The sequence below is a fragment of the Miniopterus natalensis genome, chromosome 1 (genome assembly GCF_054644295.1).
Source record: "Miniopterus natalensis isolate mMinNat1 chromosome 1, mMinNat1.hap1, whole genome shotgun sequence".
In the NCBI taxonomy this organism is placed as follows: Eukaryota; Metazoa; Chordata; class Mammalia; order Chiroptera; family Miniopteridae; genus Miniopterus; species Miniopterus natalensis.
The window spans coordinates 195,835,301-195,979,479 of record NC_142081.1 but is presented as its reverse complement, the minus strand read 5'-3'; the positions used below and the strand labels follow the sequence as shown (position 1 = coordinate 195,979,479).

Genomic DNA, 144,179 nt, shown 5'->3' with positions numbered 1-144,179 from the left:
CCCACGCAGTCACGTGTTCATTCACCTCCCCGTCCACCTGGAGGACGTGGCTGAGGGGCTCTGAACACTACCTCCCGGGGCTGCTGCAGCAAGCAAGGCAGACCTCACCCCTGACCTCACTGAGAATCTTATGGTCAGAGGGCCTCGGGGGTCGTGGGTCTCAGGCTGAAGCCCTTAGACAGGCAGCTCGGCCTTTCTGAGCCTCAGTTTCTTCACCTGTACAATGGGCATCATCCTACCTCTCACACTGGGTTGCTGAGAGGTTCCAAAGCAAACGAGGAAAAGCTTCTCTCCAGTACTCACAGGCTGAGGGTATTCTTGGGGAGAGAGGGGGGATTCGTAACTTTCCCTGGAGCTATTTATCTACAGACAAAGAAGGCACCAAAAAGCTGTATCAAGTTACTCACTCATAAACGGGGGCTGGGGGTTTCATAAAGAGACCACTGTGAGCGCAGTGACTTATGGAGTGCAGAAGACTGTTAGGGCTGGGCCCAAGTCATTTCCACTTACATTTCGGGAGCATTTGGTCGCTCACAAAGGCGTTTTTGTAACACACAGAGCACCTCCCTCCGTTAGCCTTGCCCAGGTGTGACTGTCAGTGGGCAGAAGCCGCTTGCCCAATTTGCCCACCCTGGAGATGAGACACTTCACTCCAGTGGGCCGCTAGGATCTTTATCCTCAGAGAACTGGCAAATGCACTGAGGATAACGGAATCCGGACAGCGGACAAGTAAAGCAGACTCTGTACCTGGAACATAAGCTGACCGTGAGTCCTCAGACTCTCAGACCAACAAATCAGGCCCGTTGGTAAGAGCAGGAGTACCCCCTTACCCCCGGTTTCACCTCCCACAGTTTCAGTTACCTGTGGTCAACCACAGCCCAAAAACATTAAATGGGCAATTCCAGAAATAGACAGTTCATAAGTTTTAAATTGCAAACCTTTCTGAGCAGTCTGATGAAGTCTCGCGACATCCAGCTCCATCCCGCCCGGGACGTGAATCATCCCTTTGTCCAGCATCTTAGCAGCCCTCTGGGTTACCGGATCGCCTGTCCCTGCATGGAAGAGCGTGAGTTCAAGCAACCCTATCTACGAACACTGGCCCCACAGCACAAGAGCAGCGGAGCTGGAAATGCCGAAGGGAAGCTCTAAGTGTGGCAGGTACAGGAAACATCACAGTGGGCATGGGGGTCAGGACCGTCCTCACTTCCAGGAACCCCCGGGAGCCTGGAAACATGCAGCCCGTGGGTGAGGGGGGACTACTGTCTCTTTGGCATCCAGTAATTTTCAAGCTGCTGGTTGAGATATGGGAAGAAAGGGGAGGAGGGGTGACGTCACAAGGGAAATGTTCATTAAAATCCATCTGGGAGACCGGTGGGAGGAGAAGGTGCTTGATAGTCTCCCGACGCATCCCCCAAGTGGAGAACTGCATGAGCTCCTCCTCCCTGATCGGATCCTGTTCAGTGCCTGGACCACTTTTGCCCCCCTGTTCCTCCACCTCGAGCCCCCCCACTGTCCACGACAACCTGAGTTTAACCCAGTCGGCCTCGTTACTCTGGGACTGAGATGTCTAATTGATAAGAAATCTGTTTCTTCATCTACAGTTTAGTTTTGCCTTTTGGCTGTATTGTTATGGTTCTCACTGTTGATCTCCTGATAGCTACAGAGGTGCCCGCTGCAGGCGTCTGTACATGAGGGTGACTTCTCTGCCCCTGTGCCGATAGGGGCACACGGATAGTTCCGATTTTCAGCACAAGCAGAAAATTCCCCCCCAAGGGGCATACATACATTAGTGTTATTTCCTGCATGAGACAGACAGAGAGGGAGGGAGAGGAAAAAGGAGAGGGAAAGACAGGGAGAGACAGAGAGAGACAGAGACAGAGGGGGAGAGCACCTCTGTCGGAAGCTGCCTCTGGCCTCCTTTCCCGCCGCCCACTCCAGCTCACGCACGTGTGGACTGCGCTCCACAGCCAGTACCACATTCGATCCTCAGGACAGCAGTCCTGGCAGGAGCACACGGAGCATAACGGTTTAAAAAAGGCCGGAGGAGGAGGGATCAAGATGGAGGCGCAGGTCACAGCTGCACCGCCGCCTCCCGCAACCACATCACAATTCCAGCTAAAACACAGAACCAGCCTCACTCAGGGCCTCCTGAGATCCGGCTGCACAGAAGCCCCACAGCCAGGGAGCTGAAGCAGCACCGAGAGCGGGAGGAGGGGGAGACGCGGGCGGGGCGGGGCTGGATCCAGGAGACGGGGCCGCGGGCCCACACCCGGTGCCGCGGGGAAACCCGGGAGGGAATCTCAGGGCGGAGGTTTCCCAGGGAAGCGGGGGGTCCCAGCCCCCCAGCAGACCCCCAACCCAGGGCTCCAGGGCCGGGAAGAGACGTCCCCACAACTCCGGGCTGTGAACCCAGCGGGACTGTCCCTGAGGGTCTCGGAGGCTGCGGGAGCCCCAGCAGCTCCTCTAAAGGGCCCGGCAGGGACTCACTCGGACGCTCCCTCTGAGCCCAGCGCCGGGAGCAGCCTGAAAGGACCCGGGACACTCGGGGGGAACTAACCTGCCTGAGATCCGGGCGAGAGGCGGAGGGCGGCTTCCTCCCGGGCAGAAGGGCTGGCGGAGGCCACGGCTCCTGTGGCGAGTCCTCCCCGCACACAGCCGGCAGGCAGGCGCCATGTTTGAATCGCCAGCACCTGACTCACACCCTTGGCCCCGCCCCGTGATCCCCGGAGGCCCTGCCCCCCCACCTGCAGCTCATCCGGGCCATTTCCAGGGGCTTTTCTGTGCAAGTGGCCTCTCCAGCCTCATGCTTAGGACTTTCCTAAAATCTCTCAGACAAGCAGCAGCTGCCCCATGCGGCTTGATAAGCGGCCCAGGCCTGGCACTAGCGGCAGCTGCACTGGCTCATAGCTGGGCCTCTCCTGGGCTCCTCCAAGCCCAGCACAAGGAGCAGCCAACTACGGTTTGCTGGGTAGCTCATGCTGGGTGGCCCTGGGCAAGGCACTGGCACAGGCTGACTTTGCACCCCCCGGGAGGCCCCAGAGACAGTGCACCTGGTGGTCAGACTCGGCCACGCTGGATTACAACCCTACCACATCCACGAGTGACACACTCAAGGGGCACACTTGGTGAACACCAAAGCCCCACTGAAGTAAATCCTGCTCCATGGGGGTGTCTCCAGCACAGCAGCTCTTTGGCTGTGGTTGCAGCTGGTCCTCACAGCTGATTGGACTGGGGGTCAATTCCTCCCAGTGACGCCAACAGCAACCAAGGCTCAACTACAACAGGACAGTGCACACAGCCCACACAGGGGAGCACCTAGAAGGCCCAGCTCAGGTGACTGGGGAGGCTGAGCCACTGGGCCCTACAGGACACCTACTACACAAAGCCACTCTACCAATTCCAGGAGACACAGCAGCTCTACCTAATACATAGAAACAAACACCTGGAAGCAGCCAAAATGTGGAGGCAAAGAAACGTGTTACAAAGGGAAGAACAGAAGAAATCTCTAGAAGAGGAATTAAATGAATAGATTCAAGCAAGCTAACAGATACAGAGTTCAGAATTTTATTTATAAGGATGTTTAAGCAGACTATTAGGGAAATAACTGAGAAAATCGATAACATAATAAAGTACCAATTTGAAATGAAGGCTACACGAACTGAAATGAAGAATAATTTACAGGGAATCAACAGTAGAGTAGAGGATGCTGAGAATCCAATCAGCAATTTGGAACATGAGGAAACAAAAAACACCCAACCAGAAGAGCAACAAGAAAAAAGAATCCAGAAATATGAAGACAGTGTAAGGAACCTCTGGGACAACTTCAAGAGGCCCAACATTCGTATTATTGTGGTGCCGGAAGAAGAAAGAGAGCAAGAAATTGAAAACCTATTTGAAAAAATGACAGGAAACTTCCCTTACCTGTGGAAAGAAATAGACTTACAAGTCCAAGAAGCACAGAGGGTCCCAAACAAGAGGAACCCAAAGAGGCCCACAGCAAGACACATCATCATTAAAATGCCAAAGGTTAAAGACAAAGAGGGAATCTTAAAAGCAAAGAGAAAAGCAGTTAGTTACCTACAAGGGAGCACCCATACGACTGTCAGCTGGTTTCTCAAGAGAAACTTTGCAGGCCAGAAGAGAGTGACAAGAAATATTCAAAGTGATGAAAAAAAGAAACTACAGCCAAGACTGTTGTATCCAGCAAAGCTATCACTTAGAATTGAAGGTCAGATAAAGAGCTTCCCAGACAAGGAAAAGCTAAAGGAGTTCATCACCACCAGACCAGCACTACAGGAAAAGTTGAAGGGTCTTCTTTAAGAAGAAGCTAATGAACAAAAGAATCTGATAAACTAAATAGATCGAGAGACACTGACACATGCAACAGACGATCATATTTCAGAGGAAAGAGGGAGGGGGGTGGAGGGTGGGAAGAGATTAACCAAAGAAGTTATATGCATATATGCATAACCCATGGACACAGTCAATAACAGGGTGAAGGCCTGGGGAGGGGGTGGGAGAGAGGTGGAGGGGGTCAATTGGGGGGAAAAAAATGGGACACCTGTAATACTTTCCACAATAAAGATAAATTTTCAAAAATAATAAATAACATAAAAATAAAAATAAGAAAGGGGCAGAGGACAGAACTGGGTCTCATCCTTCAGTCTCATCTAGTTCCAAGCTTAGAGAGCCTCCTGTCAGTCCCTGCGTCTCTGTTTGATAGTCTGCCACGAAGCCTCTCTGACCCTCAGCCTCTTCATCTGTATGGAACCCAGATGCTTGCTGTCTCTTCATCCAGGTTTTGCTGTTTTGGCTTTGACTTAGGCTCAGATCTGATGTAGAAACTGGCTTCTGTGCCAGGTTCTTAAGAAATCCAACCGCAACAAGAAGTTCATGACTTTTCAGTGATCGTATCTGAAGATCGGTGGATCCCTAGGGAGAGGGTCCGGCCATGCAGTGCACAGCAGCATTCCACTGAAGAGCCCATCTTTTCCAAAGGTTCCATCAAGGGTCCTCTCTGCCAGGGTCCCCCTCCCCCGTGAGCCTCACAGCCTCTCCCACCCGTAAGAGGCAGGGACCACCTCCTTTCTTCCTGAGAGCATCTCTGGTCCAGCCCTCCTTCCCGGACTCATTTAGATGTTTCTCCAAAGATAGTCCCTCCTAGAAGGGAGGGTCAAGGACACCAGTCTCTCCTCCACCACAAGAAGAATGGGAAGAGTAATACCAAGTCCTGCCCTATCCCAGGGTTTGATGACAGCCACTCGAAGGAGTGGGTGTAGACATTCTCTGTAGAATGCAACATATTAGCCAAGCGTAAGGGACTCTGATGAGAACAAAAGTGCGACACTAGAGATAGGATAACTAACCCAGTGTTTTCCACACATTTTCAGGTACAATGAACAGTAAGAAAGGTATTTTATATGTAGACCCAGCACATACACACACACTCACACACACTCACATGCTCACATGCACACTCACACTCACTCGCACAGACACACACAGTTACACACATTCACACACATACTCTCACACACACTCTCACACACTCACACACACGCAGTTTCACAAAGCAGTATCTACCTTGCTCTGTGCAGTCTACTCTAAGTCTTTACTCTCTTCCCATCTGCTGCATTTTCAAATGCTTGTCACAGCCACGAAATTCCTTCAAAACCCGCCAATGAGTCACCAGCCTTACTTAGAAGAACCTGATACAGTCTCACTCTCAATGTCTAAAGAAGAAACCAAGGCCCACTCATTTTTTTAAACAGACATTTACTGCCAGTCCACCCACCCACACGATGTACCAAACTTGGGGAGGGACAAGTTTACGGTGCCCCGAGGACTCCCCTGGCCAGTGGAGGGGTGAGACAGGCAAGTCTGCACAGCGACTGGCCAAGTTCAACCACTCCAGGGAAACGACTAGAATTCATACTGCACACGTTGTTTTTTAATGACTTGCCTATAGTTTCTAAAATACAAAATTTTTAATCGTATTTTTAAATATTTCCATTTGCAGCTGATGAAAACTAAAACTTTCTTATACATGTTCATAATTTTTGCTCTGTGTACATAGGTCTGCTGGGGCCTGAGGGCAAAGCAAACCAGCCTGGGAGGGAAGGCTCCGCCTCAAAGGGGCAAAGAAAGCAAATTCCTAGTTTTTAATAAAGTTTTATCACTCAAAAAACTCTTTTATATAACACTGTTTATTTTATTTCAATCTTCTCAATAATCCAATGGTGTTGCTCCCAGTTTATGGACAGAAAGCTGAGGAGCAGGCAGTGACTCGCCCAGGGTCACTCAGTCAGCAGGTAGCAGGAATGACAAATCCTTGGTGGGTTGTGATGGGATCTAAGGAGGAAGCCTAGGTCAGGACTACGTTAGAGGAGTCCTGGGTCTCTCTTAAGGCAATAGTTAAGAAATGCTGCAATCCCTTACAAATTTGAAAATTTTCAAGTCATTTTAAAATCACCTCTGCTTTTCAATATATCATAAATTATCCTTGTAAACTTCACTTTATCATCCCTTCCTGGCACAGACTTCTATTCCAGGGGTAGATGCCAGAAAGCAGCATTCCCAGGCCTCTCCCAGCTCCGAGTCTCAGTGGAAGAGCCCCAAGATGCAAGCCAAAAATCCAGTCTCCACACCCCTCCTCCCAGCATGGCACTGACTCACTCGCTCCACTCCCAGAGTGGGTTTCCTTCTCCAAACTGTTTATTTATTTCCAGAAATTCTCACAAGGCTAATGACAAGGAAACCTGACATTTGTCTAACAGAGCTCAGACGGGAGAAAATGCAAAGGCCCTGAAGGGACAGTTGTGTGAGTGGGAGAGAGCAGGTTTTAAACCCCAGGTGCAAATCAGAGCTAGAGGTCATTGTGAGAACCAGACAGGAGACAAGTTCAACTGCAGTTGATCTACACAAGGCCTAGGTCCTTGCAGAAAAAAACATAAATAAATAGAGCGTGCACTTCAATATGTTAGACTTACAGAGGAACTCCCTCTTTAAATTTGCTTTGTCTGTCATTGACACGCACACACTCACACACAGCAAGGGCAAACAGAATTTGAGATGCATGTCATCAAGAATAGGTTATAAGTCTATAAAGTAGTTTGTAAGGCTATCTCAAGCCCATTTACCTATTTATTGCTTTTCCTTTAGAGGTAGCTCCAAACACTATTATTAAAATATTAAATGCAAGATGGTTTTGTAAATGCCAACCATGTTCAGCACAGAATGGAGAGAAGGCTGAAGAGGCGCGTTGTGTGTCAAGGTCGGGAAATTATTCTGCAGGAAGTAGGCAGCCTTTGAGTCACTGGAAGCAAAGGGTAGCTACAGGACCCTCCTTTCATCACAAAAGATTGTCCTTCCAGCAGAGGAAGGATGAGTTGGACGACAGCAAGACGAGGGGAAGCTTGGCCAGTTGGCTGATATTGTAATATTCTAAAAATAAATTATTATGGTCCAGAGAAGGTGAGAGGAGAGAGTTCTCTGTGGGCTTCATATGTTTCTGTGTATCTTGTGAGTGAGGCACTGAGCACCTTCTGTTCCAGGCTATCTCTTCAAGGATCTGTATTTCCAACAGCCTTGGAAGATACAGTGTCTCCCTCCAGAACAAAGGGAAAGTCTGCTTACAGCTAAAAGATAGACATAGTGTCTCCCCCAACCCTCCCAAAGCAAAGAGCAGGCATGCTTACTTCCCATTTAAAAGGTTTGGATTCCCTAAACTCAGGGTTTCTCTCCTGTAATGCAACTCACTGTGTGTGCAGGTGTCTTCTGGTTCTCTTTGCTTTATCTTGCTGACACTGTACCTACTGCAATTGCCATGAGCAATAAATCGTCCTTTGTCTCTGACCCCCGAGACTTGTGTCTTCCACCAGCACCTATGAAACTGTGGAAGGCTCGAGTATTCACTTATAATGGGGAACCATCTCAGGCCCTTCACAGTTCTTGACACTGGGATATAATTATTATAACAGGAATGGCAAGAAAGGAATAGGTGTGAAAGAAATTTAGGTTATTTTGGCCGTGAGAGAAGAGAAAATGTTACATTTGAAATAAACACTTTCTCCCTCTTCAATACCCTCCCTCCTTTCCGAGGACACGTCTGTGAATATACTCAATTCTTGGTCCTTTGTGGTGCTAGAGGAGGTATGGATTAGAGAAAAGTCTGAGAGGTACAGGTGATTATAGGATTGATTTATATCAGGAAGAGTACAGAGTAGATCATGAAACAGAGAGAAAAGGGAATAAAAGATCCTTGGGTTTGGGGATAGTAGCAGACTGGGCTTGAAGAGCTTTGGAGCATTTCAGGAAAAAACAAGAAAGTAGCTGTTCAGGTATAGTTAAGATAGATGGCCAGGTAGATGATAGATGATAGATAGATCATAGATATAGATAGATGATGATAGATAGATGATAGATAGATAGGTAGATAGATAGATAGATAGATAGATAGATAGATAGATAGATAGATAGATAGATAGATAGATAGATGATGATAGATAGATGATGATAGATAGATAGATAGATAGATAGATAGATAGATAGATAGATAGATAGATGATAGATAGATAGATAGATAGATAGATAGATAGATAGATGATAGATAGATGATGATAGATGATGATAGATAGATAGATAGATAGATGATAGATAGATAGATAGATAGATAGATAGATAGATAGATAGATAGATAGATAGATAGATAGATGATAGATAGAGAATGGTAGGTAGGTAAAGAGATAGAGAGATAAATGTAGCTATAAAGATAGAGACAGAGACAGAGAGAAGAAAATGCAAAAAGCAGATTTCAAGGGTTGCTGTGTACTATGAAAGAGACCTCTCTTTAGCTCTTTATAGGTTTCAGTAAAAGTTAAAATCGTTTTAACTGTTTGTTCTTGATTGCCAGACTGCTGGAGTTTTTTTCTATGAAACTAAGCCAAGGCTGACTTCAAGGCAAAAGTCAATAGGCCAAGATATGTGTGGGTTACAGGTGCAAGACTTATGAGAAGGCAGTTTATTGGATGCACCAGATTTAAGGGAAAGGGGGAATTTGTGATAGCACTCAGGCTACTGGCTTAACTGTCCTGTTTTATGGGGTGCCATTTACCTCACCAGGTAATACGGGTGGTAGAGCAGGTTTGGGTGAAAGTTATAGGGTTTGATCTTGAACATGCAGAGCTGAGAGTGCCTGATGGGCATGCAGGTGGAGTGGCTCAGGGTCAGGGGTAGTGATAGGGCACCGTGGCAATGAAGTTGAAGGAAAGGCTGTTGCCAGGAGTGGATCCCTGGAGCATGCCACAGAGACTGAGAAGGGCCAGCCATGGGAGGAAACTGGAAGAAGTGGTGTTATGACGGCCAAAGGAAGATCACATGTCAAGGAAGACAAATGCTGCTGTGAGATCCAGAAAGAGAGAGACTGCGATTGTCTTAAACACTCACACTTCTCCAAAAAATAAAAATAGCAATAAAAGGTATAATAGAAAAGACTTAAAAGAAAAATCACCATGTTCCAAAACAAGGTCTCTACCCCCACAGGCCACACATGGAAGAGAAACACACAGCAATAAGTGGGAAGGGAAGGGAGGCCTGCAGGGTGCTGGGCAAAAGGCCAGCAGGGGCAGCCAGACATTCACAATGAGACGGAAAGGGGCCCATGCAGCGGGGCCCCATCAGCCTCAACGCATGAAACCTGAAGCTGAGCAGGAATCTCCACCCACGACAGGGGCCAGGAAAACTGACGGCTCCCAGGGCTGAAACAGATATCAAACTGCCGCCCAGGTCAGCCACGAGGCCAGCTGGGTCCATGCAGACCACGGCACACCCTGTGCAGCTCTCCTCTCCACCACAAACTGATTCGCCTTGGCCTCCCAGGCTCCCGGCTCTGTCATCTCAACTCAGGGACACCGGCACACTGCCCACACTGCCACCTGGATTCCCCATCTCCGTGCGGCATCCTGGGGAGTCACCAGGCAGGGAGCTGGGAGAGTCACCTCATGGGTCTCCCCAGTTCTGGGCAGCAGGGATACCCTTTGGGAGATGATTGAAACAGTTCAGACAGGAGCTGACAGTGGCCATGGTAATGGACAGAGTGGACCCATCAGAGATATGGAGGAGACCTGGACCCAACAGAGCCCACTCTCCAGGTCACATGGCACAGGTCCCCGCATCCGTCTGCCTGAAAGTACGCAGGTTTCCCTTCCCATTTCTCAACCTGCTTCTTTATCATTCCTTCCAAGCTTCCAGAGTTAATTATCTTAGCCACCAGTCGTCTCATTAGCCACAAGTGGCATTTTTAGTGAAAAGGTGTTGGGAAAAGTTTGAGGTGCGCAGACTCAGAATTCAGGGGCATTATAACAGATGAGAAACAGAGAGTCATTCATAGTCTAACAATTCTTGAACCTGCACGCACAGAATGCTGGCGTCTTGGGACTGGACAGGTTGTTCCAGTGAAAAAAATCCAGCAATCATAAAATCTTCCCATTTTGCAGCTAGCATGGTTTGAGGAAGGGAAGGTAAATAAACACATTGAAAACATTTATGTTTTTCTAAAACCCATTCTTCTCAAATATTTAGGATACCTGCCTCTTGGCTTTATCTCATTTTGGATGGTATGAGACTTGGCAGAGCATAATAAACAGTTAGTTATTTGCAGTGCAAATCTGTATTTCCTGGATCCTGCCAGGAATGCTGTGACTTCCAGGAGCTCTATCTCCTAAACATGACTGAGAAATATGACTTCACCTTCCTTGATTTCCAATATAATAAGCCCAGATGCCTCAGTTGACCATCTAAGTTGACAGCAATACTGAAATTTGGGGACTCCCACTCATCAATGCTGTTCCTGTCTCAATGGGCTCTTTTCCCTATGAATGCTTTTCCTAACAGGTTTGCTTCCCATATCAGTCAGGATGGGCTCAGTTATGCTGCTGTAACAAACAATGCCCAAATCTCATAAATCTGAACACACAAACACATGAAGATTTTTATGTGTGTGCACATCTCCAGTTCAGTTAGATGTGGCAGGGGGGTAGGGTGATGGAGCATGGCTCCGTTAATCCGAATCACTCAGTGGTCCAGGTTGACGGACACTTCAATTAGATACTCGTTTCCAAAAGTGGGAAGGGAATGTGGAAAATCGTGCATGGATTTTTTAGTGTCTGCCCAGAAGAACCACATGTCACTTCTGTTCAAATTTCATTGGTCAACGCCAGTGACATAGCTGTAGCTGATTTCCCAAAGGGCAGGGAAGCACACACTTACGGTGTGGACAAGGATTGGGACAGCAACCCTGATGGCTCCACACTCCCCTGTACAGTACGCAAGAAGAGAAGGCGGCGGCCTGGAGGAGGAAAGAGGAAACCAAGGAAAAACATTAAAAAGCCCTTGTGCCAAGGAGTCAGAAGGCTTAAGTTTTCTGAAGATGTGTAACCTCAGGCAACTTAATCTGATGAGGTCTCAGCTTCCTCACATGGGAAATAGGACCAACAGTACCTGCCCCATTGGTTGTTGTGGAGACTCCATTAAATAATCTCTTAAAGTGTGTCCCCCCGCCTGGCCCAGGGTAGCGGGCTCAGTGAACAGGCATTGTCTGTCTCACATATACAGGTTTCAAAGCACTGTCAGGTCCGTCGGCACATCTGATCCTATGACGAACCCTCAAGGTCAGTGGCAAGATTATTAACATCCATGTTTCACAGGTGTGGCTAGGGAGGTTCTTCTCAATCGAACTGCGCAGGGGGTTCCAGGAGGAGCCTGGGGCCGGGCCTTCAGACCCTAACACCTCTCCTGCCTGCAGGTCCTCCCTCCCCTTCTCCCTCTCTTTTCTGGGCTCTTGTTTTTAAAAACTCCCTTGTGACAGGTGAACATTTAGGCATATATCAAAGTGAATGACTGAAAAATAAGAATGTAAACGGGTGAACTCGGCCCAGGCCAGAAGCTGTAACACCTGTGCTAGCAGGAGCCAGTGGAAAGCCTCCGGGCATATTTTTGGAACATTTTCCACGCGTCGATGAAAACCTCACTCGGGCTGCACACAGCAGACCTACGTGTACAAGGACTTCAGCGGTCCCCGAGTGAGATCATCCCCCTAGGAAGGCGGCCCAGGAGACGGGGAATCGGGCGCCGAGGTTTCCATTTGGGCTGCACGCATTGTTGCCTTTGATAAACATTCAAATCTCCATTGTGTAGAAGAATGAGCTGTACCCAAAGGCAGCTGGAAACATACAACGCAAACACCTCTGCCCCTCTGTCTTCATCTGGGGGGCGGCTGGGTTCTTAGTCCATAAAGGGAAAGTTAGCACAAGTTCTGATGTCGAACAAAGCGAACACCTAGAGAGAGAACCCCGACTTCCCAGACAGAGAATGCAAGTCTCGCTGCCCCTCCTGCCGTCCCTGGCCACCTGCTCAGGCAGGGGAGGGTCTCGCGATCAGGGCCGAGTAGGAGGTTCAGCTCTTACTCTCTAGCCAGCGTCCGATTCAGAGAGAGAAGTGGGTGGGTTGGCTGTGGTCCCAGCAACCTGGACATCTTGGGGAGCAAATGCCACCTCCCTTTCCAGAAACCCACCTCTGGAACTACGTCTTCCAGCTCCCCTGCCCCAACAGCTCCCACGCACTACCTTCTCACCGATGCTGGTGCCTGTAGGGACTTGCAGCAGACACCCAGGGAAGCTCGGAGGCCTTAGGAGCTAGGAAGCACTACTGGGGACTCGGCACTGAGAAAAGTTCATCCAGCAGAGCGTGGGGACAGGGTGAGAGCTCCTGGCCTCTGGCCCGGGTTCCACTACTTCCACCCTTACCCCCAGCTCAGTTTCCTCGTCTGTAAAAGGGGGGTGATGTTAGCAAGTATCTCCTTTGGTTGTTGTAAGGATTAAATAACACATGTGACGCACTACATTGGGAACGCACCATCAGCCTAAGCAGTCAGTAAATACTAGCTCTCAGCCTCCTCATTGTAAATCTGCTTTCCCCACACATCTGGAAAGGCCACCATCATTCTCAGTTTGCATCTGAACATCTGTGTCCTGCAGGGGATGTTTGCAAACATCGCTCCAGGGCGACATGAACAAGCTACTTCCAAGGACAGCACTGCTTGGACACTGATGACCCAGGGGTGAGAGGCTATAGAAGGGAATAGGACCAGACCAGAAATTTTTCTTTTAGTAACTCTGTACGTTTGGTTTGTTAAAATAGCATATATGGGTGGTGGGTGAAGGGGGTCCTAATATATGGTGACAGGAGAAGATTTGACTTTGGGTGGTGGGCACACAGTGCAATATACAGATTTTGTAACATAGAAACCCACACCTGAAACTTATATGATCATATTAAGCTATGTCACCCCAATAAATTTAATTAAAAACAAATTAAAATAAAATAGCATATATCACAGTTGTACATTTTTTAATCTACCAAAATAAAATTCAAATTGCAATGACTTTGACAATTAAAAAATAAGATCATGATTTCCTTTTCTGCTACATCCTATATTCAATCAAGTCGGGGTTCAGGTCCATAGTCATGGCAGGGGTGATGACCATAGGAGCGCAGGATGAAAGCACAGGGCACTATGCAAAATGCATAACAGAATGAGCCCAGTTAGAGTTGAGACAGATTATACTGATTTCAAAATACAGAATCTGCATTGCTATTCTACAAAAAAAATTAAAATACCATCACAGGAAGACATTCCTGTATTTCCAACACAGGGCCCTGTTCCTGCATTTTCCTCATGATCTGTAGGCTTCCACTTGAACGGTCCCCATCCCACCCCCTCCTACTTTCTTCCTCCCCCTGCAAACAAGCTGGGAGGGGGGGAGCAAGCACACAGCACATGGGAGGCGGGGGACAGAGTTCACCCTGTGAAAAATCATTAATCATCTTGAGGTCACCAGCCCTGAGCACGCTTCCTCCTCCAGCCCGTCCTGTGGGTGATCTGTCTCCTAACAGGTTTCGTGACGCTGAGTTGTAAAGCGTTCCTGATGAATTATTGTTGGCACTCAGTCCAGAGGCTGGAAGGCTGGAGTCCACGAGAAGGAAAAGCAGACCCTCTCTCCTGTGCCTGTTGTCCGTGGGGCCGACACAGGGCTGACATTGTGGCTGCAAGCAAATGGTCTGTGGGCCCCTCATCCCTGCAGCCCCAAGTCCAGGAAGGGCCTAGGACAGTTGGGGTTTATCGCTGCACTTCAAAAAGGGGCGTCTGAGGGCAGGTCACACCCGAAACCATGCCCTGTAATGGCACACTCCTAGGTAAGGGCAGGATTCACACTCCTATTAGATAGTTAAAGAAACTGAGGCCAGGGCTAGGCTATGGCATGTTCAAGGTGATCCAGCTACTTTGTGGCACCGACAGGATTAGAACCTGGGTCCCTAACCTACCATCCATTCCCCTTCCTCCACCCTGCTTGTACTGGGTCCCGTGGCCCTCCAGTGCTGTGGGCTGGCCCCATAGGACCTCAGCCCTCACCACCCCGCCTCACCTAAGGCATCTGCCCCAGCCCTCCGACACCTGGAGGGCCCTGCTCCCAGGTCCCTCAATGCCTCCCTTCTGGTCCTCCAGGGCCATTGTAAGCAATGCTATACTGTCACTGTTCCACGTGAGGCAGGAAGAATGGGCTTTATTAAAACCATTGTAGAGATAAGGAAATTAAGGCTCAGAGAGATTTAGTGACTTTTCTTCCTGATCCTAAAATTAGGAAGCCAGGATTCCCTGCAGGTCACTTGCCATATAACCCTAGGAAGGTCATGTTTTCTCTTTTGGAGCCTCCATGTTCCCACAGTGGGGAGACCGTATACTCAAAGGTCTCTAAGGTTCTTTCCAGGAATAATATTCTAGAGCACTGTTTCTCAAACTGTGTGCCTGGAACCCCAGTCACTGAGGAGATGGCTATAGGTGTTCTGTGGGGCCATTTGGGAAACACTGTCCTGCTGTTGGGTTTCAAGGCAGGGACTGTGACCCAGTGCAGGTAAGATGCCTCATGCAGAGTAAGAAATGGAAAGGGAATTAAGTCCTTCAGCCCCTGCACTGTGCCCAGCACGTGCTGAGTACATCTCATGCATTATCTCATTTAATCTTCAAACCCGTGGGAAGTAGGTGGTCCCCTTTCTTCCACTTTAGAGCCTGGAAACTAGATGAAACTGGAGAAACTCCGATTATGTGTACTGGCGAGGACAGCTGCTCAAGAAAATGACCTCAAGGAATTTGTTCCTAAACCTTACAGGGCTGTAGAAAGCTTAGTCGTTGCTGTTCGTCTGATGTACTCCAGGGAGCTGTCGTTTCACTTTCACCTTCCCAGTCTCAAGCAAGTGCATCTCCCGGCAGAGTTGAACCTGGACCTAGCACTCTAGCTGCAAGGGAGTCTGGGAAATGCAGCTCTCTCGGCTTTACCTCCTCTGCAGTACAGGACGGCACCCCAGAGGGTGGTATTGGTGCTGAGTGTCAAGGACCATATTCATCATCCACCCTATGGTGAGTCAGATGACCAGGGCCACTCTCCTCCTGGACTCTGAGGGTCGGATATGTCAGCTGAGTAACTGGAAAGAAGAAAAAGAATTGGTGCAGGAATGGGTTTGGGGTGGGGAGTGGCAATCAGAGGCCAGGATAAGGGCACAAAGCTCGTGCCCAATGTTGCGGCAAAAGCAAAAGAGAGATTAAGAAGAAGAAAGAAAATCCAAAGTGGCCTTGACTGAAGGGTTCATCTCCTCAGATTAAAGTAACCTTGAGGGGTTCTACCCCCGGCTCCGTGCATCCTCACCACGCCACCTTAGGCACCTCCTCTCCCTCTCTGAGAAACACTTCCCTTATCACTTCCTTTCCCAGTGGCCTGAGGACCCCGTGGGTCACAGAGCGTGGATGTGAAAGCACTGGTGAGGCGCCCTAGAGAGACGGAGATCATCTCCTGACCTGTAACGCCAGGCAACTTCACCCAGGGTTTTCTCTACTGTGCCCATTCTACCTGGGATGTTCTTCAGTGACACAGTCACCTTTCAGTATAATTTCAACTCAGAGGAGCAGAATTTCATATCATTTTTTTACTGTATAGTGATTGTATTTCTAAAAATGAGTATATTTCACTTTTGCAAGCAAGAGAAAAATAAGTTAAAAATATAATGTCTTGAAGGGGAAAGGGAGGAACGAGTGGGCAGAGCACAGAGGATTTCTAGGACCTGAAAATACTCTGAATGTTTTCCTAATGGTGGGCATGTGTCATTACACAGTTCTCCAAAGCCATAGAATGTACAGACTGTAATGTAATCTATGGATTTGGGGTGATTGTGATTTTTCAATGAAGGCTCCTCAGTTTCAACAACTGTACCCCTCTGGTGGGGCATGTGGATAATGGGGGAGGTTACACGTGTGGGGCAGTTCTAGGAAACCTCTGTACCTTCCCTTCTATTCTTCTGTGAACCTTAAATTGCTCTAAAAAATAAAGTCTTAATTTTAGAAAAATGTAACGTCTTCACAAACTAAAATAAAATGAAAGTACATATACACTCTCTCGCACATACACACACACATATGTATTTTTGCAGTCACAGCTGTGACAGCCTGTACAATTATGTTTGTAGGATCATAGAATGTTTGAGCCTGAATGGACCTGAGAATATAACTGGTTGGTATCGAACCACGTCCTAAGGACCCTCAGAATCCACAGAGGTATCTCAAGGGAGCTCTGGCAGAGAAGACGGTGGTGATCAAGATCTTTCTTCCTGCCTGAGCCAGAGGGCTTGGCTTTCATTGACTTTATATTTTGAATTTACCTTTAAGATTCCATTTTAAAAAAAATTTCACTACAGCACACACACACACACACACACACAACTAAGAAAACCAGGGAATGAGCTCCAGGCTACCCAGCTTCTGCCATTTTTCAGATGGAATCACTGAGGCCAAGAGAGCTCAAAAGCCCACCTGTGGTCCCACAGAAGCAGAAAAAAAGGTCTGGATCTGAAAATCTGGTGAAAATGTTTTCCCTCCACACCCACTCCAAGAATCCCCAGCGGAGTGGCCCAGACAGACATGGCTCCCGTCCAAGGGTCAGATCATTGTTGGTGCTGTTTGTTTGCACAATGTAGAACATTGTTTAAGGCCCAAAGCCCAGAGACATCCCTGGCAGGCCTCTCTGAATGAGAGCCCAGAGGAGAGCGCTTCAAGAGCCTGTGGTCTGGGATGGAGGGAGCGTGGAGAAGACAGAGCGCCTCTTCCAGGGGGTGGTGCGCTCTCCTGCTCCGCGTCACATCCCTTCTCAGTATTGTAAACACAAGTCCACTGTATGTTTTTAAAATGTGAGAAGAAGCAGGATCCCGCCCGCATGTTTTGACATTGCCTGCAGGGAGGGAGAATGGGACGAGCGGATCTCGCCTGTGCAGAATGTAATTGCTTCTTGCGCCTCATGGTTAATCTCAGGCGGCTGTGAGTCCGACAGTCCACCACCAAACCACCCACACCCACGGCGCTGGGCGGACACCTGGGAACAGCATCGGCTTTGCCACCCGGGTGCTCTGGGACTTTGATCCTAGGTTTCCTCACCTGAAAAATGAGTCTTGGCCCAGATCATGGTTTTCGCACTGCTAAAGAGACTCTCTCTGGATGGCTTTACAAAGTGGGTGTCCCTGTAAGATTTAGGTGGAAGTTTCTGCTACTAAAAGGAAGTTGGAAATCCACTGGGCTAGATGTCGCTAATACCTCTTTCAGCTCTGAGATATTGCAATTCCAGGTTTTACTTCTCTTTAAGGGGCTGGGAGAAGTTTTACTTCCACCCAAGAGAGATCAAGAAAGGCATCCTCAGTCCTTGGAAAGTTAGCTGAGGCTCTGAGGGTCTGGGTCACTGACCCTTGTCACCCACTCCCATCCCCTCTCATACCCACGGGGTTAGTTGCTCCCTCCTATGCCCCACGTCAGCACCCCGGGCCTTGTACCAATCACACCGCCACACAGTCATTGCACTGCTCCCCAGCATTTTCACCTTTCCTGCCTCCCACCTTCCACCCACCCTCTCTGAGCTGCCTGAAGCCAGCGGCTGTGTTTTATTCCTCAGTGAGATCCCAGTGCCCAGCATGAGGCCTGGTAAAGTATTGATGCTCAATCAATGGATGCTGAACTGGATTGCATTCTGAACAACTTGAACTTCCTTTCAAACTCGGCTAACGTTTAAATGTACGCAACTTCAAGAACTGTATTCTGGACTGGGATAGAGATAGCATCCATTCAGTGAGTAAACAGATGTTGAGAATCAGAGATAAGCCAAGCACTACTCGAGGGCCTGGAGATACACTGGAGAATAAAACTGATCCCGTGTCTGGTGGAAGGTTCTAGAATCACATGATACAACTGAATCTATAGTGAGGGTTGGGACTGGCTCTGCTCTGCCTTCACCTAGAGCTCAATATATGAGAGCCTCGAGGAAAAAGAAGCTTCAGCATTGTTTTTTACTGAGCAAGAACCTTCTAGAAAGAAGAGCCAAAATACCAAGTGGAACAGAGAAGAGGGGACCACAGATGAAAGGCATAAAACAGGAGAGAAAGACTGTGTGCACTCCTTCCCAAGTTCCCTGTCCCAAAGACTGCAGCATGTGGCAGACAGAGGATGGACCTGGGCCATGCTGGGTTTGAATCTTGTCACTGGTGCTTGTTTGCCATGTGATAACAGGTAAGTTGCCTTAACCTTCCTAAGAATGTCTTAGGAGAAAGACCAGGAATTTGTTTGGTGATGTGTTGAGTTGGAAGTGACTTTGGGATTCCCAATGATGGGATCCCAATGGTGGGGCATATGGACAACCAAACATGGAGTTCTGGGGAGGTATGTGAGTTGAAAGAGGGATTTGGGAGTTAACTTGCATGTATGTGTATGTTTGAAGCCACTGATGTATTTGGTGACACCCAGGGAGAAGATGCAGAGAGCAGAATGGAGAAGTGGTGAGAAACAGACCACAGGAAACACTCTCATGAGTGGCTCAGAAGCTGACACCTCTGGGAAATGGGTTTTCTCCTCTGTGACCCTCCAGAACCTTGCCCAGGCAGCCATTGTAGCTGCCATCAAACTGCCTAGAGAATCTTTGCTTTCCTCAATATTGCAAACTCTTAGAGAGCAGGGCCAAGGTTCAAATCATCTTTGCATCTCCCAGAGCTAGCCCAGTATTTATTGAATGAACAAATGAATAAATGAAGTCAGAAACTATGTCCTTTGAGAAAGAACTGAAGAATCTGCCAATGTTGTCTTAGAGAAGGTGACTAAAGGAACCCAAAGAGGGCTGACCTATGGAAAAATGTAGAACACCATTGTGTCAATGGTTGGAGGGAGATTATTTCAGTTCAACACTGGAGCTGCCCAATGATGGAATGGGATGCCTGGTAAAGTAGTGAGGTCTTCAGCACTGGGAGAACATAAGAGACATGGATGACATTCTCCCGGGACTAGGGCATTGGTGGGAGCCTGACCACAACCTCGAAGGCCTGCAGCTCAGAGAGTCTGACTCCAACATGGCACCCATGCAGCTCCCTCACCTGTGCCTACTGACTTCAGGAGGGAGGAATGGGGCCCATCCTGAGCAAACGAAGATGAGACCTCTGTAGGCGTGGGTGTCACTCTGTGGAATTTCTAGGCCAGCTGGCCCACCTTTCCGTAAGCATCCTGGGCCCCGGCCTGTTTCTGCAGCCTTCTCTCTCATGACACCTCTAGAGGCACACAGCTACTATTTATCTGTTCCACTCCCAGCCCTGACCTGCCTTTGATGGGAAGCCCTCTGAGAGTAGGGACCACGCCTCATTTATTCATCGGGCAGCTATGTCGAGGTTATTAAGAGCACAGGTGCCTAGTCAGGCCACCTTCATTCCCTAGCCTACATATCCGAGATGCTCAGAGAACTTCTGTGAAGATTAAAGGGTTAATATGCATGACGTGTTTAGAATGGTTCTAGCATAGAGTGTCTCCTCAAAAGAATTAGCTACTTCTATTATAGTCATTTGTCCTGTACCCCTGAACCCAGCACAGTACCTGCCAATAAACATTTGCTGAATTAAAAAAACAAGAGAATTAGCAACTAAATATTGCTAATAAACATTCATTAATCTCTAATAAGCACCCAATCCCCCGCTGGATACTGAGAAAGACAAGTGAAAACCATGCATGGTTCCTCTTTCCAAGGATTTTGTGACATGATGATAAAGACAAATATTCTTATTTTTTTAAGTTAATAAATTTAAAACAAAATCTAACGCAGGTTTATAAAGCAGCAGGCAGGTCAGGCCCTTCTAGCTTCCATAGGTGACCTCACTTGATCAAGTCCTAAATTGTGAGGGACGGCTAATGAGTGCTTGAGGAGAGAAAGGAAATCAGGTGGGCTTCCTCAACGAGAAAGGTTTTGAGTTTCCTGAATAATGCTCTTAATTCTCTTAATGTTTTACAAGTTGCCCTGAAATATTCAAACAAGGTAATATGGGGAGATGAGGGAAGGGAGTGTACACCTGGACCATGCAAGGCCCGTTGGGTTTATACCCTTTATCAATATTAGTTCATCTAATCCCAGCCCTAAAGCTATTGAGCAGGTGTGGTCTTTCCCTGGGTGAATCCCGGAATCAGTCTCCTCTCTCCTCTCTCCTCTCCAGTGTGAGGCTTCACAGAAATGCCTCCCTGGGAGAGGAGAGAACCTCAGGGGTCCTGCCCTCTGACCTACCTAGGGCCACGGAGCACCGTGGGCTGTGGCCAGTCGTGCAGAAGGGACCCCGTGCCGTCAGTCAAGGGACTGTGTGCAAATTCACCATCAATGTCTCACAAAAGAAAACATAAGCACCATTGATTACCTTCTAATAACCGTTTTATGACACATTTTATATTTATGAAAGGGCACTGGGAGAGGGCTGTTATTATTTCTCTAATGCAAAGCAGATGGGCCTGACAGAGGTAAATGGGACTTTCTGGGCGTGGCCCTGCAAGTTTGTGTTTTCCCGGAAGGTTTTGAGCCGGGGCCAAACCAGACCCAGAAGTTCCCATCCACCCCTGTCTCGACACATGACTTTCATTAACAAAATTGCATTGCTCTTTTCTTCAGAAAGTGGTACCATTACTCTAATAAAAACATGTCCATTATGGATCAATTGCCACCTACGTGGTGGTGAGGAAGACTCAGAAGCAAGAGGGCAGGGGCTGGTGAGAACAAAGAAAGGCCGATCTTGCAGAGGGAGGCCCCAGCCACTGGACGTCCTTCCCGGGCCGGGTTGGACAGGAATGATACGGATCGAACTTGTACCTGTAGCATGATCACCCCGGATCAGCCCCTACAGACAGAACCTGGCCCTCAGAGTCTTCTGTTCCAACCGTTAACCAGCCCTGCCGGCCGCCAGCACCCAGTCGTGGAGGCCAGCACAGCACCACCAGCTGCTCTCCCTCCAGACCCAGGGCCTGGGCTCATCTAGACCCACCCACTCTGCTCCTGGCTTCCCCTTCTTGCTCCACCTCAGTACCTGCCCCTGTAGTTTCCAGCTTCACGCTCACTTTGTAATTCAACGAGAATTTCTTGACTTGGCCAGGCTCATGGTACGTTCTACCTATTTCCACACGCTCCTGCTATGCTCCGGCGAACCCCTGCCTGACCAGTGTCCACTCAGATTCTGAGATAATGTAAACTTTTGATAACCTAAGATGTGCCCATTTGCTGGAGATGTTTTCCCCTAGACCTCTGATTCTCAAGCTTTTAGGTGCATGAGAATGGGCTGGGGAGAGGCCTATCTTTAGAAACTCTAATTCTATCGGTCTACGATGGGTCGAGAATCTGCATTTCTCATGGCAGATGATTGAAAAGGAGGAAGAACCGGGGATGCACTGACCAGCACAGCCTTAAGCGGCCCCCACGTGCCTTAACTAGTAAATGACCAATTGGGGAGCTCCAACCACCTTTGGCATCTGGACGCTCCCTCTTTTCAGGCACTTTCTCATCCATTTCTCCTTCTTGTCCTCACATTCCCTCTACCATTCAGGACGGACGCTCTTATGTCCATCTCCCAGGAGTGGAAAGTAAGGCTGAGCAGTGACATGAATCTCCCAGATCCTGACAGATTCCTGTCTCCAGCCTGAGCCCCTCCTCTGATTCCCAGTTGCTGGGATCCACACTCCCCAGGGCCAGGAACAACGCCCAGGACACAGTAGGCACTCAACAGAACCTCTCCTGAATGAGTAAGTTAAAGAATAGCCCAGTCTCTGAACAACATCCTCTCTCCCTCCCCGGGCTCTCTGCCTCTTTAACAAGCACTGCCCCCTATAGCAAAGATGATGCACTAGAAAGGGTCTGTCTTGAGCCCTTGACAATGGACACTCTGGGGACAGACATGGGTCAGACCCCTCTGCATCCTCGCCAGCCTCTGAGAGGGGACCCCTGATGTGCCTGACAACTCTGTGTTGGGAGTCTTGAATGAGATTTGGGGAAAGTCATTTGCACTAAAATCTGGTTTCTTACCCTAAGTGGAATTCTACTCTTGGAGGAATTTTGAGCAGCAGAGCATTGGGCATGTCCTCGTGGTTATGTGAGAAGCAGCACTTGCTGGGAGCCCACAGTGACCCCAGAAACATAAGGAGTAGCGTGGCCCCAAGGTAACCGGCCTTGGAGCCAGACAGGGTGCGAATCCTGGCTCTACCCACTCACCCACTGGTTGTACTGACAGTCAACTCCTAAGCCCCAGTTTTCTTGTCTGTGACATGGAAACAACCCTCCCCTACAGGTTCCTTATGAGCATTAGGAGCCGTGTTTGTAAGGACCTAGCTCCTGATTGGTACTCAGTCAATGGTAGTTCTATTAAGTTCTGCTTTTAAAGGTGGATTTAAAACTATGACCGAAGCAGAGAAAGGAGATTAACACACAGAAAACATGAGTCCGAGCTTGAGACTAAGCAGAGTGGTCCTCCCTAGGGGAGCAGCAGAGGTTTCCAGAAGAGTCTTGGCTCTGAGCCGCACAGATGAGCGTGAGGAGGCCTGAGGATGGGAGGGGCATGGGCCTGGACACAGCAGGACAGTGGATTCCGAGGACCATTGGGGGGAGCGAGTGTTCTTTAAGCCTGCGTCCATACAGAAGAGATCTGAAAAAGTCAGGACCTGGAAGGCAATACATTTTCAAGTGGGAGTCACGACCAAGCGTGGGAAATAAAATCAGAATGTTCAGGTCATGAAGGCTACATCCATTTATCTGAGGGCCACAGATTTTACCCTAAGCCTCCTGGCAACCAGAAGGTAAGGAAACCAGAGGCGGTCCCTTAATTCCTTCTGTCAGAGAGAAAGAAAAAACATACTGCTCCTTGGAAGATAATGTTTTCTCCCAGTGTTGGACTATAAAGGAATTCCTCACTGGAGTCATTTCAAATAAAGCGTTAGATCTTGAACGGGATTCATTACCTATGACGAGGTCTCCACGGTTCCCACCGAGAGCCCCTCCACGCAAGGTGAAAGCATGACTCCAAACCCGGCAACTCAGAGAGGAGCACGCGGCCTCGGTCCGCTGCCTGACGCTTGGCCTTGGGTCCGGGAAGCAGGGCTGCCTGGCCACCTCGTCTGCAAGCACTGACGCCAGCCGAGCTTTCAGTGGCTTCCCACTGCTCCTCTGAGAAGGCCCAGCCTCCTCACCAGGGCCCGCAGAGGCCAGAGCACGGGGCTCCTGCCCGCTCCCCGGGCTTCCCCTTCCCACCCACTGGGCGCCACCACACTGGCCCTCGGAAAGGCGCCAACCTCCCTCCCACCTCCAAGGCCTTCCGCTTGCTCACCGTGTCCAGAGGGCTCCTCCCCCAGCTTTTCCCACGGTGGCTGCCTCCTTATTTGTCGGGTCTCAACTTACAGTCCCTTCCTCCCTGGGTCTGCCCTGCCCACCCCTCTGAGCCGGCCTCTCCCTCACCCTCTCACTCAGCGCCCAGTGTCTCCTCCACGGTGCTGGTTACAACCTGTCCAGCCTTGGCTCAGTATCGGCGTCTCCCCCTAGAATGCAGGTGGGCAGGGATCTTGCCTAGTTTTCCTCCATGGTACCCCTAGGGCCCAAGATAGCGTCTGACACACAGTAGGTGCCCAATACATGCCTGCCGAACACACCGAAAAAACGAAGGCTCTCTCGTAAGAGCCTGGAGGGCAGGCTTTCCTGCACTGAATCCTGCCTTGGGGGACCCGCCGCTCAACAAGATATCCTCCCAAGAAAATCAGGGAACCCAAACCAACATTCACCCCAAGGAGAGCTAGCCACCTTCAGCGCACAGCAAGCTCACAGGTCGCTCAGGACCAGGTCAGGCCTCTCAGGCTCTGGGTGGAGCCCAGCTTGTTCTTTGCTGCGCCTTTGGCAGGGGTGGGGTGGGGAACAGCACGTACGAGGATAGTGGGATTCTCTCCTCCTGTCCCTCCCAACCCAGTTCCCAAAGGAAAGTGCCCCCAGTGGAATGGGTGAAAACATACCTCCAACCCCAAAGCACCCAGAGTACCCCATGGCCCAACAAAATAGAAAGGAGGCACTGTCTGCAGATGAATTTGAAAAATGCCCTTACTTGGCCCTTTTCTGGTACCAGGGTCCACTGGCATCCACACACAGCTAAGGGCAGAGCCTCTCTTGAAGTGAGGCCTCCACCCTGCCCCCCGCAAAGGGGAGCAGTAACCAGGGCGAGGCCACCCACCGCCGTCAGCAGCCCAGGCTGAACTGAAGGGTCATTATCGCCCGGCAGTCCTCTCTGTTCCCTCTGGCTTCCTCCCTCTTCCCACACTCTTCCATGGCTCCGAAAGGGCCACCTGGGGCCCATGCCCAAATTCCTGCTCTCCGGGCTGTGCTTCTGTACAGACACCTGGGGCTCGGAACGCGACCTAGAAAACTCCCCAACTGGAGACCACGGTGGTCAGAGGCTTCATTCCTGCCCGGCCGCTCGCAAGCTGTGGGACCGTGAGCAAAACCCTTCCTCGCCTTGGTTCAGTCATCTGTAAACTAAGCAAACTGTTCTCATTCAAGCGCCACCTTCCCGATTTCTACCACTCCTTCGTGTTACCCGTCCTGCCGCTTAAAACACGAGCACCCAACGTTTGCCTTTATACTCACTCCCTGGTTAAACAATAATGTCGTGGGTATGCAGTGTGTGTTTTTCTAATGTACATTCAAAATATATGGCTACTTAAAAATCCATCCATCCACCGCTAAAAGACAGCTTGTGTTCCATCGGTCAAACGTACGCCCACTTTGGGAAATGCTGGATTAGTGGCCTGATCCTGAGATAAGTTCCTACAGTGTGTGATTCTAAGTGTAACTCCAGAACACAGAGGAGCTACTTGTGATTCCCGAGGGCACAGACACTGCGGCTGGGATTTCATCACACCCACGGTGATGAGTCCACTCTGTGGTATCCGCGGAATCCCCAGGGCACCGCTGACGGTAACAGGCCCCAAGAGTTGAAGGACCTATTCTTAGCATGACATGATTTTTCAAGTGTCTGAGCCCCTAATGTGTGTCACGTCTGATGCTAGATTCTTGCAGAACAGGATAGTAGAAGGCATAGCTCTGTCCTCATGAGGCCTAGCAGGAGAGAGACAGCATGTGAACTATCAGTTCCATTACAGGCTGCACACTTTTGAGAGAGGAGACTGAGTATTATCTACCTGTGATCCTAGCACTGGGCACACTGGCCCCCACACTGGAGGCTTTGCTGGCTTATCTGTTGAGGTTCTGCGATGGGGATATTTACTAAGTACAGGGATAGTATAAAGGCGGATTCATTCTGCCTAGGGGGTGTCACAGAGGTCTCTGCTGAGCAGACTTTTGCAAGATGAGGTGTTCCCTAGTGAGGAAGGCCCCCCCCCCGGGGCAGGCAAAATAGCCTAAGCAAAGGCCTGGAGGAAGGAGACGCGGGACAAGCACAGAGACCTGTGAGTCGTTTAAAAGAGCAGGGCAGTGGGGCTGACAAGGGAAGTTGGCCACATGGGAGGCATGGAGGCAGCTAAGGGGACTGAGGTCATCTGTGAGGATGTCACGAAGAGGGGTCAGTGGTGGGCCCTCTTAGAGGGAGCTTCCCGGCAGCTGCATTACAGAGGGGAGGTGATTACAGAGACCTGGAGCCCCTCGAGCGCTGGCCAAACTGCTCAGAGTCAGTGACGCCCAATTCTCCTGCAGAAACCCAACATCTCATTACCCTTATTATGTGGATTTCAATCCGCACATCCAGTTTGTTGAACAATACTGCTAACTGACTTGACCTAATTGGCATTTTCTATGCCCGTAACTTCAGAATATACTTCTTTTTCAAGTACAAAGGGACATTAACTAAGCTAGATCATGTGCTGGATCACAAAACAAGTCTCAGAAATTCAAAAGAAAAAAAATAATGAAATCAGAGTATGCACTCTGACTAGGTTGGAACTAAATTAGAAATAAATAACAAAAGAAATCTAGAAACCCCCCCAAATATTTGTAAATTATTTCTAGATAATCTACAGGTTTAACAAGAAATTAAAGTAAAAGGGGAAAATATTTTGATTCACGTGATAATTAAAAACACAACACATGAAAATGTGTAGGATTTGGCTGCAGCAATTGTTACAGGGAAATGTCCGGCGTTAAGCGTGTATGTTAAATGCATTCTCTCAAGATGAAGCATCTGGACTTTTCCTTATTCCTCCCACTCAGTGCAGCTGAAAACCCTGGACACTGGACATTACATATTAAACAACAGAAGAAGACCTGGAAGATGGAGGGAAGAAGGCAGAGTGGCTAGACCTCAGGCCCCGAGAACAACATGGCAGTGAGGTTTCTGCATTTTCTCTTGGCCTCAGATATTCCAGACTGGCTGTGAGAGAAGCCACCAACCCCAAATTCCAAGAGGTGCAGACGAAAAATAGCCAAGGACCAGGGGAAATGGAGCCTAACAAGGCTGCAACTTTTAGATGCCAACTGCTCTACTCCAGCCAAACAGAAAAAACCGTGGCCCACAGAGCAAATCCAGTCTGCTGTCCACTTTTGCTAATGGTTTTGCTGGGACACAGCCACACTCTGATGACACACTGCCTATGGCTGCTTTGTGCTATGTCCTCCAAAACCTAAACTATTTACTATCTAGCCCTTTTCAGAAAACATTTGCTGACCCCTGATCTAAGCTACCACCTCTAGAAGCGAGAAAAGAAAGAGCAAACGAAGCCCAAATAAGACAGAAGGAAATGATGTAATAATAGCAAAGGGTCATGACAGAGATTCCAAGAGCCAGGGAGAAGTTCTATATCTTTACTTGGGCGATGGCTTCATGGATTCCACATTTTTCAAACTGTCCACAGATCTGTGCATTTTACTGCATGTGAACTATGCCTCCAAAAACTACTGAGGTCGGATCATGTCCCTCTTCTGCTCCCAGCCTCCCACCGGCTCTCCAGCGGCCTCCACACGCTGCCCACCCATCCTGCGGCTTCCTGACTTCCCCACCCTCCATCTCTTTCACTCTCCTGCGTCAGGGCCTTTGCACTGGCTGTTCCCGCTGCCTGGAATGCTCTTCCCCCAGATGCTCCAGCCATGACTCCTTTGCCTCTTTTAAGTATTTGCTCAGCTATCGTCTTCTCAATAATTCCTACCCTGTTGACTACATTTAAAATTGCAACCCACTCGCCACACTCCACCCGGAGGGCTCCTGGTCGCCTTAATCTGCCCTACTTTTTTCGTTTCCCACAGCATCACCTTCGTCATACTGGACAATTCACTCATTTATTGTTTATTGTCCGCCTTCTCCCACTGTGCCCACACGCTATCATGAAAACACAGGGGAGGTAAACACCTTAATGTTCTACTCACCCACATGTCACCACTGCTTAGACTCGAGCAGGACACACAGCAGATGCTCAAGAAACACTTGCTGGGTGCGATTCTCTTGAACAAGGTGGCGGCGCAGGGAACCAGGTCCCACCGCCTCCCGCAACCACATGAAAATAACAACTAAATACATAACCACCGTCACTCAGAGCCTCCTGAGATCTGGCTGCACGGAGGCCCCACAACCAGGGAGCTGAAGCAGCACCGAGACTGGGAGGAGGGGCGGAGACATGGGTGGATCCGGGCTGAATCGGAGACCCGGCCTCGGGCCCACACCCAGTGCCGCGGGGTAAACCCGGGGTGGAATCTCGGTGGCGGAGGTTTCCCGGAGGAGTGAGGGGTCCCAGCCCCACAGCAGGCCCCCAGCCCAGGGCTCCAGGGCCGGGAAGAGACGACCCCACAACTCCGGGCTGTGAACCCAGCAGGGACTGTCCCTGAGGGTCGCGGAGGCTGCGGGAGCCCCAGCAGCTCCTCTAAAGGGCCCGGCACGGACTCACTCGGACGCTCCCTCTGAGCCCAGCGCCGGGAGCAGCCGGAAAGGACCCGGGACACTCGGGGAGGAACTAACCTGCCTGAGATCCCGGCGACAGGGGGAGGGCGGCTTCCTCCCGGGCAGAAGGGCTGGCGGAGGCCATGGCTCCTGTGGCAAGTCCTCCCCGCACACAGCCGGCAGGCAGGCGCCATGTTTGAATCCCCCCCACCTGACTCACCTTTGGCCCCGCCCCGTGATGCCCGGAGGCCCCGCCCCTCCCCACCTGCAGCTCATCCGGGCCATTTCCAGGGGCTCTTCTGTGCAAGTGGCCTCTCCAGCCTCATGCTTAGGACTTTCCTAAAATCCCTCAAACAAGCAGCAGCTGCCCCATACGGCTTGATAAGCGGCCCAGGCCTGGCACTAGCGGCAGCTGCACTGGCTCATAGCTGGGCCTCTCCTGGGCACCTCCAGGCCCAGCACAAACAGCAGCCAACTGCGGTTTGTGTGTAACTCATGCTGGGGGGCCCTGGGCAAGGCACTGGCACAGGCTGACTTTGCCCCTCCCGGGAGGCCCCAGAGACAGTGCACCTGGTGCTCAGACTTGACCACGCTGGATTACAACCCTGCCACATTCACGAGTGACACACTCAAAGGGCACACTTGGTGAACACCAAAGCCCCACGGAAGTAAATCCTGCTCCATAGGGGTGTCCCCAGCACAGGAGCTCTTTGGCTGTAGCTGCAGCTGGTCCTCACAGCTGATTGGCCTGGGGGTCAATTCCTTCCAGTGACGCCAACAGCAACCAAGGCTCAACTACAACAGGTCAGAGCACACAGCACACACAGGGGAGCACCTAGAAGGCCCAGCTCAGGTGACTGGGGAGGCTGAGCCGCTGGACCCTACAGGACACCTACTACACAAAGCCACTCTACCAATTCCAGGAGACATAGCAGCTCTACCTAATACATAGAAACAAACACCTGGAAGCAGCCAAAATGTGGAGGCAAAGAAACATGTCACAAAGGAAAGAACAGAAGAAATCTCTAGAAAAGGAACTAAATGAAATAGAGCCAAGCAAGCTAACATATACAGAATTCAGAATTATGGTTATAAGGATGCTCTAGGACCTTAGTAAGACTATTAAGGAAATTAGTGAGATCATCGATGACATAATAAAGTACCAATCAAAATGAAGGCTACACGAACTGAAATGAAGAATAATTTACAGGGAATCAACAGTAGAGTAGAGGATGCTGAGAATCCAATCAGCAATTTGAAACATGAGGAAACAAAAAACACCCAACCGGAAGAGCAAAAAGAAAAAAGAATCCAGCCCGGCAGGGCATGGCTCAGCAGTTGAACATTGACCTAGGATCAAGGTGATCGGGGTTTGATTCCCGGTCAGGGCACATGCCCAGTTGCAGGCTTGATCAACGACTCTCTCATCATTGATGTTTTTATCTCTCTCTCCCTCTCCTTTCCTCTCTCTGAAATCGATAAAGATATTTAAAAAAAGAAAAAAGAATCCAGAAATATGAAGATAGCATAAGGAGCCTCTGGGACAACTTCAAGAGGCCCAACACTCATATTATTGGGATGCCAGAAGGGGAAGAAAGAGACCAAGAAATTGAAAACCTATTTGAAAAAATAATGATAGAAAACTTCCCCCTACCTGGGGAAAGAAATAGACTTACAAGTCCAGAAAGTGCATAGGGTCCCAAACAAGAGGAACCCAAAGAGGCCCACAGCAAGACACATCATAATTAAAATGCCAAAGGTTACAGACAAAGAGAGAATCTTAAAAGCAGCAAGAGAAAAGCAGTTAGTTACCCTCAAGGGAGCACCCATACGACTGTCAGCTGATTTCTCAACAGAAACCTTGCAGACCAGAAGGGAGTGACAAGAAATATTCAAAGTGGTGAAAAACATGGAACTACAACCAAGATTGCTCTACCCAGCAAAGCTATCATCTAGAACTGAAGGTCAGATAAAGAGCTTCACAGATAAGAAAAAGCTAAAGGAGTTCATCACCACCAGACCAGCACTACAGGAAAAGTTGAAGGGTCTTCTTTAAGAAGCTAACGAACGAAAGAATCTGATAAACTAAATAGATCCAGAGACATTGACACATGCAACAGACGATCATATTTCAGAGGAAAGAGGGAAGGGGGGTGGAGGGTGGGAAGAGATTAACCAAAGAAGTTATATGCATATATGCATAACCCATGCACGCAGTCAATAACAGGGTGAAGGCCTGGGGAGGGGGTGGGAGTGAGGTGGAGGGGGTCAATTGGGGGGAAAAATGGGACCTGTAATACTTTCAACAATAAAGATAAATAAAATTTTTTTTAAAAAAAGGAAACACTTGCTGAATAAGTAAAAAAAAAAAGTAAAGGTTGTGAAGACAACAACCTTTATATCAATAGGGCAGGGGGACAGTGCTGGTCCCTCGGCCTTCGCATTCACTCTTCGTTCCTCTTCTCTTCCCATCGTAGCCTCACTCTTACAGGGCCCACGTCCTCAAAATCCACATTCCCTGATTTAAATCAAATACATCACTAATACATCAAATATAGCCCCCTACCCCCTGGTACCCGCAAGGACTCAGGGCACCTCTGAAACACCAGAGTGGCTATTCCCCCCAGAAGGTAAGGTTGAGGTACGAGTCCATGTCAACACTGGAGTGGCCTCCACTCTTGCCAAACTCTGATTTGAGAAGCTCTTTTTGCATTTACTACTATTACTATAACATTGATTTTCAGCACCTTTAAAAAAAGTGGTCAAGAATATGAGGAGTGATTATGAACATGTGGAATTCATTTTTACACTTCTGCAATCATGTTGCAAAAAAGGGCCAATCCTCTCGCGTCTCAGTGCATTTTACCACTAAGTGCCCTGGACGTGTCCCTGTCCCTTACAGAGTAGAAAGAGCAGCTGGTATCCTCACCAGGGAAACTGCTCTAAGTCTGGAGCACATGCTACGGAAGATGCGCCTGAAAGAAGCTACTGGGCTGAGCAGGAAAGGACAGTTAGGAAAGTTAACCGGGTGGGTTCCATTTACATTCTGTCAACTCTAATCACCGCTTGAACTCCTATCTGTGTTTCTTGCAGGCGTTAATGCCTGCCAGTTCTGCATTTCCCAACTGGGACACAAGCTCAGTCCCCATTTCACGTGACAGAAGCTGGAGGTAATGTGACTGCCACCCATTATGGTCCCTCCAGGTCACAGAGCCCTTCCATCTCTGGGAATTTCCCTCCTCACCCGCTGCCCTGACCACATGTTTACCCATTTGACTCTCCATCTCCGGCTGTGGCCACTTGAATCAAAGTGGGTACCTGACCCAAGCTCCTTGTTTATGAGCTAGATTCCTGGGACAGTCAATGAGTCTTTGCATGTGGTTGCAACCGAGGAGATGTAAACTCAAGTACCTTAAAGGTAGTTATCAAATGCCCATCATGGGAGCAAGCCATCTGCAGAGCCAGAGAAACAAAGCAAGTACAAAGCAAGAGACATGTGAGGGGAGAGAGGACAGTCTGCGTTTCTGCTCTTTTTCCAGTTCTTGGTTCCAACCCCCCAGGGGCCTCTCTGCTCTTGGACTCCACAAGCCATCTAAGTATCTTTCTTATAATGACTCATTTCTGCTCAAGCTGGTTACTTGCAACAGAATTTAAGCTAAGAATTAAAGGTTCTCATTACAGCTAAGGCTACACTGGCCCATATGGTCAAAAATAGAACCCTAATTAACTTATTTACAAATTATTTTCCCCTGGTTTGTATAACAGTCCTAAAAACAGTCCTAAAATTCTCCGTAAGGAATTCTGAGTGCATACCTTACTAACCGGCCTTGCAGACTCCCAAACGTCCACTCTCCTGTCCATTCTGTCCTCTGTTTCTTCCCACTGATCAAGTTATCCAGAATTTTGACCAGTTCTTCAATGCCTTGAAAAGAAGCTCAGTCCCTTTGTGACATCCATCATCTGACAACCATCAACCCTCCTCTCTTAGGTCTTTTACTCCCTTTCACCTAGAAAATGAGGGTCTCACAATTCCTGATGCTTGTAACTATGATGATGCAGGACAGGAGCTCCCCAGAGCCGCACTGACCGATGTGGCTGCACTAGTCACAGGGAGCTACTTAACTTTCAGTTAATTAATGGAATCCTGTACAAACTGCATTTTACAGAGAACAGAACTGTTTTCATTTGCTCCCAGTAAATTGACAATGACCCTACCTACCGGTAGACTGTGCAGGTGAAGTGGCCCCAAACACACTATGTCGCCTAATCAGAAACTGAAGTCACAAGCACATTTACAGAGTGAGTCCTCAAAGCACACTGTGTGGCTGAAGCAGAAAACATGTTCCTCTATCGAAACCAAACGTTCTACCTTCTCAAGTTAGGTCAGGAGGCTCTTTGATGTGATCTGGCAGGAGGTCCATTCTAGGGCCCTTGTCCCTAAGAACACCTCAGGGTCTTAACCTTTCAGATCACGGACCTTTGAGAATCTGGAGAGTTGTGGCCTGTGTTTGCTGCAGCTCTACCTGCTCCACCTGCTTCCCCATCTCCCCTCTTCTGGGGCCCATGCAGAACTCCTCCCCCTGCACGTGCTTCTGTAAGACTGTCACTATCAATGAGCGGGAACTGGGTGCAGATGTGACCCAGGCCGATCCACCAGGGCTCAGTGCTCCAGTCCCAGTGAGGGGCAAGGGCATGCAGGTGACTGAGAGTCAGTCTCTCACCACCTGACACTACTAAGCGGAGAAGTGGGAGTGTGGAGTCCCTGGTGGCCCTTTTGTCCAGCAATTAGAAAGAACCCCAAGTCAGGACGGCAACCTGCACTGCGAGATGGAGAAGAGAGAAATAGCAACCGTGCTCGGCCATCCTGGAAGCTACCAGGATGGGCAGAGAGCAGGAGGGACAAAGACAACACCAGGTCCCAGTGCCCTGCGTGCCCACCCCCAGGGAGCCCTCAGAGGCCCGGGCCCACGCGGGCCGTGTTCTCAGCCGCCTCCCGGCTGCCTCCCGGATGCCGCCTCCCTGTGCGGCAGGGCAGCCAGGACAGGAGGGGCCGCAGCGAAACCACACCACTGGGCTGCCCCAGGCCGTTCGGAGAGGCTGGGGAGGGACGGGAAGTGCGTCCGTGCCCCCCAGCATTCCCGCTGCCCCACCTCGGCACTATATAGAGATGGCAGTGTTTGCCCAGCCGCCTCCGCCCCTGTGGCTCGGCCTCCCCAGCTGTGGCTTCCCCGCCCCTGGCCCTCGGGCTGCCCCGCTGCCTGGGTGCCCTGGGCTCCCAGGGCTGGTGTCCCAGCTGCCCTCCTCTTGCCCAGTCTTTCCATTTGCACACTTTCTGCTACTTCACCTAATTGGCCCCAAAGATGGGTGAGGCATATATCTCCAGAAAGGTGCGAAAAATGGAAATGACCAGCCCTGAGGCAAAAGGGAGGGAGAGGGACGGGACCCATCAGAGTCCTCCCGGCCACCGCAGGAGCTGCCCAGAGAGCCGCACTGTCACCCGCAGGCCCTGTCGAAATGAAGACACCGAGCAGCTTCGGAGGAAATGGAGCTCCCGAGGGCAGGAAACTCCAAAACGCCTTGCCTATGGAAGGGACACTGAATGACACAGTGGGACACCGTCACCCCGTTCACGGAATATGAGAAAGGCCATGTGGCTGTGTCGTGTTCCAGCTGTCACCGCTCACCGGGGGGGGTATCTGCTCCACACTGCAGGACCGTTTTCTCTGCGCTCTGCTCTTTGCAGTGGCCGAGCTGGGGAGCAAAGTCTCTCCTAATTATCAGCTTTTCTGTGTCACATGTCCTGTCCTGGGGAAAACACAGGCACATGGCAAAGCGGGTGAGAAGCTGCTGTGTCAGTTCCATGAAGTCCTTCCCCTGCAGGTAGCTCTTCTCGCTAAGTCCGACCCTCAGATGCCTGTGGCCACCTAACCCCCCCGCCCCCCCCCCCGCACTGCCACCTCCATTACAGTGTCGAAGCGACGAGAAATGGACAGAAGAGCCAGTGGCGACATCCCCCAGCGTGACCACCGGCGGGCGGGCCAGGGCAGCTGCCCCAGCGCTGCGAACTCTTCCCTCCTCGACTGGAAGGGAGTCGGGTCATCCGCCCTGTGCGAGGCACAAAGGTGAGACAGGAACTCATCTCCTTTGTCACTGCAGCCAGGGGACAGGCTGGGAGACCTGAGATAAAGAAAGGCTGATGGATTTCAGGGGGAGGCAGGAGGAGATTAACGGAAGAACATATATGCATATATGCATAGCCCGTGGACACAGGCAAGGCCTGGGGAGGGGCGGGATGAGGGGAGGGGGTCATTGGGGGGGAAGGGGGACATCTCTAATACTTTCAACAATAAAGATAAATTTTTAAAAGAGAGAAAGGAGAGGAGAGGGAAAGGCAAGCAAGAAGACGTGCTTGAACAATGACCTATAATATGGTAAACCCACCAATGACTAATTTTGAGCAGTAGCCTAATTTTTAAAAACAACCCCAGTGAATCCAGCAGCAGACTGTGCGGCGCGTTACCCTCTGGATAGACCTGTTGGGCTGTTTACTAGCTATTTCCCATGTGGCAGACGCGATTGTCTGACTAAGCCAACTGTTGTCTCCAGCCCCTGCTGCCTCAGCCACACTTTCTAGGTTGCTCTGAAAGCTAAAACTTGATCTCCCGGCCTGCCCTGAGCCAGAGATGGCCTGTGACAGTCCAGCTGTGGCCGGTGGGAAGCAGGAAACAGCCCCTGAAGGTGCCTGTGTAGGCAGAGCAATGGCCCCCGAAGGTGTTCATGTCCTGGGAGCTGGAATTTGTGAAGATCTCTCCTTCTGGGGCAAAAGGGACTCTGCAGATGGATTAAGGTAAGGACCTAGGATGGGGGGATTAGTCTTGATTAGCCAGGGAGGCCCCAAATCACCACAGGGGTCCTTACGGGTGGATGAGTCAGGGAAGGCGGTGCCAGCGTCACAGGGGACTCAAGCCTCCTCCGTTGCTGGCTCTGAAGGCAGAAGGCCGCACAGGCAGAATGTGGGGGCCCCGAAGCTGGAAGAGGGAGGCACCAGGCTCCCCCCCGGCGCCTGCACGAAGCAGCGCAGCCTTGCTACACCTCTGCCCTAGCCCAGCGAGAATCATGTCAGACTTCTGACCCCCGGACCCGCGAGACAATACTCCTGTGTGGGTTTTAGCCACTGTTGTTTCCATGTTGAATTTGGGGCAATTTGTTACAGCAGCAATTGGAAACCAATACAATATCTCTTCCCAAATAAACACAAGTCATCCTTTCTATCCTTCCTCCTGCTTGCTCATGGAATGTGGGTACAGAGACTGGAGGGACAGCAACTGTCTTGTAATCACGCGGCAACATCCATGTAGACGTCATGTAGATATCACACTCAGGACAGCACTGGGTCCCTGAGGGCTCTACCCAGTCACCAGCCCTGAACTTCTTGTCACATGAGACAAATAAAACGCAGTATGTTTAAGTCCCTATAGTAGGACTTTGGTCATGGTGCACTCGAGCTGACCCAACCAGCTCCTGAGAGGAAACTGTTAAATTTTTAGGAACTTTTTGGGCCAGCTGTTAAACACAAGCATGATTACAAATTAAGTTATATAATCTCACAATCAAATAAATTATGTTAAAAATAAAGGTAATAAATACTAAGAATTCATCAATTCCTAAATATTTTACAAATTTTTACTCTGCTCTTGAGGCTATACACGTTTACCATGTCGGAATGTGGGGCTACCCTGCACCTCCCAGCTCGATGCTGTACACAGAGCCTGTGCTGTGTGAGATGTTATACATCGTCCAACCCACATCCAGTCCCATCGCACGGGAGCTTGAAGTCAGTCACGTGGGAGTATTTACACCATGGAAATCAGCAAACACTACAAGTCAGGGTTTTCTTTTTCCCCAAAGAGTCAATTGTTAATCATTTACTGACCTGCCACAAGTTTGTGTTTCTGAGGCCAAATACATTTCTAACCGATGCGTCCCTGATGGTCGTTAATGCTGCTTATAGTAAGATAAGAGCCACAGTCGTCAGCTCCAATTACATTTGTCAGGAGCTGAATTCTCCTAGTTTTTTAGTGAAGATTTAGGTACCAGGCACTGTCCTAGGCAGTCTCTTTCTCACTGTACCTCACACAATCCATCCTGCATCCCTGAAAGGTAAATAGGATCACCCCTTTTCACACATGAGGAAACCGAAGCTCAGGGGAGAATGGTTTGCCAGTGACCTGAGACCAGTTAGGGGCCACAACAGGATGGGGACACCCTTTCATCCGACCCCGAAGTCTATGCTCCATCTCCAACAGCACAATGTGTTTTGCCCATCGTGGGCCCTAAAGAAATATTTGCTGAGTTACTGCGACAAGTATGAACCCTTCCTTCTCGATAGTCGGAGACCCACCACTCTGCGCTCATGTGCAAGGCACTTTCACATCGTATGTGCAAGAGACGTTGGCACCGGGCTCCTTCTCCTGAACATCAAAGAGAGCCCTGAAACACTTATGGTCAGGAGATTGAGTTTCATGAAAGTATTAAATTTATGTTTTTTCGAACAGCATCACTGGGGGAGGGCCCGTGGTTACAACTCTCTCATCTTGAAATAGACACAGAGTAATTTCCTCCTTTGCTGGTTGTCAGCCTGGCTCCCAATCACTTCCCCCAGAGCTGGCAGAATTTCAATGACTCTAAAATTAATCTGTGGGGCAGAGAGTTTGTCCGGTGCCTTGAAATTCTGGGAGCTTTGCTGTGGTCTCACAGTCAGAGCCTGGGATGGGCAGTCAGGAGGTCAAAGTCAGGAGGTCAGTTTGGGGAACTTTGGACAATGCCATGGCCTCACTTCTCCCCTGGTTTGGTGAGAAGAAACCCCGCAAATGATCCTGAACTAGAGCAGTCGGTTAACTAACATAGAATGGCTAGGCACATACATGGAATTTCTGAAATTTATTGGTTCAACATTTATTTGAATTCCTAAGGAAGACAGCCGTGTGAACAGAGAAACGATGGGGTATCTCACTACACGGTGAAAAGACAAGCACAAGCTGCTCGAGTTGCTCAGCACCCAGGCGTCTAAGCCAGATGAGATGGGGAGGGAGAGATCCTTTCTGAGATGCTGCTGCTTTGGTTTAAAGAAATAAAATTGAACCGAATAAATGAGAAATTAGGGTAGGGGGTGACAGGCAAAGGGAACAGCGCACCTACTAAGCATTTGAGATGGTTGAACTACAAGCAGTTCAGTTACAAAGCATCAGGTGTAAGACACAGAATGGCAGATGAGCAGCTGGAGGGGTGAGCAGGGGCCAGGCCACGCAGGGCGTCGAGCGCCTGGAGGTTGTCCCATAGGTAATGGGAGGCCACCAGAAGTTTCACCACAGGGTGACAGCGCCATGTTTGTGCTTAGGAACCGTCTGAAAGGCCCTGAGATCCATGGAAAGGTTATTACAAAAAAATAGGTAGAAGCTGAGAGCCAAGGATGGAGCTGTGGTGGGAAGGGAGAGGCCCGCATACAGATTCAAACATTCCTTAAGAGAGCCCTAGGACTTGGAGACTGAGGTTAGAGGGAGTCGAGGACAACCCCCGAGCTTCTGGCCTGGGCGACCAGCTGGACGGTGATGCCCAGGCCCAGGCCCAGCAGCCGGTCTGGGTGGGAGAGGAGTTTCAGGATGAGTTAAGCGAGATCTCCAGCAGAAAATGGACGTATGATTCCAGAGAAGACCATGCTTTATCCGTCTTTGACTCTAACCCAGAGCAAGTCCTGGCACACACAGGGCTCTTGACAAGTACTTGTGAATTGGGAGACTGAATGAAGCTCAGGAGAAGGGTTTGAGGTAGAAATACAGGTTAGAGGGAGAGGGGGAGGTCGGCAACTTCCTGAAAGTTGTTAACATTGAGAATGAATGAAATCCAGAGAAAGGGAGTCTCTACAAAGACAAGAGGGTCAAGAACGGCCGGGTCTGGCTCAGTGGTTGAGTGTCGGCCTAGGATCCAGGCGATCGGGGTTCGATTCCCGGTCAGGGCACATGTCCGGGTTATGGGCTTGATCAATGACTCTCTCATCATTGATGTTTCTGTCTCCCTCCCTCTCCTTTCCTCTCTCTGAAATCAATAAAGATATATTTAAAAAAAGAAAAAAGAATGAGATCCTGGGAGCACCCACCTGAAAGGAGTGGGTGAGACAGACCAGGCAAGGAGATGGACGCGGAGAGCACAGAGAGGCCGGAGGGCGATTTAGAGATGAAGACAGCGAGGCACAAAGGCACGGGAGTCAGGTGGAGAAGCAAGGTCCTAAAGACACGCCCTGAGAAAAGTCCACGGGAGCCATCAGGGCCTTTGCAAGGACAAATCTAGGGGAACAGAGGAGACAGAAGCGAGAGTACCCTGAGCTAAAACATGGGGGAGGAGAGGGACACTAGTAAGGTAACTGGGGGCTCAAGGCAAAGGAAAGGGGTGATGGATTAGACAGGAGAACCCTACACATGGCTGTTGAAAGTAGAAAATATAGGAGAGAGATGGGATCACCTACCCTAAAGATCCCACAGGAGGTGCCCAGGCAGGAGACTGGCAACGTAAGTGGAGAGAATGGGTGATGGGGCTTCACTCCGAGGCCGTGAGAAGATGCAGGCTGGGCACAGAAAGGCCTCTGTCAGCGCAGAGACGGGAAAGTGCAGCATTTACCATAGAAAAGGGCGGGGGGAACCCGCTGTCCCAAGCACGTAAATGGTTGTATAATTATGTTATGCCTACCCAATAAAATATTTTGCACTCATAGAAGGTAACGCTATAAAACGATGTGGCCCTATGAAAAAAATGAGTTATAAAATGATGCTAAATGAAAAAGATGGGTGATTCCCAATTCAAGAGTTACAGTTCTTTTTAAGAGAAAATTCAGAAAAATTTCTAGGACATTAACACCAGCTATGCTCATGTCAAGGTAGGAAGACTTTGTGGGTGCTTCTTAGCACTTTGTCTTTGATTTTCAGAAGTTTGTTAAATTTATTCTGAAAAAAATTTTTAAATAGTTAAAGTAGGACTTATTTGATGACAGCCAAGCTCTTCTGTAGACAGTGGCTCTCATTCTTCTGTGTTGACATATCCAAGAGCTACAGCTCCGGAGAGCTCTCCGTCTGCTAGGGTCTCCCTCCCACCCTGCAAGTCACACCTGGCGGGACCACCCCCTGCCTCATAATTTGCTCCTTGCCTTGCCCTTCACAGCCCCTTCCCCTGAGGAATCTGCAGGCCCCTCTGGCATGAACACAGGCTTCCAGCTGGAATGTCTAAGAGCCGCTTCCAACCCACAGGACAGCTTCTGTCCTCACCGCAGGGCAGGTGGCCGAGGTGCCAGCCAGCCCTGGGGTCAGCATATGTTCCACTCGACACTCTGCCTAAGGTCTCGCCTGGTTCTTAAATTGTAATTGAGACAGAGATTTCAGGGGGAGAACCCAGGGGCTGGGATGGGACCGAACTGAGTCTGAATCACCAAGTCCCTTATTAGGGCAAGACCATTAGAAAGCTCCCAGAACTTGTGCATGACGCCGGGGAAAGATGGGACAGATGGCTCAGGTGTAAACGGGGCTTGGGACAGCAGTTAAATGCACTGTGGCATAAACGTGTACTTCTCGCACCCCTGTGTGTGTGCACTGAGCACGCATGGGGATGCGGGTGAGAGCGTGGAGGTCGAGTCAGCCGGCAGGACAACCGCCTCTGTTCCATTCCTGATCTCACGCTCTCACCCCACAAACCAGCCAGTGGCCCCGGGACACGGAACAAACTGCTCATGAGCACACAGAAGGTGACAACTCGGGTCTTCCACCTGGCGGGCCCACGCTGCCTCTCAAAGCTGTTTGGGTTTCACCGAAAGCCGGAGAAGGGGAGTGCTCTGCCCCAGGCTAGGGCGAACCAAAGCCCTGGAGCCAATTTCCAAAGCATTTCCCCGGTACAGCTGCTCGGGGACACATAGCCAGTGGGTCCCAGCTGGTCGGCCTGAGAGTTTCCTCTACAGAGTGCGCTTGGATCAGGCTGGGCTCAGCGCCCTGATGCCCCAGGCCTATGACGACCGGCTAACCGCTCCAGCTCCGTGGCCACTCCAGGGCCTTTCAACAGGGCTGCAGGCAGGGCTGCCTGTGAGAACCTCTGCCAAAGAGCCGATCTTGAACCTTTGATCTGAGTGACATGGGGCATTTTCTGATCTAAATTACTGTGTTGCTTAGACCCACTTTGGCCAGGTGACTGAAACCTACCTTGAACTAGCTCAGGTAAGCATGTGAGTTTCTGACCAGGATGGTGGGTCTCACTGAAGGACAGACAGGTACTTGGACTCCAGGACATACTAGAGCCAGGGGTTTGAATGCCAAAAAAGACTCTGTCTCTACCTTTTGTTTCTAAGCCACCATTCCATCCCGACATTCGGTTATCCTAGAGAAGAGACTCGCAGGGCTGTCTGGGTCAGCAGCTCCCCGAGGAGCTGACCACCTTGGCTGGAGGGGGTGAGTCGCAGTGGAATGTCCTGCCTCTGCTTCCATGCAAGGAGCAGGTGAGAGCAGACAGGCGACGAGTGTTGATTTTAGTATTTACTGAGTGCAGGGCTCTGCACCCGGTTCTAGGAGAGGCCAGATGGAGAAGAACCAGGTTCCTCCCCCTCTGGAAGAGAAAATGACCTTCCACCGCCCAGGAGGGCCACCACGTTGGGTAGGTAGGATGGAATCACACCTGCACAGGGCTTGGCTTCCAAAGTTAGCAAGCAAGGCAAGAGGTCTATAGTCAACTATGACTGCCCTAAACACCTGAATCCCACCCAACACGGCAAGGTGCTCAGGACGGTGAGACAGGCGGGGCCCAAACCTACTGACAGCACAGAGTCCCACCCACAGAGTCCCACCCGCCCCCTCTCCCCCCAGGGATGTGCTCACTCACAGCCTGGCAGACAAATCACCCCACCTACCGATGGTAGGCTCTCTTCTTCTCACGCGCTTTTACCAAGTCTGTAGAGTTAAATCTACAGAAGTTAAACACATATAGGAAGCAACTCATTAATTTTCCAAAACCACACAGCATGGAGCTTGAGAGCCAGGATCCAAGCCCAGGGTTGCCTGACTTTTCAGTCCAGGATCACGCCCCAGCACCAGGCAGTCCCCAGGGTTACTTGGTCCCCCATTCCCTGAGTCTTTTAAAGACAGAGGTCCCCACTTCTCCTCCTTAGAAATCCTGGGTCCCGGTCCAGGAGCATTGCATAGTGGGCCCACGTGGGTTGGGTTGGGTTGGGCTGGACCAAGCTGAACCAGGAGGTCATCTGGCCAAGCACAGGGGGGCAGGGATTCCAGGGCAGCTGGTAAGACGCCATTCATTTTCCTAGGTTGTATATGCTATAGAGAGCTTATCAAGGAGATGTTTACACATGGGGAGCCTTGCTGTTTTTAACAGATTACCTGTAACGTATTGGTTCAGTGACCTGACAACCCATTTCCATGAACGGTTCGTTTACACTTAACTCTTTTCCTGGACAGTAGGCAGATAAAGGGGCCACCAGGTTGACAGGGAGGAGGCTGGCCGTGCCCAGGGTTTCCATTAAGCAGTTAAGCAAGGGCTCTGCAGGCTCTGATAGACCCAAGAATCCAGCCAGAGCTCACACCTCACTCTTTCCTACACGGTCTTCAAAAACCTTCCACCAACCCTGCCTGGGACTTCTTTCTGACCAAGTCTGTGCCCAGGCCCCCACCCAAACAACACAGAGGAACTCTGAGCTGTGCTTGGGCCAAGTGTTCTGGTCACCACCACATCAGAAAGGCCAAAGGGACCCCCACGCAGGTCTAGTTATATTTTCTGATCTGGAATAGGAAAATCTGACCTCCAGGGACTGAGCCCTAAGCTGTGTCAGCTGTTCTCACTTCCTTGTTTTCATTTAACATTAAAACTACTCCAAGAGGTAGGTAGTACTTCCTGCATTGTTTGGATAAAGAAACTGAGGCACAGAGAGGCTGACTTAACCAAGCTTAGGCAATCTACCCGTGGGAGACCTGGGATTCTCACTCAGATCGGTCAAATTTTAACACAGGTCCTTTGGGGATGTCTACCCAAGAGCCACACTCCCCTTTCCAGAACTTCACTGGCTCAGATGTCCTGTGGCCACGTGCCGCAGGGAACACTAAGATGCTCCCCATCCCAGGGGGTGAAACTTGGAGAGTCTAAACCAATGATTCTCAACCCTAGATGCTCATCAGAGCTTCTGGAGTGTATACACACACACACACACACACACACACACACGGCCCCAACTGAGCCCCCATATACCAGTCTCGAAGGGTAGAACCTAGATATCTGCGTTTCAAAGTCTCCCTAATTCATTCTCAGCCAGAGCTGAGACTCACTGGCCCTAACCATTTTCTTCACCACTGGACTGGGGTCAGCATTTCCTAAAATTGTGACCAACAAAAGGGCTAGAAAGTCTTCTGGGAAGTGGAGTTTTAGCGAAATTTTTCTTCTTTCTTTAAAGGAGACATGGGGATAGGATAGGCCCTCTTTCCTCTTTCTGACCTTTGGATTCTGGGTTATAAAGAAGTGATGCCTGGAGCTACTGCAGCCATATGGAGACTATGAGGGAGACAGCCCAACAGCCCCCTGGCTGGAGATGGCAGAAGAAAAGGAAGATTCTAGAAACTTGATAGCACCCTTGAGCGACTTTGTTAGACAAACCTGGAATCACCTTGAATACTCGCTGTAAGAGGTGATGAATGTTCTTACTTGTTTGAGACACTTTAAGTTAGATATTCTGTTACTCGCAGCCAACAGATGCGCCCACCCATGAGCTTCACCTGCCTACTGCTGGACCTGTTTCTAATGGGGGCAGAAGTACATCAGCAGGTGAGCCCCCCCAGAAGTAAGGCCTACACTCAGTCCTGCTGCCCAAGGACTCACAACTAACGTGAGGCCTGGGCGCGTCATAAAATAACCAGTTTCCACGAGAACTCTTCCAATACTGACCGTGACATTTACTGTGCGCTTACCTCACGCCAGGAACAGCGCACAGCCAATGCTACACGTGTCATCTCCTTGCATCCTGAATATCACCCAGTGAGATGAGTATTGTCCTCTGCGTTTTACACATTAGGAAAGCAAGACTCAGAGAAGCTAAGGAATTTGAGCAAGTTTGCAGAGCCAGAGTGGCAGAGCCAGGATGCTAACCCCAATCTGTCAGCCGCCCTCAAGGCTTTTCTTCTCTCCAGGAGGCCACGTTGTTTCACTTCCCCATGACTTATGACGCTCCGCGTGTTCGCACATTCGCCGAAGTGCTTAACGATGCGAATAAAAGGCATTCATCATCGTAATCCCTAATGGAGATAACAGAAATATTAGCAAAGGCTGGAGTGAAAACAGTTCAAGTGAGGCCTAATTTTTTACAAGGCCAAGGCATGATTTACTTTATCACAGTGAAGAATTTTATTTGACAAATGCATACTTTATCATCTCTGGTCTGCTGACCATGTAAGTTTACATTTTTCCTCGCCATAAAATTTAAATAATTTTGGCTGCAAAAACTTAAAAAGAAACCTCCTCGCTCTAGGTTCAAGCATCTCGCTGAAAATTTAAACGCTAAATATGGGGCAAGAATAAACTCCATTTCCATCGGGAAGGACAAACTCTGGAGTCACAAAGAGTGGGGTTCAAATCCTGGTTCTGCATCTTGGGGACTGGGACACTGGATGGGACATGTGATTCCTCCAGGGCTCAGCTTCCTCCGGTTTCGGCCCTGATGCTTAGCGTAGACGGCCTGTGAAAACTGCACCGCAAAGTACATGCGCTACAGCTTGGCTGTCATGAAAAATACGTACCTAGAGCCTAGCATGGTACCTGGAGCAGAGCAGCTGCTCAACAAACCCCTTCACGCCCTCCCTCTGCCTTCCGCCTCCTGTTCCTGTCACCAGCCATCTTCAGCGGTGCCCCAAAAGCAAACCGGCCCAGGTCCCCTGCGCGGCTGTGGGAGCAATGAGGCGGCACCCGCGTCTGGCTCGCTCAGCTTCCTGTCAGCTTTTCACAGCATCATCCCTACACCCTGACCCAAACGCGGGGCGGCTGGCCAATCTGAGAGTGGGCCACCTGCCAATTTAGAAGACAAATTTGAGAAAGTGTCGGAGGACTAGGATAAGGGACAGAACCCGGGGTGGAGGTGGGGTGAGAAGAAATGGTTAAGTTGGCTCCAGAGCCAAGGGTGTTGGGGGAGGTGGAAAGAGACAGTGCCCCACCCCCAAGTTAGACACAAGTGAGGGGGTTTCGAGGGGCTCTGCACGGCTAGTGGGAGAAGCTAAAGACAGGCCTCAGCGGGGTTCGCCCACCCATACGGGCTTGGGGGGCAGCAGGGGTCGAGGAGCCAAAATTGGACTCCAAGTCACACTCAGAGAAGCAGATTAACAGACCCATAGTTCCCGGGCTTGTTTGGCATTGTCAGGAGTTTTCCAGGTCCTGCCATGATTAGAGTCTCATCTGAGCCCCGTGCAGTTTCCAAGGCAGTAGCCACGGTCGTCATCTCTATTTCGCAGATTTGCAAACTGAGGCTTTCAAGCTGGCAATACCTGTTTGCACATAAGGGAGAGGTAGATACGCAGAGATGCGGTTGTCCAGTGGTTTCCGATCCCCAGAATCGGTATTTTTTTAAGCTCCGCAGGTGATTCTGATGACCAGCCAGTTCGGGGAACCACTGAGAGGGCACCTGACAAGCTGCCTGCACATAAGGAAGCCGCCTTGGCCCAGGCGGAGGGCTTTGCCCAAGGCCACGTAGCTGGTTGGCGCTAAGACAAGGTCAGTGCCTTGGTTGACAGTCTCCAGGACAGGGCGCTCCCCAGCTCACCCTGTGGGCTGTTTATAGGTAGTCATGACAACCTACAGCATAGATAGGCTTCATTCATTCAATAAACCTTTATTGGTGCCTCTTCGGTGCCAGGCGCCAGGGAGACAGATAAAAACAACAGGGCTCGTGGCCTTGTTGAGTTCACGGTCTGAGGGGAGGGAGGGGAGGAGCCTCCCGGCTGCAGGGAGGCCTGGTGGCCGAGCTGGCCGAGTGCTTCCAGCCGGGTCTCTGGGAGGCTGTGGTTGGAGGAAAAGCCGGGGGACTCGCTGCCATGCACACGCAGAGGGCACAGGAGGGCTTAATACCTTCCGCCCGAAAGGGAGGGGGCGCTGGGGGAGAGAAAAATGAGGAAAACAAGGGCTCCCTCTATGGAAGGCGGCTCCTTTTGTTTTAACGAGCCACTTGTGTGCTGTGACCTTATACAACTCAAGTTAGAATAAATGACTTTGAACGAAAGATTTCCAAGGCTGTTAACTGGGTGTGGAAGAAACAATGTGACGTTACTAAAATATGTCAAGGCCCAAAGAGAGGCACCAGGGAAACGTCCCCGCAGGCACGAGAGTCTTCATGACCATGAGATCAGCCCTGCCTTTGCCCGTGGTTGAGCCCGTCCCCAGCAGTGCTGTGGGGGGTCGAGCCAGGTCAAGGACCCGCTTCTGCCCCGGGCAGACCTGGCCTGGACCCTGTCCCACCACCCCCGACTGTAAAACCTTGGGCAGGTTATTCAACTGCCCTGAGCCTCAGTTTCCCCACCTGTCAGGGATCATACAAATACCCATTGCATTGGCCACCTATTGCTAGGAGGCAAATTACCCCAAGATTGAGTGGCTCGAACAAGAAGGGTTTATCCCTCAGAGTGCCTGTGGATCAGGATCTGGGGGCACTTTGGCTGCGTGCGTCTAGCTCCAGGTCTCTGGGAGGCTGCAATCAGATGAAAAGCCAGGGCACTCACTGCCAAGCTGCCGCCTCAGAGGCCGGCGTGCCGATGCTGACCGTTGGCGGGGTGTGTTCTTCAGGTGTCCCTCTCCACATCGCTGCAAGTGTCCCCAGGGCATGGCGCCTGGCTTCCCTCCGGAGGAGGAATCCGCAAGACCCTCGAGGCGGCTGTGGTGCCGCAGACAACCTCGTCTTGGCCCTCGCAGGCCGCCTGGTCTGTCTGCGGTGTGCTGTGGAAGGCACGGGCCCGCCTGATTCGACGGGAGGGGGCGCGCGGTGTGGACACCGGGAGGCGAGGGTCGCAGGCTGCCCGCCGTGCACGTCGAAGGCGAATGTGTTCCCGGAGCGCTCGGTCTTCCCGCACTGCACCCGTGATAAACGGGGCGCTGCTAAAGGGGACATGTAGCTGCTCCCCACGACCGGCCCAGAACACGGCCCGGACACATTAAGTGCCGTGGCCAGTCATCCAGCCCGTGGGCTTCTGCGCCAAGAGGGAAGCAGGTTTTCTAATCTGCCCCCTCGGGGTCCCACTTCCCCTGGAGGGGACCCCACGGAGATCACGTGAGCTTCTGAAGGCGATTCTGTTAACTGGGACCCTGATCAGCTACCTGAAATCCATGTTGTCACACTCGCTGCTAAGCCACGGCTCCCTATAGTGTAGTTTTCCTGAAGCAGCTAACAGCTTGATTACATGTTGCTGAGTTATGCTTGTGCCTAGACTGATCTCCAGGACAAAACACAGATTATGTTCACCTCTGTCTTTGGTGCCAAGCAAATCCTGGCACATAATGGTCTTATTATGTAAGTAACTAACAAATAAACCAACACTAGCTGAAATGACCAAAAAATCAACCGAGCCACACTGTTAAACAGGTCCAGTGGCATGGCGTGACCTGGGCTCAGTGTCACGGGCTCCCTCCACCTGTCACCTCTGCCCGCTTGGCCTCAGCTCTGGACCGGGGCTCCTTCCCTTCCCCTTCCCCTTCCCCTTCCCCTTCCCCTTCCCCCTTCCCTTCCCTTCCCTTCCCTTCCCTTCCCTTCCCTTCCCTTCCCTTCCCTTCCCTTCCCTTCCCTTCCCTTCCCTTCCCTTCCCTTCCCTTCCCTTCCCTTCCCTTCCCTTCCCTTCCTTTCCTTTCCTTTCCCAGAACCTAGGCAGATGTCCCCTCCAGCTGCATTAGCTCTGATGGGCTTATTCGCCCACCTCTGAGCCCGCCACTGAGGCCGGGAGGAAATAAGCTAAAGGTGTGCGCCAGTGAGGACCTGCTCCCAGAGCTGGGAGCGGCTGACGGGGGGCCCAGCAGGGTGGGGAGTGATGCTGGGGAGGCAGGGGCACGTGTCTGCCCCAGCGCTCGACGCGTCTGCATTTCCATTTCCTTTGAATCTCGCAGCTGTTTTCCAGGATGTTCAGCATTACAGCAATCACCAGCATGGGTTATGGCCAGAAGAGTTTTCTATTTTTAAGTGACACACAAATTATTATGCTCTGTCACATTGTCCCGGCGATCGACTTTAAAGGGCCCTGGCTTACCTCCTCCTGGAATAATAAAGCAGTCACAGGAGTTCTCTGGGCCCCTCCAAAAACCACTCCGCAGCGGTTCACCACATATAATGGAGGGTACACTTGGAAGGCGACGTCCAATGACCAGTCCTGGCTGGACACTTTTGTGTTTTTCAAAAGTTCAATAAGCAGCAGAAGTGACCACAATGAGTCTGAAACTTTATAGCATGCGTCTTCAGGAGACAACGTGCCTAAAACTAGATGGGAAGACTTGTAATTTTTTAAATTAAAAACTGTAGACAGGAGAGGTAACAAAGCAAAATAAGCATGAATCCCACGCTTTTGTCTCAAAAATAAAACCCGAGGTATGGGGAAAATTGTAATATGGAATTCAGAAATCTGCTCTGGCCATATGCTATATTGCATGTTCGCTGTGCCTGCTGTCCTCGAGCCAGAGGCTCTCAACGGCTGGACAAGCTCAGTGGGAGAGGCATAAACATCGAGGCCAAGGAAAGAGGCGGGGCTGGGGGGCACTTTTCTGTCCTTACCTCGGGGAGCACTCTGGACACACACTGCTGGTCTAGGGGGCCAGTGGTGGAGATGGTGGGTGGATCAGCACAGGTCATCACCACTTCTCAAAAGAAAGAACACCTGAACACCTTAACACCTTCCTGGTCGAGTCCCAGGAAGGTCAGCTGTGTGACCTTCACCAAAGGACTGCGGCCCGATCGGTACCCAGCCTCATCCCTCCTGTCTCGGACCTGGTTGGCGTGGATCCTGCCTCCGCCTGACTCCAGGAGGGACCTGGTGTATCACGAACTCTCGGCTCCGGTGTCCTCGTGTGTAAGAAGAGGACAGTGCTACCCCTGCCATAGGTTGGAATGAGGGGGAAGAAAACAGCTCTTGTGACCATAGCCTGGAAATGTCCCGGCCAGAGCCATCCTACACAGGCCCCTCGCCCTCCCTGACCAGGTCCACTCAGGGCCGACTTTATAAACCGCACCGAAGGGTCCTGGTCGGATCGCAGACCTTGCGCAGCTCTCCGCCGCCTCTGATGCCTGCAGCACTGGGCCCGCACGGTCACGGGTGCGCCCAGCCGCACCTCTGAATACCGCAGTAACCTGAAAACCCTCAAGTCTTCGCACAGATGTGAAAATAACAGTGAGCAGAGGAGCAGCCTCACCCCTTCCTGAATGTAAAGCCCTGGGCAGTTCAGTTCAAGAGGAGACTTTAGCCCATCACAGTTTTTAGTAGGAGACTTCAACCAACCACAGCTTTGCTGCAAGAGCCAAAGCAGACTCCTCTCCTCTGGAGTGTAAGGTCCTTGAGTGTAAGGTCCTTGAGGGATGAGATCTCTTTTATTCAACTTTGTATTCACTTAAAAAAATATAGAGAATATATGTTCGCCGGGCTGGTGTTGCTCAGCGGTTGAGCATCGAGCTATGATCCAGGAGATCCTGGTTCAATTCCCAGTCAGGGCACATGCCCAGGTTGTGGCCTCGATCCCCAAAGAGGGATGTGCAGGAGGCAGCCGATCAATGACTCTCTCATCACTGATGTTTCTCTCTCCCTCTCCTTCTCTCTCTAAAATCAATAAAATCATATATATATCTTTAAAAAAGAGAGAACATAATTCTCCCTAGAAAACTGACCAGCCAGTGCTAGGAAGACACTGACGACAAGGGTAAACTGAACGACCTTTAAGGGGCTATAACCTTGAAGGACTTATTAAAAGAATGATTAATTGCTATAAAATGAAAACTATAAAAATCAAAGTAGAATAAGATTGGACCCTCTGCCTAATGAGTAGAGCAGTCACAAGTTCTAAACCTGCTTAAATTTCAAATCATTCCTGAAAGTGCCACCCTGGCCTAGCGACAGCACCTTTCCCATGGGGTCTGGCTCTGGGGTCCCATGACCTCTGGCAAGTTCTTTTTCTCTCTCCAAACCTCAGTTTCCTTAGCCACACAGGATGTAAAATTACATTTTCTAAACTCTCTTACACAGTGAGGAGTCCAAGATTTCTGCGCACACTTGCAGCAGGTCTCCATGTGAAAGGCATCCTTACTGCCCTTCCACAAGCTCGTGACCTATGAAAGACACAAGGGCACGAACGGCTGTGACTCAAGGTGGCAAGGGGCAGCGGCCATCCGAGGTGCCCGTGTGGAACTTGTGGCTGAGGAGACCTTGCGAGGGGTGGCATTCACTCCTGTTTCCACATGGCGAGTAGAGAGCATCCACCACGCCAGGCACTGTGCCCTAGCACGGAACACATGCCACGGCCGCGACCTAGAGCGCGCTGCCCTCGTGGTGACTACAGGCTGGCGGGCAGAGCAGACGTGGAGGGGAGGGAGGAGGAGGAGCTCCAGGGGGGGAACTGTGGGAGGACAGGAGGGCAGAGCACACAGGAGGGGGTCTACGGCTCTCTCTGCGCAGAGGGACAAAGGAGGCACACTGCCGTGGAGCCCCTGAAATGCCAGCCTACAGGGTCTGGGCTTGAATCAGTACATGGTCACTGATGTCACAGCCAAATACACCTTGTGCTCTGTAACTAAATGGAAGATAGCTAAAAGAAAATTCCCCCTAAAAAGTAATTTAAATAAATTTATTAGCAGGAGAAAAACACCTGAGCATCAGGTACAGGCCTGATCCACAGTGAGCCAACAACAGTCACAACTCGTCCCAGGAGCGCTCGATGCCGTCTGCGGGAGCAAGTCCACGTGCAGCACCCACTGGACAGTCACCAGAGTTTGGGAAGCATGGGACATGAGTATTCCGCAATGTGCAATGACCGAGACACAGTGATAAAATACAACAGCGATACTCACACTCCGTGAGCTGCAGCTATAATACAAACAAGTTAGGTCCTTTGTCACAAAATGGAAAAAATATTTCTATTACAGTTTTATTTCAAGCATTTGCAGTTAGATACAGCTTTATATATTTTCTCACAATAAACAGCAAAAGATCGCCTCTTTAGCATCTGTAGATAAAATATATTACTTGTTTAAGCGTCTGCACTCTGAAGCACATTTTGCCATGTATAGTTCAGGTAAGAGAATGAAATGCTGTGGCAAAATCCTGGCTGATGACCAGGACTTGGGTAGTTTCCCTATTTGTTTTAAAAAATTGACATCTGGGAAAAAAGAAGTGAGGACATTAAAGAGAACCAACAGTATTCTTTTTCAATGAAGCAGTCTAATTCCAGAGAATGGGCTTTCCATTTTGAATTCAAAGTGTGTGGTCCCGAAGCGCATTCTTTCCAGTCCGAGGGGCCCGGCAGCTGTGAGGAGCCCGTGGTGAAGAGGCGCCGGGAGGAAAGTGTTAACGGAGCTGCAGCATGGCCACTGATAAGCCAGCTCCCAGAGGCCCTCGGGCCACGCGGAGGCGAGGGCAGCCACACCGCAGCAGAGACACTGCGCTCACTGAACTGCACACATGGAGCTTCTCGGAGGGTTAACAGCTCTTGACATGGGCTCCTGGTTGTAGTTTACAATGTCTGCCTTCACCACCCTCTGTCATAAAAGAAAACAGAGTCATTATCAGGACATCAGAACATTCAGAAAGAGCCCTTACAGTATATTTTCATTTTCTGAACTTTGGTGAACTCCTGACGACAGACATCATAAATGAAGCAGGAGCTGATATTAAAAGAATCAGCCAGAACAAACTGATGCAGAGCTGGGGCTGCCAGGAAAGGGGCTGTTTTTTTTTTTCTTCTTGGTTTTGTTTTTAAACAAAAGTAATAGCAATTCCTTTATTGAGCCTTTCCTGGTTTTATGACATATGCTTGAGGTAATCATAAGTCTAATAAAAAATGACAAATTAATATGAAATATTAAACCCTGGTAATAACTTAAAGCAAAGGATTAAAATTAATCATTCACATATTTTAACTGATACATAAGGCTTCGTTATTTCAAAGTAAAAAATGTCATTATTTATTAATATTTCCATAAGCCACTATCCCCAGCCATGGCTTTTTTCAGGATGTTTACAGCAATTACTGTGTTAATGAGAAGAGGTACGAATGTTAAAGAGGAGGCACATATAAAGGAGGAATGTTTTGGGCAACCCAATATTTAAAACTGCCAATTTTTAAAACTTTCCTCCCAAAGCCCTAACTTACTTCCACATAGCTCACTAATGGGTTATAAATAATGACTACCAAAATACAACATGAGAAATTTAGAAAATTACCACATATTCATGTTTTTAAAATAACTGAAGCCAAAAGATAGTTTTAACCCTTCCTTCCTTCCCTCTAACCCACATTCAAGGATTATCTTAAATGATAAATTTAGCAATATGCCCTAGTATTCATCTCAAAATAATAATTTAAATTAAAACAAATCCTTTACTGTTTTCAACTCTTTTACTAAGTCTGCACACACAAGCAGACAAAGAAGAGTAATTCAAGGCAAATTTTTAAAATACTCTCTCAATCACCAGGCGATTCAGGAACAATGGTAAGGAATGGGTAATGAAATGTCCGCCTCAGCTCTCCACGTCACTGCACATGGAGTAAACACAACCACAAAGACAAATGTGTGTGAAAGGAACTGAAATGTTATTTTAATTTGTTCCCAAATCCTTATTTAATTCGTAAGTCTCCTGGCAAAGATCAATTTTCGAAGCTCTAAAACAGGATGTATGCAATACCAACTCCGATAATGTACAACAATCACTTGAACTTCTCTATTCACAAGGGGAAGGGAGCAAGGCCGCATTCACTAGTCCTCCCCACCCTCCGCCCCGGCGCAGAAGGGTGACCCTGATACCTGCACTACTGCACTGAACAGAGTGTGCTCTGGGCAGAGCTGGCAGGCCGGGTATCTTCTTCTGGGTACTTCACTATGTCTGCCCTGACAATACGCTGTCAATTCCGTACATGGAAACGAGATGCAGAAGAAAGGAAGGAAGGAAAGAAAGAAAAAATGGGAAGTATGTTCAATGATTGAAAATAGAAGGGAACACCAAAGTAGAAAAAGAAACATACACATAAATTTAAACTTGTCAAAAGAAAACAGCAAAATACAGACTAAAAGGAAGGAAAGTAAACAAAGATCCAAGAAACGTTATTCTTTATAATTCCATTTCACTGTAAAGACAGACGTGTCTACTGAACCTCCCAGACAAGTTGTGAGCTCTAGTTTTGAAATCACAATTATACATAATATATAATTCCCAGTATTTCAGAGAACAACCAAGAACTGTGGTGCTTTTCTATGCTGAAGTGCAGTAAAAGTATTAATTCCATTTCCTTCAACAAGCACGACTGAGAATATACCATGTGCCAGTCACTCTACAATGGAAATGCACAGGTAAATTACACAGGATCTGTTCACAAGTTGCTGTGGACGTAAAGGGAAGAGAAATACGCACACAGACAACTGTCGTGCAAGGTAAGTCCCTTACTAGTAGACCTACATGTTGTGGAAACAGAGGAAGGAGTGAGTAATTTTCTTCAAGGTACACAGAGGACACACACCTACATCAGAGGAGCCACGGGGCACTTACAAATTTTACATTTAATATTTATTACTTGTCAGAGACCACCTTTTGATGCTCATGGGCCCACTCATCACAATCCTAATCCATGGTTCCATATTCCATATAAAAATAAGCAGGTTCAAAATGCACTTTTCTGTCATTAAAAAAATCCCCACATACAGTATTTAAGCACAAGAGCTGTTTATCAAATATCTAAGAGTTTTGCTAAATAAAGAATCAAAACTCCTCTATTAGGCTGTTGTTTGCTATAACTCTTAGAATGAAAATACTACATGTGACAAGTAAGTATAAAAGAGATAACACGCTCTCCCAACTTTTAAACTTCAAACTATCCTTGCCCTGTTTTACAATTTCAAATATCTTATTTCAGAAAACTCTTGCTTCATAGCAGCATGTAACAATTAACACATGTAGAAAAGCATGTTAATAAGGCTGCTGGCTATGATGACACTTATAAAGACTGAATAAAGGACTGTGAGTGAATGAGCGGGATGCTACAGCCCATTAGCCTGAGCGGGCTCTGCTCCAGTTCTTTAACAGCGGCATTAGCTTCTGGACAAGACTCCTGATTTACTAGGCACTCAGCCTGATGCTATCAACAGAAGCATTATCAACCACAACAGCAGGTACTAGGGGAGGAGTATGTCAGTGAAACGCTGAACACCATTCTCTGCCCTCCCCGAACCTAATTGTTCCATGACAAACTGTGGGTTACAATAAAGAAAAGGGATTTTCATGATCAGTAAGCAACTCATTAATCCTCCAAAATGTTGGTTTAAACCCTGTCCTATAAACACAACCAGGTTACTGACCTCTAGTCAAGACATTTGGTCGAAGTAGTGACTAAGAGAAATGGCTTGGATATTCGCCATTAATTTTCATGAAGAACCAAATTAATGAAGAACTAAAAAGGCAACATCTTTCTTAGGGGCCTTGGTTGTTTGACATAAAGCTTTGTACAAAGTTTCTGAAGTGGAAGCCAGAACCAAGGCTTTACTTTCCATGAGTAGCAAAGCAGAATTTCCACGCCATAAACTTCACGGTGGGTGATTTCACAGGAGTCAGCTTGTTTACAAACCATTCATTGATGTTTTTAGAGAAAATGTTACCTACAAAATTCCAACTTTTATTTGAAAACCAGCTTAACCCTTATTATGTCAGAGAGTAACTGGGGTGGGTACTGGAGATGGAAGTGGTAGCTTCCTAGGAGCTGGGGTAGTTACGTATAAGTAGAGATGGACTCGGGAAAACGCTAAAGATATATTTGGTCTACTCTGCAATTGTGTCTTAATCCAGATAGTAGCAACATGTTTATCAATGCAGAAGTCATAGTCTGTCATGCTCAAGATATAGAATAAACATACCTCGAAGGCTAAAACACCTGCCACTATCATTCATTCAAAGCCACTCACTATGTAGGTACTGAAGACATTCAGATAAACAATACAGGATCTCTGTTTCTGAGATGCACAGGAGTCCAGCATAGAATACAGATGTGTAAGCTATTAAAGGATATTGTGACTGCTATAGATCCAAGTGTAACCAGATTACATATTACCACTTAAAGCATGGGTATAGCAACATAAAACCATGGCACTGTGCACACAGCAGGCACTTGAAGAAAGGGCTCTTCTTGTCCTTCCACAGAATGTGCCAGAACGTGCTGCCAGTAATATTTATAACTTTAGGCGAGTTACTCACCTCTTTGCTCTTTAAGATCTCCTACTCTATAAAAAACAAGGTTTATTTACATGGCCTCTAAGGTCCCATCTAATTTTGAAACTGAATGAAGAAAATACATTTAGAAGGTGAATAGAAAAGATATGATACTGGAAATCCGTTACGCAATGCTGTGTCTGAGGGTGGAATAGTATCAGCAAAGTGGGTTAGATGTGCTCTGCAAGGGAGACAAGTGCTGTTTAGGGTTAAAAAAAGGAGAGAGAGAGAGAGAGAGAGAGAGAGAGAGAGAGAGAGAGAGAAGTCCCAGTGCAGTCTTGGTAAACTTGTTGGAGAAAATTATAAAAAGATTAACATCTAGGGAGGAAGAATCTAAGTTCCTTATGGCTTCTTAAGGCAGGTCAGTGTTCAGATAAAGCGGAAAACAGAAGGCCCCAAGGATCAGGGTTTAAATAGCAGTTGTGTGGTAAGAGAATTAAAATCTTGGGCATCCTACACATGCCCTATGCCAGAATCCTTTATGTAGAGTATGAAAGTATTCAGAGGGCACATAAAGAAGATATATTTTTGGCAAGTTTAGTGAGTATCTCAGACATGAAATTTTTGTTTAGAAGAAACTAATGCATACTTAGTTCAAACCAAACAGAAATTCATAGTTTATTAACCGGCAAGTGAAACTGTCAAGGCTTAAAAATGTATTAAGTACTCTGAACGCCAAGTACATATGGAAAAACATTCTTGCAATTCAGATGGAGATAAGATATAGGACAAAGTGTCTTCTTTTTAGACTACCTAGTGCCTATTAAAGAAGTGAATGCTGAACTTCCTAGAGAACAGCAATAGTAAAATTATTTCCTCTACTAAAGGTTTGACTACTTTGTAAACAAAAATTTCTGAACAATCTGAGAAACTAGGACCTTTTTAACAACCCTTCCCAACTTTTACACTGTCAGAGAGAAGAATGGTTGGGGCAGGGGAGAAAACAAGAGAACATAAACAATTAGCTATTAACTAAGTTGGGAATTGAGAGAAATGCAACTAGAGTATACTTAATGGTTTAAATATCTGTCTCCCCATTTATGCTGGGAGTTCCCTGAGGACAAGGACTTTCACTTAGTCATCTCTGTATCTCCAGATCCTACTGTGGCCCCTGGCACAAAGTAGCCAACTTGCTCCATCTCCCTGAGTTATCCCTGAAGCTGAGCACTGCCACTGGGCTCAAGCACAGCACACTTTCCCTTCTAGGGGGCCCACCAATCAGTGGGTCTCCCCTTCCTCCATTCCTGTTGGTGAGAAATGTCAGTGTCTTGGACTTCTCCTCTCTTCAATCCAGTCATTTCATAAGCCCTGCTGATTCTTCTTGGAAAAGTCTCTTACATCTATTCCTTCTCATCCACTCTGATTCTGGTCCTCAATCCACTAAGGACAGTAGCCTACTCTCCTGGCTTCAATCTCTTTGCCATTCAACCACACAAAAGCATCCCATTTGCTTAATCCCATCTAAAAACTAGTTTATTTCCCTGCTTCAAAAATTATTTCCCACTGTCAATATGTTAGATAAAATTTATCACCTTGGCATTCATAAATCTTCATAATCTTTTCTCAAATTCCTTTTACACTCCAACATAAATAGCCATTTATTTTCACCAAACTGCTCTTCTTTTTCCAAAATACAACCCAAGCTTTTCAACTTGCTATGCCAGCTTCTCTTTCAGCCATTTTCTCACCACCACCACCCCACTCCAAACTGCTCAATAACTTCCCCCAACATGGTAGAGTTGAACGTCTAGGGACACGACTGTCAAGACAGTCCTCAGTTCAAACCCCACCACTGTCTAACCATGGCTTTGTGGATCCAAAGTTACTTAACCTCTCCATAGTCTGTTTCCTGCCCATAAAATGAGATGACACATGCGCCTCACAGAGTTATTTTGGGGATTAAGTGAGATAACACAATGCCTGGCACATAATATACTAATTTTCTTCATTGAAGGCAGGGACTACATCTTAAACTCCTTTAAATCATTGTCAGACTCGCCACTATACCACATTATAGAACATATAATCAATAAATCATTTATAATTATTTGACAATCACTCATGGACTCTCTAATTAACCAGACATTCTTTTTCAAACACCATTTAGAAATATAAGCTAAAAAGCAGAGGATGCAATTGGTCTGCCAAGTTCTCTGTGATCAAGCAAATTATGGTGATTTTTCTTTCTTATATCCTGCCTCCTAGGTCAAAAACAAGTAACTGTTTTTATGTGTCTGGGAGCATTTTACATGGCACAAAATATCAATACCGTGGCTAGCCATAGTAAGTGCTAAAATAAATGTTGTTTGACTAATGAGAAATGGAAAGTAGCAGATTTCCAGAGGTGCAGGTATTTTAATCAAGTCCTAGAAACGGCAATATCAGCATAACAATTTTTAATAAATGCTCTGTTTTAAAACACACACACACACACACAGTAACCATAAAAATGAGGCACTGAACTAACTCTAAAAGAATGAAACAAAAACTTTAGGATAGGAAAGGACAATGACACCTTTTAGTTGCATGGGGGTGGGAAGGGAGTGGAAGGAATTCTGGAAAAATGTAATTTATTTGTTGCTTCTAAGCAAACCACTTCTGAAGCTTAACTTCAAACTATAGGCTCTTACTCTGATTTTTCATTCTATGAAAGATGTAAGCTGATGTACTATTATAGTGGTACTTTTTAATTTTTTTATTTCTTTTTTCCATTGCCATTTATCCCCTCTGCCCCCCCAATCCCCACACTGCTGCCCACGTCCATTAGTACAGTGCTATTTATAAACGCTTGACTATTGATATTCAGACTTATTTCTTAATCTTAGGAAATTGTCTAGGACTAGGGAAAGGGTTCAGAAATCCTCAATCAATATCATTATCAAATTAACAATAAAATACCATCAACAAGTAATATCATTATAATGGAGGGCATTTTAGAGTATAAAGTGCACACAGACTTTTAAAAAATTGAAAAATAATGTTTTACCACAGCAAACATGGAAGATGTCAAATGGAGAAAACTCTAATTAAGACCTAATTTTAATAAATAGTTGGGATTTTTGTGTGAAATATTTTTTAAATGGTGCACAGTAATCCTGGAAGAACTTAAATACAAAACAATACGGTAAGCCTCTTAGTCCATTATTTAACCACTGATGAAATGTCTATTATATTAATCTCATTTTTCCAACAAAAAGGACAAACTGAAGTTTCAACGGTATCATAGTTTGGTAAAAAGTTAACATCCTTCGTCTTCTGCAACCAACGGTGATTCACACACACAATTTATAAGGGTTTTAGGGATATGTACATAAAAATGCATAAATGTGAAAGAGTTCAGGGGTGAAAATAATGTCTTTTAAGAAATAAATTACTCTTTAAAATATAAAGTTCAATATAATCACCTGTGACTGTTCTATTTCTGCTTTGTTTAACTTGATTCCAAGGATTTCAGCAGCAACTTTCTGAAAACACAGGAAGACCTACATACCAAAAATAGGTTTAAATGATTTAAAACAGGCATGCTAAAGTTACTATCAAATAAACTGAACTTTCTAAACAATGATAAACAGCAAGAATTGCAAAAATATGATGTACCAAGTTATTCCAAATATAGCTTTATGTGTCAAATACAGCAAAATTTTAAGTGTAATAGTTTTTTAAATGATTAAACCCATAATTTGAAAATTCATGAAATGCAGTGAATTGGTCTAAACATAAACATTCATCCCTAAAAACTTACATTTTTAAAGATTTAACAAAAGACAATTAATTATAGCTACCACATTAAAAAAAAATACATTAGCAAAACAAACTCCTATAGGTGCTGAAGAAAATGAGAATTCATTAGTCTATACTTTACCACCTGGGTTTTTCACTGTCAACTCTATATTGTCTTTTGACCTGGCTTGAGCCTATACCTTTAATAATCTTTGTGGCTCTCATCAATTCAATAAACTCTCCACTTCTTTTGAGCAAAACAACTTAGAAATCCTTACTGTATTTTACCAGTTCAGAGTAAAGGAGCAGTATACTCCATTATCAGTAGACAGAAATCTACAAAGTTTTCTGTAAACAGCCTTTTCATACACAGGTAGCTGATGCTGAGTCCACTATGATTCCTAGTGCTCCAATCCAGAGTTCACCTTTAAGGAATAACTTGTCTTTGCTTCGTAAGTGTACTATCATTTTCTTAACGCTGCTTACTTCATGATTACTTACTGAATATTTATCACAATTTTATTAATTTAATTATGATTTCTAATAAAAAAAGAGATACATACTACAAAAGGCTTATGTCATTTGCACCTCAAAAAGTAGTATGTATTATAGTTTACTGATGGTCAATGTTTAAGGAAAAACCGGAAAGTTAGTGTGGCAGAACGGAAAGGGGGATTGTAAAAGAAAATGAGCGAAGAGCCTGGCCAGGCATGGCTCAGCGGTGGAGTGTCCACCTGGGATCCAGGCAATCGGGGTTCAATTCCCGGGGTCAGGGCACATGCCCGGGTTGCGGGCTCGATCAATGGCTCTCTCATCATTGATGTTTCTATCTCTCTCTCTCCCTCCCCTTTCCTTTCTCTGAAATCAATAAAGATATATTAAAAAAAAAGAAAAGAAAAAGAAAATGAGCAAAGAGTTAAGGGAGTACAAATCATGTACAAGCTGGTAGGCCATCAGAAGATCTCCAGGGCTTTTACTGTGAGTGAAATGGAAGCCATGGGACAGTGGCCTGATGTGATTTCTATTTTAATAGGTTCAACCTGGCTGCTGTACTAGGTACTCAGAAGAGAAGACCAAGGGTACAAAAAAAAAAAACCAGCAAAGACACTAATGTAAGAGATGATGAAGGCTTGAAACCTTCAAGCCTTGGTAGCAGTGGAGATGGTAAGAAATAAGCACCAGATTCTGTACATATTTTGACAGTAAAGCCAACAGAACTTGGTGATTGATAGATAGATGATAGATATAGATGAGAGAGAGAGATGGATGACAGACAGACAGATGTGGGGTGTAAAAAAAAGAGGGGTTGGGATGACTCCAATATAATTTTGGCCTTAGCAATTGATAGAAGAACTGCCATTTAATGAAGTGGGAAGACTGTGAGAGATTTGAGGAGGGAATACCAAAGCTCAGTTCTGGATCTGAATTGAACTGGGACTGCCTATTAGACATCTAAGCAGAGCTGTTAGGTGGGCAGCTGGACACTGAGTCTGGTCAAAGCCACGAGACTAGATGAGGTCACTAAGGAAATAAGCTTAGAAAAAGAAATACCCAAAGACTGAGGCCAAGGGCACTCCAATATTTAGAAGTTGGAGAGAGAAGGAATCAGCGAAGGGGACTGAGAAACAGTATTAACAAGGTAGGAGGAAAACCAGGAAGTACAGCATCCTGGAAGCCAAGAGAAGAGCGTGTTTCAAAAACGGTCATCACCTACTTTACACGCTGTAAGGAAGTCAAGTAAGGTGAGGGCTAAGAACTGACCACTGAATTTAGCAAAAGGGACGTCATGGGTGACCTTGGTAACAACAGTTTGGGTGAAACCTTTGGGGCAGATTCTGACTGGAATTGTTCAAGAGGAACTCAAGAGGAGAGAACTAGAGAGAATTCTTTCAAAACATTCCACTGGGAAGTGGGGGAAAGAAGGTAATATCTAGAGAATGATGTGGGATCAAGAGTTTTCTTGTTTGTAAGTTAAGAGAAATTACAATAGTTTGTTTGCTGATAGAATAATCCAGTAGAAAGAAAACAATGATAAGCAGGAAGGAGAGAGAAATTGCTGAGCAAATGGTGGTTAGTAAGCAAAGAACAGGCTCTAGCTAGAAGCATGGACAGCTCATCCCATAGTAACCAAAGAGAAGATAGAATATCTGGGAACAGATGCAAGGTGGGAAGGAGACTGGGGGTAAATGTGGTGGCAGGAGTACATGGAAGTTGTCCTCTGTTTAAATTTATTATAAAATAGGAAACACAGTCATCAGCCAAGAGAATGGACAAAGTTTTGAAGATCTGAAGAGAGGAGAGAAGCTATGGACAATCATTAGTTGAGGGGGAAAGACAATGGCCTAGGAACATGGAGCATAATTACTGAGCAGCATTAAGGGCCCACTTAGTGACTGAATTTTAAGTGAAAACTCCAGCATGCCTCTGTTTTTCTCTGATCATGTTCAAGTACATGGGTGCAGCCATAAAAAGGTGGGGGCTTGATTTAAGCCAGAGTTAAGGTTTAGCAAAGGGAGTCCAATAAAGTGAAAGAGGGGAATGGAAATGGAGGGTATTTGCATGGTAACAATTTTCACTGGTCATGAAATTTAAGTTAGAAAGAGAGAAAATGAGGACATGAAAGTAGGTTAGGGACCTTGAAGGGTGTTAGGGTCAATGTCTTCTAGGTCCTGCTGAGGTTGCAGATTGATTGGGGTTAGAGCAGTCAGAGGTGTGAGCTAAAAAGACAGGATGGTGGTCTCTGATTAGGATCCTGATATAAAGATATGTGACAACAGAAGGACTGCAGATTTGTGATGACAATGCATGGGACTGAGTAGCTGAGGGAGGGTAAAGGACAAAGATACTGAAATCACTCACTATTATGACAAAGGTAGCAAGTACTAGAGAAAAGTACAGTAAACCAGGAGCTCAACTCCCCCAGCAATGAGGGGAAGTAACCTGGAGTTCGAGGTGACTAATAATTCTTAAAGTGATTCCACCAAACCATTTCAAAGTTGCATTTAAAAAGAAAACAGTGAGAGTTTTTAATGGTGGTTCAACATAAGTATATAAAATATACTAAGCAGTTAAACACAAGCTAAAATACTGGAAGTTAAAATAATTCTAAAATGGCAAAAGACGCCTAGGAAGATTAATGAAGGTAGAAGCCCAACCCATGAAGAGATTTATCAAGGAATATTATGTGGGCATATACCCAGCTTTGTATTATCCTAGGGGAAAGAGTTCCAAGAGGTCAGATTTTTAAATATCAGATCTCAAAAAAGATTAAACACCCTTTATTTAATATTTATCCTAAGCATAAAAACCATGAAGGAAATCATATAGGAAAAATATCAAAAAGATTAAACCACAGAAAAAATTCAAACTTACTTTGGGTGAAAATGTCAAGAAAATTAATAAACAAAAATCTGAGCAGTAAAGAATATTTGCAAAACTTATGACATATGGCTGTCATCCCTATTATAAAAATGGTCACAAAAAATTTAAAGCATATTACATACATAATAAGCAGAAAATAGATGAAATTTTTAAATGTTCAACCTCAACAGCAATCAAAGAATTTCAAAATTAAATAGCAAAATATCCCTTTTTTGTCTACCAAATAGACAAATATTTAAAAATAACTAAATCCTGAATTTTAAAAAAGAGCATAGTGGTATGGCACTCAGACAATGCTGGGGATGGTGTAAATTAACTTAGCCTTTCTAGTGGTAATTTGGCAATATGTTTCAATTAATTTTCAAGGAATCTATATAAAGGAAATAATCAGAGGGATCACTTTGTAAGTTATATAAATGTCTAACCACTATGCTGTATGCCTGAAACTAATATAACATTGAACGTCAACTGTAATTAAAAATTTTTAATTTTTTTTAAAAAGGAAATAGTCAAAACATCAAAGCTTATGGATAAAGTTTTATATTAAAGTATTATGTCAAAACTTGAAAACAACCTATATGTCCAACGACAGGGATTTGGATGAATTTTTTTAATATTTAATGGATTATTAAATCTACTTAGTAATATTAAATGACATGGCAAATTTTTCTACAGATGCATGTATTAAATAAAGAAGTAAAACAGAATTATTTCTATATTATGATCTTAATTCTTTAAAATAAATATTCAACATGGTTAATATGGTGAGCCCTGAGGTGTCACTACTCAGGTTTGCAAATCCTGTGCCCACCACTTATTACCTCTGTATTCTAGACGCCCATTACACAGACTTGCTAAGACTCACCTATACACCAGAGGCAATCAGAGTGGCATGGAGCCCGTCACAAAGTGGGCGCTCATAAGTACAATCTGCAGCAGGAGCACTAACATTTGTGAGGAGGAAAAGACTAGGAGGAATCGTAGGAGGTTATGAACAGTCACCTCTGAATGCTGAGATTATGGGTGATTTATATTCTTTTTAACTCTTGTATTTTTAAATACCCTAAAATAATCACAAAATTATGACATGAATTATAAAATATAAACAGAATAAACATGTTATATCTAATCTAATCTTCAATAAGCATTAATTTGTTGCAAAAGTAAAATAATGGAAGTATAGTTCCTATGAATATTAATAAATAAATGTAAAACCTCACTTATAAGATTCAGTATTTATTATTTCACTTACAGAGTCTCCTGTCTTTGCTGAGACAAAGTGGCTACTAAAGCCATTTTCCTGGCAATACCGTAAGTGTTTTTCAGGTTTTACTGTTCGCATATGCTCCAAATCAACTAGAAAGGTGAACAAAAACAGGAAAAAAAAATTAATATTAGAGTCAATCAATATATTTTAACATGTTTAAGTTTGACTTATCTTCCAACATTATATCCCAGCTTAGACACTAGCTGTGTAATCCTGTGCAATTTCCTTAACTTCTTTATGCCTCAGTCTCTAAATCTAAAAACTAAGAATAACAAATATACCTACCTTATAGGGAGTGTTTGAGAATTAACCCATGTATAGTGTAAATGATCACACCTGATAAGTGCTCAAAAAATAAATATCATTCTTATTATCTATATACTTTCAGGCACATTAATGACACTCAAGAAAGATTTACTTAGTATAATGCGTTTAAACATAGTATTAATTGAAAGATGCACTTACCCAAGCATATTTAGTTGAAACCATTTAATTACTTTAATAATTAGAATAGTTCTGCAATTTTTATAAATATTAATGTTTACAGAAACATAATTTTCTGTTAAAAGATGCCAATATTTCATAGTTTATTTATTTAAAGTCATAGTTTAATTTCACAAAGATACAGCTCAGCTGCTTTCCAAACCTACAGTATGCATTTTGAAAGTAAGAGGTGAGCATTTATTTCTTTAAATACTTGTAGGTTCTTTAAAGCAAAGCACAGTATTCACATCCAATACTGGTTTTATCCGGTACAGGCTATTTTTTCAAATGTGATCCTTTATTGAACAGTTTCTCTTTTTACAACACTAGAAACCCTATAAGGGTGTTGACTCAATGCCGTCAAATTATAAGGCAAATATATTCACGGGATTTAAGGACAACTAGGCTCTTTGAGTCAATATATGGGGAAAAAAGTTAAACTGATTTCCTGAGGAAGGGACCCAACTGACTTGTAAAAACTTGTAAATTTGCAAATCTAGTAAGCCTACATAATAGTGGCAATTGATTATCAACTAAAAAGTGCTCTCACTTTACATAAAAGGTTTTATTTAAAATTATATTGAAGGTCTTTAGTTTGTAGGCCCAAGAGATCTTTCTCTAGGAGATTTTTTATTTAGTCAGGGATTCCTGAGTCCCATTTATATTGCTTAGCTTGAATAATATGGAGCTTTTTTCTTTTCTGGCCACAAGTTGCTGTTCCTTAAACATCTCTGAGACCTTATTTACAAGAACAGGCCAAAAAATGTCCAGATACCACAGGCATCAATTTGTAGAAGACTAAAATACTAAGCTATTAGCACTGACATTTATACATCTAGGTTATCATAATATTAAAGCTAAAATACTTTCCTAATTCAACAAGAGTAAGAACAAATCCTAACACTAGGAAAAATCCCCAATGAAATCACTACCCAATTTTTAAAAAATGAAGTTTGTCATTTTGTGTGTATTTCTTTTTACAAATGGGACAATCTATCATTGTTCAATTTTCTTCTCTTTTTTCCCTGCAGCTCCCTAACTACCATATGAGTTATCTATAGCATTGGAGGAGTTACTATCCAAGCACACGTTTTCCTAATAAAGACACCAATAAAAGACCAGTATGTTAACTAATCAGTTGGGGGGCATTTATTCAACAAACATTTACTGAGTACCTATTATATACCAAGTACTGTGCTAGGCAGTAAGAACCCAAAGATGAAAAAGATACAACCCAGGTCCTCAAAGTCATCCCCAGGATTATGAACATAAAAGACCACTAAGGATGTGAAAGTTATTTTAAATAACTGAGATTCTGACAAATAAGATTAGAGACTTTTTTAAAAAGCCCCTCACAGAACTTGTTTTCTTCTGTTGTGTTAGAATTTAGTGGGCAACACTGAAGAGGGCTGTTACTACAGTACTAGGAAAGTCTTTTCTCCATCTTTAAGAGCATTCTCGGGCACGTACCCAGCACCTATCGTACGTGTGGTAACACTCCTACTGCAGTAATGGCTCCACTCCCTCGACATCCCGTGAGCACACCGCTCTTCAAGGTGTTACGTATCTTACACACATGCACCTTTTTATCCTCACCTGGGGGGTGTTTTCTCAATTGATTTGAGAGAGAGGAGGGGGGAAGAGAGAGAAATATCCACTGGTTGCCTCCTGCTGGTGCCCCAACTGGGGATCGAACCCGCAAACTAGGTATGTGCCCAGACCAGGAATCAAACCCACAACCTTTTGGTGTGCGGGAAGATGCTCTAACCAACTGAGCAATTTCCTAATAACAGTAACATGTGCTCTTTTCCCAAATATTCAGAAAAACTATTATGAAAATGAAATTTTAAATGCCATTAACTAAAGGTAACTACTGTCAACATTTTGGGCTATATCCTTCCAATATCTAAGCAATTGGAAAAAGGCATTAATACTGTATGTATGCCACTTCTTTTACCTCAATCATACTACATCCTGCTTAACCACGTGCTTAACAAATTCAATGGAAAACCACTTTACTGGTGATTCATTCATTCAACAAATATTTGAGTGTCAGGCACTGTCCTGGATGCTACAGATAAAACAATGAGCTTACATTTTAAGGAAGGGGAAGGACCAACACGTAAATTATATAACATGGCAAATGCTGATAGATTTTATGAAGAAAAAATAAAGGGTGCATGAGGACTGTGCTATTTTAAACAGGAAGGTAAAAAACCTTAAGGCGGCTAAGGAGCACGAAAGCCTGGGAGAAAGCCTTCCGAGCAAGGGAACCAACTACAAGTGCGAAGGTCCTAATGAAGATTATTCTCCGCGGATTCAAGGAAAAGCCAGGAGGCCAGAGTGGCTAAAATCAGTTGGCAAGAGAGGGAAACAGCGTGAAATGAGGTTAAAAAAGCCAGGGCCAGGTCACACAGTGTGTGTCGGCCACTCTGAGAGAGATGGGAAGTTACTGGAGGGTTGTGAGGAAAAAAAAAGTTATAATCTGACTCACATTTTAAAAGATTCTGGGCCCTTTACTGAGAATAAACTACAGAGGTCAAGAGTAAAGCAGAGAAGCCACTGAGGGGCTAATCTAAGAGAGAGGATGGTAGCAAGGACAAGAGTGGTAGCAACAGGGATAGTAAAAAGTGGGGCAGATTCTCAAAATATTTTTGGAATAAAAAGTAAATAGGATATGCTAATAGATTTGATGTGGGATTTGAAAATACCAAAAAGTCACCTGAAGATAGTTACCCTGGATTTAAAGTGAGACACCGTATATTGGTGGGTGTTGTTCCAGCCACACTCATTTAGCTGCATGGGTAGAGAGTGATTTGCATTCAAGTAGAGCTAAGGTTTTCTCAACCATGTACAGTAACTGAAAGGAACAGGTAGGTTGAAGATAGTAAATGCAATGTAACGATTACATTTATGAAACAGGGAATCTAAGTTGATTAAGAAGGGGGTTGGGCCCTGGCTGCACAGCTCACTTGGTCAGAGTGTCATCCCGTAACACAGACGCTGTGGGTTGGATCTCGGGTCAGGGCACATACAAGAAGCAACCAAGGAATCCAGTGAATGCATAACTAAGTGGAACAACAAATCCAAGTCTCCCTCCCTCCCGCATTCCCCATCCCTCTCCCCCCCTCCTTTCTACCCCCCTCCTCTTTTTCTCTCCCTCCCTCCCTCAAATAGAAAGAAAAAAAAAGAGGGTTGAGGGAAATGAAAAATTGGTAAATCAACTGATTTTAAAGTCTTGTGTGGATTTAAAAATTACTGAAGTTGGGTTACTAAAGGAAGTAAACTGGAAAGACAGGAGACAGTAGACAAAGACTGGGATGTGTGAAATTGGTATTATGAAGAGGATGACTAGGTCTTCAGGATAACTACATTAGTGTAGATGTGGGGGGCACAGCAAGATGATTAGAGGCAGAGAATTCAGTGAAATGAGAGACCATGGTATTAGAATAATCTGTATGAGTATTGAAATTACTAAGAATCGTGACAGCATAGTAACTGAGTGACTGTGACCAAGGAGCCAAATTCTTCAAAAAATTCAGTATCATTATAAAGAAAGTGTCATTACAGCAAAAATTTTTTCATAGTCTAATAGATAGTCTTTGTTACTTTATTGATCTAGAGTGACAGACTCATGTAAGAACTAACTCTTCTGAACTTCTCAATTATTTGCATTAAGGCAAATATAGAAGAAACTGGCTCTTCAACTATTCGCTGATTCACTTGGAAAGGAACCAGGACATGACAGTAAAGAGGGAAGTCTCCAGAGCCAAACTGCCTGGGTTTGATTCCCTGTCTGTTACTATTTGTGGGACCTTAAGCAAATTACTTAATCTCTCCTGCTTCTGTTCTTTCATCTATAAAATGGGGACAATAATAGTACATATCTCTACATATTATTGTGATCAATAAAGTAAGTAAATACAAATAAATCACAAGGAGCAATGTCTGGCACATACTCAGTAAGTATTAGCTAGTGTTACCGGGGTTTGTATATCCACTCATTTATTCATGATCTACCCAGCATCTTCTAAGTGCTGGGAAGGCTAAGAGAAATACATGTAGAAAGATACTATACAGTAAAATTCTGAGACGAAGAGAGCAACAGTGGTCTGTATAGGACAAGGTAACAGGAGTATAGAGAAAGGAAATTTCTAAAACTGCTTAGGGAGACAGGAAAGGTCTCACAGATAAGGTAATGCTAACAGATGAGGAAAAATGAGTCAGGCAGCCTTGGAGGCAGAGAGGAGGTACATGCCTTACCAAGGGAGTATCTGTAAAAGCATGAAAGGACGTGGCGTCCAAGAGCTGGTACAATCAGCAGGGCCAGGGCATGGGGGTCTTGTATCCTAAGAAGTTTTTATACACACAAGTAATATATGCATAGCTACACTTTTCACCCATCTTACCCCACACATTCCACTCCACCTGAGCAAAAATATAAGCACAAAAAGGAAATCCTGTGGGTGAAATATATTAGAAAACCTTCGGCTTCACTCTGTTGGAGTCAAAGCACTTCCATGTACTGTACAGTGACAATTCTAAATTCAGAGACCATTCAAAAGAAAATTACAAATGATAAGAAATGTTACACTCCTAGCCATTCATGAATACGACAGTTTTCTGTTCAGCCAACTTGTATAAATAGTTACCATTATCTATATCATAACTTTTAAAATAGAAGATGGCAAGTTTTATACTTATATGCATGCAGCTAATTATTCTTCCTCTCCAACGTCATTATAGTCCTACACATTAATCATATTTAAAGAGGATTCAGATTAACTATGTACAGCAGTCCCTCCTTATCTGTGGGGAATACATTCCAAGACCCCCAGTGGATGCCTGAAATGGGCGGTAATACCAAACCATATATGTATATGTATATGTATATGTATATGTATATGTATATGTATATGGACATACACTATGTTTTTTCTTATATATACATACCTATAATAAAGTTTAATTTCTAAATTAGGCACCGTAAGAGTTGTTAAAATAAAATAAAACAAGTATAACAATATACTGCAATAGTAAGTTACATGAGTGTGGTCTCTCTCTCTTTCAAAATATGTTATTGTACCGTACTCACCTTTTCACTTAAAGAAAGCAAGTAATGGCTTGTCTTGGGCAGATATGAATTGCCAGCATCAGTACTCTTGCACTTTGGGGCCATTATTAAGTAAATTAGTGTGACCTGAACACAAGCACTGTGATACCACAACAGTCAACCTGATAACCAAGATGGCTACTAGGTGACCAACAGGCAGGGAGTGTATGCAGCTTGGAGATGCTGGGTAAAGGGATGACTCACATCCAGGGCAGGACGGCAGGAGACTTCATTACCCTACTCAGAACAATGTGCAACTTAAAACTTATAAATTGTTTAATTCTGGAATATTCCACTTAGTATTTTCAGACCATAGTTAACAGCAGATAACTGAGACCGCAGAAAGCAAAACTGCAGATAAGTGGGAACTAGTGTAGTTGCAAAAATAACAGGTAACCAAAAAAAAAAAAAGGGTAGTTCATCACTTCTTTAAATGAGGTAAAATAATACCTTAAAATTCACTTATTGAATAAATATAAGCACCTTTATGTGTCAAATACTGTGCTAAGCACAAGCAATAAGTTAGAGAAAATAGACACTATCCTTCCTCTCACATTAATGAGAGAGAAAGAATGATAGACAAGAAAATGTATAAATAAACAAGGCAATGTAACAATTATCAAAATCTGAAGTCAGGGAGGGGCAGGGGAGCAGATGAGAGACAGGCACCGGGATAGCAATTATGACGGTTTTACAGGAGCGCTCTGGAAGACGTCTTTGACTGAGACCTAAAGGGTAAGAATAAGCCAGGCCTGGAGGAGGAAACTGACCGCATACAATCGAGGAAAACAAGCATGAGGAGTGTAGTGTAACGCGAGGCTGTTACTCAAATACAGCAACCAGAGCCATTGAGGGGTTATAACCAATGGTGCCGTGTGAGCCCTAAATTTTGGAGAAACTACTTCAGCTACCACGAGGAGAAAGGAAATGAAGGTAACAGTGAAGAAACCACTTTAGGAGACTTTTAAAGCAACCTCGACTTTCTTTCAAAATTTACAAAACACTCTGGGCCCTCACTGCAGTCTTAATAGGCATCATTCTAATTTCACACACACACAAAGGAGGCTCAGAATGACTCATTCAGAGTCCTGATGCCAGCCATCAGTAGCACCAGGACTAGAACCTAACCACCTGATTCCAAATCCAGTTGGTGTCTCGAAGAAGAAAGAATATCAGCTTTGGGGATGATCACTTAATAATCCAATTTTTCTCTGAAATTTTACTTTTTTATTTTTAAATATATTTTTATTGATTTCAGAGAGAGGAAGGGGGAAGGAGAGGGAGACAGAAACATCAATGATGAGAGAGTCATTGATCTGCTGCCTCCTGCATGTCCCCTGCTGGGGATCAAGCCCGCAACCCGGGCATGTGCCCCGACCGGGAATCGAACCTCAATGATGCTCAACCACTGAGCCACGCTGGCCGGGCTTTTCCGAAATTTTAATTAAAAGAATAAAGACAGACAAACTTCAAATGCTCATTATAAAAGGGAAAATTGTATACCTGGTTATTACTTATTAGTACTTTAAAAGTATTCATTAATAACAACAAATTATGAAACTGAGCCCATAAGCATTATAAAACAAGATACTCTTGGCCTTCACACTGATTTTATAGCATCCTTTACAAGTACTTGAGCTGTACGTACACATTGTGAATTTACATATTTAAAAATGACCCGTCATGATTAGCCCAAACATGACAAGTAAAATACCTTTAATAATTTATTAAACACAAATTACATGTGCTTAAAATTATGTACATATTTTGACTTCTCAAACACACACTTATGCTAATTAGGCAAGTCTATGACAACTTCTCTTTTTTAATTTTATTTTTCAATTACACTTCGCATTCAACATTATTTTGTATTTGTTTCAGGTGTACAGCATAGTACTTAGACAATCATATACTTTACAAAGTGTTCCTTCCAATATTTCAGGTACCCACTTGGCACTATACATAGTTATTATAATATTATTGACTATATTCCCTGTGCTTTATTTTACACCCCTGTGAAGATTTTGTAACTACCAACTGGTACTTCTTAATCCCATCACTTTTCACCCAGCCCTCAAACCCCCTCCCCTCTGACAGCTGTCAGTCCGTTCTCTGAATCTATGAGTCTGTTTCTGTTTTGTCTGTTTGTTCATCTTGTTCTTTAGATTCCACATATAAGTGAAATCATATGGTTCTTGTCGTTCTCTGTCTGGCTTATTTCACTTAGCGTAATATCTTCTAGCTCCCTCCACGCTGTCTCAAATAGTAAGATTTCATTCTTTTTATGGCCAACTAGTATTCCATTGTATATATGTACCACTATTTTTTTATCCACTTGTCTACTGATGGGCACTTGGATTGCGTCCATATCTTGGCTATTGTAAATAACACTGCAATGAACACAAGGGTACATATATTCTTCTGAATTAGTGTTTTGGGTTTCTTCAGATGTATGCCCAGAGGTGGAAACACTGGGTTATAAGTCAGTTCCGTTTTTAATTTTCTGGGGAACCTACACAGTTTTCCACAATGGCTGCACCAGTCTGCATTCCCACCAACAGTTTACAAGGGTTCCCCTTTCTCCACACCCTTGCCAACATTTGTTGTTTGTTGATTTATTGATGACAGCCATTCTGGCAGGTATGAGATGGTTACTCACTGTGGCTTTAATTTGCATCTCTCTGATGATTAGTGACATTCAGCATGTTCTCATATGTCTCTTAACCATCTGTATGTCCTCTTTGGAGACATGTCCATTCAGGTCCTCTGCCCATTTTTAACTGGATTGTTTGTTTCTTTGGTGTTGACTTATCTAAGTTCTTTATAAATTTTGGATATTAACCCCTTATCACATGTATCATTGGTGAATATCTTCTCCCATTCAGTCAGTTTTGGTGATGGCTTCCTATGACTACTTCTATTTTTTAAGACCTACTTGTTTACTGACATTTAGGCATTGCCACTGCATCTATCTATAGGATTACTGACATAGAGAACAGAACAGTCTTCAAAAATGCAATACCAACTACAACAAATAGCTTTAAAACTAGATATATCAAATGTACAATAGTCAGGGCTACTTATCAGACTGTTGTAAAATTTTGAGTAAAATTTAAAATTCTTAAAAACATTACAATAATATCTACATATTTTTTATATTGGCCTGAGACTTTATAATATTCCTATCTTCCTATATTCATTTTTCAACATGCTATAAGAACATATTCTATAGTGGATATGACTTTTTTATTCATACCAGAATGCATTACTTCATGTTTTTTTCAAAAATGTAAAGTATTATATGGTGCTAATTAATTATATCATTGTCTATTCCTGTCAATGGAACAACACATTAAAAGTATAAACTATTTTTACTCCCCAGTCCACATATGATGTCAGAAACAGAATATTTTCAGTGAAATGACTGTAAAATATGTCACTGTCTAACTTAAAGAAGTAAAAGCAAAATACAAATACAGCACTTGCACAGATTTTCACAGTAATTTTTAGGTTATCAAGAAAACATCTAGAGTGTTGATCTGGTTATACTCAATTCAAACAAACTACTTGTCACATTAACTACCTCCAGGAAGTTACTCCAAACACAAAATAAACTGTTTATGCCCCTACTCAGATAGATAACATGACAGATTGTTATTAGTTGAAGACAGATGAAATACATTAATTTGATTGTGAGCATATGTTTAATTTTTCCCTGCCATGTACACTCTCTAATGCTGTCTTGCTATGACATAGTAAATCATACCGTATTAGAAGAATTGCTAATACAAGAAAAGGAAAAATTACCAGAACTTGACTTTGACTTTGTAGATTTTTGAACCAGCCTTCTTAAAAAATATAACTGCCTAAAATATCAGTTATTGGGTTACACAAACCAATAAAGAAAAAAGGGTGTCATCAAAGAAACAACTTTAATTCTAGTGCAAATGTTAAAACCTCTATGTAGTTTAACATTTTTCCTGCACAACAGTTTTTCTGTTTTTGTGTGAAATGTCTCTTCCTTCCCTTTCCCACTTCTTACTGTTTTAAGTGTTTATCTTATCAATGTGTAGCGTGAGGACATTTGCCATATCTGTTCTGAACCTTTCCCTCAGGTTAGAATTTTCCTTTTAAATACTTTATGGTGCATTAGAGGCAAAGAAATTAAGATCGTATGAAATAAAATACACTAAGATTCTAAGCTCATTACTGTTTAAGCTTTAATTACTTGGTTCTTTTGTCACACACAGCTGAAAAAAAAAGAGAAAGCGCATAGAACAATAGCCACTTACAGAGTATTAGCTGAAGAAAGAAAAACATTTTTAGGCTCTTGGAAGAAACAAAATATCAACTGCGACAAAAATTATACTTCATTTTAAAGGAATACAATACAGGACTGAAAATTAATGAACTAGAGTCTCACACCACAATAAGAACATCACAAACATGTGCTGAGCAAAAGCAGCAAGACACAAAGGAATGCTAGCATTCATATGAAAATTAAAAATGACAAATTAAATATTACTTGGTGACGCATACAGAGATGAAACTTAAAAAAGTAGGAAAAGATCAGGACAAAAGATAACAGTTACCTCTAAAGGTAGCGAGAGGACTGATAAAGGTACCTGGGAGACAAGCCTCTGGGTGCTTGACAATGCTCTGTCCTGACCCAGGAATAGCTATTCTTTAAACTATACATATATTTTACATACTCTTCTGTATGTATATCTCATTATATTAAAAAATTCCTGCCCAGCCAGGCGTGGCTCAGCGGTTGAGCATCGACCTAGGATCCAGGAGATCGGGGTTCGATTCCCGGTCAGGGCACATGCCGGGTTTGCAGGCTAGGCAGCCGATCAATGACTCTCTCATCATTGATGTTTCATCTCTCTCTCTCCCCCTCCTTTCCTCTCTCTGAAATTAATAAACATATGTTTAAAAAAAAATCCTATTAAAATTATAATAATGACTTGACAGTCTTCTCTTCAAACCTAATTTTTTTCATATCATCATAAAGGGTCACAGTTGTAAAAATATTCATGGTTTTCATAATTTTTCCCAAGAACCTCTATTAATCGTTTAATTATCAAATCATACTCTTTTAACCTACTTACATATGTCGTGAACCTTGTAGATTTTCTCTTCAATTATTTATCACCTGACTCTGCCAGATCCTCATTTGCTACTTTGCTTTTAGTAATTTTCCAACATGTTTATAGATTCTCCACAATGCTACTAAATCTGCCTGATCACTTCGCATTGTATTTCTATTGTAGAGTCATATATAACCCCAAACTCACCTATAAGGATTCTGAGCAACAATGATAAACATTGCTAACTCCGTAGTCACCAGAATACCACCAACAGCCAGTATCAGGAGAACAAGGAAGGCAGAGGTAAAAATTCATATTATTTCCTCAATTTATTTAGTTATAATTAATTAGATTATGTAAATTTCCTCTGGTCATGGATAATAGGTAATTACTTCTCCTCTAACTTCAGGTTAAAATGAAATAATTGGTTTAAATGAGGACCATAGAGTAAATAAATTTCCACATCTGTGGCTGTCTACAATTTTTATTGCTTTCTATAACATTTGTACATAAGTCATAAAGATTAGCATTTTCCTACATGCCAAAAGCATAAAGAGACTGGAAAATTAATAAACTGCCTTTCCTTACTTTATATCATGTTTTTGGCTTTCTTATTAGGGAATTTCATACTGGCATAGTACTATATAGGTGTATTTGCAACATTCCATGTGATAGATATAATAAGGTCCAAGTTCACTTATGCCTTTCAAACACAGACTTGCAGGGGGAAAAATGTATCTGTCTTGCCTAGACACCAGCACATCCTGGGGTCTGGCAAAGAACAGAAGCCACAGTAAACTGCCTCAAACGGCAATTACATTATTGCTATTTAATCCTTTTTTATGTTTTCCTCTATTTTCCAACTGCCCACAATGACTATATATTAGATCTACTGGGAGAAGGGAATGACAGAATATGATTTAAAATAACAAAAAGTAGGAGGGGGGAGAGGCAGAGTATGGGGGACATCTGTAGTACTGTCAACAACTGATTTTCTTCCAACCGTTTAAAAATGTAAAGGTGCCTCGTTAGCACAGTAGGTAGCGCGTCAGTCTCATAAAAATGTAAAAATCATTTTTAGATAGCAGGACATATAAAAAGAGGCCATTGGCCGTCATTTGCTGACCCTTGTTCTACACTACTGGTCAAATCACTCTGCTCAGAAACCTTTAGTGGCTTTCTATAGGTCTATGGAGAAAATGTGAGCTCCTGAAAGCACTGTCTCTGATTCTCAACACCTCTGCCCTGCCCCTCTACACTCCAGCTGTGGCAAAATGTTGTAAATTCCCTGATGTTTCAGACTCCTTCCTAGCTTCTGCGGATTTATTCATTCTTTTACAAATTCTTCCTGGACTGCTCTTTCTTGCCTTCTCTGTACAACACATTCCTGCATACCCCTAGGATTCTATTTCAGCACTTACTTCTGCTATAAAGTTCCCCCGACATCACCCTAGAACAACACTATTATACTGTCCCTCCTGCCACTGTGCATGTCACAACACAGGCATGGATGAACAATGAATGAGTGAATACTTTAAAACATAAGAGAAAACTGAATGTGTGCAAATGTTCACAGTAATAAGAACAAAGTCAAATTCTAACATGTAGTTATGTTTTTATGGCTATCAAAATGCATTTTAACCAAACTGATTTTAGAAAAATAAAAAACTTCTCATAAAACAGGAAGCACTTTCCTAATTAGAAAATGTCCCTTAGACTTTAATATTAAACTGTAATGTAACAAACTCTGAGAAGATGGTGGTAGCCCAATATGTCAACAAGTCAATAAATAAATAGTAAGAAAACTGTTGGAAAAAATGCTTCCTCTCAAAAAAAAAAAAAAAGAATCAACTTACAGGCACAAGTACAGATAATTCCTAACAAAAAAACTTTTGAGAGGAAAACTTCATTCCTGAACCTAAGACTTAAATGTAAAATTTAATCAATTTTATCAATTCTTATTAAAATACAGAATAGTGATCAGTAATATTTAATACTTTAAAAAGAAGAGATCCTGAAGAGGCCTAGAAAACATTCATCTCCACTGACAAAGAATTTAGTTCACAGTCTCAATATATTAGCATATCAAATTATAACTCTATGGGTATAAATGGCAGTGTTGGGAAAAGAGCTGGGATAAAGAAGGAAACAAAATTATACAACCATCTTTGGTGTTCAGTTTTAAACCAAAAAATGCTTCTTTACAGAAACTAAAATAAGCAAAATTCAGTTGATAAGTTTTAACAACACTAACTAGATTTTTATATGTTTTCAGATACCTGCCATTTTGTTTTGTTTTTGTTAAACTAAAGTGACCACTCTGTACTTTTTGGCTAATCCCAAAATACAGAAAATTCTAAAATAGGATTTAATAACCATTCCTGACAAGATTTTTAAAACTCCACATTTAGGCATTCATTTTCAAAAGATTCATCTTTCTTATATAGAAAATCTCTGTCTCCTAATGAAAATGTAAACCCATATTTGAAAAGTAAATAAGCTTGTGTTGGAAGATAAACTAAAAATTTTCTGGCTTAGGAGAAAACAAATGCACATAGCCAAAATCCCAAATCTAAGAATATCTGACTTAAAACTAGTAGTCTTTCTTTTACTGGGGTGTGTTACTAAATGATACACTTTAACTTTCAAATACCGCACATGGTGCTCCTAATTCAAAATTAAACCTCAGAAGTACCTCTCCTGGGTGCAATATGTTCTATAAAGCTAAAACCATAAACACGTGAGTTTATACCCAAAAGAGGCAGAAGAAAACTGTCAGTCTATTATGAAATATATTTCAAGTTCAAGAGACTACAAAAAATCCACGTGAAAACTACAGTTCTTAGACAGATAACCTTTCTTATGTTAATGAACCACCTGATTCTGAGACTGCCAAAAATAAACTTCTTTTACTGACTACTCCAAGAAAAAAACTTTTTTTTTTTTTTTTAATATATCTTTATTGATTTCAGAGAGCGGAAAGGAGAGGGAGAGGGAGAGACAGAAACATCAATGATGAGAGAGTCATTGATCGAGCCCGCAACCCGGGCATGTGCCCTGACCGGGAATCGAACCCCGATCGCCTGGATCCTAGGTCGACGCTCAACCGCTGAACCACGCCCAGCCGGGCAAGAAAAAAGCTTTTAATCAAAAAAACTGACACAGCTCTCCCCCATTATATGTCAAAAATACAATCAGTATTTATGAATAAAATTTTGAGATTTCCTAATGAATATTGTAATCACGGGGGAGCAACAAAAAGGGAAATTACTGAGCTCTGATTCCCCTTCTAGATACTCACTATTTGAAGAACAGATGAGAACTACACTATAAGAATTTAGAATGAATAAGCATTATACCTTTACAGGTTACAGGACTAATAAGAATTTTCCACTTTTTCTTTTACCAGGCAGATCTAACACTTTCTCTACTGGGATCTATTATTCATTAAGTTTAACCCCTGGTTCATTTCCCCCTCTTTAAAATACATTGTAAAAGTCATATATTTTTAAAGTCAGAAATAATCACAAAGAAATCATCAAAAATAAAAAGTGAGTAGACTACTGGTCATCCAATCAGTAGAAAGTTTAGGTAGTTCTTCAAAACAAAGCTTCAAAAAAAACCTACATAACAAGAAAAAAATATGTGGGCTGAAAACCTTAAGTGAAAAAACCTATGTGTGGAAAAAGATCTCGAGAATACATACACATATTAACAATATGGTAGGTTCTCTGAGGCAGAACTATGAGCATGTGTTTTTTCATAAGATTTCTGCATTTTCCATGTTTTTTAAATTAAATATGTAATGATCATTCTTTACTTTAAATCATTAAAAATATCCATTATTTAATTCTAGAATAACTCCCACTATAGTAATGTCTTGGAATGTATTACACAAGTGATATATTTTTTAAAATTCACTATGCTACCCAGCAGGCATGGCTTAGCAGTTGAGCATCAACCTATGATCCAGGAGATTGCAGTTCAATTCCCGGTCGGGGCACATGCCCAGGTTGTGGGCTTGATCCCCAGCAGGGACGGTGTGCAGGAGGCAGCCGATCAATGACTCTCTCATCACTGATGTTCCTATCTCTCTCCCCCTATCTGAAATCAATAAAGACATATTAAAAAAAATTTTTAATAAAATAAAATAAATTTCACCATGCTAATACTTCAATATAAGATATAAATATATGGAAATAAAAGTATTTTTTTAAAACAAGCATAGCAATGGTATCTTGCACTCTAAGCAGTTATAAAGTTACTCCATTAATATTGAATAATATATTTTATTAAAATTTAGTAATATTTTTGGATCTCCCCATTAGGAATTAATTTGTTAACAACACTGTCTTTTACAGGTAAGTGTCTCAGAAGAAAATAAAGCACTGTGATAAAAATCTCATTTCAGGCCAATTAACCTGAATGGCTACAAACATTTCTGTCTATTGCCAACAAAAAAGTCAACCCCCAAAATCAAAATATACTACCTCTGATATTAAATAAGCATGCTGAAAAAAAAGATACACAAACCAACACAAAGAATCACCTCACTGAAACAAACTTTTAAAGTTGCCAAAAAGAAATGTTTGAGACCTTACTTTACAGCTGATCACACCTCACTGCATTACTCATCTACAGCATAATGTGAAAATGTCTGCCTGTTGGTTATCAAACACCTCGCACTATGCCTGTGCCACTGTACTGATTTAAAATAATACCTCCGGGGTCTTTTTACTCTTCAGAGGCATTTTATTTGTACAGTGTACATAAAATCACTGATGTACATTTATTTACATTCCTTCTGAGCATATTTTCCTCCTCACTGTCATCTGATTTATTACAGTTGAATTCTTACGTTTTTAATTTTTATTGAATTTATCGGGGTGACACTGGTTGACAAAATTATATAGGTTTCAAGTGTATAATTCTATAATACAGCATCTGTATATTGTATTGTGTGTTCACCCAAAGTCAAGTCTCTTTCTCTCACCATTTATATCCTTTACCCTCCTCTACCTCCCCCCACCCCCCTTTCCCTCTGGTAATCACCATACTGTTGTCTGAGTCTATGAGTTATTTGTTGTTTTTTCTTTAATTCCTTCACCTTCTGTCTCTAGGCCATCTAAACATAAAAATTTCTTTGGGTTTTTTGTATACTCTCCAGCTCACTGTTTTGTTACATAGGTTTTGTGGTAAAAAGACTTCAACTGTTTTTAAAAGATTGTTATGTCTGTTTAAGTATTTTTAAAACTATCATCTAAGCACCGTAAAAATTTTTTATTCCAAACTATTATTTAAGGTTCAAAATACCACTGATATGCCGGATGAAATATTAAAAATGAGAATAATACGTAGCAGCACTAAAAAACAAAAAAGTAAGGAAAAGGTGACAAGAGTAGAAAACAAACAGCAAACTTAAAATGAGCTGGTAGGAACAACTCTCTACATACAGCTCTAATATTAAAAGTTTCAACTATGAACCCTGGCAGAATGGATCAATTATGGCTCAATCAAGCAGAAGAACCAGCATGGGTGATGAGGCAGAAGGATTCACCATAGGGGTTAGACTTTACGTAGCCGTGAGAGAGGCTGGAATGGCAGGCCTAGGCTCTTGCCTCTGCATCTAATTTTGAGCCTGCCGTCATGATAGGTCAGCTAGACCAGCAGTCAAAAAGGGAACTGGGTAAGGAGAGCAAGGACACATTGGAACCTGTGAAGACGAGCTGGCACAGACAAAGACATTGGAAATACACAAGAACAAACTTTCATCTGGGAGGACAACAGGAAGAGGCAGTGACAAACTGGAACATCTGTCTCTCACCAAACTCCAACCCTAATGCCAAGGGTAGCCTATGGGGAAACGTGCACCCCTCATTAGGGAGCTGTACGTGCATGGCAAGCATTCTGAGAAGGTGAAAGCGAAATCTGGCAGGAGCTGAAGGAAGTGCTGGTCCACATGCTATCCACACCTACAAGGTGAGCTAGCAAACCAATGACACAATGTGAGAGCTGTCACAGCGCCTTATACCCTGTCCTGACCCTCAGAGTGAAAAGGCACGCCTTACTGCTTCACTGCCTCCTGAAAATCTAGTCAAAATGTCTCCTGTGACGAGTGCAATGCAGGGAAGGACATTTTAGGAAACATTCCCAGTTTAGCCAAGCTGACCTAGCACAATGCCGCCCCACAACCTCCAAGTGCACCAAAGGGACAAAGGAAGGCAGGATGTAAGTGGCACAGAGTGGTCGAATCCTCAGTATCAATCCCAGGAACCCTCCCTAACCTTTACAGTGGACAAGGGGTCCCAGCTGCTGCCCGTCCGTATACCCGCATCGGAAGCATGACTGTCACTGTGCCATCGATACCCTACGGTCAGGGTGAAATACATGGCAATTCCTGAAGTCTGTCCACACATTCGACGTAAAAACTGCTAAGAAAATCCAACAATGACCTTCACCCTAAATTTTAAAACCCACATCAGCTACTAATGCTGTTCAATTCTACCTTCATATTTAAGTAGGAATAAGCAAGGGTCTACAGATCTTAAAGAATCAAAAGTGTGAATGTGAGGCCACAGATCTGCAGACTCTCAAGAAAACAGTCAGTAAAGAAATGAAGGGCAAAGAGCAGATGCAAGCAGCCCACTGTCAGGTCTCCACCCTCCCGCTCTGACGGCCGCAGCGCGGCAGCGGCTGCCGATTCCGCTCCTTCCCTTCAGTCCGTGGCTGTGGCAATGGCTGCGGCAGGGCAGCTGCTGCCGATTCCGCTCCTTCCCTTCAGTCCGTGGCTGTGGCAATGGCTGCGGCAGGGCAGCGGCTGCCGATTCCGCTCCTTCCCTTCAGTCCGTGGCTGTGGCAATGGCTGCGGCAGGGCAGCTGCTGCCGATTCCGCTCCTTCCCTTCAGTCCGTGGCTGTGGCAATGGCTGCGGCAGGGCAGCGGCTGCCGATTCCGCTCCTTCCCTTCAGTCCGTGGCTGTGGCAATGGCTGCGGCAGGGCAGCTGCTGCCGATTCCGCTCCTTCCCTTCAGTCCGTGGCTGTGGCAATGGCTGCGGCAGGGCAGCTGCTGCCGATTCCGCTCCCTTCCCTTCAGTCCGTGGCTGTGGCAATGGCTGCGGCAGGGCAGCTGCTGCCGATTCCGCTCCCTTCCCTTCAGTCCGTGGCTGTGGCAATGGCTGCGGCAGGGCAGCTGCTGCCGATTCCGCTCCTTCCCTTCAGTCCGTGGCTGTGGCAATGGCTGCGGCAGTGGCTGCCGATTCCGCTCCTTCCCTTCAGTCCGTGGCTGTGGCAATGGCTGCGGCAGGGCAGCTGCTGCCGATTCCGCTCCTTCCCTTCAGTCCGTGGCTGTGGCAATGGCTGCGGCAGGGCAGCTGCTGCCGATTCCGCTCCCTTCCCTTCAGTCCGTGGCTGTGGCAAGGGCTGTGGCAGGGCAGCTGCTGCCGATTCCGCTCCCTTCCCTTCAGTCCGTGGCTGTGGCAATGGCTGCGGCAGTGGCTGCCGATTCCGCTCCTTCCCTTCAGTCCGTGGCTGTGGCAATGGCTGCGGCAGGGCAGCTGCTGCCGATTCCGCTCCTTCCCTTCAGTCCGTGGCTGTGGCAATGGCTGCGGCAGTGGCTGCCGATTCCGCTCCTTCCCTTCGGTCCGTGGCTGTGGCAATGGCTGCGGCAGGGCAGCTGCTGCCGATTCCGCTCCTTCCCTTCAGTCCGTGGCTGTGGCAATGGCTGCGGCAGGGCAGCTGCTGCCGATTCCGCTCCTTCCCTTCAGTCCGTGGCTGTGGCAATGGCTGCGGCAGTGGCTGCCGATTCCGCTCCTTCCCTTCAGTCCGTGGCTGTGGCAATGGCTGCGGCAGGGCAGCTGCTGCCGATTCCGCTCCTTCCCTTCAGTCCGTGGCTGTGGCAATGGCTGCGGCAGGGCAGCTGCTGCCGATTCCGCTCCCTTCCCTTCAGTCCGTGGCTGTGGCAATGGCTGCGGCAGTGGCTGCCGATTCCGCTCCTTCCCTTCGGTCCGTGGCTGTGGCAATGGCTGCGGCAGTGGCTGCCGATTCCGCTCCCTTCCCTTCGGTCCGTGGCTGTGGCAATGGCTGCGGCAGTGGCTGCCGATTCCGCTCCTTCCCTTCGGTCCGTGGCTGTGGCAATGGCTGCGGCAGCTGCTGCCGATTCCGCTCCCTTCCCTTCGGTCCGTGGCTGTGGCAATGGCTGCGGCAGTGGCTGCCGATTCCGCTCCTTCCCTTCGGTCCGTGGCTGTGGCAATGGCTGCGGCAGCTGCTGCCGATTCCGCTCCCTTCCCTTCGGTCCGTGGCTGTGGCAATGGCTGCGGCAGCTGCTGCCGATTCCGCTCCCTTCCCTTCGGTCCGTGGCTGTGGCAATAGCTGCGGCAGCGGCTGCCGATTCCGCTCCCTTCCCTTCAGTCCGTGGCTGTGGCAATGGCTGCAGCAGGGCGTGGAGAGCAGCCAGGAGGGCCCAGGCTCCTCTGCGACGGTACTTTTCATACCTTGTCAAGGCTGCAGGTGATACAGGTGTGTGATTTGTCAAAATCAACCAATGGCACCCTTATGGCTTTTTCATGTCACTGTAAGTAAATTTTACTACGCACTCTAACTAACACTATGTACGATGGCGTGTTCAGATGTAAAGCGTACTGTCTACAACTTCTTTAAAATGCATCAAAGCAGATGAACTGCTGGACTACAGAGGGATGGATAGACGGACTGCCGGCAGGAGAAAAAGCAAACCTTGCAGAGTTCACTGTAAACTCCAGAGGGGGGATCAGCAAACTGTAGCTTATGGGCCAAATCTGGTCTGCCACCTGTTTTTGTTATGGTCCATGGGCTAAGGAAGAGTTTTTACACTTTTAAAAAACTGAAAATATATAAAAAGAGTAACTCGTGACATATGAAATATGAAATTAAAATTTCAGTGCATATAAACAGTTTTATTGGAACACAGTCACACTTGTTTTCATTTACTTATTTCCCCTGGCTGGATTTGTACAATGGGACAGCTGAACAGTTTCAATAGTTACTGTATGGCCTGCAACACCTAAAATATGTAGTATCTGGCTCTTTTTAGAAAAAGTTTGCTGACCCCTGACCTAGAGTGAGTATACAGGTGTTTATTATAAAAAATTTTCAACTTTACTATACATTTGAAATTTTTAATAATAGAATGTCAAACAGAATCAGAGCAATAATCACAGCTGACTCTACAGTGGACCATCAGCTCTAAGGACTGCAGCTAGCTTTTCTAAACCCTACCTGTACGGAGTTACGTGCTGGAAGTTGCAAAAGGTGAGAAAACTAAAACTGACACTGTGGTACTAGAGATGCTCCCGCCATTAAAAACAGGAACGGAAACATTCCACCCACAGCCAATGAAAGTGACAAGGAAGGCTGATATTACATGAAGGCTTAGGTCAAAGAAAGGAAAGTTCAAAAATATCCATGAGAAATCAAAATGTCACACCTCCCGCCCCATCCTCTCTCTCAGTTTAAGCCTGGTGCTAGTTTCCCAAGACTGTAACAAAATACCACAAACTGGCGGCTTAATGCACGGAATTTTATTCTCTCACAGTTCTGGAGGCTATAAATCAGAAATCAAACGCTGGCAAGGCCATGCTCCTGCTGAAGGCTCTTCGGAGAATCCTTTCTTGCCTTTTCTTAGCTTCCGGTGGTTACAAGCAAACTCTGGCATTCCTTGACTTGCAGCTGCATCACTTCCGTCTCTGCCACCATCTTCACATGGCTTTCTTCCATAGGTGTCTATGTCTCTGTCCAAATTTCTCTCTACTTATTAGGATGCCAGTCATTGGATTATAGATAACCCTAATCAAGTATAACGCAACTTGACTACATTTGCAAATACCTCATTTCCAAGTAAGGTCACACTCAGAGGTACTGGAGGTTAAAATTTCAATATATCTTTTAGGGGAAAATACTCTAACCCACAGCAAAGACTGTGCTTCCTACTTCACTGAGAAACTGAAAACAAAAGAGACGTTCTATGTGTAACGAGATCTATACATCATACTTAGTATAGGCTGTTGCCTGTAACTCCTATTACTATGAATCAATATATGATCCATCTTCCTATGTAAAGGCAAACCATTTATTTGTACAACGAATCCTATCTCCTCTCATAACTTAATAACATCACTTAAGCAACTGTAACATCTCTCTCCTATATCATCAATTTTACTGTTTCATTTCATCAGCATACAAATTTCTCCCATCCTAAAAAACAAAAGCAAAAACAATTTTAAAGCTCTTGACCTCACTTCTCCCTCTTCCATTTTGCTTTCTTTACAACAAACTCCTCAGAAGAATCATCTATTCTTATAAATTCTAATCTGTCTTTTGTCCTCACTACTTTACCAAAATTGATCTTATAAACAATAAGTTGTTCCTAAATCCAACAGTCAATTATTGATCCTCTTACTTTACATCTCAGTAGCATGTGACATAGGGAAGCCGCTTGGAACATTCTCTTCAACTAGCTTCCAGAATATCACACTCAATACTAAAACCAGATAAGTAACATTCTGTGAAATGTCCTGCAGGTACACTGAGATTTTGTACTTTTAAGGCATTCTTTCAAATTATATCACCTTTATCAAGAATATCAACAAGACTGCAGAATACAATGTTGTTATACAAAAGCCAATTGCTTTCCTATATAACAATGAACAAGAAAAATTTGAAATTAAAAACATAATACCATTTTACATTAGTACTCCCAAAATTAAATACTTAGGCATAAATCTAACAAAATATGTACAAGATATGTATCTCATAGAGGAAATATACATGTAGAAGAAAACTACAAAACTATAACACAATCAAAGAATTAAATAAATGGTGAAAACTAAAGAAATGGAGATATATTCCATGTTCATGGATCGAAGACTCAATATCTCAAAGATGTAAGTTCTATCCGACTTGATCTATAGGTTCAATGCAATCCTAATCAAAATCACAAGTTATTTTGTGGGACTGACAAACTCATTATAAAGTTTATATGGAAAGGCAAAAGACTCAAAATAGTCAAAACAATGCTGAGAAAGAAGAACAAAGTTAAAGGACTGACACAACCCAACTTCAAGATTTACTACAAAGCTCCAGCAATCAAGACTATGTGGTATTGCAAAAGAACAGACAAAACAGATCAATGAAACAGAACAGAGAGACCAGAAACAAACCCATATAAATATAGTCAGCCCAGCCGGGCGTGGCTCAGCAGTTGAGCGTCGACCTAGGATCCAGGCGATCAGGGTTCGATTCCTGGTCAGGGCACATGCCCGGGTTGTGGGTTTGATCAATGACTGTCTCTCATCATTGATGTTTCTGTCTCTCTCTCCCTCTCCTTTCCTCTCTCTGAAATCAATAAAGATATATTTTTTAAAAATAAAAAATAAATAAATAAATATAGTCAACTGATCTTTGACAAAGAAGCAAAGACAATACAATGGAACAAAGATAGTCTTTTTAACGATTGGTGCTAGAACAACTGGACATCCACATGTCAAAAAAACAAACAATGAATCCAGACACAGACCTTACACTCTTCACAAAAATTAACTCAAAGTCAATCAAAGACCTAAATGCAAAGTGAAAAACTAGAAAACTCCCTAGAAGACAACAAAGGAGAAACCTAGATGACCTTGGGTATGGTGATGACTTTTTAGATACAACACCAAAGGTACAATCCATAAATGTAAAAATGGGCAAGCTGGACATCATTAAAATTACAAACTTCTGCTCTGATAAAAACAATGTCAAAGGAATGAGAAGACAAGACCCAGACGGGCAGAAAATATTTGCAAAAGACACATCTGATAAAGTAGTGTCACCTAAAATGTACAAAAATACTCTTAAAACTGAACATTTTTGTGCAATACTACACACGATGGATAGTGCCCTCAAACATAGTCATATATGTGCAACTCACAAAGCACTGTTGCATAACTGTATCTCTATCCATTTCTCTCTCTTTAGAAAAGCCTATCAAAATACAAGGTACTGTGTGTGGGTATGTACACATACAGGGGTGAGCAAAAGTAGGTTTACAGTTGTGAGTGCGTGAAACAGTATATTCTTGTATTATTATTAATTATTGTATTATTTATTTGTATTACAACTGTAAACCTACTGTTGCCAATTGTACATACAGCTAGATATAACTCACATTATAATATATATTTATTACATATTTATCTTAAATTCTTAAATTATTTGTAATACAGAACACAACTAATCACATCAACTGTGACACGACTGCTCTGTTGCACCTGAAAATTTTCTCTGACATTCCACTTGAGGAAAAAAAGGTATCAACATCAAAATGTTTGATGATAGAGAGATTGATGTGATGATGGGTTGTAACAACACTAAGTAAAGCCCCTTAAAAAGTTACTTTTTCTATGTGTTCAACAGATTCCCAGGTAGTTTACTTGTATCTCTTCATCTCCCCAAAATTACTTAAAGTTGACAGTTCCATGTGCACATATTTATTAAATTTAAGAAAAGTCAATAGAAAAACATCAGTCTAAAAAGAGGTAAAATAATCAAGCTTTTGGAATGAAACCTACCATACTCAGTAAAAAGAGAGAATTCACATGAATGTTAGATATGCTCCTAACAGTCGTATGTAATACTGTATTTCTGTAAATCAGCTCACTTTCAAGCTTCTTTGGCTTCTGTTATAATTTTAGAGGTACTAGAGCAGAAAAACGGGAGCGAGAGCACCACTTACTTTTAGAGGCATTCCTCCTTAATTTGCATAGTATATGCATTTGATGCTCCTAATGTCAAAAAAGAATTATTCAAATAATTTTACTAATCACACAAAATAATCCACATTTTTCTGTATTAAATATTTAAAGTTGGTCTATAAATTTAATTCCCATTGATTTTCACAATGTTTTCAAAAGAGCTCAAATTTTGGTTTCCTCATTAGTAAATTTTAAAATATTGATTTCTAGAGTCTTTTAGTTTCAATTTCTATGATTCTTTGTGATTTACCTCTAACATATTAAACCATAATGGTTCTGTTATGGGCCTAATTGTGTCACTCCTGCCACACTCCCCCCCAAAAAAATTCATGTTGAAATTCTAACCCCTGTCCCTCAAAATGTGACTATATTTGGAGATAAGGCCTTTAACGAAGTAATTATGATAAACCAATATGACTGGTGTCTTTATAAGAAGAGATTAGGACACAGACATGCACAAAGAAAAGATCATGTGAAGACAAAGAGAGCCATCTACAAACCAACTCTGCTGACACCTTGATCTCAGACTTCTATCCTCCGAAATGGTGAGAAAATAAAGTTCTCTTACTTAAACTATGCAGTCTGAAGTACCTGGTTATAGCAGCCCAGGAAAACTAATACAAGCTATAATATTTTTCAGTTATTTATATCCTCTTAGCATGGACTAAAACACGAAAATACAGAAGTGGAACTCACATTTCAAGAAACCCTGAGATGAGTTCTTAATAGATATAAATGTGGAAAAGGGCTCTGCATCCCCTTTCCAGTAAGCTGTGGGTGCAGTGGGACTTTAGGAATATTAAATTCCATATTCCTAAAGCAAAGGTAACTAACTTCCTACTAGCTTTCTGTGTCAGGGTATATGTATAAACACTGGCACTCTTTTTAAATTGCAAAAGACATTAAATTCCAAATAGGGAGGTATCCTTGAAATGGCTCAAAACTTACTTATAGCAAGATAAAGAAGTGAAGGTGCTTTGAAGTTCAAATCTTGGCAACAAGCAAGGTACCCTCTGAGACTCAGTTTACTCAATTTTGCAAAGGAGGATTACTTAGCATTATGCCTGGCATATAGCGGGTGCTTGATAAAAGGAGACACCATTTCATCGTCACATTGAAACAACCTAGCATTGGCCCAAAAGAACAGCAAGCTACCTACTTAAGCACTACTGGAAAAAACACAATAGCCCCAATGTGCCCAAGTGCTATTATCTAACTTTTACTATAATACAATTTAAATAATAAAGCCCAAATAAAATCAAAGTTAAGATAATAGCTTAACTTTAAAAAAATATTGCTTTTAAAAAATAGTAAATACCTGACATAGGCTCTATTTAATGAATCAAATACTTAAGAGATTCAAGATTTCTGTCAACCTATCTAAATACACTTTATCTTAACATGTTACATTTTGCCAGATATTCAGTCCTTCCATTATATATTCAAACCTTACTTTTAAACACTAAATTTGAGTTCCACATTCTTCTTAATCCTTACCTGACAAAGCCCCCCCCCCCCCCATTGATACAACGGAACTAAATTATATGTTGTCTTTCTTCTGTACTTTTGGTCTATTATGTTAACCTTACTTCCAGAACAAGATAAGTTTCCTCAAGGCTGGATTAATAATATATGTGCCTAGGAAGTAGCCGTGTGCTAACAGAAAGAATTTATTACTTTATGGATTAAAGAGTTATATTAAATTTGCTATTGTCTTTCCATGATGCTTAATTTTAAGGTATGTCAAATTAGGGAGAACTCAGAACATGGCTTTAACACATATATAGAAACACACATAGATTTGAAAGCATCCTAAAGAATCACCCAATTAAGCCTAACTAATCACCTAATTAATTCTTTAAAAGTAGTTGTTAGATAAAATACAGACCACATTTATTCTTATGTTTTCCCATTGTTAGCAATATACCTCTTTTACAATATACAACAATTAATCTCTCCCATTCCCTGAATGATAATGAGAATATATTTTCACAGTAGCAATTGGTGACATTTCAATAAATCAATGTGCTGCAGTGATACCTAAATAAAAGCTTATTTCACTATAATGATGCTTCCAGGCTTCCCTCAAGTCAGGTGGTTACTTGCAGTTAATGATCTGTGACATACCACACACGTAGTCCTAAAAAGACTTATTATCCACTGCATGTGCAACAATATTTGCTTTATGGATGGCTAAATGAATGAAGACATTCAATGTAACTGTAAAAGTAAAATCAAAAGAAAACTTACAAGTAACATGTTTTCTTTAAGTAAAAGGGCTGTGACCATTTTCCATTAATACTTAACCTTTTGCTGGAGCAGTGTAACCACATATCCATAAAGCCCAAGAGCTGTTCTGGGTTAATGCTAATTAACTGCTCCCAATCAAAAGAGCAGAACTTTCCAAAAATGTGAGATCATCAGCCTCTATTGTTGACATCAAAGTGACATCACAAAGCTTAGTGAACAATAAAAAAAGACAAATATGCTTTACATATAAGCATGTCTTTTAATCAAATTTATATATACATATACAATACAAACATGCCAAGAACTGAATTATTATTATGCTATGCACAAAATTTGCTAATCTCAAACAATACTCTATCTTTCATAGCTGCCAGACAGACTTTGTAAGCATTCATATGTTTATCATTTATAATTTTATTTCATTTACTAGACTCAGCTTTTGTCCACCATATGTATGTCCACTGTGGATTAACTATTCCCTTAGGTACAATTAAGGCCTTTCCATTTGTTGTAAGAAGAGCTAAGTATGAAGGACACAGCCAGAAATAACATTTACACCTCAACCAAAAACAGAAGCACATTCAAACTCAAATGATGGTTTATGCAGCATCTTTTTTTTTTATTAGACACATGTCTACAGAGCAAAATAAACTTGAGATAAAAATTCATGGCAACTGTACACCAGCTTTCACCATTCAGATCGAATAGCAAAACTATATCAACTACATCAATTAAATTTAAATAACGTTTCAGAAAAAGAAACTTCTAAACTACAAGTGAAGGTTGGCTTCCAAACATTAATTACAACCCAAAATTTTAATCAGTATTTATGAATTTCAAAGACATTTCAAAATATTTTTAATGTTTTTGATTTTTAAAACCTTAAATTAAAAATAGATAGATTGACTTAGCAATACCTCTTCTGATTACCCATAACTAGAACACAGGATCTGAAGAGAGAGTGAGAAACACCGTAACAACTAACACATATAGCACCTATTATATATACTAGAAATAGCTCTAGGAGCTTTATATGTATTTAATTCTTACAACAGCCTCCTTGTAAGGTAGGTACTATACAGGTGAGAAAACTGAGTTACAAAGAGGGTAAGTACCTTACCATAGTCACACAATAAGTGAGCCCATATCTGAACCTAAGTGCTCTTACTCACAGGTCTGTGCTCATACAGTCACTCTATACACAAGATAGTAAAGTGCTAGAACAGCCCTGGCCAGGTAGCTCAAGTGGTTAGAGTGTTGTCCTGATACGCTATGGTTGTGGGTCTGATCCCCAGTCAGGGCACATACAAGAATCAACCAATGAATGCATCAGTAATTGGAACAACAAATTGACAAGATCCTTCTCTTTCTCCCTCCCTGCTCCTCTCTCTAAAAATCAATAAAGTACTAACACACATCATAAATTAGGGTTAAGAGTTTAGTTTTCAAAAGAACTGTGTGTAATGTAAAAAACTTTTTACATGATCTTATGTGGTAGTAACTCATAAGCACCAAATAAGTTTATTATTATACTTTCATTCCAGACAAAAAACCTGGCCTCAGAATTTTACAAAAGCTAGAAAAAAAAACCCCAGCCTTGTTTTTACTTTACCATTTCAAAAGATCTATAGATCCATCTTTTACTGAGGTAGAGAATTAAGTAATAATTGTCTACTCACAGATAAGTATTTATTGATCACTGTCTGTGTGCTAGATGGTAGAGAGACAGCTGTGAATAGGACAGTCTCTACCTTCATGGAGCTTTAATTACACAACAGCTGCACAATTCCAAAGGAAAAAACATTTGTGCTAAAAAGTCGGCTTTTTCAGAAGAATCACGCAAGTTGGAAAAAACCCCAGAAAACAGCTAATAATTACCCCACCCAAGCGAGAAGCTACCTAGTATTATGTGCCAGTCTTCTCTGTTTGCCCCCTCCCTCGACCCTGTGCGGGGTTTAGGGACTGGGGAAGCTCTCACAGACCCCGCACACTCTACCTTTTACTTAATCAGAACCAATGTGATAAACTGAAGAGTAAGGAATGGAGATGACTCATTCAAGACTGTATCTAAAATAGAACAAATTCAAAAATTTTGAAAGACATACACTTTATATTATCAGGTGTTTGTACACCCCCAAGTCTCTCTCTCTTCCCATGAACATAAAGCACACTGTCAAACCTCCCATCCTTTAAAAACACCAGAGTTCTGACCCACACCCCCTCCAGCTGCGACCCCCTCTGCAGGCTCCCTGCACAGTGGCATTATGTACACACGTTACCTCTACTCCTGTCTACAATCCATTTTCTCCCCTTCTCCCTTCAACTCCCTCTACTCCCCCTTTCACCCCACCACTCCAAGAACCCTCCTGCCAGGTCACCATCCCTTCTTCAGCAACCATGCTCAGGCCTCACCTGTTGATCACTCCCTTTCTCCCTAAAACGCCTTTGGCTTCCAGGACACCTCTCTCATGATTTTCCTCCTGCCTTCACTGACCGTATTTCAAGTCCACTGATCTCTTCTCACTTCCCCAAACTTTAAAATGTGGCTTTAAATTAATCATTGAGCCTCTTCTCTTTTTATACTTACTTTTATTTATAGTTCATCCATTCTCAAGGATTTAAATATCATCAATATGCTACTAGCTCCCACACTTTTATCTCTTGACCTCATCTTGCCCCTGAACTCCAGACGTCTCCACGTAGGTGCTTAATAAGTGCCTCAAACTTTACATCTCTCAAATCAAACTTTTAATCTCCACCCAAAATCTGTTCCTCCCGCATTCTTCTTCATCTGAGTAAATTGAACTTCAACATTCGAGATGCTTAAGCAAAAAATCTTGGCTTTATCTTCTCTCCTCTCCTCCACAACCATTCTATGAGGAAATGCATCACCCCTACCTTCAAAATATATCCACAAGCTAACCTCTTCTCACTATTTCCACTGCTATCACCCTGCTCCATGCCCCCATTATTTCTCACTTGGATTACCCACTATAGAACATTCTCAAAAAAGAACTGTAGTGATCCTTTCAAGTTAACACACCTTGCTCTGATCAAAGTCCTCAGTGGCTTTCCATCTCACAGAGAGTAAAAGTCAAAGCCCTTACAACAGCCTACAAAGTTGTTCCTGATCTGCCCTCTTCCCACGTCCATCCCTCTTTATATCTAACTTCATCTCCTAAACTATTCTTTCACTCACTATCCTTACACATAGATACACATACAGCTACACACATACCTCCTCATAGTTCCTGGAGAGAAAAAACAAAAAAATAATACCTCGAGGCCTCTGCAACTTTTCCCCTCTACTTGGATAACTCTTCTTCCAGATATCTATGGGGCACTCTCTCTCCCCTCCTTTATGTCTTTGCTCAAATGTCATCGTCTCAGACTTTCTCTACCGTATTTTAAATCTTAACACTTTCCTCCAACACTTCCTTTTTTTCCCTTCCCTGCTTTATCTGCCTACACAACACTTAACATTTAACATAGTATATGCTTTACGTATTTATTGCGTATCTTCCTCTACTGGGAGCACAGCAAGATGAGAACAGGGATTTTTGTCTATCTGTTGATTTCTCTATCCCTAACACCTGGACAGGTATGTGCTCAAGGGCTGTTTGTTGAATGAATGAATGAGTGAGTGAATGAAGACATAAGATAGCAAACAAAGAAACTACCTGCTCAATCAATTGATTTGCACTGCAAAACTAGACATTAAATGAAAATTTTAAAAGTGTCACAGAATATCAAAATGAAATTCTAAGCACAAAAAGAATTTTAAGCTAATTAGAAATGATATTCTTAGAGCCCCCCCAAAACATCCCAAAGTTGGCCATATTTCTAGGGTGTGCCTGACAAACAATAAAAATTCAGTAAATCTTACCTAGATTTACTATTGTTATTTTTGTTGTTGTTACATATATGCACCTATCCATATATACAAAAAACGGACTTTTAATAATCTAATAACTGAATAATAAAATGAGCCTAAGAAATCATCTCTGCAAAGATAAGACAGGGTTTAAACGAACATAAAGTTAAAATTAAATTCTTCAAATTGTATGGTAATAAATATGTTCGATTAGGCAGACTTACTAAACACTGTTTGAGTCACCATGTTTAGGAACAGAAGTACTTATGATTACCTATTACAGTCTCCCCAGTTTATACTTGAGGATGATCCTAAGTTATTAAGTAAATTGCCCAAGGTCGCGTAGCTAGAGAAAATAACAGCACCAGAACAAAAGCTGGACTTTTCTGATCCCACTCCAGCATTCCTTTAATCTGTCCTGGATCTGTTCCACAATCACTGGAAATATAAATTTTAAAGGAGCTTAGGTTACATTAATAAAAATTTCAAATCTCCTTTTCAAGAAGGAATGTTTTTATAGCCCTGTTCTTAGAAAATCTTATTTGATATTAATTTAATATTAAAAAGTTAATTTCTTCTAAAATTTAAAATCAGAGATTCATCATAAAAGAAACGAAAGTAAGGTGGATTGTGCTCTTTTTAACATTTAATAAACTTTCTCTAACATGCCAATGTGAAGATGGGCAGAAATCATATAAACAGATTACTATGACTGAAATACTTACACAATTCCCCAAAACAAAGCAAAACTACAAAATGCCTTAATACTTCTCAAGTAAATTATACTACTATCAGAATGATTTGAAGTAGACTATCTAAAAAAGTAACTATGAAATTACATAATTAATTCACAGCAACTGTCAGGTGAAAAGTCGTTTAATTAGTAGTATGAAAGAGCACTCATTTGCCATTTTCTTCCCTAACAGTGATGAGTCACAACACTAGTCTGAATGCAAACTAATGCATTTAATTTGAGAAAACTACTCAACCAATTAAACTTGGAATACTATCAAAATGCTCTTAAAAGTACAGCAGGAGTGTGAAGTATCATGTAAGAGAACAGCTGAGTGCCTACAAGAAAATAGTCTCACTCAGTATACAGAACAATGATGCTATTAGTATAATAAGATGCTATCAGCGCCTTCCAGTGAGTAAATAATCATAGCTCTATTTGCCAAATTTACATGTAAAGAGAGTATAAAGAAGAAAAAAAAAAAGGAAGCAATTGAAACCGAAATACTAGGTCCATGTGGAAAAGGCACTTGGAGATACTGTGGGATACTATTCCCAGGCAAGAAGAACCAAAGTGTTAAAACAAATGGACAAGGGGCAGGATGTTTTAATTTAGAATGTAAAACTAAAGGAACTTTTCAAATTCTCAAAAGTTTTTGTTTATGCCTTATAAACTATAAATTCTCTTAAGCAAACTGATGATAATGACTCACTCATTCACTGTTATAATATTGTAGCAGTTAATATGAATCCTTCAAAATAAGAATCCAAGTAAATGTTACCTACTTTATAATTTCACATTTCTACTCTCCACATAAAATAAGAATTTTTGAAGACTCAAAAGAGTCACAGTATAGGCAAAAACTTTCATGTAAATTCCCATGAAGTTTTTCAAACAGGACGTAGAACAACCTCTCATTGCTCCTCTACTATGGAAAATAAAGAACAGCTTTTTAAAAGCTTTGTGATAATTTTATTGAGAGCACCAGTAAGATTTTCAACTTGAAATTTACTTGTTTTACTAATACATTTCTACTGAGTTCAGAGAACACAACTTACAGGGTACATTAAAATGTGGCCTTTGACCCTGGCAGTGTAAAACATCACTTCCTGGGCAGAGATAGTACTCCAACAACAATCAATCACTGTTAAGAAGAATATACACTCAACAGCGGTAATCAGTGCTGATGCACTCTTCTCCCTGCCCTCATCTGTCATGAAGATTGTTTAAAAATCTGAGTTATTAGTCTTTATTTGGGAAAGGATCTGGTTAATATCTTTAAGAGTAGAAATCATTCATCCATCCACTCTGTCCCAGAGCGTGATAATTCCTACGCCCAATACAAGTTATGGATAACCACCACGCCTCTGCTAACTAAGAACCTATAAATCAGGAAGAGGGCAGCTCCTATGCAACCCCTGTTAATTTCTGTTTACAATCTATCCAACTGAGAATGTTAGCTAGTCAGGGGAGAAACTAGCTGATGGATCAGATAATAGAAAAACATAACAGCTTAAAGATAGAAAATAACAAAATGACAAATTAAAAAGGCATGTGATTATAAGACATGGATTAAATTTAAAATGACTCTTAAAAAATTAATATTCCTGAATGTTCATTTCATTTCAATGTGAACTTTTCCTGAAACACTGGGGCAAAAATTAAAATTGTACTTCAGTACAGATTATGATTTTTTTAATTAAACACAAAAATAAAAAATTTATAAATAAAAAGTCAAAAGTGTAGGGTTCTACCATTATGTAGAAGTCACATGCTAGGAAAAAGAAGCAAAATGCTTAATTCTTTATGTTAGGTAACCCTAAAATCACGCCATAAGGTCTATGACATTTATCAGGAACGTGACCCAGTACAGTGCAGCTTCGATGGTTTCCTGAGAAGCTCTCTCTGACGTCACTCACCAGAATGGAACTCAGTAGGCCAACTGCCCCTGAAGACTGTCTAACAGATTCCCTGTATCTACACAGGTATTTGTCCTCATTAAGAAAACCGTTTTCCCTGAGTCACACAGCCAGCCATAAACACTTGGAACTTCAACAGTCTTTGTAAAAAGGCTTTTACTCATCCATTCAGTGTTCATTCATTCAGGCACCACTCTAAGTGATGAGGGCTTCAGCTTTCGGAGAGCTTAGGTTTTCATGGGGAAAGACAGATAAGAAACAAACAAGAAATAGTATCAGACGACAATGAAACTACGCAGATAGCAGAATCAGAATGTCCTGACAGAAAGGGATTAGATGGCTCCTTTAGATTGAGAGACTGAGGAAAGCAACTCTGAAGAGAAGTCATTTAAGAGGAGATCAGCCTGGCTGGTGTGGCTCGGTGGTTGAGTGTGGGCCCATGAACCAGGAGGTCATGGTTCGATTCCCAGTCAGGGCATAAGCCCATGTTGCGGGCTCCATCCCCAGTGGGGGGGCATGCAGGAGGCAGCCGATCAATGACTCTCATCACTGATGTTTCTCCCTCTCCCTTGCCCTCTCTGAAATCAATAAAAACATATTTTTAAAAAAAAAAATGAGATCCAAACGATGAAATGGAGCCAGCCAAGCAAAGACCAGAAAGAAAAGTCTTTCAAGCAGAGCAAATCCTAAGGTACAAATTAACTTGGAATGTGTTAGAAATGGAAATAAAGACAATGTGCCTTATGCACATAGTGGGCAAGGGAGCATGTAGTAGAAGGTGAGGTCTGAGATTACCTAGTGCTTGACAAATCTGGATAAGGAGCTTGGATTTCATTTTAGGCATGATGAGAAAGCAATAGAGGGTTTTAAGCAGAAGTGTCATGTATTATAATTTCCCACTTGGGAACTGGATTGTAGAAAAGTAAAGCTAGGAGCGGGAAGAACAGTAATGGGGCTGACTACTGCAGTAGTTCACAAGAGGTGGTGGTGGTATGTTAGGCCATGGCCAGGATGACCTGTAATAAGCCCCTAAGTGGACATAAACTGAAAATCCCTAGGCTCCTCTTCTGTGCAGGCTCTGATCAACTGAGAGTGCCCCAATGCTAGGAAAGTGAGATCTTCAAGGTCAGGAAACCAAGTAGTAGGCCTGGTAGCTTTGGCTCCCTGAATTGCAGAAGTTACTCTAGATGGTAACATAATTGTTTCTGGGTGGTTATGTGGCTGGATCTGTAGCCTGTCAGACATCTCATTCCACATGGGGCTGTAGACATCATCAAACTTCAACAGAAATTCCCATAAAATACAAGGAATAAGTAAATGACTTACCCTCTTTCTCATTTTGAAACTTACCTACCAGGAATTTATTCTTACCTCACGAGGGAAAAGTAGGGCCTTCTATGAAGATTTGGACAAATCTGTATTTATTAATCTCAACAACCAAACAGAGCAAAAAGAGGCAGTCAAAATGTTTAGAAAACTTGAACATGGTAGAAAAAAAGATCAAAATTAAGACCTAGGTTAGCAAGTCCAATAACTCCGTAAGCACTCTCTCTGGCTCAACCTCGTGCAAATTCACAGTGGCTAGCTGAAAACACATGGGGGCACTCAATAATATTTGCTGAATGAACAGCCCTACCCAACACATGGTCTGAGAACCCTCAACTGGAACAGAAACAAGGAACAAGACAGTGACAAAGGAATTCTCTAGGAACCATTTCCTCCAGGCCACTTTTGTAAAACTTCTATTTCGAGTCTATTAATTTATAATTTGTGATCGTTCAAATTGAAGCTATAGCCAATGCTTTAAAAAGGCTATTATGATTAAGAATAACAACAACTATTACTAAGCATTTACACTAGGTAAGATCATATGCTAAGTGTTTTTCATGTAATAATCTCATTTAATCTTTACACCAGCTTTATCAGACAGAAACTATTACCCTTATTTCCAGAAGACGAAATGGAGGCTTAGAGATAAAAAATAGCTTCTCTGATGTCACAGTGCTGTAAAGTGAATATACTGGGCTTGTAAGCAAAATCTGTCTAAATTCAAAGTCCTATAATCTTAACCACACTCAATATTTCATTTAAAATCTTAATTCATACAAAGAAGGAACACTAATCCCTTAAAGCTTTTCAGAATAGAATATAGAATAAATTCAATAAATTTGCTTTAAGCATTATATAACTTTTAAGTATCATATATTGAAATAATTTACTAATTACCAATTCTGTCTATGTCATTAAAACAAGTCCCTTTCTCTGCTGACTACTTTGTTAACCTACTCTAGTTTCTCTTTATAATTAAACATAATAAAACTTAATTTTTTACAAAAATAAACCCGTAATTCACCCTTACCTAAGACTATCTTCAATCCTCAGCCCAAATTTCTGAGTTTACTATATTTTAATAAAAGCAAATGATTTTACAACTTTATAATCATAAAGTCTTACTATGGAAGAAACTCGCACGTGCATGTGCGTGCACATAGACACACACTTTGTGTGGAAATTTCCTATCCTCCTACTAAACTTTGGCTAAAAGCTGGCTACTGATGCCAATATATTCACAGTCGACACCTACTTCTTTTCAACATATGCTTTCTATTAAAGTTGCAAAAATAGGACACAATGAAGAATTTTAAATTGCACATTTAGGCAGAAGATGACTTGTGTAGATAATTGGCATAATAATCCAGTTTCAGATGTCTTCCCATCATGTTTCCTTCTCTTGCCTTTAACCAGTAGGTAAAGTCTTTGCTTTTTAATATAATTTTATCCCCAAAAAAGAAAATAAGTCCACACTACCATATGAATGTTACATCAATTTAGAAACACAAATTTTAAGAACTTTCATTACATGATCATATGAAATTGGGCCAGTGACAGATTATGCAATAAATAATATTCAGGAAAATGTTCATCTAAAATCTCTTCATTTTACATATATAACATTCTGTATGACTGCATACTCTGTTATGTGATCTCATTCTGAAAGAGAGTATTATAAATACAAGAAAGCGGTTAGAGCTATGCCAAAAGTGAAAAAACTCTTCTGACTTTTATGCTATTAAATCTCAAACATAACACTGCAATCATTTTTTGCATAAATTCATATAACTTATATAAATGTTTTTTTTAACCTAGGAATGGCACAACCACCACAGTTCAATAGCCCATCTAGTTTGATATCCTGTCTCTGACAGCAACCAACGCTGGATGCCTCACAGGACAGCATAAACACATAATGTATATAATTATGCATCACTGCGCCATTACTCCAGATGGTGGTTAGATTATATCCTGAAAGAAATGAAAACAAACCCCAACCTCCATCCCTTCCCTACTCTACGATTTCCCAAAAGGTGATGGGAAACCTCAAATAAAGGACAAATTTAACCATAAAATAAGCCAATGCTTTGGTAACATAATGAGCAAGAAACAATCTCCTAAAATAAAAAGTCCCACTTAGATATAGAACCTAAGCTCATCAAAACTTGTGATTTGTAAAGAGGGATTTCAATGTATTAAAAAGTATCTGATTCACTCAATTAGAATTAGATGAGCAAAATTTACTAAAGCTTAAAAAAATACTGTACTTTTTACCCAAGCCATACATCTTGTGGATATGTAATAGTGTTTTATAAAAGCAATATAAAATTTGTATTTTTAACTCTTCAGAGAAATGATATTCACACCTGTTTTGTAATGGTTTTTAAATAAGGCTTGAATTTATTAAATGTTCATCTAAGTGTGCAAAACCACATAATGAAGAAATCTTGGTTTAGTCCTTTAGGAAGCACTATTTCCTAAACAATTACAGACAAAAAATGCACTCTACTATTAAGGACCTCTGGTGAAGATACTTCTCTTTGCAGTATAGTTGGGTATTGATTTAACAACGCTTGTAGTCAGGAAATAGCGCCTGACCTAAATTTTCCATGATATAATTTATATTCATTTTCTCTTTTTCTGTCCTCAAATAAGTTGTAAAACATTAGGTCATATCATAATACTTTATGTATTTGAAAATCCTAAGTAAGGAGTCCTTTTCCAAGTAACTGCATTGCAGGACGATGAACCAAGTAACAGTCTTGTATTGCATTGTCTTATATAATTTTTATATGCTGTATATCGTAGGCCAAAAGGATATCAAAAATTACAAATACATCATTTTTACCAAGCACTACTCTTTCCCCATTATAACACACTTTCTCAAAAAAAAAGAAGAAAAGCATCTGTATTTCAGAACCTAAAAAATTCAGAAAGGATCTTTATGAGAGATGGGAGCAAGAAACAATGCACATAAAATTCCACACAGACACTGCTTCCTTCCTAGAATAGGGGATCATTTAATGAAATGTATCTCCCCAAATCTCTGGGGCAGGGCTGAAGCTGCAGTGCAATATCATAAAATCTGCAGCTGGGTTGCTGTTCTTAATAGGCTACATTGCTTCCTCAGACCTCAGGAAGCCAAAACACACATTGTCCAAACAGAACTTACCTTACCAGGAATTGGCCAAAGCAGCAAGCAGCTACGATAGACCAGGTATCAAAATGTTATTGAAAAGATTGCACACATCTTTAGGAATTTTCTCCTCAAGCAATTTGTTTGCTCCAGGAAAGCTGTATCTATTTATGTTTCCAAACATCAAAATTTTCTTAGAAATAAAAACAATAGGATAGGAAAATAAACTTTACTGTATATAAATAAGCATTAATAACTTACTTTTATTGCCCACCAAGGCAACCAGTGGCTGAGTTTCCGACTCCTCACTCACTTTCTTCACCACAGTATACCAGTCTTCTAAATTCTCGAAGCTTTGATAATTTGTAATATCATATACCAAGAGAATTCCCTGTCACAAAAGAGTTACAGGATATTTGTAATAAACTACATGAGAATAATATTCATACTAAATACTCTTAAATCATGCTTCAGATATGCCTAGGATAATGTAAAAATACAAATGCAGCCTGTTTTATATGCAAACTGACTTCAATTTAGCTACTAGCAGACAGTACTGAATGTTTTCATTCCAGATAAACCCAAACCAAGCAAAGCAAGCTAAATAATAACTTTATCAAATTATAAGTGGCTGCCCAATAAGATAGCTGGGATATGTTTGGTAAGTTACAATCAATGTAAGAAAATCGTTATCACAGAGGTAGAAAAGCTGCAAGGTCTACAATCCTGTCTGCTACTTTCATGAGGTCAAACATTTAAACCTTTCAATAAAAAAACCATCTGCTGCTGCTCTTTTTAAATATTTTTTAAAATGGAGATCCCATGACATCCCTTGATAGTCCACTGCAGTGTTTTAACACAATTTTCTTTAAATGAAGTAAGTCGATTTCCTCTTCTGGCCCTCTGTGCATTTGGAGAACATGCGAGTATCCTCCTTGTAATAACCCTTCATGTTCTTGAAGGTAGTTAAGAAACTCCTTTACCATCTCCTTTCCAGAATAAACAAACTCAATTCCTTAAACTTGCCTCAAAGGACCTATTTTCTATTGCTTTAATCATAGTTGTTGGTTCTTCCCAGGACACTATCCATACAGTTTTCTGACATCCTCTTTAAAATGAGCAATGTAAAACTGGACATGATACTGTAATAAGAGCACGAACAAAGCCAAATATAACAGAGGGATTGCTTCCTGCCTCTTATATATCATATTCCTTTTAATATATCCCATTATTTTGTGGGGAAGGAGAAGTATTTACACACAAAAATCACACTGCCACATTCTTGAGTCTCATCCAGGTCGTGGTCAAACACTTAATGCAAAACTCTGCACACAATATAAGTCTGGACCCTAATAGCACTTACATCTCTTCCTTCTTAGGTTATAATCATAAATGTTGACTACTTTTTTGCACCTACAATGTACTAGACAGATATATAGATCTTTTCATTAATCATCAGTACAAGCGTGCAAAGCTGGTGCTATTCTCATTTTACTAATAAACACAGGTTAAAATAACCAAGGTCACACAGCTAGTTAAGTAATTGAGCCAGAATTTGAATCGAAGACTGAATGAATATAAAGTTCACTCATTCGTTCCACAAACAACTGTCTGCCAATTATATGCCTAGCACTGTGCTGGGCGCTAGGGATATAAATTCCAAACCTCAAGGAACTCACAGTCTTGCATCAAGGCCAAGCACATAAACAGGCAACCATACCAACACAGAAGTCATGGCTAGTGATATCCTGGTAAATATTAATCAACTGACTTGGGGGATGGCAGGGCTGGGGGTCAGAAGAGCATTATTTGTAGCATTTGCTCATTTCTGTGGTGTAAATGCTGCCGTGTGGCCACTTTCAAACTATCAAAGTCATTTCACTGATCACAGAGCTGGGTAGACACCACTATACAGCATCTCCACCACACAGATACACTAAACGTAAACAATCTCCAAAACACAGATAACAAAAATATATAGCAAAATTAGTAAGTGTGCATTTTGAGCATATATTTGTTTTTAATATAATTTATAATGTACATATAACTTTTAATCATAAATGTATTCAACAACTGGCTCACAGAAACTCCTAAACCTAACAGCAACCCTCCCAAACTGGCACTAGCATACTACTGTTATGATCTTCCAGTACCATGCTCGTTTATTAAACTACACTGGCTCCAAGTCACTTATTTTCCCTGAGTCCTGGGTTATTTGCCTCTAAAATTAGATCACTGAGTTAAAGAGTCTCTAAGATCCTTTCCAGTTTAAATATTCTATAATTATTATGCAAAAGCACTTACCTGATTCATTTAGGTAACCTGGACATCTGTTTCTGTCTGTCGTCCCAAATGCATTGAAATAATGCCCAACACAGAATTACTTTTCTTCTTAAGAATAAGACCCAGAACTGACCTCTGAAGAAAGCTACTCTTCAGTCTATTGAATATACCTCCAGTTGTCATATGTGATTATATATTGTGTTAAAAGAACTCTGCTCTGGAAGTCAAATCACTGTTGGGTTGCAGTCCAGACCCTACTATCTACTGACCTTGGGCAATGCTCTGTCATCTACCTTTATAATATCTGCCATACCTAAATGATTAAATGAAGTAATAAGAAATAGACTTATTTAAAAACTAACATACACGATTGCTGGGAATTTTTTTGTTATTCTGAGTGAAAAAAGAATCACAGTTTTAAAGCAATTTTAAGGTAGTTTTTACACTCATAAATTGAGCCTTGACCTATGATGACTCTTAAACCATAAGATTTTTGAAACCATTCTAATTAATATATGCAAATCTTCATGTCAACATGGGTCAATATCTGAACATGATAGAACATGTGCAAATAAAACATGGCTACCATCTCTTGATAATTATTACTAGACAGAGCTATGGAATAACAATTAAATACTACTGATCTAGACCAGGGGTTCTATGGCCCACAGATCAAATCCAGCTCACACCCCATATTTTTAAATAAACTTCCATTGAAATATACTCATTCTCATTATTTTAAGTGTTACCAATAACTGCTTTTGCACTACAACTGCAGAGCTGAGTAGCTGCAGCAGAGACAGTGTGGTCTGCAGAATCTAAAATGGCTTCTATCTGGCCCTGTAAGGGAAAGTTTGCCAATTCCTGATATACACCAATATGTCCTGTATTTCTCAGTCAGTGATACCTATAAATCTTCTAGGACTCAAAAGGAAGATAGAAGGATAAGCACTTTTTCATTAATCTAGCTATCCACCAACTCAAAATTCTATCTGTTCATATACCCCATTCTCAATAATGTAAAAACTATGATTTTATCTTTGCTCCTAAGATGACAATTTTGAACTAGTTTTGACCTTCACCACTATGGTGAAATTTGAGAAGGAACTATAACAAAACCAAAAACATTAAAATATAAAAGAAATTCCAGGGCAGATGGTTACTAGATTTATTAGGGTGATCACTTTGTAAAGTATATAAATGTCTAATCACTGTGTTGTACACCTGAAACTAATGTAATACTGTATATCAACTATAATTAAAAAATAAATTTTAAAAAAATAAAGGAAAAAAAAAATTTCCAGGACTTTCAGTTTTACTTTCAACATGTAAAGAGCTTAGAGGTCATCACATCTGTCCTTACAATCAGAAAAAAGCTAAACAAACTGAAAGTAAATTACTTTTCTTGGATATAACAGAGCTGAGTTTGGCAGGCAAATTTCCACCCTGAAATCTAGAGAGAGAGGTAAATTCAGAGAGTCATAACCCAAATCTGCTTACCTAGAGCAGCAATTATTAGAGCCAGTAAATGGTAGAAACATTTAAATGATAAATTTGATGAACTGCTAAAGGCTGAGTGTGGTTTAGTTTGAAAATGAGAAATTCCTAGGGGACACAGTCTTAGAGAGAGTGAGTTTTTACCTCCAGGAAACCCACCAGATCCTCATGGTAGAGTCAAGAAAGATTCCTTCCTGGCTCTGGCAGGAAAGGAAGAAAGTAATCATTATAAAATGTGCACAGAGCATTATCCATAAAAAAGGCATCCTCACCAAGAGAAAAAGCTCAATCAGAGTGTTAGATGAGGACACAGAGGAAGGGCAGTTCCCTATTCCAGCCCCCTCTATCCATCTTGTCTCACAAAAGTGGGAAGAGCTAAGAAACACCTATAAAGGTCACAGCCCAGGGTCACAGGCCACTGAAAGGCCATGACCTAATCATAAAAGTACAGAATGTTTCCCCTCCCTCGTACTTTGCCACAACACCAACAGAGCTCCAGTATGATAGTAATGGATTACAGTTGAAAGAGCTACAAGACACAAACTTCAAGTCACAAAGAATCCTTTAAGATACCCAGAAAAAAGGAGAGGAAAACTCAAGGACATAGAGAAATTTGATGTCTCTGGCACCTATAGCTTCAGCTAACATTAAACACAGACTAACTCCTAGCCAAGTTAACATAAAACCTCACAATAAAGGCCTACTTGTCTGAGTTCTTATTACTCAATACATCATGTCTAGCTTTCAACAAAAAATCAGAACACTAAAAGGCACTTTGAAAAGAAAAAACAATCATTAGAATCATACTCAGATATAATACAGATTTGGAATTATCACACTAAGGATTTAAAACAACTATGATTTAATATGTTAAAGGTTCTAATAAAAAAAAAGTAGACTACATGCAAGAACAGATGAGTAACATAAGCAAAGAGATGGGAATTTTAAAGAATAATATAAAGGAGCCATGGCCGGGTGGCTCATTTGGTTGGAGCATCCCATACATCAAAAGGCTGCAGGTTCAATTCCCTGTCAGGGCACATACCTAGGCTGTGGGTTCAATCCCCAGTAGGAAGGCAACAGAGCGATGTTGCTCACATCAATGTTTGTGTGTGTATCTCTCTCCCCCTTTCTCTCTATCTAAAAATCAATGAACATATCCTTGGGGTGAGGATATAAAATAAAAGCAGCAGGAGCCCTGGCCAGTGTGGCTCAGTTGGTTGGTGCATCATCTCAAGCACCGAAAGGTTGCTGGTTCAATTACTGGTCAGGGCACATGCCTGGGCTGCAGGCTTGATCCCCAGTATGGGGCGTGCAGGAGGCAGCTGATCAATCTTTTGCTCTCACACTGATGTTTCTCTTTCTCTCCCTCTCTGTTTCTCTCTAAAAATAAAAAGAATAAAAAGGAAATGCTAGATACCAAAAATAGTGTAACAGAAATGAAGAGAGCCATTGATGAGCTCATCAGCAGACTGAAAACAGCCTAGAAAAGAATCAGTGAACTTGAAGGTACTAGAAACTTCCAAAACTAAAATGCAAAGAGAAAAAAGAATAAATAAAACAGAATATCAAAGAACTACGGGACAATTCTACATGGTGTATCATACTTATAACTAGAATACCAAAAAAAGGAGAGAAAATGGAGCTTAAAAAATATTTGAATAATGACCAAGAAATTGCCAAAATTAATTAAAGACATCAAACTACAGTTCCAGGAATCTCAGAAAACACCAAACAGGGTAAAAACTAAAAACAAAAAAAATCTACACTCAAACTACATAAAACAAAACATAAAGAGAAAATCTTGAAAGAAGCTGGGGGGGGGGGGGGCGGGAAATGCCTTATCTATAGAGAAACAAGGATAAGAATTAGAGAATTTCTTGTCAGAAAGCATGTAAGTAAGAAAAGAATGAAGTTAAATATTTAAGTGTTGAAAAAAAATCCAATCTAGAATTCTTGTGTAAAATTATCCTTCATAGGTGAGGGAGAAATAAAGACTTTCTCAAACAAACAAAAACTAAAGGAATTCATAACCAGCACACCTGCCCTGTAAGAAATGTTAAAAGGGGTTCTTCAGAGAGAAGGAAATGATATTACGGATAAGAAATTCAGTTCTCTATAAAGAAAGGTAGAGTATCAGAGAAGAAACAAGTGTTTGTTGTTTAAACTAATAACATTAATAATGTATTAAGTGATTTTAGCATATGGACAAGGGAAATGATTACAGCAATGCCATAAGGAATTGGGGGGGGGATGCATTGAGAATATTCTTTTATGAAGTTTCTGAGCTACATGTGCAGCAACATAGTGTTATATGAAAGTGGACTTAGATTAGTTAAAATTCTGTATTGCAAACTCTAGGGAAATTACTAAAATAAAGATTTTTAAGTAAAATTGATAGGCTAAGAGAGAAGATAAAAGTAAAAGTAAAAAAATAATAAAAAAGTAGAAGCAGAGAAGACCAAAACAGAGAAAGAAAGAAACAAAGAACAAGAATAAGGAATAGAAAACATACATGATATGACAGATATTAACCCAATTATATCAATAATCACTTTAAATGTGAATGATCTAAATATACCAATTAAAAAACAGAGATTGTCTGAGCATATGAAAAACAAGACTCAACTATATGTTGCCTACAGGAAACTCTCTTTACCATAAAGACACAGGTTAAAAGTAAGGGGATACAGAAATACCATGTTAACATTAATAAAAATAAAGCTAGAGTCACTACATTAATTTCAGACAAAACAGGTTTGTGAATAAGGAAAACTGTTTAAAGTATAAAGATTGCATAATAATAAAAGGGTCAATTCTCCGAGAAGACATAACAATCTTTCCCATACATACCACTAATAACAGAGTATCAGAAGGCATGAGACCAAAACTGAGATGACTCTAAGGAATTCCAAATCCACACATCCAGTAATATAACTGGACACTTCAACACCCCCTTTTCATTAATTGTTACATCAAGCAGAAAACCAGTAAGCTGAACCCAAACAGCACTAACAATCAGCATCATCTAATTGACATTTACAGAACAGTCCATCCAATGACATTAAAATTTATACCTTCTCAAGTTCACATGAGACAATCACCAAGATAGACTACACTCTGGACCATAAAATGTACCTTAGCAAATTTATAAGAATAGAAATCATACAAAGCATGTCAGTAGATAGACTATAATGGAATTAAACTAGAAATCAGCAAAAGAAAGATAGCTAGAAACACTCAAAATATTTGGAAATTAAACAGCATACTTCAAAATAACATATGGGTCAAAAAAGAAGTCTCAAGAGAAGTGAAAAAATATCTTAAGCTAATAAAAACATGACCTATCAAAACTTTTGAAATATAGCAATAGTGCTTAGAGGAAAAGTGTACAGCACTGAATGTATATATTAGAAAAAGAAGAAATATCCATAACCTGAGCTTCCACTTTAGAAACTGAGGAAGAGCAATTTAAGCCTAATGTAAGCAGAAAATAAATAAAAATAAAAATTACAATAGAGATCAATGAAACTCAAATGAGGAAAACAATAAATAAAATTAACAAAACCAAAAGCTGGTAACTCTCTAGAAGTTTATCAAAACGCAGGGAGTGGGGAGGGAGAAGAGCAAGGAGACAAATTAACAAGGGGTCATTATTACTCATCCCGCAGACTTTAAAAGGATAATAAAGGAATAATATAAACAACTCTATGGCTAAAATTTGACAACTTAAATGAAATGGACCAATTCTTTGAAAGACACAAACTACAAAAGCTCATACAAGCAAGCAGACATTGGCTCCCAGGGCCTCTGCCCACCAGCTTCCGCACACCAGAGCCAGACCTCTACGAACTCACCTCTTGGGAGCCTATAATACAAGCCCCTCAAAGCGCTGAGTCTCTCACCACGTGGACCAATCCAGACCTCTTCTGACTCCTTCTAGAATTCTATCAGCTTCTCAGCCAAAAGAAAATGCAACTCCCTCAGAAATCTAACACATCTTGCTAACAACTGAAGCCTGAAAATAATCTACTGGGGATTACTAGAAATAATTTTCTTGGTAATGTGGTAGATATCTAAGCCCACCACCGTGTCTTATGTCCCTGATACCCTCTTTTACCACCCATGTATCTGCCATTCGCCCTTTTCCCACGTCTTTATCCCCATACTAACCCCTGTGCTTCCTCTTCCCAATTTACCCTACAAGTGCTCCTTATCTTTCTAAATCTTTCTGCCATGACTTTTGGAAATCAGATTTCAAGTTTAATAAATCCTTCTATATTTTCAAATTCTTCAACAATAATCTCCTCCATTTTCAATACATCACTTTCCCCCCTGCAATTCCCTTTTCTTTGTACACTTCAAGACTTTTCGTAAATATTACATAAAAGTTACTTCATATAGTACTTTGTTTTCATCTATTTCACTTACCACCATACCTAATAAGCATGATGAGTCAGTAAATCAAATTGATACCATTTTCAAAGGAATAACTGGTAGCAGTCTTGCAGAAACAAACACTGGTGGCAACACAACCATCTTGGAAGGTATTTCATAGATTTACTTCTAAAATTTAATACGGCACAGTCCACACACAATTTAACCTTCCCAAAAATGAAAGGTCCCCTATTCTCAAAAAGTAAGTAATTTTTTTCCCTGATATGTATGATGAATAATGTACTTTACTTTTTAGTTATATATAGGAATAAATTAAATCATATAGGTTATACAATAGTCATAACAACATATACTTTACTGAATAAGTACAACCTGTAAGAAGAAATAGTAAAGCAAGGGAGGTCTCCAAATATAATTAGTTATAAGTTGGCAAATATCCAACTAAAAAATTCTTAGGAAAAAAGAGCAGAGGGTCTCAGGATGTCCAGCTTTCAGATGTGAGCTCTCCCCAGTTGTCATACAGACACCAAATCCTTTTGTTGGTGGTTCACAGGATGGCTCAACTGTGTGGGGCACTGGCACACAATACTAGTTATGTTCTACCTCACAAATGACTATACTTCATTGAGCTTATGCTCAGTAGAGCAGTGTTTGCAAACCACTTAGATTCCAGGATGGAAAGAGCTACAAAAATGAAACATGCAGTCCTTCTCTGAGGTTTGTTATTAGCCTCTGTTAGCCACAGGTTACGGGGCACTAAACACTAGGAACTGTGTGTTTGCTCGTAACCACTATGAAAAATAGCCTATAACATCTTTCTGAAGACTCCCAGAAAATTTGAAGGTAATTCCAAATCTGGGAATTTAACTGGGATTTACTTCAATTCTTAGAACTAGTTCTTGTCAAAATATCTCACTAATTCTTTCTTGGGTGTCAATTCAATTTTGTTTCAAACAACACTATTATTCAACAGGCTATTACTAAAGTTTAATACTACTGGGCGCGGGGGGGGGGGGGGGGGGTGAAGAAGGTAAAATAATCAGTTTTATTTGAAACTAAGTTAATTACCAGACAGTAAATAAGCTTCTCCATGGATGTTTTTAAAAAGCTTTTTAAAAAACAGATTCACTAGCTTAATAGCCCTGATGAGTTTAAGATAATTCTTTCTATACCCAATACAGGCTAGAGAACCTAAAACAAAATCCTAACAATACATTAAACTGATGTTCTCAAAACAGCTCACCAAAGTATTATTTATGGAAGAGTTCTATCCTGTAACTTGTGCACTAAAATCCAAATTATTCATGAGATAGGCAATAGATAGCATCTACAACTCTAGAAACAGTATTGACCCACTTTGAAGAATAATTATATGATATAATATAAAGTTGATAAATATATTAAAATGCTATTAGAATGATTTGAAAGCACTGTTTTAGAAAAGTAACATTTCCCCCAATGTACGGTAGCAAATTGTAATAAGAGCTTCTCTGACCCGAATAAAAACTTTACACATATTTTAACAAAAGAAATCACTGGTAAATGTACTTTATATATTTTACATAGCATTTAACTTAGAGTCTTTGGAAAGCAGAGAAAATTTATTATATTATCATTAATTTATGACAATTCATTTTATCATCTCAGAATGATTAGTTTCCTGAGACAATTTTGTGAAAGTGTCCACGAACTTCTTAGAAATACCATACTATATTATTTAATAAAACATGGTGTATGCACACAACATTCACAGAAATTGTAAAATATAAATAAGACACCATCAATGAGAAAAAGACATGTACCTTCAAAATAGAAATCTTACATAACAAGTTCTAAAAAAATACACAACCTTCTCTTCCTCCCAAGATAAGAGGTACATTAGAAGAGAACAGAGAAATTTTACTAAACTCAAGTACTGTGCTCTCAAAAAAGATGGAAATTTCTACAAACTTGCCCACTAATGCCTACTGATTATAAGCACATATGTAATAGCATAAAACAGATACTATACAAAAAGTGATTTTAGGGGATGTCATAGAACATTGTGAATGTACTAAATGCCACTGATATATACTTTAAAGTGGTTAATTTTATATTATGTGAATTTCACATCAATATTAATTTGTGTATAATACCATTTTATAATATTAACAAACTTTAAATAATTTAAATATATCAAACAATAACTTTTTTAATTATTCAACATATGGTAAAATTAAAAGAATCCAATACATGAATGTTACATTCCCGTAAATTTTAAATAAATTTATTAATTGAATTTTATATTTACGCTGAGATACATAAAATCTTCCTGTTCTCCACTAACTCTAGCTATATCTATAAACCATAAAAAGATATTCTATTTGACACTCAGAATCAAAATCATAAAAAGCTTGACTAATCTAATTTTCTTTTTTTTAATCCAATATGTGTCCTTGAAGATGGATCTTCATGGACCAAAGTGGAAAGAGATTGTTATTTTCAAATCCCATTTTACCAACCATGTGAGTGAAACAAGGACTGCTAGTGCCCACAAATCTCTGTTCAACAATTTTTCTTTAGCTTAAATATTCACTTTAAATATAATCAGTTTAAATTAAAAAATCAAAAACAATAAAAGAAAATATTAAGTGAGCAGAGAGACTTTTCAGGAGACAAAGAACAATGCAGAAGAAAAGGCAAAGAAGAAAGAGTCCTAACAGCCCAATCAATGTATCAATAATATAAAAAACAAAAGTAGGGCCTTTATACATGATTCAGAACCCTATGAGCCTAATTCATGTTAGAAAATAATTCAGAATCTATTTTCCATCAAAAATTAAAGCAATGGTATTTAACAATCATCAAACTTCATGAAGGAGAGTGCTTAATGGTATATCTTCACCTCCTAGATGCATTTCTTATGAACACCACAGTTCCACATAACCAAGTTATGATTCTCGCACTGAAAAGATCAAACACTCCCCAACGCCCCATGGTGATGTGAAAGAGACACACTGATTAAAAGTGGAAGAAAAATAAAAAATTAATAGCATGTCCGTAATTACAACTTTTTAAAGTATACTACTACCATGCACATTTCCTATTTGTACAATAATTTAGTTTAAAACCATAAATTATGTCTATATTAGCTCGTTGTCAAATAATTTTTGTTATATAATATATACATTTTTCTTCTGAAAAGACATCACTACCATGTTAAAATAGTGTATGTGTTTCATACATATAATTAGTCATACTTAGTTTTCTAGTACAATAATTGACATATCTATTAAATCTGGAGAACTATAAATATTTAGACTAGTTCATAGCACAAAAATACAGAGACATATAAATATGCTTTTTGTCCCCACAACTTAAAATGGAATTAAATTTTTCCTTTCTATACTTTCCATGCATTCAGCTTATGTATTTTGAAAGCAGTCACTATTATGACACCAGCTAATAAATATTAAAGTATCCATTATCACTACATTTACTCAATTGCTGACGATAATTTCTTACAAGTAGCACGTGAAAGCCACTAGCAGTCACACAGTCCCGACCCAATTGCCCCAAACGGTGCCTGGGGAAGATGGAGCCAAAGCGCCAGCACAAGTGCACCTGAGCCCCTCTGCATGTCAGAGGCCACCTCAGCATGTGTCCAGTCACGTGTGTGAGAGGGGTGCTTTCAGGGTCGAGGCCATCACAGAATTCATATCATACCTGTGCACCATAGATGTATTTATCCAGCATCCTGCCTCCTATTGTCTGCCCTCCTATGTCCCAAACTTGAAGAGTAACATTCACGTTTCCTAAAATATAAAAAAAATACAAAAATGAGAATACAAAATTCTTAAGTAACAATGTAACAACTGAATCCAGTTTCACAGAACACTAAATCACCATCAGAAACCCTGAGCCTAATTTGCCTTTTATTCTGCAGACTCACGTAGTCAGATATTTGGAACTATGAAGTAATGTTATCAAAAGAAATCATAGTGGAAATTTAGGTTTATAGTTTTACTCCATTTCCAGGGAACCACATTTATAATTACCTTCCAAACAAAGGAAAAGAAAGAAAGCATTAACTCATAAATTTCTTAAACCTTAAAAAAAAATTCTTAAACAGAAAATAGAACAATAAAGCATTTGTACTTGGGGCAAGAAATACACTTTAAAATAAAAATTGAACTTTATACACTAACCTACCCTATTGCATATAATAAATTGTGCTGTTAAGTTCCACACTGTAAAGGTTCTAAAACCCACAGAATGATAAAAGACAACAAAAATAGACCCATACCTTCAACTCAAATGAATGAATTTTTAAAATCTGAATGACAAATATCATATGCAATAATAAACATAATAAAAAATTACATGTTTTCAAATTTAACTTAGAAAATACAAACACATTTGATTACCCTCTTCAGAAGTGAGGTAGGATACACACCCCATGTATCACTAAATGTTATGATGCATTTATACCTGTTCAAAGCATTAATTATATGGCTTCAAAGCTTTCATAAAATAGTGTATCAAACCTTTTTCCACACACAAGCATTGTAAAAACATTCTAAACTACAAAGCAATCTTTAAATTTTTGTTGTTCATTTTGCAAATTATCTGGTTGATAGAAAATTTTATAATAAGCTACTCTCTCTAATCAATACAATTCATGACTTAAAAGAAGACCATGTTCAATATGCTTTTTGTTTAACATTTCAAACTATTTCTCCTAGCAAAATCATGCAGTTTTCTCCAAAGGTAGACAAAATCTCAGTACCTTCAAAATAAGCTCCCTCACCAAAAATGTATCTTCCTGAATGATTTGCAAATCAGGAAAACTCAAAATAAAAACTCAGAAACTAAAAAAATGGTCTCACTTCAAAAATAAAAACAAAAAATTAAAAAGGACTATAAAGATATAAATTTTTATACCAATGTAAAACACTAAAATCAGAGAATGTTAGTCACACTATTCAACTTTGCAAATGAAAGTACGCCACTGGACCAACCAGCCAAGTTTTGCCCTTAACTCTAAGTTTTGTTGGGTCTGCATTACAATCTTTCCATTATTTCGATGTAGGTCTGTTCCATCTGCCAACATGCAGAGGATTTACATGAGGAACTTCCATTAGCATTAATGAGAGCTACTGAAGTTTATCACCCGTCATCATTCCCACATACACACACTTTCAACGCTCACAGAGTAAAGACAGAAACGTTCTTAAAGCTCTGTGAATACGAAAACCACAATGTCACAGACTAAGGCTTGTCCAACAACTCGTATAACCTAATTTGTTAAAAATCTAAATTTTCAAGATTCAAAGCTGAAATCATTCCCCTATGATGCTGTCTCAAATTAAGCAGGTAAGGTAGGGCTAGACATAACCAGAATTATATCAAATACTTTCAGACGCCCTTAGGTAAACGGGAAGAACTCCATCCATTTTACTTGGAAAACTCTTTACAATCAATGTTTAACAATATTAATGTTTTTAGAGTAAGATTTTAGGCAGCACTTAATAAAAGGCACCTAATACCATTTTTTTCAAGGATAATAAAACCTATCACTTAACTTCATATTAAGGTATACGAAGCTTTCTTCCTTTAAGATCTGATATTCAGATCCCATCTGAATCAAGTGTTGTGAAACTTCAACTATAACTTTAGGAACATGATCTCCATTACATGTTTTCAAATTCTGATGACAATCATCTGAAGAATCTAAATCATTTATTCAATTGTCTCCATCTAAGTGGTTTATATTTATGTGTTGAGGGTATTTTTTAAATCCATACCTTTCCAAATAAACAGTTTGTTGTGGTTGGCTTGTTTTCTTAACATACATATTCTAGTGCCTCAGAAATAAAAAACGGTTACGCATTACTGATAACTCATTAATATACAATGCTAGCCAAAAAGAAAGTCTTTTACTATCATTATAACCTCAACAAATACTAACTTTATAGTTATTTCATTTATCTAGAAATATATTTTTAATTTCCACATTTGAACTTGAGGCTTATTAACACATAAAAATAAAAATAAAAATAAAAATAAATGAAATCGCATAAACATGGAATTCAAATCAACATTCACTTAAGTTTTTGCAGCCATAAACATGAAGTCCCCCAGTATATTTTCAAAATGGCATACTTATAAAGCTATGTAAATAACCAATATTTAAATAACCAATATTGTAAAATTTTTAAAAATCAAGAATCTATATAATTTTCTAACTAATAAAAAACATTAAGAAAATTGTCAGCAATCTAATCCCAAATGCAAAATGGTACAAAATTCCTGCTCCTCTGTAAGAAATAACATGTAACTAGGGGAAAAAATAAAATAAAATAAATGAGGTGACAAAATACAGGTAAGTTGCTTTTGGTATGAATCAAAGCCACAAAGAGGATTCAACAGTGACCTTGTAAAAGTACACTTGGTGCCTTGGTTAACCTTACTTAAAGTGCTGCATAGTCAAGATGGAACTAAAAACACAAGTCTGCCCACTTCTTGTACTAAAGACTTAGAAATCCTTTTCACAGTAGAACGCTGTTTACTGGACTGTACCCACAAGCTTCCTGAAAGTATTTTGACTAAGGCTCTTAAGAAGCTCTATCAGCAGAATCTCTGACTAACAGATACACTATTTTAAGCAGTAAAATCTGCACAGTGGTTGCATCCAGACTATACAGCATACCGGATCATGAAATACACTAAAATGGATGAGTATTTGCAAAGTAATGACCTTGAAAACATGCATGAAGAGAATGTGAGTAGATGGGCAGGAGGTATTACACCACTAACAATCTGAATGGATATGAGTTACTGGAATACTAACAAATATTAGATTTGATTACTATGCTGCTCTACTATAAATCCAATAATGCTACCTGCAATGTTCAAGCAAATGACACAAATATTGATCATCCTACATTTAACAGTTACAATGAATTAAAATTAAGGTAACATATATTAAGGATACACTATGAACTTTGTAATTTACTCACCTTATTTTTTAATGTACCTATTAATTATATAAAATCAAGATACATTAAAACAACTTTTTCTTACTGAAATTTCTACCATAATTTTGAGTCCATTAAGTAGCATAAAACCAATTGCCATCTCAAAAAAAAAATTTTCTGGAACTCTGCCCATCAAAATAAAACTGAATCAGGGAAATTAAAATATACATTCACTGACTATATATTTCCTAATATCATTTTTTAACCTAAATACTTTCTAACTCTAAAATATTATACTATAAATTTGGATTTCTAAAATACCAAATATTTTCTGCAAAATAATCAAAATTTAAAAATTGGTTAGTATTGTATAACAGATCAGAAATCATCACGTGTACCAAATATATAAAATGTTCAAAACAAGTCAAAATGTTTTTAATGTTTGAGTAAGTGCTTGCTCCTTTATTTAAGCCTTTGAACTAAAAATTCAGAAAAAATTAACAATATTAATGATACAGAAAGATGGCGCTTTTGCTAATTAGCATCAAAAGAAAATAGTCAATAACTAAGTATATACTGAGGTTCTCTGTGTACAACTGCCATCTCTGAAAAAACCTGCTACAAAAATACATTTTCAGCATATATAGTATGTGATAGTGCATGAATTCTATTAGTGACTGCTGTAAATATTATGAATGTAGCAGTAACCTATCCATAAGAGAATGAAAATAAAATGAGACTTTCAGTTTTGAATACATTAAAAGAAAATACAAATGAAACTAAATATGCATATGTTTCTCATTTAAACCTCTTGCTGAACAATAACTCCATAATGGAAAATTAGAATTCTTTTCTCATAACTCTATCTTCTAATTTATTTCTCATTGATAACCAAATAAATACAGACCATCACAAATATAAGAGTATATTACTAGTAAGATACGCAGAAAACCTTCAATTACCAAGAGTTTTCATTAGCTGCTCTAAAACTTGCATGGAAAGCTATCTGAGAGATGGGAGTGTTTGAGAGATTAAAATATTTCAATAATATTGGATTTTATTAAACCCCTTCTACTATCACTCATATTCCAGCATATGATTCTGACACTACACTTGCAACTGTTTTTATTCAAATGGGTTTCCTCAGAGAGGAGAGGGACACACTGGTTTATAAGGTTAATCATGATAAACTGCTTTTAATAAAATACTTTAAACATATAATTTAACCATCACAGTGAATGGACAGAGCATTTTAAAGCCCCAATTGTTCAGAAACTAACTTAAAACAGAAACCACTCTTTTTTTGTTATTATTTCCCTGTATTCCCCACAAAATGTGCTGCAACTGGCATCTAAATAGTTTCTTTGCATGGTGAACTGAAACATCTTGAATGCTCAAACTGTATTTTTATGAGTGCCTAGGGACCCTAAATTTTAGTGGTCTATTAAATGCCAGCAATTTCATGCTGCCTTGCATAAAACAGCATTCACATATTAGAGCACAGAAGTTCCATAGCTACATTATACTTCTGGTCCAACTTTCTCTCAAACAAAAAATTGAAGCAGAGGCTAATCAAAATAATATTTTAAAAAAATAATCCTTTCCAGTCTTTTCCATTTAGTTTATATAGTATCTGTTGATAATTGTATAGCATTTGATTTCTTTAAAACGTTTTAAAATTTTATAAGCAACTATATTGTTTATCCTCGAAAAATCTGTAGTAGTCAAAAATAGTAGGAAAGTAGAGAAGTATTCATATATGAACTTTATTCTCACACCCATAGACAATGTCTTTATGGTAGATGCTGATGAAAATTAACCTTCCTAAGATAAATTTACTGATTACGTATGTTTTCATGTAGAAGCAGCCCCCAAATTTATTTTACACATTTCTGCCTATGTCTCTTACTGTAAAATCTGCACAATTTTCTGTTATACTTTTAGTCTCTTACCTGGCAATGTTATCCTTCTCAAAAAGAAATCCAGTCCTACAGTTTGTTTGTACTGTTTCCCAAAAGTTTCTTGAGCAAAATATGTAGCTAAGGAGGTCTAAAAAAATGATGCACATAATATCAAAATTAATGTCTTTGTTTTAGAAATGTAACATCACATCATTACTAAATCTTATTAAGTAATCTTAATATCCATACTCCCATTAACCCAACAAACAACCTTAAGCAAGCAGTTCTAATCAGTTACAAGAGGAGGAGGGACTTAACACTCCACCAGGTAAACTTCACTTGCCAACAGCCTGTCAGTGGCGACAACAGACTAATCAGTTAGATCTCTTTAAATCCCTGATTGTCAAGCTCCTTCTCCTTGTTAGAAATTAGAATTTGAAATTTATCAACAGGGAAAAACTAAAGCATCAAGATAAAAAATTTGAATCTTATATATCCATATATCAGTTCAATTCAGATTTCAGAGAATTTCTGAGATTAAATATTTTGAGTAGTTTGTGCCCTAAACCAATAATAAAAGATGATTAAGAAGGGGAAAGCCTGTTTATTGAGTTTCTTTTCTTCCCCCTCCCGGGAAAGTATCATTAAATATCAAATTTTTCTCTTTAATTTTTCTATTAAAGCTGTTAAATAAAAATAATTCTATAGAATGACTGATAATATATAGCTTTTAAATAAAAGAGTTGATCTTCTTAAAATTAACATTAAGCAGTCAAAAATAAATATTTTCCACCCATGAACCTTAAAAGTCATAAGCATATTATAACCAGAACAGATATATACAGTATCTACTTTTTTTTTTTTTTTAACTCAAAGTTGTACTCAAAACTCTAGGGCTCTCTTTTAGAGTACCATTTCTTATCAAAGCAAAAGAAGAATTAATCATCCTGGTAACAAATGAAGTAAGTCAACTCACAAGCTTCCTGAACATCTTAAATGCAGTATTTATTTGTAAACTTCTCCTAATAAAAGAAAAAGGCAGCTTCCTGAAGCTCTTATGCTCTTTAAGACAGACTCCCAAAGTTAAGGAAAAATAGCACTTTTATTTTAAAAGTTAAAATTAGATGTCAACTCCTAAAATACTTAAAATTAAGATACAGTTTCCTAGATAGCTCATTGTAATTAATTATGACATAAGAACAGAAGTGCAAAAGAAAACCCAACCCAATTTTAATTCCTTTAAAAAGACCTAAAATTCCTTTTGACACAAGAGACATATTTTTCACACAAATGGCAACCTGCATGCCCTAACTCCAATTCTTTTATAATACTCAGCATTTGTAATAAATTTCTAAGACACCTGGTCAAATATTTATTGAGCACTACAAGAAAGATGTTCTGCTCGACAATGAGAAATAAACTCACTGCACCAAAATGAAAATTTATTTGGCTTCCTTGAAGCATATAACAATACTATAAAAACTGAGCTATCAGAATTAAAAAGGTAAATACTACTTTCAAACCCTTTTTTCATTTAGACTTATTTATGCCATTGAACTTGTTTAACTCAGAACACAAAATCGTCTGTGAAGAGGCTGAGTTCCAGAGAAAAATAACTATCATCACTACTACTATAGCTATTTCAAAATGTTTAATACATGGATGGCTGAAATAGTATTTTAAGTCAAAGAGAAAGAGCATATGTAACATCAGCATAATGTCATTTAAGGTAATTTTTCACTTTCTTTTAAAATTCTCAAAGTTCAATATTTTTATATTAATGAATACTCAGAACAATTCTAAGGCTATTTTCTTGGAAACGTCTACCTTCACACTTTTTAGGAGAACATAAAGTTAGGGTTTGAAGTGAAATGAAGTATAATCTGTCAAAAGTATAGTTCAATGGGAAGACAAAATATTACTCTATGTAATTACTATAAAAATTAAACAGGATCCACCGAATCAGTGGGAGGCACTTCCTCTTCAATTACATAGTCTTGGTGCTATTTCTCACAGCCCACAGCCAATAGTTTCTCACAAGTCATGGTATAAATATCCATCTTAAGCACTTATAAAGTGAGCAAGCATCCACCATATCTGAAACATTTTATCTGATTCTGTGGGCTGATTTTTGTTTGTTTGTTTGTTTTTGGTAAACTATTTGCTAACAATTTTTAAACATACTACACTTACTAATACTGAAAAGACATCATAAAGAATATTTTGCCTTAAAAAAATCTTTAAAAATATGCGATAAAATAAAAATAAAAAATGAGTCAAAACAAGAAAGAAGTAAAAACATGTGTTACTAGGGGGAGGAGCTAAATTTCTCTTGGTGAAATTGCTGGTGGTCATCTCAATCATCTATTGCTTCTGTCAGGATGTATCAAAATGCCCTGAGTTAGATCTAGCAGGACAAACTAATACTAGGAAAAATGGCCATGAGTTAAATCAGGATACAAATTAGAATGAAAAGAGAGGCTGAATTCGTAAAAGGAAAGGAAAAGAAACACAATGGCACCGTTGGTTGCTGCCAATAATTTGAGAGGTGAATAGGGTACGGAGAAAACAGTCTGACGCACGAATCATGATAAAAGGTTAGGCTTCTGATGCTTGTATCTGAAAACTTCTGGCCGAAAAAGTCTTTACAGTTTAAAAAGAGGTGAGTCAAGATAACGGAAACTAAGTAAAGCACCATAAAGAATATGTTATCCCCTGAAGCAGAATGACAGTCCTTCAACAACACAGAAGGGGAGAGATTATGTTTTGTCCTACACTGCGTTTTAGACAGAGATGAAAAGCCGTAACCATTCACACTAAATTAACGAGCACACATGTATGACAGGCTAAACAAAAAACCTACATACAGAGTTATGAACAAATTTCAACTGCGTACACGTATGATAACATAAATACTGGGGGAAATAAAAGTTTAAGGAATTACAGGATAATGGGCACCTTTTTGTCTTTTTACAAGTGTATTATTAGTGTTATAGATTGCAGTTATAACGTTAAACAGGAAATATATTATTATTTGACTATAAACATTTTAGAAAATGAAAAATTACAAGGCATTCAAAAGAAAATATGAATGATGGGGAAACTAAACATGTAGCCTAAATTTTTACTGAATAAGGGTGTTAGAAACAATGCTGATGGGTTTAAAGCAGTTCATACATTCAAAAAGTTGTTTTAAGCGTCAGAAACTTCATGTAACGAACACTTTATAAAGAAAAGTGACCCCTAGTTGTTCTCTTCCCCGAGATGCTTCAGGGTAATCAGAGCACATTAAGCTGCTTTTCCTCAGCAATAAAAATCTGTAACAAAATATCAGAATTCTCCGATTTCTGCACATGAATGACACGTTTCCCAAGGGCCCTAGGAACTCAAAAATCTCAGAACCAAAGACAGGGGCCGCTGTGCTGAGCCCACCGCGGGAAAAGAGGCCCAGGGCGACCGTCTCCAAGGAAACCGGGGCCAAACCACGCGGGGAGCGCGGAGCTGCGGGGCCGAAAACGGGGAACGGGAAACAGGCTCCGGCTGGGGAAGGGCGGGGGGGGGGGGGGAAGCAGGAGACAAACTTTAGCGGGGTTCCCAGAACCCGGGCGGCGCCTTCGGCAGGAGCGACAGGTGGGAAGGCGTCGGGCAGAGGCCCTTCGCTGTATGAACATGGAGGCTGGGTCACGGGCCCCTCGGGGGCAGGCCCCGCGCGCCGGGCTTGGGGACTGGGTCACGGGCCCCGCACGCCGGGCTCGGGGACTGGGTCACCGACCCCTCGGGGACAGGCCCCGCACGCCGGGCTCGGGGGCTGGGTCAGGCCCCTCGCAGGCAAGCCCCGCAGACCCAGCTCTCCAAAGAGCCAACACCGGGCGACGTCCCGTCCACTGCAGCGGCTCCACCGCCCTGGTCAAAAACCTCGGCCTCGGACGTCGGGGGACGGGCCACGGGACATCCCCACGCCCCCTCGCTCCCGCTCCTTTAACCAGCCCGCACGGCAGGCCAGGCGTCAAGGCGGGGCGGCCTGGGTCCCGCCAGCCGCTCCGCCCTCGCCCGGCGCCGAGCGGGGCTCAGCAGGTGTCTGCCGGGGGGACGCCTGAGCCGACAGGTGCGTCCCGGGCACCGACCAGCAGGCAGGGCGCGGCCTGGAGCGCCCCCGTTCCGAGGGCTCGGGGTGCTCACGTCGAGCGTGTCTGCACACGTCAGGCTTTGGGGCGACGCCTCTCTCCCGACCCCCCGACAGAGGCGGCGTGAACCCGGCAGCATTTGCCTCCGATGACCCGGCCGGGAGGTGATGGCGCCCCGGTTCTCACCCAGGGCCCCTGACTCCAGGGCCAAGCTCGTGGGAGCGCCCAGGGAGGTGGGGGCCGCAGACGATAACCGGGGGGGGGGGGGGGGGGGCAAAGGAGCAGAGTGACCCGGGCTGAAAAGCAAAAAGAGAGGAGACGCCGGGCACCCGGGGAGAGAAGCCCGAAAGCTTCCCGGCGGGCGATGCTGGCTCGAGTCTTGAAGCACAAGTAGGAGTGTGCGACGCAGTCACAGAAGGGGGATGTGACCCTGTTGTTTGTTTGTTTTAGGGGGGCTGGGCAGCTCGCCCCCGCCCCGACCGAGCGCCCGCTCCGGGTCCCGCCCAGGCCACGACCCCGCGGACCGGCCCAGAGGCCCGGGCTCGGGCGCCGGGGCCGCGCCGGGGCTCCTGCTGGCGTGGACGGCGAGCCCGCTCGAGGACTGACCTTCCCGGAGGCGCCGTCGCCCAGCACGACGATTTTCAGTTGCCGATCCTGGCTCTCCTCCTCAGAGTCCGACATGCTGTCCGGGGAACCAGGTCTGCGCCCCCGCCCCACCCCCCGAGGTAGAGGGAGGAAGGGAGGGAGGGGGTCCGGGGCGGGGAGAGGAGGAAGGCGGCGGTGGAGGCAGAACCCCCCGCCCCGGTGCCTCAGCAGCCGCTGGAGAAATCCGCGGCAAATCACTCGCCGGACGCCATCTTGCCCACCCCGCGGCCCTCCGCGCGGCCCCGCCCCTCGCGCTGCGTGGGACGCGCTCCCCCAGGCGGCTCCCACCCGCCCACCGCGAGCCCCCCCGAGCCGGCCCACTCGCGGGCCCGGGACGGGGGAGACGTTCGAGGCGAGCGGGCGAGGCGCGGCGCCGCCCTCACAGGGGCCGCGAGCAGGGGCGGGGGGCAGGTACCATTTTCAAACTAGGTAGGAAAGTGGAAGTCGAGCGGCTCGCAGCCGTTCAGTCGGTCTCTGGTATCCATCTCCCCCTGAGAAGATCCCTGAGGCGCATGGTTTGGCCCGGGGGAGGGGGAGGACGCCGGGGCTGCGCGCGGTGGTTGCCATGGAAGCCGGGCGGGGAAGGAGAGGCGGCGGGGCGGGGCCCGTCTCTAGGCGCCGGGGACGCGGGTTGCTAAGGGGAGCGCGCAGGGGCGGGGCCTGGAGCTGGAACCACAGAATCCGAGGTTCGTTCTTCAGGCACGAACCCTGAAGCAGCGGTTGTCAAAGCGTGGTCCGCGGAACCCAAGGGGGGGGCGATGAAGTCGTAACTGTTTTCATAGTAGCACACCCTTTTTTTTTTTTTGCCTTTTCCATGTTCATCCTCTCTCAAGTATGCAGAGAAGATTTACAGAGGATGCGTGAGGTGTATGACATCACTGGCAGCTAAGGGAGCATGTGCTTATTATTATGTTTTAAACATTTGTTAGTATTAATATCAAGGCATTCATGATAGCTGTAACTTAAATAAACAAAAGCTCTTTGAGGTTCACAGTAATTCTTAAGAGTGTAAGGGGCCGGCCCTGAGCCCAAAATTTTGAGAATGGCTGCCCAGTAGGGTAGGTAAAACACATAACAAAAAATCTTAATAAGGTGAGATAAAATCCACAATAATAATCCTGGCCTACTATGTTTGTCTCATTGTTAATTACTTGACATGTTCACTCCTTATGGGAACCGGAAAAATAGGTAGAATTATCCCGTTTTACAGATGAAGATGCTTAAGCCCTGGAGCTCTCATCACAGAGCTGCACTTGCTGACGTGTGGCCCGGAGCCACAGGTTCCTTATCTATGCAACAGGTGTGGTCCTACCTCCTTCACACGGGTTGAAAATTAAAAGTGGTAATCAACGTAAAGTAACTCAGCACAATGCCTGGCATGCAGTAAGCCCTCGGTACTTACCAATGTGATTTTCACCCTCACCATCCCCCCGTGTTAGAACACCACTGCTCTCCAGCCATGGCACCTTAGGCTTCTTAGGCAGACACTCAGTCTCTCCCTTCCTAGACAGTGCTGGTCCACAGTGGTAGCTACCCAGTCAGTATTAGTTCCAGCCTTTCCCTACTCCCCACCAGCAGCACCTTCCTATATCCCTGGGCGTGTTCATGAGAATTAGAAGAAAAGAGCTTTGCAAATGTTAGCTTCGGGAATCTGTATCCAGTAGAGATAGATTTAACCCTTTTTTGTCCATGACGGGAGTTAATGTGTCAGAAACTTGCATTTTTACTCTTCCTCAATGAAGATGGTTATGTGACCCAGTGCTGACCAGTGAGAGAGAAGATGTCTTTTGCGAGAAATCTAGGAAAGATTTTCCTCTCTGATAGGAAAAAGAAGGAAAGAAAGAAAGGAAGGAAGGAGAGATGGAGAAGGAAAGATTCCCCCCTCCCTTCCTTTGCTGTCATTATTTGAATGAGAACATAATATTCGGAACTGCTCAGTCTTAGGCCGACCACCTTCTAGGCTTCTTGTTATTGGGAGTAATACTAAGGCAACTTAGTGATGTATCCCATTACCTGAAGACAAAAAATTTCCCAACTGGCACAACTATTCTGGCCAAAAACTAGATTTAGCTGAGGTCATAGGGCTGATTTTCATGTGTAGTTTCACATGAAGGGAAATCTAGAGGAAAACTTTGCATTTCCCAATGATCAACTTCCCAAACAAATGCCTCAATGAGGAGACATTATTTATTTGTATATGGGCTCATCTCTGTAACAGTGTTGCTACATGAAATAAAAAGGCAGTTGCATTAAGTTAGCAACCATATTTTACATATCTATAACATGATTCCAGGTTGAAAATTAGATTTGAAGACTTGAAGCCATATTTGTAAATTAAAAAGAAATAAATATTCCTCTGTGTGGAGTACCTTACTGGCTAGCATTGAAAGCTTCCTGTACATTGCTTTACCATGCTAAAGAGAAATAGAGCTGATCCACAGAAAACAAAGGTGTCTCTGTGGATCCCCTGTAAAATACCCAGGCAGGACCATAAACTAGGGGAATCTATTCCCATGTTCATAAAATGAATAAATTAACAAAATGCTTAGAGAAGAATTCTACAAACAAGAAATTAGGGTTCTTTAGATATGAAGAAGTAAAAGTAATTACACAAGATAAACCTGACTGCTCTCTGTAAAATCAATTTCCCACCTAATTTAAAAATATCTTTTCTGGCATCCATAACACATGATAATCCAAATTTCGCTGGAACACCTCCAGATTCAAGGAATTTATTCCCTCATGAAGCAACTTGGACGATGGCCCAGTTATTAGAATATTCCTTCTAAGATGTGCTGAAGTGTCCAACTATAAATTTCAACTAATGGTATTGGGTGTGTCTTCTGGAGCAAAACAGAACTTCCCCACTCTAAAAGGTTTTCAGAATGATTCATTATATTAGTGATTGATTTGACAAATATTAAGTGAATGCCTACTGTGTGCCAAGAATTCATGTCACAATGCTTCTAAGCAATGAAGACACACATACAAGTGAGCAAAGCATACATGGGCTCTACTTCTATGGAACTTGCAATTTGGTGGAGAGGTGTAGTAGACTAATGACAGCCCCAAAACTATCACGTCCCAATCCCTGGAATCTGTAGATGATACCTTATTTGGAAAAAGCATCCTTCAGATGTGATTTAGTTCAGGATCTTGAGATGGAGAGATTATCCTGAATTATCAGGGTAGGCCCTAATTGCAATCATATGTATCCTTAGAGAAAAAGGAGGAGATTTGACCCGATGTCAAAGCTGCAGTGATGCATCCATTAGCCAAGGAGTGCTGGCAGCCACTAGAAGGGGGAAGAGGCAAGGAACTAATTTGCCCCCTGGAGCCTCCAGGGAGAACACCTGTCAACACCTGGACTTTAGTCTCATGAACACTGATTTAGGGCTTCTGCCCTCCAAAACTGTGAGAGAATAAATGTATGTTCTCTTCATGCACCAAGCTTATGGTAATTTGTTACAATGGCCACAGGAAACTAATATAGAGAGAAACACAAAAATTTATAAATCAAACATAAAAATTTCAGATTCAGAATTTAAAAAAACAGATGATAGATGGGATAAAGACTAAAAATACCTGAACTGTTTGTTCCAACACTAAATAAATGCAGAAATATAACATCCCATGTCTATGCACAGAAACACAGTATTGTAAAATATAGCAATTCTACCAAAAGATCTACAAAGTCAATCCAATTCTAATAAAATTTTTCATGGAATTTGAAATAGTGCATACAGAAGACAAAGATCCAAAAATAGTGAATATGTTCCAGAAAAAAGACAAATAACTTGCTTTCCAGATATCAAGGCTTTGCATAAAGTTATAATAATTAAGATAGAGTGTTTTTATTGTTTCAGGAATAGACAGATGGACCACTGCAACAAAATAGAGTGCCATGAAACGGACTCCCACGTGCATGGAATTCTGATGTATGACAGAGCATATATGATAATAGATAAGAGGGGGAAAGGTTATAGCTGGAAACCATATAGGGAAAGAAATGAAATCGGAATCCTACATCACACACGCACACACACACCAGCAAGAAAAACATCCAGTGCAATTGCAAACCTAAATGTGAACATCAAAATGTAAATTCTTTGTGGTGACTCTCTTATCTTGGGATACACAAGGATCTCTTGAACAAAACACAAAGAGTTCATCATAAAGGATAATATAAAAAATTGCATTAAAATTAAAAACTACTCCATCAAAAGATACCACCAAAAAAAGAAGGTTGGGGTCACCATAACATCTGTTATTTCAGCCACCCAGTGTTTTGTTATGGCAGCCCAGGCTAACTAGAAGGGGTTTTGAACACAGTTCAGACCATGGCAATATCTAATAGAAAACTAAGTGTACCTGCCTAATTTTTTAAGTATTGAAAGGAGATTAGAATTTCCAGATTTTTAAAGTATTATTAAACTACTATAATTAAAACTATGTGGGACAGGCACTGGAATCGATACCTTCAAAAGAAAAATTTAGAGAGGTCTTAAAATATGAAGCAATTAGGTGGATAGTAGAGGTGATATTTCTAATCAAAGAAAAAAATGAGGTGCTACTCATTGTGTGTTAACTTTTCAAACTGAATGTCTATCTCATTTCTTACTCAATGAAAGTAAAACATACTCTTAGATGAAGTCATTACTAAAAAAAAAAAAAAAAATGGGTAAATATTTATAACCTGGACGAGAAATAGTTCATCTAGCCATGGAATGAAATTCAATCAAAAAATTAAATACTGATCATTTGTATTCCTAATATTTTAAACATTCATGTGGCAGAAAGCACCACTAGGATCTTAAAAGCTTCCACCAAAGACAGATTAAATGGTTAGGACCAATATTCCCATTGAGAAAGCTAGAAAAGCTAAACATAATATTTTTAAAATCTGTTTCAGGTTATCAGAGAGTTCCAAATTGTGATATGAGGAATTATGGGGCTAAAAGGAAGGAGGCCCAAAGGCCGGAAGCCAGCCTTCGGGGCCACTCTCACTAGAAGGTATCTGCAGATTCAAGACTAGAATGAGGGATGGACAGAGGGTAAGTGGTTACCGGCTCACAGAGCTGGGAGGAGCAGCGGACATTGGCGCTGAGGACACATAGCAGAGGGGGAGCGTTCATAAACCAGTCCCCATTCTTCACGTTAAGATCCCGAAAGCTACATCTGGGAGAAATGGGGAGTGGAACAGAAGTAGATCACCTCTGCAGAAGCTGAAGGCGATTTTTGTGTTCCCTCAGTCCCTCGTTGAAGTAAGATGAACCAAGGCTGCTAGTGCCCCTGAGTGAACTACCGAAAGCAAAGCTGGGTTCTCTCTGGAGGGATGTCAAATGATCTCCACCGTTTTCCATAATCAATAGCTGGCACTCAGTCAAAACCTTGGTATATGAGGAACAAGCCTTCAGTCACTCGAGTGACTAAAAATGAAGAGAAAGTATAGCCAACAGAAGTACACCACAGAGGTGTACATATAATGCACGGACTTTTAACAGCTGATATGTGTAAGAGTTTATAGGAGAAGACGGAGCATTTTGAGGGAATTGAAAATATAAAAAAGAACCAAATGGAAATTATGAGTAAAAAAGTATAATAACTGAAGTGAGCCCAATGAGTATATTTAATAGCAGGTTAGACACAGTTGAAGAGAGAAATAATAAGGCAGAAGATAAATCAGAAGACAATATCTAGACTGAATTACCCCAGGACAATTTGATAGAAAATACAGAAAGGACCGTAAAAAACAGAGAATATGGTCAACATATATAAGTGGAGTTCCAAGAGTTAACACTTTTTTCCCTTTATTGGTCACAACGATGGCACTCAGGGCAGTAAGGGAATACTCGCTTTTCAGTAAATGGCCCTGGGCCACCTGGACGTTCATTTAGAACTAAATGAGTCTTGCCTTCGACCTTATACCATATTAAAAAATCAGTTCCAGGCATTTTGTAAGGCTAAGATGAAACATAAGAAAGCTTTTTGAAAGATAACATAGGAAAATATTTTCATGATTTTGGAATAGGTGAAGAATTTTTTTATTGATTTGAGAGCGGGGGGGGGGGGGGCGTCAATTTGTTGTTCCACTTATTTCTGCATCATTGGTTGATTCTTGAATGTGCCCTGACTGGGTATCAGACCCACAACTTTGGCATATGGGGACAACATTCTAACCAGCTGAGCTGCCTCAGCTGGGCCAGGTGAAGATTTCTTAAAGAAGACACAAAAGAAACCAACCTTTAAGGTTAAAGCTAATTAAAGGAGTTACAATAAAATTTTAAAGTTCTGGTTATCAAAAGACATCTTTAAGAAAATAAAATCCCCACAGTGGTAGAAGATACTTTCAATACCTATACCTCACAAGGGACTTGTATTTAGATTTGGAAAAGATACCTATTTAAATAAAAAACAAACATAACCCAATATAATATTGGACGTGACACTTGAATGGACATTTCACAAAATAACCAATAACATAAAAAAGTCCTTAATTCTGTTAGTAATTCCATTAGTAATGAGGTAAATGCAAAGGAGAAACCACAATGAGCAACCATTGCATCCCCACCAGAGTGGCTAAAATTACAAAGACTAACATTACCAAGTGCTGGAGATGTGGAGCCATTAAACTTTCCACGTGCTGCTGGTAGGAGGGTAAGTTTCGTGACCACCTCAGTAACCTGTTTGGCACCATCCACTGGAGCTGGATCATTTCTTAGTGTCTATGCAGCCAAGATCCAGCCAAAGACATGCACAGGAATGTTCACAGCAGCATTTCCCATAACCCTCCAAAACTGAGATCAACCCATGTCCATCAGCAGTTGAACTGTGGTATATTCACACAATAGGACATTATGCCGCAGTGAAAATGAAGGAGTTACTCTCGTGTCAGAGTCAAAGCGATGGCCCCCTCTGAGGAGGAAGAGGAGAGCAGTGATGAAGAGCGGGGCACAAGAGAGGTGTTCAGACTACCGCTGTTGTGCTGTGTTTTCACTGGGGTGGTAGCCACATGGGTGTGTCCACACTCACCAAGATATAGTTTTGAGATTAGTGCAATTTTCTGTAAGTATGTCATTCTTAAATTAAAATTATAAAATATATACATATGTGGTTGATAGAAACTAAGTAGGAAAAGTAAATCTAGAGCAATATAAAGCAAGTTATTAATAGCAAGAAGATTATAAAAACTATCACTTTCCATGTTATAGATTTCTGTAGTGTATACAATTTTTACAGTGAGAATGACTGTGTTTTAATCATGAAAAAAATACATCAATGACAGCAAAAGACTAAATAATTACCTATAGTCTTTTTTATAGTGGGCAGATGAGAACTTTTTCCTGGGATAAGTAGATTCCACAAATATAGAAAACCTGTTAGTTTCATAATCATGTAGGAGCCTTTGTTTGAAAAGAAAAAAAAAACCACTTACTTAGAACCGCAGACTGGTGTGTGCGCTGCAATTTCCCAGCTGCCCACAGTTCTGCCTCATTGCTTGGGGATGTGTTTCATTGATTCCTAAAGCATAGCTCCAGACAAAACCAAAAATTTGTAAAGCAGGAGAGTTCTCAAATCACCTCTACAGCTGTGAAAACCAGATCTATCACAACTTACCAGTGAGTCTGGCCTGGTTAAAGAAGGTAATATGAAATGTTTTGAAAAAATGGAAGTTATGGTACAAATGCAAAATATTATTTGACACTTGATTATGGGGCTTTGGGGATGTGAATTTCCCTGACCATTAAGAACCAGCATAGAGAACTCAGTGACTTTAAGAAAACTATGGGTTTCCAGATTCTTTGCCTGTCAGTGGCACAGATGTTCTCTAAAACATCCTATCCTGCACCCGGATCCCTTCTGAAACCTCGTTTTACCCAGCTCTCCTCTATAGCATAACTGCTTTGCCTGTGATGGCCCTTAGCTGTGTCATCTGGGTTTCGAGCTTATCTGTGTTGTTAAAATTAGGTTTAAGACATTCAGACAAGTGCAATGTTATTATAAAGTGTTATCTTAACTTGGGATACCATCATCAAAAGCGAGTTCTTTGGGACACTGGTCCCATGAATTGCTGTTCAAATAAAGCTTGGAAACAGCTATAGTGCCCCCACTTTTGGAAAGTGACAATGCAATTGAACACGTCACACACTGGGGCAGTAAACAATCTCTTTGGACTTTTTTACCCCCAAACTTCTTTGACCAAAGTAATATATATTTACTCATATCATATAGAACTAACGTTGCATAGAACATTATCTCAGAACCTACTTGAAAACTAAAGCATTCCAGGAGCAAAAGAAACCTTAAAAGTGGTTAAGGAGCCCGGCCAGGTGTGGCTTATCGGTTGAGCATCGGCCTATGATCCTGGAGATGGAGGTTTGATTCCTGGTCAGGGCACATGCCCGGGTTGCGGGTTTGATCCCCAGTGGGGGGAGTGCAGGAGGCGGCCGATCCATGACTCTCTCATATTGATGTTTCTATCTCTCCCTCTCCCTGTCCCTTCTCCTCTCTCTGAAATCAATAAAGATATATATGTTTTTTAAAAAGAGTGGTTAAGGAGCTGAATTCCAGTACTTAACTCCTCATTATAGAAAGATTCGTATGCTAAGGTCTCCATTTCTCCTTCCATATATGGAGAGTTCAAGCCTATAGTCTGTGTTTTGATTCAGACGGTATTTAAATCTTTCCCGGTGCCTTTGTCATTGTTACTAAACTACATTAGTATCATAGAAACATGAAGAGCTGCTCAAGCATAGTGTCAGCTACAGCAGTGGCCTAGTTCAGGTAGATGTGATTTTCATTTGTAGTCATGCTTATGACCATAGACAAGCAATTTGAATTCTATGAGTTCCAGTTTCCTCAGCTACAAAATAGAGGTTATAGTAATATAATCATAGATTGTTATGAATCCTACCAATAATACATACACAGCGCTTAGTAAAACACCAAATCTATGGTAGAGCCTATTATTAAAGTGGCTCATTTTGATATCAAGTAAGCACATTAAAATATAAATATTCAAGTGAATTTTGCCTATAAAGCAGTCACCATGGCAAACTATAGAGTTACGTCGGTGGTGCTAACATTTATGAAATATCTTTTTTGGAACATACGTGAAGGGGGAGAGAGTACACTTTCTGACTAAACATGTATAAATTAAAATTTGGTGTGATGCTTGAGAAACATTTTCCTAAAAAAATAACTGAATTCAATATAACATTTGACATAGGCCCTGCATATGCAAACGTGGATTAATGCTACAGGCTGTGTGATGGTTCATTTTCAAAAATGGAAGTTTCCTGGAGAAAGAAATTCTACCTCAAGACTGCCACGTACAAATCCTGCCTGAGTTTCCAGCGTGCTGGCCTACCCTTCAAATTTCAGAGATGCTGGTCTCCCACAGTCACAGGAGCCAAGTCAATGAAATCAATCTCTCTCTGTCTCTGTCTCTCTCTCCCTCCCCCCCACAAGCTGTTTCTTTGGAGAACCCCGATACATGCTGTGAGGGATGAAAAGATGAATTATGACTTCATTGGACTAGTATTTATGCTACCTTTGCAAATAAATGAATTTACCAATTCCTCTTTTTTCTTTTTTTTGAGTGCCCATTATGAACCAGACACCTTATGAGGAACTAGGGCAAACACTATCTAACTTTATCCTCATATGATCCAACAAATTAAAAATAGATCTTAAATTACCATAAATTACAATTTATAAATTGCTTTACAGAACAGAACACCTGAAATATTTTCAAAACAGTAGGAAGTAAGGAAATGTGAAAATGAAAAAGTATAAGTAGAGAAAAAGAAATCACTCTGAAAATCCATTGTCATTGACTCAGGAAACATTTTGAGTTATCTTGGGCTAAGCCTAATTCGTTTTCTCCAGAGAACGCTTAATTTTGATACAGTGAAATAAAGCACACCTTTCCCTGGGGACTCAGCCTCCACCACCCTGCGGCACACACATGAAAATTATTTATGGATGGATCCTGGAGAAAGCATGGAATACAATGAGAGTCATAAAACACGGGTTTAATTTCAGCTCTAAGTATTTCGCGGAGGCCTTAGGAGAGTCTCTTAGCCTCAGTTTCACTACCTATAAAATGGAAATGAGAGGTAAGCAACTCACAAGAGCACTGTGAAGAGCAAACGAAATACCATCCTTTAGAGAATTCTGTAAACTACACAATGTGCAGGTTCTTGTTGTTGTTTTCACTTGAGCTTCGTAGGTATTACTTTTTTTTTCCTACAGTTTACTTATTATAGCAGAGATAGACTTGACAATAGGCTAAACTTCTGCTACCAGCAGTTTTGCAAATTATACTCTATGAAGTCCTCCCAACACAAAACTAAAGACTTTCAAAAACGAATACCCTGAGTCTTTTTAACAGAAATGAAAATTGCAATTGTTGACATTAAAATCTCTGTGAATGGGTTAAGTAGTACATTTGAAGAAGTTCAGTAACTGCAAGGCAGGTGTGATGAAATTACACAGAATGCAAGACAAAGGTATCAGGAGGGCTTTTTAAATGAGAGGAATTAAGAAACTGGGGACTAAGATGAGAAAGTGTAGCATACAGCTAGAGCTGGAGGAAGAGAGGCGAGAGGAGGTGCAGGAGAAGCTCTGTTCCCCAAGGCAAACCTGAAGAATTTTTAAAAACGAATGTAAGGAATGAAAAAGCAGAGAGAACACAGTATTCTAAATAAAGAGAAAGCGACACCGAGATTCATTGTGGCAACACTTCATGGCCTTCCAAAGACCAAGAAACTGTGCCCTTTATATCATACGTTGTATATGCTAACCACAGGCTGAAATTAATGTATTTTCTTGTAATCTGGATAGTGCAAAATAACAACCTGCCAAAGGGCACATGTAATTGTTATTTTTTAAAGCATTTGGAGTGTTCTTGTGTTTTGTTTTTCCCACTCCCTCTCTCTCCGTATCAGGCCAGTTCATTACATGCTGGAACTCATAGCACGGAGCCTGCTGCCAACTATTTATGTTCTTTCCTTACTTAGGTAAAGTAAATCCCATACTTTCTCAGTGGGGTGAAGGTCAAGACTCGGAGGGAGCCACTCCTTCCTAATTAGTTCCCCAGACTCCTCTCTTTTCGCCCCCCTTTAAATGGCCACCACAGTCTAGGAAAATGCTTGTAGTCATAATCCTCCTGATAAATGAATCCTTGATCAAGCAGCTGGTTTCCAGAAGGGACTCCTTGCTGTGCTGCAATTAGGCTGGAGCTGAACTCCAGTAGTTGGGGTCACAGCTGAGAGCTGGGGGAAGGCCTGTCTCCAAGCCGCTCCACGACCGTGGCTCACCTGAGAGGCCCGCGCCCGCCCGCCCGGCCCTCGCCCCTGCTATCCATTTTGTTGTTCGCTGATGAGAAAACATACTTCCTGGTGCGAATGTGTAATAAAGGCTCTTTTTTGGGGACTCCCCGTCGGGGTGGGCGAGGATGCATGCTTTCAGAGAGCAATGGTAATTTAATACCCATCCTAGAAATCTGGAAAGCCTTTTTCTCTTTGGGTAACTCAGTTTCTGAGCTACTCAACAGTCCTCTCTTAACAGTTACTGGCAACGTATCTGTTTCAGATTTTGCAGGTAAAGCTATTCTAAAGGGAAATATTAAGTAATGCAAAGTTATATCTCAGACTAAGAAAAATAATACATGGGAACTTAGAAAAGGCTACATCTTAAATACGACAGACAATGGCACTGTAACACACAAAAGCGCACAATTTGCACCTGAGCACATGCTGAACATAAGGATTTCAGACTCTTCTCTAAGTCTTTTTGGCTTATTTTCACTCTGATTCTTCTGAGACAATAATCACCTTGTCCTCGTGTTCCACGTGAAAGCGCAGTCCTTCAGCACTTGGCACTGTCAATCATGTTATGTCAACTATGAAGAGACAATGTTAACTTCCCTGCTACGAGTGCCCCTAGTAGGAAGCACACCTTTCCATGAGACTACACAGAAAATAGTGTCTGAGAGAGGAGAGAGAACAAAGATTATTTTCAGGGTAACAAAAATGATTTAGCACCATTAGACCTACTCAAAGAAAATGCTAAAGAATACAATTTCCACAGGAAAAATGACCCAAATGTACCGACACTTAGGCAAAGAAAGTGATAAATATGTGGGTAAACAATATATAAGACTATATAAGATAATGTCCTGTGGTGTTTAGAAGAGTAAAGTTAAAATACATGACAATAATAAAATATAAGTCAGAGGAAGGAAAGTATAAATGGAGTAGAGTGGCTGAAAGTCCTGATGAAGCAGGGCTTATCCCAGGAATGTAAGGTTGGCTTGACTCTATAAAAGTAAATAATGCAATATACTACACTTAAAGATTGAAGAATAAAAGTTAGGACTGTCTCAGTAGATAGAAGATTGTAATTCAGTAGAACTCCACATTTCTTCATGTTTTTAAAGAAATCCTTTCGGCAAACTAGAAGTTGAAAGGAATTTACCAACCTGATAAAGGAATTCACGAAGAGCCTCCAGCAAATAGTCTCCCAGTGCTGAAATGTTGGCAGTGTCCCTTTTGAGGCTGGGAAGAGGGTTCCCGCTATCACTGGTTCTATTTACTGACACACCGGCAATCCTAGCCAGCACCGTAACTTAGGAAAATGAAGTAATTATAATGATAAAAAATGGATAAAACTGTCATTATCTGAAGTCGGTATCATTGCTTAAATTGAAAATCTAAAAGAGCCATTCATAAATTAACTCCCAGAGGCCATCTGCGTTCTTCGCCATGTGGCTCCCTCCATCCTCAAAACCAACAACCAAGTATGTCTCTTGCATCAAATCCTTGTGCTTCAAATCCCATGAGGAAGAGCCCAGTCAGGTTTAAGGGTTCACCTAATTAGGCCAGGCCCACCCAGGACGACCTGTTCTTGAAGCTGACTGTGCCACATAGCACCTAACCTGGTCATTGGAGTGGCTGTCCTGTCATAGCTACATAAAGGGTGTGTATACCAGGGAGAGACCTTGGGGGCATTTTAGAATTCTGTCCGCCACATCAACTAATTTGCCCCAATTATTTAGAATTAAGCTAGAATGTTGAGTGTTCTGCTTTTCATTTATCTATATTTTCGTGAATGTTACGGACTAGACCTTTTATGAGGTGATCTACATGAGCTTATTTAATGTCTTAACAACATAACCTACCATGAAATAGGTACTATTGTCCCCAGTTTACACATAAAAATGTTAAATTTTAAATTCATGGTATAATTTTTCTAGGGTTCCCCAGATATAAACAGAGGAGCAGAGATTCAAACCCAGCCCAGTCCACCTTCAGAGTCCTTCCTAACTGCTAAGCTCACCTGTCTTCCTTTGCCAGTGTTCATATTTGTAGCTGATCAAGAAAACCTCCCTCTTACCGCAGCAGGCCATGCACACTGTGGTCTGTTCCCACAACAGGTGCTTATTTTTCCTACCCTTTTTTCTATTGTCATGAGTTTTCTGTCACACATGTGTCTTTGAGTTTGTGGATTTCCCTGCACATCTTTGCTACTGGCTATTTGATTTCAATAATTGTATCTTTTGAACAAAACCTTTCAAACTTCAGTGACAGAGTGCGATGACTTCTAATAACAAATTTATCTCATTTATACTTTTAGGCGAAATGTTAAGATATAGAACACAGCCCGGCCGGGCGTGGCTCAGCGGTTGAGCGTCAACCTGGGATCCAGGCGATCGGGGTTCGATTCCCGGTCAGGGCACATGCCTGGGTTGCGGGCTGCAGCCTGTCAATGACTCTCATCATTGATGTTTCTATCTCTCTATCCCTCTGAAATCTCTCTATCCCTCTGAAATCAATAAAGATATATTTAAAAAAAAAAAAAAGATACAGAATACAAAACATTTTAATGTTTGGTTTAATTTTTAGTGCGCCACTGAATTCATTTTACAACCCACTGACTTGGAACCCACTGTTCCCACGACTGTTACTACCTAACAAATCACCACAAACCAGTGGCATAAAACCACAACCGCTTTATTATGTTCAGGGACGCCCTAGGTCAGGAATCCGGGCAGAGTAGAGCAGGGGCGGTGCGTCTCTGGGCTACAGCCAGAGAGGCTCCAGTGATGGAATGATGCAGATGCATTCGGTCTGCTGTAACCCGGGGGCTTCTTCTCTCAATGTCTGAATCCTGCGCTAGGATGACTTGAAGACTTGGCTCAGCTGGGACTGTGAACAGGAACATCTACCTATCGCCTCTCAATGTGTCTTGGGCTGTGTTCCCAGAGGGAGCATCCTGAGAAGGTGTGACCAGAAGGAATGCATCCTCCAAGGCCTGGGCAGAAGCTGCAGAGCTGCTTCTGATGGAGCCTCAAGTCCTGTGAGCCTCATAAGTCATAAGTCACTTCTGCTGCATTCTCTTGGTTGCAGCGAGTCACTAAGGCCGGCCTGGATTCCAGGGGAGGGGGATTATACTCCCTCTGTCCATGGGAAAGGGACAGGACACACCGCAGAAGAGTACCTGGGATGAGAGACGTTGCATCGTCTTTGAAGATATGATCTACGACATCCACAGTTTGAAAAACACTTCTCTACCGACTTATGAAACAAGTATTTACGTGCAATCTGATTGGGATTGGATTGCCCCCAAAAAGATACGTTAAAGCCTTAACCCCCAGAGCCTGTGAATGTGACCTTATTTGGAAATAAGGTCTTTGCAGATTAATCAGGTTAAGATGAGATCATTGCGGTGAAACTTTCATCCAATGTAACTGGTACTCTTAACGAAAAGGAGAGAGACGCGGAGAGGAGAATGCCAGGTGAAGGCAGAAACGCACAGAGAAGTCCCGTGTGCAGATGGAGGCAGAGATTGGAGCCATGCTGCCACAGGCCAGAGAATGCCCAGAGCCACCAGGAGCTGGAGGGCAAGACGGACTCTCCCCTGGGTCCTGCAGGGGGAGTGTGGCCCTGCGACGCCTTGGGTTTCCAACCTCCAGAACCATGAGCATTTTAAGCCGCTCAGTTGGTGGCACTTTGCTGTGGCAGCCCTGGGAAACTAATACAGAATCCCTCCATATTTTTACACAAATACTATACACACCATTCAACAGTTTGCTTTCTTTCACTTATATGTGCTCATATTTCTATGTAAAATTTGCTTTACTTCTTCCTAACACTTTCTTCGTCTCAAGATGTAAATATTGTTATCAACTCTCTTCCCGAACACTTTGACCTGATGAACACGGGAACAATTTCTTTCCATGCCCAGTTCTTCCCTCTACTGGTCCCGATGGGGTTTTGTTAAATGGCCTTCAGGTCGCACGTTTTCTCTCCCACTCTGATCACGATTTGTCAGATCCGTATGGCTGCAAATAACAAACGCAGGCTCCTTTCCTGCCCCACTTTGCAGAAATCATTCTCCAACCTGCCATGGAAATTCCTCAAAAAGTTAAGAATAGAGCCCTGGCTGGTGTAGCTCAGTGGCTGGAGCATCGGCCCACACATCGAAGGGTTCGACCCCCGGCCCTGGTCGTGGGCCGGAGGCAACCAACCGATGTGTCTCTCTCACATCAATGTTTCTCTCTCTCCCCCTCCCTCCCTTCCACTCTCTAAAAAATCAATGGAAAAGTGTCCTCAGCTGAGGATTAGCAACAAAAAAATAAAATTAAGAACAGAGTTACCATAGGACCCAACCCCTCTTCTGGGTATCTACCCATAAAATTTGAAAACATTACTCACAAAGATATTCGCGCCCCTACGCTCATTGCAGCATTATTCACAGGGGCCAAGACATGGAAACAGCCCAAGTGTGTCCTTCGATAGAGGACTGGATAGAGAAGATGTGGGACATACACAATGGACACTACTCAGCCACAGGAAAGATGAACTACTGCCATTTGTGACAACATGGATGGACCTCGAGAAGGTCATGCTAAGTGCAATACGTCAGACAGAAAACGCTAAGAACCATATGATTTCACTTTTATGTGGGGGGGGTCTGTTACCCAAGGGAAGGGGGTAGGGAAGTAGCAAAAGGTAAAGGGGGTCAAATACATGGTGACAGAAGATTTGACCTTGGGTGGGGGGCACACAGTGCAATATACAGATGATGTACCCTAGAATCGTACACTCGAAACCTGTATGATCTCATTAACCAATGTCGCCCCACTACAGCGAATTTTGCTAAATAAATAAATAAATAGAAACCAATCAACATGAAAACACTTTCTATGTGCAATGGGATTTGGGTATTGTGTACTGTACCAGTTTAGTGTTACAAACAGGCGAGATCGGAGTGAAATAAAGAACAGGTTTGGGCCCAGCCAGGCGTGGCTCAGCGGCTGAGCGTCGACCTAGGATCCAGGAGATCTGGGTTTGATTCCCGGTCAGGGCACATGCCCGGGTTGCAGGCTGCAGCTGATCAATGATTCTCTCATCATTGATGTTTCTATTTCTCTCTCTCCCTCTCTCTGAAACCAATAAAGATATATTTAAAAAAAAAAGAACAGGTTTGGGACTAGAGTGCAGGTATCTTTGAATGTTACAAGAAAAAATTTTTCTCTGAGGCAAAACACCCCTGTCCAAGATTGAAGAAATGTATTTATAATAAATGCTCACTGGATTTACATTCATTAAAGCTTCAAAGTTCATCCTGCCGGGGTGGCGGTGGGGGGGTGGAGGGGTGGGGGAGTATGTTTCTGCTCCCTTCTCCCAGGGTCTCTCCCTTTGCTCTCTTTCCAGGCAGCACGGCCACCCTGGCTCGCTTCTGCTTCTGCTGGTTTCCTAGATCCTCAGACTCCTCCTGCTCTGTGCTCTGCGCCCTCGGTGCCCGGCCTATGTCTGCATGTGCACAGGGAGGGGGAGGCTGGGAAACGGGGGCATCACGCCTGCCATTGCTTCACCCCCGGGAGCCAGCCCTGCTGGTGAAGGAAGTGGAGAGAATGCGGGCTCCCTCCTCTCACGCCTGCTTCCTTGGTTGCCCTCCACGCTTATCCTCTCTCTTCTCAAAACGCCTGGCAGCGGCTCCCCCTTCTCTACACCTTCGTCTTCGCCCCTCTGCCCCTTTCTGCACCTTTTCCTCAGCGGGGGTCCTGTGCAGTGCTAGCCTTCCATGCACAGACCTAGCCCCAAGCCCACGGGGCCTATGGACGCTCCCCAGTTCTGAACCTCCTTTCTCGCCCTGCCTCTGAGCCTCCAACTTCACATTTGGGGAAGATAACGGGGGACCATATTGTGTCTCGGATGGGGTTCCCCAGAAAGAAACCCCAAGCCCAAGAATTGCCTGCAGAAGGTTTGCCGGGGAGCCCTCCAGCCAGACGCCTGAGGCCTCAGCCCAGCCTACAATGTGCTGTGGAGCTGGGTGGCTCTTCAGAGTTGTCCCGGGTTGAAACAAGGGACCAGAGCTAGGTCTTTGTGCTCCTGAATCGGCCGATCATTCCATCATTAACCAGGAGACACTCTCGGGAAGGGGGCATAAGCTGGGCCAAAGCAGGTCCTGCAGCCAAGGGCAATTCTCCGTGAGGGATGGAGCTGAGGTCCTGGCCTCTGAGAACGGGAACATTTACCATGAAGACAGGACCTGGCAGAGCATCCGGGCAGCCACTGTAACGGTAGCAGGAAGGTCAGGAACCTAAAAATCAGGAGATTTGGGCTTTGGTCCCGGCTTTGCCAAAACTGCATGTCCTTAGAAAGATTACTTTGTCCCTGTAGAGTCTGGTACCTTAATTATAAAATCAGAGGATTACAGCATAGTTCACAAGTGTTTGCTCTAGAGCAATAACCCCACATAGCCATGAAGAGGGACAAGGGATGTGGTTATAACAATGGAACATTCAACACTCGAGAGGTGCCTACCAGTATTGATTTACAAGCCCCAATTTAAAATAATTAAGTATATCGATATGTGCTAATTTGGAAAGCTCTGTAAGTAACAGTATAAGGTGGGGGAAAGGCAGGCCCATGAGAGGTATGTTTGAAATAAACCACACAGAACAAAATTATGTACAAAAATGTCTGGAAGGACCAACTCCAAAGTAACATCGGTAATTACCTCTGGGTAGGTTCTAGAATTCAGGCAGAGCAGGGTAAGGGAGGAAGGAAAGGAAACTCTTTTACATTATTTAACGTGTATTTTTAATAGTCGCATGTTAGTTTTGGAATTTGAAATGAAAAGTAAAAAGTATGAAGTAGATTAATAAATGTGAGCTCTGAGATTCCAACTCTGAAACTTCATGATTTGAAGGCCACCACTCTATTTGTCTTCTACCTCCCTCCCTTGGACAGCTATCGACCAAAACACCGGTAATCCTGACAATCCTACCAGGACTGGGGTTGGCCTTGGCAACAGATCCTGCCAGAAGTGATAGAGGAAGGTGAGAAACCAGAACCAGAAGGAATGCTCACAGAGACTGCCTCTCAGATTTAAACATATTAGCTAAAGAAACCTTAAAAACCATCTGACCAATATGTCCTCTAAACTTAACTCTGGTTTTGCTTCGGTAGATGTAACGGCAGCCAGAGGTATTAAAATTGAAACAGCTTCAGATGCATGTTAGCTGCTCCACACAGGCCTTTGAGAAAGAACTTCGACGTTTAATACAATACAGGTAGCTCCCAAAAGTGATTCCTATCTCGGTAATAATCATCATTAAATATGTGTCAATTCCTGTCATAAGGCATTCTTGATTTCCACCATATAAAAAATAAGCTGTTAAAACACTGCAGTTATGATAATTGTTGTACGTCACCCCAGAAGGACCCTGACAGTGAAATGTTTTGAAGAGAGATTCTATGCCCTCACCAAATAATATTTATGACTTATAAATGCTAAGGCCTGGCACACTTGCAGGCACCGTGTTGAAATCTGCCCTCAGCTCCGTCGCTAACGTACAGGACGCTGTGACACTCTCCAGAAATACAGCCAAGAAGGGCTGACCGTCTCCTCTCTTTCGGCCAGAACGGGAATGTTGCGGGCCGAAGGCTCCTTAAAGTGAAGAAAAGGGTCAGACCCAATTAAAACTGCAAAGGAAACTTCGCAAGCACGCTGCTCCATTAGCCCGCGCTGGACTGTGGCCAAGGCCCGGGGCAGCGCTTCAGCTCTTAGGAAAAGCGCCAGGGGGAGGTTTAGCAGCTGCAGGTGGCCAAACGCCTGCTCCTGAGTCTCATCAGGAAAGCCACGGGTCGGGGCGCAGCCCGGCTCGCCAAGGCGACGCAAAATCACCTGACACGCTGCACGGTCAGCCGCTGGGCTTAAACTCTGACGTCCCTCGGGTATCTACTGAAACTGCTCCTCTACACGCCGGTAAGTGGGCAAACGAGGCTCTTCTGCTGTTCAGCAGCTCGGGCACAGGAAACAGTCGTCACTTCAGCCTAGCGTTGGGCTTTCCTTAAATGCAAAACCCAGGATGGCTTTGTCCAAGAAACCGAGCCTGGTTATGTGCACGTTCCTAGTTTCCTCCCCTAGTTTAGAAATTTGGGGAAATCCTTTCCAAGATTTTATTCCGCACAATATTTCCTCACCATATGCTCATTTTATGTGACTTCAGTCAGTTTGCTATTCTCCATAATCTCCATGAGAATAAACCTAATTTAAAAAAATGCATCAGTTCATATTGCGAAATATGATACAATACACTTTCTAATTTCTTTCTTAAATGTGATTTTTACTCTTTTTACCGTTTAGAAATTTTCCCAGTTGTTTTACTGAGAATTATTTGATATACATCAGTGTAGCAGTTTAGGGAGTGCTGCACAATGGTTTGATTTACATGTCCTGGGAGATGATTACTATAATAAGTTCAGCTAATGTGCATCTCCTACAGATACAGTAAAAAGGAAAGAAAAAAGAAAAAAGTTCTTGAGAACGCATAGGGTTTACTCTCTTACCCACTTTCTTATAGATGGCACGGCACAGTCATCACGCTGTGCATCGCATCCCAGGTCCTATTTTCTTACAGCAGGGAGCCTGTCCCTTTTGAGCACCTTCCTCTGATTTCCCATCTCTCCCCACCCCGCCCTCCGCCTCTGGGAACCACAAGTCTGACCTGTTGTTTCCAATAAGTGTGGTGGTGGTGGTTGTGTGTTTTTTAAGATTCCACATGTACGCGAGATCACGTGGCACTTGTCTTCCTCTGCCTGACTTGTTTCACTCAGCACAGTGCCTTGGGGGGGGGGGGGGCTATCCCTGCTGTCACAAGTGGTTGGATTGCCTCGCTTTTTACGGCTGAATAATATTCCATTATATATGTTTGTGTTCTTATCGCTTTCGTTTCTTTAGTTCCTTTTAAACCTGTTTCTCCCCTCCCTCCTCCCTCCCTCTCCCTCGCTCCCCCCTAGGGTTGTAAGAGAAACACTTTGTGAACTGTGCTATAGAGGTGATGGAAAATGCAGGCCTGTTAAGTGACATAACACATCCATTCTTGAATCCTGCAAAGGATATTATGCGAGCAAATGCACAGAGTGCAACCTAAAAGAGGCCCGTTTTAAAACGCTGAATGCTTGAGAGCTCTGCTTTTACCTGCTGTGATTTAAAAGGCTAGAGGCCTCATTTTGAGCCACTAAAATTCAAAGTGACAGAAACCTACAAATTTTTACTGCTGTGCATTTAATAAAATTTACATTTACAAGCTGTCAGTTTGAAATGTGGAATAACTGGTTCTTTCGCATTCAGACGAGCAGATTTAGTTGTATTGGGGGTTCATTACTACCTACTTACACATTCCCTAAATACGCAGAATAATCCTTCAATCTATGACTTTTGATATCTCTTAATTCGACACGGCACAAAAACGCCATTGAGTTTGCAGTAAGGTCAACAAAAGGAATTTATTGTGCTCCCATAAAGCGAGGCGTAATTAAGAGCCCCCTTTCTGCTTGTTTTAATGTGCTAATACGAGAACATTAGAACCAAGGAACGGCCGATTGCTAGGTGTCTGCAGCAGCTGCCTCGGTTTTTGGTAATTTACTTACTCAATTATGTCGACTCTCTTAAATCCACAACACTGGTGGGTGGTAAGGTAGAGGGATAATAAAAAAACATAGAGTAGGAAACGCCTTTAATGCATGTTTTATGTGCATCTTGGGTAACATTTTCTTGTTTGTTTGCTTTTGAGAACAAGAATTAAAGATTGTAACTTTAGGAAACTCAGCACAGGGCTAAACGTGCGTGGGTTTAAGACAACTCTAAAAATTACGAGATGTCTAATAATCCTATGATTATGTGGTCTGTTCTGAAAAAGAATATTAGACCAAGTGTTTGACTCAGTATTACAAAAACAGATTATCTAATGGCTTCCAAGGGGGAAATATGAGAAGGACCGTTCATAACGTTCCTTAATAGTAGTAAATTATACACACTTCCCTCTTCTCCACGTAAAAGGAAAGACAAAGAGAAACCCTGAGACAGAGGATGTGCTCTCACGGCGTTAGAAGGGCCTCAGGTCAATAAAATCTCTTCAGATTGTTTGCTATCAATATGAACCCAACATTCTTTTCAAGCAAGCACCAGAAAAATGCCCATCACACTGGTAAAATATCTAACGTTTCTCAATATTTAAAGAAGCTTTGAATGCCAACCTCCAAGTCAGAATTTTTAGAATGCATTTGTTTTGTGTGCAAGTCACAGTGCAAACCGGGGGGTGGGGAAAAGCCCAGAGTGGACAGTTCATCCTGATTTACCTTGCCATTAATTCAAACACAAAGAATTAAATTACCAAACAAAGTGCAAATTGCTGACTTAACCCTGAAAGTGCAAAGGACCGCATTTCGGATTTCACATAAATTATCTCTGTAATCGTGGCATGCATATAAAAAGGCCACGCAGGAAAATGCTGGTGGAAGCTAAGTCTTGGAAAAGAAAGAGGTAAAGCAATTTTCTTCAAGTGTCAAGATTAACGTAGCGTTCCTCCGTTTTCTTCTCAACTGAAGTGCCACGAAATGTCTTTGATAAATCAAATAATCTCCCCTTTGCAGCTCAAAACTTGCAAAATTAATTTATAAATATCAACCTACAAATTCGATATCCTGAAACTTTCCTCCTTGGAACTTTTTCACCCTCTCTTAGACAAGGTGACATAATTAAAAACTAATAGAGAGCAGAAAGTACCCTACCTTACGTTGTCTAATTACCTCTCAGTTGCTGTATTTTCATTTTCATCCTTTGCTCCGAAGAGAAAATTTTTTCACTTTGCTCTCAGGGGAATTAAAGGTATAAAATATTGTATTCTATCCCATTAAGTCCTATGCACTGTTACGTTCAGTAACACAGGCCCCTTTCTAAGTTTTCAAAAGCAATTTATGCCTCATTTTTCTTTTCAGTTGCCAGAAGCGAATTAAATCGTTTGGAAGGGAGCCTGTGAAATTTTGTTTTCAAAATGAAAAGTGAAACCTGAAAATGGCCGAGAGGCTACAAAATGACCGAAGAACGTATAAAAGCCATCTTTTCTCGTTTTTTATTTTCCTAATAATGAAGTCACTGAACCAGAGGGACCCTACCGCATTCTCCCTGCAAAGATCACTGAACTAGCTTCTACCTGAACTGTGTGTGTTCGTGAC

At 42.5% G+C, this 144,179-nt stretch overlaps 1 protein-coding gene across 2 annotated transcripts; it reads right to left on the bottom strand.

Annotated features, from left to right (window-relative positions):
- Positions 1-50,134: 50,134 nt before the first annotated feature.
- On the bottom strand, positions 50,135-121,852 carry RAB28 (RAB28, member RAS oncogene family). Of its 2 annotated transcripts, none has more exons than XM_087828245.1 (7): positions 121,606-121,851; positions 116,927-117,023; positions 111,721-111,809; positions 100,099-100,228; positions 63,127-63,230; positions 58,178-58,255; positions 50,135-51,058 (listed from the first exon to the last, which is right to left on the bottom strand). In XM_087828245.1, exons 1-7 carry the CDS (start codon positions 121,678-121,680, stop codon positions 50,966-50,968), a joined length of 666 nt encoding a protein of 221 aa, XP_087684371.1. In that variant the 5' UTR covers positions 121,681-121,851; the 3' UTR covers positions 50,135-50,965. The 2 variants fall into 2 exon arrangements, with proteins under 2 accessions (XP_087684371.1, XP_087684376.1); XM_087828250.1 differs by lacking the exon at positions 50,135-51,058 and adding an exon at positions 51,918-52,419 and having other exon boundaries at positions 121,606-121,852.
- Positions 121,853-144,179: the final 22,327 nt, after the last annotated feature.

Bases quoted from the DNA above. Each gene is read 5' to 3' on its own strand.
- RAB28 (XM_087828245.1), bottom strand. From the start codon at position 121,680: ATGTCGGACTCTGAGGAGGAGAGCCAGGATCGGCAACTGAAAATCGTC. The intron at 63,231-100,098 runs GTAAGTTATTAA...TCACCTTTCTAG, and splicing joins TGCCTTGGTGGGCAATAAAA to TTGATTTGGAGCATATGCGA. The intron at 58,256-63,126 runs GTAAGTGAAATA...TTTGGTATGTAG, and splicing joins CAGCAAAGACAGGAGACTCT to GTCTTCCTGTGTTTTCAGAA.